The sequence below is a fragment of the Macrosteles quadrilineatus genome, unplaced genomic scaffold (assembly GCF_028750875.1).
Source record: "Macrosteles quadrilineatus isolate MER2022 unplaced genomic scaffold, UCM_ALF_1.0 Scaffold_1__1_contigs__length_201487025, whole genome shotgun sequence".
Classification (NCBI taxonomy): Eukaryota; Metazoa; Arthropoda; class Insecta; order Hemiptera; family Cicadellidae; genus Macrosteles; species Macrosteles quadrilineatus.
The window spans coordinates 76463131-76598947 of NW_026542594.1; the positions used below are offsets into that span (position 1 = coordinate 76463131).

At 35.0% G+C, this 135817-nt stretch overlaps 1 protein-coding gene and 1 long non-coding RNA gene across 4 annotated transcripts; one reads left to right on the forward strand and one right to left on the reverse strand.

The window, feature by feature from the left end:
• Nucleotides 1-38996: 38996 nt before the first annotated feature.
• On the reverse strand, nucleotides 38997-118524 carry LOC128983622 (ADP-ribosylhydrolase ARH3-like). 3 transcript variants are annotated; one of them, XM_054402983.1, is made up of 7 exons: nucleotides 118449-118524; nucleotides 104690-104992; nucleotides 98837-98936; nucleotides 90936-91212; nucleotides 75880-75992; nucleotides 68876-69062; nucleotides 38997-39311 (listed from the first exon to the last, which is right to left on the reverse strand). In XM_054402983.1, exons 2-7 carry the CDS (start codon nucleotides 104862-104864, stop codon nucleotides 39102-39104), a joined length of 1062 nt encoding a protein of 353 aa, XP_054258958.1. In that variant the 5' UTR covers nucleotides 104865-104992; nucleotides 118449-118524; the 3' UTR covers nucleotides 38997-39101. The 3 variants fall into 3 exon arrangements, with proteins under 3 accessions (XP_054258958.1, XP_054258956.1, XP_054258957.1); XM_054402981.1 differs by having other exon boundaries at nucleotides 38997-39314; XM_054402982.1 differs by lacking the exon at nucleotides 118449-118524 and adding an exon at nucleotides 111844-111907 and having other exon boundaries at nucleotides 38997-39314.
• A 9413-nt stretch (nucleotides 118525-127937) lies between these two features.
• LOC128983062 (uncharacterized) lies at nucleotides 127938-133105 on the forward strand. Its single transcript, XR_008489786.1, has 3 exons — nucleotides 127938-128020; nucleotides 130228-130386; nucleotides 132979-133105. It is a non-coding gene; the product is annotated as an uncharacterized LOC128983062 (long non-coding RNA).
• The last annotated feature ends 2712 nt before the right edge of the window (nucleotides 133106-135817 follow it).

Below are 135817 nucleotides of genomic sequence, written 5' to 3' on the forward strand. Positions count from 1 at the left end.
TGCCTCCCCAGTTGCCAACAAGGACGCTGTAAATCTCGAGTATTTCAATAAAAACACGTTGCAAAAAAATAAAAATGGAGCTTTTGATGTTAAAAATACAGTTATTCAGAATGTAGCACCCCCCAGTAAAGGGGGAGATGCCGTAAATAAACAATACTTGGACAATCACACACCTTTACAAGGCGGACTAGCATGGAATTTCAAGAATAAACGGTTAGGACAGGTCTCCGATCCTTCCCACATTCACGATGCGGTTACCTTGCAATATCTACAAAATAATTCAATTTTACCCGATAAAGATAAACATTGGGACGTTAAAAGTAAACGGCTGACAAACGTAGGTAAACCACGGTGGTTAAACGATGCTGTAAATAAAGAATATGTCAAGGAAGTGGTGGCAGATCTGGCCTATACACTGTACAAACAGATAAACAGGGGGAGGGCTAGTTACCCTAGTTTTGAAGATTGGAATACACAGGTTGTCCGGGAGCAGTCTACATGGGACGACCTATTTAAAACATTGTAGTACGTGTCAGTCATCAGTTATAAAATGGCAGGGAAGAGGAAAACATCGGTTAGACGCAGACGAGCAGTCACAGGAAGAGGTATTATATCCTCCGTTGTAAACAAAGCTGTAGATTTGTTACCATTTGAAGCTCACTTACCTGGTTATAATTACTGTGGACCAGGTACAAAATTAGCCAAAAGATTAGCTAGAGGTGACAAGGGAATCAACGGATTAGACGAAGCTTGCAAACAGCACGATATTGCGTACTCGCAATACAAAGATTCCGAGAACAGACGGCAGGCCGACGCTGAGTTGGCCGAGCGCGCGTGGCGACGATTTAAATCCTCAGACGCATCTTTGGCTGAAAAAGCAGCTGCTTGGGCTGTTACTACAGCCATGAAGACTAAAACAAAGTTAGGGGGTGGTAAAAAGAAGAAGAAAAGCCCAGTTAAGCGTAAATCTCCCACCAAGGGAAACGGGTTGTACCTTAGACCGTACCCAAAGGGTAAAGGTTTGTACCTAAGACCTTACCCAAAACAAGGGGCTGGTAAGAAAAAGACAAAGAAAAGAGTTAGTAAAAAAAAAGCTCGATCCCGATAAGGCCTTTAACAAATTATGATTTATTACACTATGCAAAAGAACTACGTATACCACACTTTAGAGGAGTTTATATGAGAGACACTCTCCCTAGCGCACCAAAAGAAAATGAATCGGCTATTATAAACTTGGATTCTAGTTTCGGCAACGGTACTCACTGGGTGTGTTATAAAAAAGTAAAAGATATCGTGTACTATTTCGATAGTTTTGGTAATCTCAAGCCACCACGTGAACTTTTACAGTATTTTGGTAACTGCGACATTTACTATAACTACGAGCGGAAGCAAAATTTCAATTCAGTTGTATGCGGACACTTGTGCTTACAGTTTCTCGACAATGTTTAGCTTGAGTGGAAGGGGTTCCTATGTTTCAAAAGATTACTTCCCATCTGTTGACGTTAGTGAAGGAGAATGGGAGATTGGTCTTATAGACTTGATGACGTTTCACTCGATCCCAAATATTGAAGCGGGTAAAAATAACAAATTTTATTACGGCGATGGTAGAATGATTGAAATAGCTGAAGGGGCATATGAGATTGAAGATTTAGAAACTGCTCTAAAAGAAAAAGTAGGGAAGGATGTGGAATTTGAATTGAAAGCAAATAACAATACGCTAAAATCGGAAATAAAGTGTAGCCAAGCTATTGATTTTACACAAAATAACACGCTTGCTCCTCTACTGGGTTTTGATAGTAAAACTTTGAAAGCGGGTGAAAAACACACTTCCGACAGAACAGTAAGCATCATTAATGTAAACGTAATACGCGTAGAGTGTAATATAGTTCGAGGTTCGTATGACAATGGAGCTGAGGGCCATGTTATACACGAGTTCTACCCGAACGTGGGTCCAGGCTATAAAATAGTGGAGGTACCCAACACAATCATTTATTTGCCTGTGAACGTCAAGAGGATAAACAACGTTACAATCACTCTCAAAGATCAAAACGGTGAGAGAATCAACTTGAGAAACGAAAATATATCCATCAGACTGCATATAAGGAGGAAAAATGGGTTTGGTATTTAGGGAGGTTACAAAATCTTTACCCGTCAGTAAGCGTCAAGACACTGTACGGTTAACATCAACCAGCACAAAGTTTTTGCGTTCATTAGGATTTAAAGTTCAAAATGCTGGACATAGAAAATAAAGCAGAGTACAGTGATGTAATCACAGGTATTGAGTTTCACACTCATAAACCGTACGCTTCATCGACCTTTAAGAATAACGATGAAATACGTATACCAATCAGTCAACAGGACATAATAACTGCACCGTTTGACAGTACTCTTCATATCGTGGGTAGGGTTAGCGGAAAGAAACAGGATGGAACCGCTGCAGAAGTTCATTTTGTCAATAATGCTGTGGCGTTTCTTTTTGACGATATTAGATATGAAATCGGGGGTGTCGAGGTCGATCGAATAAAAAATGTAGGTATAACAACCACCATTAAAAACCTGTTATCGGTACAACAAGGTGAACTGGAAAGTTTAAAAAACGCTTGTTGGTTAGGTTCTGGGAAAACGGAGAAAATTACAGAGTTTTCATTCAGTGTTCCTTTGCACATGTTGCTGGGTTTTGCCGAGGACTATAAGCGTGTAATTGCTAATGTCAGACAAGAATTGATTCTTTTGCGGTCATCGACCGATTTAAACGCAGTGCACAGTACAAATGCTGCTGAAATAGTTTTGGAAATTACAGGGGTATACTGGAGGGTACCACATGTTACCGTATCTGACCCTTACCGTTTGAAACTACTAAAGATGATTGAAAAAGATACAAAGGTACATTTACCGTTTAGATCGTGGGAACTGCACGAGTATCCATCAGTACCACAGACCACTTTACAATCGTGGACTGTAAAGACCTCTAGTCAGCTTGAAAAACCCCGTTACGTAATCGTAGGATTTCAGACTAGTCGCAAGAATGACATAAAAAAGGACATGTCATGTTTTGATGCTTGCGATCTAAAAAATATTAAAGTTTATTTAAATTCGCAGTACTATCCATATGATAACATTCACGGTGATTGGTCTATCTTCTATGAAATGTTTTTCCGTTTCCATTCTTCGTACTACGGGAAACAAAGCTATCCAGCAGTGGACAAAGAAAAATACAAAGACAAAGCACCCCTGTACGTTATTGATTGTTCAAAGCAAAATGATTCCATAAAATCAGGCCCTATTGATGTGCGAGTAGAGTTTGAGTCCGGTACAGCCTTTACAGCAAATACGTCCGCGTACTGTTTACTTTTACATGATACTCACATGACATATTCATTACTGACAGGTACTGTTAATAAAGTAACCGTTTAAAGAAAATTTAGTATGAGCGATGACGTTGCAGGGAGCGGATGTAAGTATAGAGCCGATGCTCATTCCCAAGAGCAAAGAACCTATAAATTTACTAACCGGGGTTTTCTTGAAATCAGACTATCATTTGGATAATGACCTAACAAAATGTGTCGTGACGGGGATTTTTCTAAATAGAGGGCTCGGAATATTATTTAAAGGTAGAAAAGGTTGTGTTTATTGGTCATACGATGCATTTTGTCAGCTTGCAACTCACTTTAATGACGTCACCCTAGCACTCGAGGGTAAGAACCAATACTCGTTCAAAGTAGATACGGGGGAGGATATTAGGGTAAACATGGTCTTTGGTCATCAGTATGCTTACGTCTCTGACGGCGAGCACTCTATAACTCTCAACCAGAATGAATGGTGCATGTTTATTAATAACCTCCCTCTAATTTACATTTCACTTAGGGAGCTTTTTTACCGGGACGATTTAATCAAAGAGTGTATCAATCAAGTCCTTTCTGGTGTGAACGAGTGTACAGATCAGTTACCTACTTTAATAGCCGAACGTTTGTTTAACGAGATATCACTGTACAAAAGGTGGCCAAATGGCGTTTGCAGTAGTTGAGTTTCAAGCCTTCACAGATAACGATAACAAATTTATAATTAAAGAGTTGGCCGTTGTCGGCGGCTCTTTGAACTGCCAAATTATTTTCAAACCACCTTATAGTATTACAAATTTAAATGATAAAATGCAAAGAACCGCTCGCTGGTTAACTCGGCATCATGGTATCCGTTGGAATGAAGGGTCTGTACCATACAATGAAGGTTTAATACAGGCAGGGAAAAGGCAGAGTTTTTGCGAGGGTTTCATCCCAACGTACGGGAAATCTCTGGCCCATCCATTTACAATTTCTGCCTACCGGGAATAAGCTGTGTCACCGGTGACCATAAAAGGTGCGCTTTCAGCGCAGCCTACACTCTACAGTACTATTTAAACCTTTCACTCCATGAAACCGGTCAGTATGAGCTTGGAGATGGAGAACGCCTGGTCACTATTGTCTCAGGAGAGCAAAGAGCCCCACGGGGTTCTAACAGACAAATTTGTCATGAAATTTAGTAGATTTTTAGATTGGGAAATTTTATCGTCCCATTATGATTTTTCCATTGAAATGCTCAGAATATACTTTCACAGAGTGAACTATGCTCCAATTTTAAAGCGCCAGAAATTCCCCGAATACTTTCTTCGGGAAATGGCTGTAAACTTTGACGGGTGCTGGAGTATTGTATGTAAATATCAAAAGTTGTCGGAATCTTTTATCCACGACTTTGCAAATAAAGTAGATTGGGACAATGTAGTTTTATATCAAGATGTAAGTAGTAATTTTGTAGATAACCATTTAATGTACATGGATAGAGATGTTCCTTATTAAAAAACGGATTATAGTTCGAGGTGTTTCCTTGTGTGTATGTGAGTATGTGTACTCGCCCAACAGGCAGGCTTAAAATCCATAAGTCCAGGGGCTGGTACGGAGGTTGGCCTAAAAATCGTAAAACATTGCGTTATCCTCCCTATGTGTGAGTGTGTGTTTGTGAGTATGTGTACTCGCCCAACAGGCAGGCTTAAAACCCATAAGTCCAGGGGCTGGTACGGAGGTTGGCCTAAAAATCGTAAAACATTGCGTTATCCTCCATATCACCTAATTTCCGTCTCACCTCGGACTATAATCTGACAAAAAAATAACAAAAAATTAAAAAATCTCTGTCATTCTTAGTAAATAAAATGTCGTAGGCTAAAATGAACGGTTCGCCTAGTAAATGGCCTGATGACTTTTAAAATGAACGGGTTGACAGAGACAAAAAAAACATATAAAAATAAAATATCCTTTGACAAATGCAAAGGGTTAATTGAAAGGCTTCACCGAGTAAATAACCCTTTGCATTTGTCAAAGGACCAAAAATTGGGAGGTGGCAAATCTGTTATGGAGTGGCCATCACCGTAGGCTGCGATGGTTGGGGCAGCCTACCCCAGAGGTTAGGACTCTTGGTGAAGCTCTGGGTTAACAAAAAGAACGCGCTGGGACCCTACGGCCTAGCCTAACAGCTTACCGTGGTGTGGAAACTGGGTCACTTGTCTAAACTCCAAAGAACGGGTAGAATCTCTCCACAAACAAAACATTTGAGTTTGTCAAAGTCCAAATCACAGATATTTGTAACAAACCAACCACATTCTTCATCAGCACCATCAATCAAAAAAGAATTACACACTCTACAGCAAATGAATCTATTGAATATCGGATAGTACCAGAATTTCACTAAACACTGTCCGTACTCCATAGTTCACGCGGCGGAAGTACCTGGAGGGTTCTCTCCCTCCTGTCAAAAGTACCTAAAGGGGGGATCTCCCCTTGTGATTTTATATTTAGAACAAGGGTGCCTATTTAAGCACAAAACACGTGCAAGCTTCTCAAAGCCATGGCTCCTGTCAACGTGTGTGTTTTCCTACTGATGCTAGTGTCCTCTTCTGACGCTGCTCCAGAAAAACGTCCAAGAGTAAGTACTAGTAACATAAAGTACTAAACAAAACACACATTAAAATGTAAACTGATTTGAGTTTCTTTTCAGGAAGAATCCCCTCCTAGGACAAGAGACAGAAATTATATTTTAACAAGTACAACCTTTTTAAGTGACGAGCGAGCTACATCCGTTATCCAAGCGGTGGGTTTATTTGTATGATTTTTGTTAAACTTTTATCCACCATTTAAGCTGCATTTACAACATGTCTATGTTATTATTTAGATGGCTGAAGACCGTACATCTCCGATTGACAGAGCTCTTGTGGAAGCCGAGGATGCGGCTAATAATTCACGCGTGAGCTTGGACCAGCCTCCACCAGTCTACACTACATTGACCCCTGTACAAAGATCTCAAGAACCCCAACCATCAACATCTTTAGGGGTGCCAAGAGTCCTTCCACAATGGATGCGAGCTCACCCTGAACCATCAACCTCAACAGGAAGAACTAGGGTAAGGAGATCGGGATTGGGGAAAATACATCTAAGTATACATTTAGGCATACAATAAACACTTACCTATGTTTCCAGATGCGACGGTCTGCTGCTCGGTGTGTATCATGCCAAGTTGAAGCCGACCGTCAACAAATTCGAGAGTTTAGGCTGGCCGACTTTTTACAAAGATGGAGTGGTAGCCGACCGGAAGGTTACGATCTAATTGACATCTTGACAGTAGTACAGACTGTCAGAGTGGAATTGCAGGACACACTATGGCTAACTAACCACTTTATGGAGGATACAAATGTTCCAGAAATGATCCGTATAGCCCCCGCAATTTGGGAAGACATCCGAGACTCGTTGGAAGCAATACTAGTTTCTACTGGAGAGCGAATAAACAGAACCAGAGATATCGATAGCGATACCAGTTCTAATGAAGAATTGCCCTCTGCAGGAACAATCAGTTGTCGTATTTGTTTTGAAAATCTACCGACTATAGTATTAATGACTTGCTGGCACACTCTTTGTAAAAATTGTGCTAATCGTATTGTTAGGTGTCCATTCTGTAGAAAGGCCGTCCTCGGCAGGAAAGAATTATTTTTCTAAGCCCCGCCCTTGCGCTCCCCACTACCCCGGTATAAAACCAGAGGCATCTGCCGAGGGGTAGACACTCTCCACAGCCAACCAACTCCACAACTCTCTCAAGGTAAATATCGCTGCTGTAGTTTACTAATGTAGCTTGTAGTATAAAAATAACAGCATAGGTCCTCTTTGCTATCATATTTACATAGTTCCCATAGTTTTTAGGGATCGACTGGGGATCGAACCAGCAACCTCCAGATTTGAAAGCAAACACTATAACCACTCGACTATCCAGACAATATTATTACGACAATATTATATGGTTTTAGATGGATCTTTCTACAAAGCTGTCGTCTTGCGAGGTGCTCTCTTCCCCTTTGAAGGTCCCCATCAAAGATCTGACCGAGCCGGCGAAAATTCAGTCTGCTAGACGAATCAACACGAGATTTGGAACTATGGTGATCGTACTACACATCACCACATCTGCCGGCGAGGAGAGGGTGACATTTTTACCCTCGAGGTTCACCAACCTCCTCACAGACGAGGATTTAGAATTTTTCACAAACTCTAAATTATATAGTGTTAAATGTACGGGGATGGTGGGGAGTTCCCCTAATGTGCTTATCTATAAACACTAGTTTTTAGCATGTAGTTCAGTAGTAGTAGTGCTCAGTAGTTTTAACATTTGAACTCAATTCTTTATAAATTAGTAATGTGTCTTGCTTGTAGAATAAATATTTGTAACATTATTACTGCGTTTTCAATTCCAAGTGCACCCTCAAAATAAGGGAGGGGGGTATTATATGGTATAATACTAAGCCAGTTCCTCTGGATACAAGTACGATACGATATAATACCTGAACCTGGGGGTGTCCTTCAGACACTCGGACAGTCCCAAACCCTGTCCTAAAGGGTGCACAACAAGTTTTCTTTGCCGGGGACATGAGGTGAGGTTATGTCACTTAGCGGGAAGAGGATTTTTTTGTTTGGCGCGAAAATAAAAGTGAGGTTATGTTACTTGGCGGGAAGAGGATTTTTTTGTTTGGCGCGAAAATAAAAGTGAGGTTATGTTACTTGGCGGGAAGGTGATTTTTTTCGTTTGGCACGAAAATAAATGTGAGGTTATGTTACTTGGCGGGAAGGTGATTTTTTTCGTTTGGCGCGAAAACAAAAGTGAGGTTAGACCACGTGGGACACCAGAGGGCGACCACGTGGGACAAAAGGGGGCGACCACGTGGGACAAAAGGGGGCGTGGCCTAGGGGGAGGGGTGGGGATGAAATGCTGCTCTCTGATTGGTCCCCGCAAGAGCTGGGTATCCTACTGTTTGTTTATTTGTTTGTTTGAAGTTCAATCACGCATTAACTACTGGTCGGATTGTGTTGAAACTTGGCATGATGATAGCTTACATTCCCGATTAACATATAGTCATATTATTACCTCAAAAATCCTTTCGGGCTCCGCCCCAGTGGCTCTAGAGTTTCCCATGTTAACGTTATGCGTATTCATATTTAAAAGGAATTAAATAATTTTGCCAGCTGTTTCAACCACACAATTTGTTTCTATGATATTCAATAGCATTAAAAGGTTATAAGGTTTACCGACAGGGTGCAGCACCCTACAGTTCCTTAAACATTTATGACAACAGCTAATTTGAACCAAGCAGCAACAAAAACCCGAGTGTGAGAACTTAGCTTCTTTCTATTGTTTAGGTGAAGTGGTAGAATATTATGGCTATGGTAGGTTTTCTATATACTATAGTATACCGTAGATTATAGTAAACCAAATTTTCTCAAAACGTGTCCTCTCTCATTGCAAATGCAAAGCACGAGTATTTAACTACAATAAGCATTGTATACCAACCCCGTACGAAGGACGGGTACTCAACTAGTATCTCTATATATAGATATATAAAAATTTGAACGAATGGTGTTTTTGGCCTCTGGGGACATCAAAATGAAAAAGTAAATCGGTCCCGGGCTTAGGTCTTACCATGAGACCTACGGTAATAGCTACTTCCCTATAGGGAAATTCGCTAAAACACCCTGTATATTCTCCTTACGTTGTCACAAGGGGAAGGTAAAATTAGCTCCTATCAACATTCTGAGTTCATGGAAAATCTTATCAACGGGGCTACTATAAATAAAGTATCAAAAGAAACAAAAAAAACTATAAACAACTATTTGAATAATATAAAATCATACTACTCTGCATTTGCAATGGCAAGTTCTAAGTCTCACTTAGATGAATCAACATCATTCTGGTAGGCTATATAATTTTAAGAGTCAGGACCTCTTTTACCATCGGAATGGACCAACCCTCTAAAATTGAACCAAAGTATGGCCATATTTATGTATACGACGTAAACATAGCTGTTACTCACAGAATGGGTCAACGATTCATGAAATGCGAACAACTGCTGATGTGTGTTTAAGTGACCATCTTTATTCCATACAACGAATGTAATGAACAAAGAAACAACTAATTTAGGAACAAATACATGAACAAATTAATGATCTCCATAGCATAAGTGGCTTATTAGGTTATCAGCATCGCCCAGTTCGAACACTATTTATTTTTCAAATGAAACTCAAATTAATATAAGATATTCATTTGGTTAAACTAATATATCGGTTTGATTAACATAAATAGTTTATACAGGCAGTTTAAATGGTTTATCAGTTCTATTTCATGTAAAAAATAATAAGCAGTCCCAAAATAAAATGCAAAGATGAACAGTGTTTGTTATGTTTTTTATTGCTGACAATATTCCCGTGGTGGCGCACGGGGGGTTAACTAGTAGAAAATAAAACATTAGGTAACAGAAAAGTTAAAAGGAATGGATACTATGACTAATAGAAATACTGGTACGAATCAGTATTGTTTTTATACAATTTTTTTCTACTATTGGGTTAAGCTATTATAGAAAATGCAGGAGGGATCATTCAACTGCTTACTAAGATCAAAAATTAATATAAACGAATATATATGGTCCTTTTCTGATCTTTCAATAGATTTTCGTCTGCAGTTTTGAAACGTTGACCCAAAAATAAGCTCAATGGTCAATTCGGAGTCTGAATTTGTATTTAAAAATTTACATGAACTATTGTTTGTAACTTTGTGACACATTGTAATTTGTTCTAGTAAGCTAGTTTGGTTTAAAACTTCACGGATGCTGACTACTCGAAAGACAGCATCTCATGACTTAAATAATTAACAGTTGCCTATACTGTATAGCAAACTGAAACACACTTTCACCCATTAACAAAAACAATGGGTAGGTGGCTGGAGTAGGTAGCTGGTTTTTATTGGGAAAACTGCACAAAAACTGCAATAAACTTAATACCATAAAATTACGGTGTTAGGGTTGTCGCTATAAAATACTATATTTTAATGAAAATTGTGAGAGTCGATATTGTGTCGACGGGTTTTACATGAAGATCACAACTATTACACACCAACATTTAAAAAACTAAAAAGACTTCATGGACTTTCATCTAAATTGAACCACAGGTGTAGCCTAGTTATTTTTTATTTACATTTGAAAAGACTGTTGACAGTATCGTTTATCTTAAGGAACAGTTTCAGTATAAATCACGTAATGTTTTGGAGAAACGCACCCGGAAATATATATATTAATAAATGAATACGTTCTCGTACTATTTCTGAAATAAATACTTATTATTCCAGCAACAGTCATTAGTATTACTTATTTTAGTTTAATGCAAATTTATACCTTTCAATACCATGAAGCAATATTAAATAAGCCTTGGGAGACAGGAATGAGAGGATTTAATGTATTTCATTCCTTTGAAGAGGTGCTGTTTCGTGTTTTGAAAGATAAATAAAATCCCTTTTCATTCAGAAAACTCTTTTTACATATTTAAAATGATTTAATGTTAGATTATTACCTTTCCTCTTGAATTTAATAAGCTGTTTAATTAATAATCTCTTAATTTATGTTATATTGATGAGTTTACATAGTGATTTATTATTTATTTGTAAAGCTTATGTCTTGACACAAGTGGTTAATAGATATAAATGTTGTTTTATATTGGTTATTTTGTAAATTCATCTGAATGTCTGGTATCTTTAAATTTCACCCTTTGGATTCTTCCAGTACAAAAACTATGACAGTTAATGAAATAATTACAGTAATCATAGCTGTGCTGCTTGGAATATGTAGAGAAAATACGATTTGTTTGCACCACGTATATTGTTCTATTTTACTCGCTATAAGAAATGTTAAAGGCTATAGATACATTCCCAAGATTAATTATCACTAAAACTACATGTTAGGTACTAAGTCAAAGAATTTAACATCAAAGTTTAATTGGTGTTCCAGAATGTTATCTTAGCTGAGGGTGATGAATAATGTCCATAAAACAACCATAACTTAGCGAACTTTCAAGAAACTGTCAACATCGCTTCTTGCTCTCATGCATCTGAATATGTAGTAACAGTTTAATGTTGTTTATGGTAGTAATCACATCATTGCTTGTGAAAAGTTGAAACTTGTCTAAAATGCTCTTAACAAAATATTGTGTAGCAAAGCCAAAGGGAACCACGAATCTTGTTGTTTTGACATATCATTTAAACAGAAACTAAGGACGTAACCACATAAAACCAACGTGTAGTTGTAACAATAAGTTAGGTGGTGAAAGATTTAGGGCATGTTTTTGAATTTAGTTAGTTTTTAAATTTCAAAACATTTAAAAGATTAAAATTAATTGCGTGAAAACTTTAAATCTTACTAATTCTTACTAGCAAGATGGGACCGATTTACTTTTTTCGTTTTGATGTCCCCAGAGACCATCAACACCATCCGTTCAAATACGTGAGTGTGTGTTTTAGCAAGATAGCTCCAGCCAAAACAATCTGATTATGATGAAATGTAATACAAAGGTGTAAACCAACTTTTTAACGAATCCTGATTGGGCTAAGGGTTGGATGGGGGATTTTATGGGTTTTTTAAAATTGGGTTATCCTATTTTTGACCCCCAAAACTTGTACTTTCTTTCTAAAGTATTTTGTAGAGCTTAAAAAGACTAATAATGAAGCGTCGTTGTTAACTTGAGGTACGTCAGGTAATAACTTATAGAATAATCATTGCCAATCATCGTCAAGCTTGTTATATGTATTAATGCGTGACTAATACTGTACCGTACCTGATTTCGTTTTAACCTATAGGTACTATTTATCCCCCAAAAAACAAGTTAACTACTGTGTTACGTGTAACTGTAGCAGTGTTCCTTTATTTTAATCTTGCAAACCAAACATTGATAATGCTGTAGATAAAATTCATGTTATATGTCTCTCAATTTATGTATTACTTATATTATTAAAGTGATACAATCGAATTGTATGTAAACTGTTAAAGCCATTTACCGAATGAAAATATAGGCATATGACACAAAAAATAAGCTTAAGAGAAGCTTAAACTTCTCAAGGTTTCTGCAAGACAGGCCGATTTCCAAAGGGCTACGCCTGACATGCTTAAGTTTAAATTATTAGAATGATATTATTTAATGAAACTGGACATGGACAGAAAAATTAACTGGCGTTTGTTTATTTACTTAAAAAAAAGGTTTGTGATGTTTTTTTTACTGAGGAAATAACGTGCGTTATTCAATAAGATAACTTTAGTAAGATACGTTTGATAAAGAAACGTTTTGTAAGTTTTCTAGAGTATTGCTCACAGTTTAATTTGTAATTTATATAGTAAGCTACATGCAAAGTGGCTTGACTAGAGTTGAACAATTATGGTAAAACCATATTATTCATGAAGCATTTTTATCAAGTAATTGATGTTATTGTTACACTAATGTTCAACACAAAACAGCGTGCTTTTAGGTATAGCAGCTCGTATTGTAAGAAAACGATACAGCTTAACAACACTGTCCAGCTTGGGAAAAGCTTTGTTGAGTTTTTATATCCAGAATTACGTGTTGTAATGTAAACAAAGTTGACGCGTTTGCATGTCGTTCACACAAGTCACAACTATTTTTTCATCAAGTAATAGATAAATTGATGTGTTTGGATCGCCCTACGAATACTTGGGAAAAGCTTATTTGATTTTTTCATAGTAGCCCTCAGGCCTATATTAGCAATTCATTGTTTGAAATTAAAACGTTCTGCTAATACAAATTACAATGGATTTTTGATTTTAATAAGACATGATTCCATGTTTTAATGTAAATGGAATTCGCGTGTTTAGCCTACAAATCATACATAGATTATCTTAATTAAAAGTGGCTTAGTTTATAGTGTGTTTTTTTTTTTAATATAGAAGGCTTTTTTGAGAGAAGCTTAGTTGAATGTTTAATATAAGCCCATATATCACTAATGAATCACCTTCAATGAAAACATTACGGACTTGTATATTGAAAATTGCATTTCGTCAGTATAAATCGCGTGGGATTTCAATTAAATGGGCCACATGTTTTAGGTATACAACGTTTAGGTTTTTACATACACAGATTTCGTTACGGATATTAGAACAGAAGCGGGACTATTTTAATCTCCAATAGTCTATATCCCCAAAACATTGTCTGCATTAAACAATATACATAATAATAATTATATGGTTAGGGTCAATGACAATTTAATGCTCTGACAACTCCGCTAATACTTGTGAACGCAACTACTACCACCACCTAGTAATTATGACATAGCAAATTAAATAACGAGTACATGAGAATTCCCACACATTTACAAACATCTAAGAAACTACAAACGGTACAAGCAAAATTAATTTTGATATTTCAGTTTGACTAGAAGGATTAGGAAGGTTTCTCTAAAAATAAATCCTCAAACATTTCCAAATACGGTTGCAAGTCAAAAAAGTGTTAAAAAACTTACCATCAGTACAAAAATTAAAAACACAATCTCTCAAGAGAAAACAAAGATTCCAAAAAAAAATTATTTTCCTAAAAATTGTGCATACAAATACGTTTCTTCCTCTTAAATTCAAATTAAACCCGTGAAGTTACTAATTAATCCTGTCTAAATAAATAGTACATTACATTACTAGCTCGGTAAGTGGTTTTTACCGTGCGAATATGACAGTCCCCGCGCGAGGCGTTATTTTGTGCGAGTAACGTACCGGGCTTACTTCAAGCTTACCGGGCGAGTAACGTACAATACTTTACATCATACTACACAAAATAAAATATTTTTACATTTTAAACTCAAAACACAATTTATTTAGGACATAGCATAAATTATTATATTTTTATATATCAAAAAATAAAATAGGCCGTTGCAATTAGTTGTTTATTTCATCAGCTGACTAAGTGTACGGTAAAAGTACATTGTGTTACTATTCCGTGTGTAGGCACCGCAAAGGAAAACTTTCTAGCCTATCAATACGGTTGGAAAAGTACCTGTTTCTGTGTAGTATGGTGTAAAGTAATTTACGAGAGTGTAACAAAAACTACTGTACAATTTAAATAAACACAACATTGAATGTTTATTAACCGTGTGACGAGTTCAATAACTAAAACTGTGCTATATACGTGTGTCCTCGATTCCGGCCCTCAATTTTCTGCAGAGGTCTCGATACCGTAGTCAGCAGAAGTTGATGGCCTTCATCACCGTTTACTTATCATGATGTGAGTGTAAGTGAAAAGCACGTGCTTCGTGAAATATTTACCTAATGCTTGGTGAAGTACCTCACATGGAGTTCAACTACTTCATTGTGAGACTTTGTATTTTTTTAAATGCATACTTAAAAAAAATGTTTTGCAATGTTAAAGTTAATGTTGTTTTGGATGACCTCCACATAGTAGGCCTATTAGTCACATTGGCATTTCTCCCTCTCAGTAAGAAAAGGGTATTAATATTAAGGAATCTTCTAAGATCTTTTAATTGAGAAAATCTTTTAATTGAGAAAATTAAACTTGTGGGAATATCATTCTCATGGTAAAATTCATTTTTCTGGTAAGCCATAAGTTTGACTTTTCATTAATCGGCTACCAACACAACATTCGTATCAATCGTTTTGCACTCTCTAAGTTATTTACAAATTGTTTGTGTTGTTACAATTATGGAAATTAGTTAACTACGAAAAAACTTGTCCTGTCCACAATCTACTTTAAGATTTAGAAACTCAACCTGGAAGCCAGTTTTTACTACCAAACTTTTTACTGGATCTAGTATTGAATTATACCTTTTTGAATTATACTTCCCAACATGTAAAAAGAATCAACAAACTAACTTCACTCATAGAGAACTTTGTACAGCTGCAAGTGAAATGAAATAAGTTTTGTAATCATCAGGGATTGTGTAACGTACCTTCACAGAAACCCTTGTTTGTAGTATGGAGGGAGAGTCAATATTAGTTAGCAAACTGAGGATTGCATTTATTTCATAATAATTGTTATTTATTGGTTAAAAAAGTTGTTTGCATTATTTATCTTCGGTCGGTAAATCATAGCTTTTATCCTAGGAATGGGTGTGGCCGGTCCAATGGTCGTAACAAACGACTTCTATTCAGAAGACTAAATCTTCCCAATTATCAATCGCTCTAGGATATGAGATCATATCTTTACAATATGGTAAGGAGCTCACATAAAGTTAGACAAAGTCCACCTATAATGCTCATAAGGTTAAGAAGCCTTCTCCTAAAAAATCCACAAAATAATTAATGAACTAATCTGGGATATTAAAAAACCCAAATCAGACCTATTAACAACCTAATAAGTTAGATTAATTTTCTTTAAGAGAGGGATTTTGTTATGTATATTTTTTTTATAAATCGTAGTAAAGTACTTAAATGGCATTAAGTTGAGGAATCCATTGCATATTTAATGAACCTTCTCAGAAAACTAAATTGTAAACACTTCTTGTTAATCACAACAAGGACACTATGAGTACTTTTTTCTGCTAAGTATAACGCAAAATCTATCTATATATTAATAGGCAAGCATGTTTCTTTAAAACCTTTTTTCTCAGCTCGTGTGAATCGTAGGGAAAATCTACGCATACCGTTGGAAAGCTATTTTCCTGTAGGTGTGCAGAATCCCTTTATCTATCTATATATTAATAGGCAAGCATGTTTCTTTAAAACCTTTTTTCTCAGCTCGTGTGAATCGTAGGGAAAATCTACGCATACCGTTGGAAAGCTATTTTCCTGTAGGTGTGCAGAATCCCTTTATAAATTTAAATAGGCTCAAAGATAAGCACAAAAAATGAGTTTAAAAATTTGAAAAAATTAACATGGATCTTATGCGTTGCTATGCTGGTTACGAAATAACAACGAAATATAAACAGAAAATCAAAACAAATGGAGGAAACTCCAATCACATGTTTTATTTACAGTGTGGGGTGAAAATAGATAAGTGAGTACATTACATATTTTTGGTCGAGTTTCGACCACTGGACGACCTCTCGTATTTATTAATAGTAAAAACATTAAATTAAAGAAATAACTTTACTGATTAGTATGAATACGATTCCACGGACAGTCTAACCAAACCCCAGGAATATACTTCACTACCTAAAAAAATAACGAGGAAATCTTCCCAAAAAAATAATCAAGATTGTTTGTTTATGGACGTATTGTCGTTAAATTCAAATAACTTGATTACATTTAATGAATTTAAAGTACAACCAATACAGCCTGCATTTTCATGATATACTAATTATTGCCAGATTTGGAAATATAATTGTAAAACGACACCCTCTGTTAAAAAAAGAAAATAAAAAGTAGGATTGCGTGTTCATTTTTTTATAAAGTAGATAAAACATTGTGTAATGGTTTACGAATGTTTAAAACGTAATACACTAAAGGAAAGAGCTAAGCCAGCTGTGGGGCATTTCCTCCCAGGGGTGTTTCAGTACCTGTCCACTATGTAGGAGCTCTCACTATAATATGCCACGTCTAACATCCTTTAAACGTAATACACTAAAGTAAAGAGCTAAGCCAGCTGTGGGGCATTTCCTCCCAGGGGTGTTTCAGTACCTGTCCACTATGTAGGAGCTCTCACTATAATATGCCACGTCTAACATCCTTTAAACGTAATACACTAAAGGAAATAGTTAAGCCAGCTGTGGGGCATTTTTTCCCAGGGGTGTTTCAGTACCTGTCCACTATGTAGGAGCTCTCACTATAATATGCCACGTCTAACATCCTTTAAACGTAATACACTAAAGGAAATAGTTTAACCAGCTGTGGGGCATTTCCTCCCAGGGGTGTTTCAGTACCTGTCCACTATGTAGGAGCTCTCACTATAATATGCCACGTCTAACATCCTTTAAACGTATACACTAAAGGAAATAGTTAAGCCAGCTGTGGGGCATTTCCTCCCAGGGGTGTTTCAGTACCTGTCCACTATGTAGGAGCTCTCACTATAATATGCCACGTCTAACATCCTTTAAACGTATACACTAAAGGAAATAGTTAAGCCAGCTGTGGGGCATTTCCTCCCAGGGGTGTTTCAGTAGCTGTCCACTATGTAGGAGCTCTCACTATAATATGCCACGTCTAACATCCTTTAAACGTATACACTAAAGGAAATAGTTAAGCCAGCTGTGGGGCATTTCCTCCCAGGGGTGTTTCAGTACCTGTCCACTATGTAGGAGCTCTCACTATAATATGCCACGTCTTACATCCTCTAAACGTATACACTAAAGGAAATAGTTAAGCCAGCTGTGGGGCATTTCCTCCCAGGGGTGTTTCAGTACCTGTCCACTATGTAGGAGCTCTCACTATAATATGCCACGTCTAACATCCTTTAAACGTATACACTAAAGGAAATAGTTAAGCCAGCTGTGGGGCATTTCCTCCCAGGGGTGTTTCAGTACCTGTCCACTATGTAGGAGCTCTCACTATAATATGCCACGTCTAACATCCTTTAAACGTATACACTAAAGGAAAGAGCTAAGCCAGCTGTGGGGCATTTCCTCCCAGGGGTGTTTCAGTACCTGTCCACTATGTAGGAGCTCTCACTATAATATGCCACGTCTTACATCCTTTAAACGTAATACACTAAAGGAAATAGCTAAGCCAGCTGTGGGGCATTTCCTCCCAGGGGTGTTTCAGTAGCTGTCCACTATGTAGGAGCTCTCACTATAATATGCCACGTCTAACATCCTTTATACGTAATACACTAAAGGAAATAGTTAAGCCAGCTGTGGGGCATTTCCTCCCAGGGGTGTTTCAGTACCTGTCCACTATGTAGGAGCTCTCACTATAATATGCCACGTCTAACATCCTTTAAACGTATACACTAAGGGCCGGTTTCGGAGCTCGGGACTAACGCTATTCCTGGACTAAAATCCAGTTCAAACCAGTTTTTATTCTAGGACTTAAAATCGGGTTTCGGAGCTCGAGGATTACGCTACTCAACGACTAAGTCTATTCCGAGAGTTAACTAGTCCCTGACTTACTCTCATGGGTTTCGGAGTCACGGGTTACTTAATCCTCGAATTAAATGTTATTCGATCGGGTTTCGGAGCCAAATATTTAATCCACAACTGGGCAACAAAGACTAACTCGAGGAATAAATATGGGCAATTTTTAGTCCAGGCGAAGGGCAGGATTAAGGGGCGGACTAACTTAACTTTTGGTGTAATTACTCAATTTGTGAAGTTGTATCTATATAAATGCCAAATTCTTAATCGGCATAAAATTTACTTGCAATTTCATACCTCTTGATATTTTTTCGTAAAATTTTATTTTTCTCTTAAGTATAAGCAAACCCATCTTTGAATGAAACCCGTTTATCTACAATTTATGCTTAAGACTATAATAGGCCAAACGGTCCCTAAAATTAATATTATAAGGTAGGCCTACTAAACGTAGAATTTAAAATAACAATATAACGATGAAAGAAAGAAAAACTTAACTGTATTAAATAATTAATGTAGGGCCTATCAAATCTAAATACGTATTTAATACGCTTGGTACATAATGTTACATAGGGTTACATGCATTTAAATGGTCCATTTAACGAGTTTTTGGGGACGTCGGTTTTACCGAAAACCCCGTTATCCGGACTGGCCTCGGTCCAGAGGAGTCCGGATAGTCTACTGTAATGCAATATTTTACTAAAGAATACTTTTAACCAAAACTAACAGTATGCATAACAAAACAAGACTTATGTATTAGTATTATTTTCAATTGAAACTCATACCTAGTATAATAATTTGGAATTTGGGTAAAAAAAAAAAAAATATTTCAGCCGTGAGCTAACTCGGACAACCTGGAGTCTCAGATAACCGGAGCTCAGATGATTGGAAGTTAACTGAAGTTGCTTGGACACCTACTTATTCTCTACTACACATTGTACTTCCAGAGGAATTGTTAAAATACAAAACAATCAGAGAACACAAATACATTCTAAGCAGATAAATTATAACTAGGCCTACTCTTAAATTGTTGTAATAATGATAATTTTTTACTGTTGATTTTCATACAAAGAATAATAAAATATTTCCCTTTATTTTTTATCATCCTACAGTATTCATTTTAAAATAATTGTAAGATCTTAAATAGACAATTATTGGGGTTTGCATTAGGATTACAAAAGTCACAACCAATCTCTAATATCTCAAATGCCTACAGTTTTTAGATTCTCATAAAAAATCTTGGACAAAGTAAAGGCATATACTAATACATTTGACACCTTATTCTTCAATCGGGAAGTTTTTTTTTTGTTATCAAACTTAACAGCAATAAACAAACCTGCAGTTTTTTATTTATTTTTTTAATTTTTTTTATGATGGTTCCCATAACAGGGTTTTTATTTCGGCATTCGTTTTTGAACACGATCTCTTCTTTTAGTTACCATCTTCAGTGAAACTCAAGGAATCATTATCCCAACTGATAAGTGATTAGAACCAGACTAGACAGTAGACGCTAGTGTCGCTATGAGCGCTGTCCGTGAACAACTTTGGCAGGTATCGTCTCAAATTCGTCTGTCTGCTGCCACTACCAATACTAAAAAACTAAAATTCCCCGTGATTCCTACCTTAGTCCTAGAATAAGTAGTCCAGAAGTTGACGAATAAAGTTAGTCGTCGAATAGACTAGTCCGCGGACTAGGGAGTTAGTTCGCGAGCTCTGAAACCCGATTTTTTATTCGATGACTAACTTTATTCACTGATTAAGTAACTCCAGGATTACGTATTCCCGAGCTCGGAAACTCGCCCTAAAGGAAATAGTTAAGCCAGCTGTGGGGCATTTCCTCCCAGGGGTGTTTCAGTAGCTGTCCACTATGTAGGAGCTCTCACTATAATATGCCACGTCTAACATCCTTTAAACGTATACACTAAAGGAAATAGTTAAGCCAGCTGTGGGGCATTTCCTCCCAGGGGTGTTTCAGTACCTGTCCACTATGTAGGAGCTCTCACTATAATATGCCACGTCTAACATCCTTTAAACGTATACACTAAAGGAAATAGTTAAGCCAGCTGTGGGGCATTTCCTCCCAGGGGTGTTTCAGTACCTGTCCACTATGTAGGAGCTCTCACTATAATATGCCACGTCTAACATCCTTTAAACGTATACACTAAAGGAAATAGTTAAGCCAGCTGTGGGGCATTTCCTCCCAGGGGTGTTTCAGTACCTGTCCACTATGTAGGAGCTCTCACTATAATATGCCACGTCTAACATCCTTTAAACGTATACACTAAAGGAAAGAGCTAAGCCAGCTGTGGGGCATTTCCTCCCAGGGGTGTTTCAGTACCTGTCCACTATGTAGGAGCTCTCACTATAATATGCCACGTCTTACATCCTTTAAACGTATATACTATACATTGTGCTCCATTAAACTGTTTTATCTAATGAAAATATTAATTAAGTAGCATTGTATTACTAGGTCTAAAATATATTTGCTAAAGACTACTTTTTATAAGCATAATTGTTGTTAGCATTAATAAAATTAAGAAAGGATGACTGTCAATAACTATCGGGCAAGAGGTCACTTAGATCAATTGCATTTAATATATTGTAAGCATCTTAAGTACAATACTGTTTGTTTGATTTTACGTATTTCATTTATTTAGATAGGTACTTATATATTTTATGGAAATTATAAAATGTTTTCTCGGTTTAAGTAGGTCCTAAAGTTTTATTTTTTTCATTGTAGTCTCACCAAAAACTGGTGGTTTTTTTTTTTTTTAATATGCTGCATAACATTTAGCATTAAGTGACAACTTATGGAGACTACTTAGACTATAAACTAATCAAAATGTCATACTTTCTCTTTAAATTACGTAAAAACATATCTACTTTAGACTCTACATTGAAGGTTACATTTAAAGAAATATCTCAAGCTCCCAATGGAATGAAATAGAGTCAATATCATCATCCAATATAAGATTAGGATTACATTTCCATTAGCAGTTTTCCTCAGAGCATGACTATCCTGCAAATAGAGCAAATACTTTACAGTGACATGTTGGTAATAGTATCTAACACGTCAGGGTGACATATTGAAGTTACCATCTACTGCTATCAAATAATGTTATAAGTAATGTTTGTATATGTGTTACTTCGAACACAGAATCTGTGCCACCTTAAAACTAAGTTCTGCATCAAAAATAAGTTATAGACCAGTGTTATAGCCAAGGAAAATTATATTTTCACTATTTTCACATGTATTGAAGTTACCATCTACTGCTATAAAATTATGTTATAAGTAATATTTGTATATGTGTTACTTCGATCACAGAACCTGTGCCACCTTAAAACTAAGTTCTGCATCAAAAATAAGTTATAGACCAGTGTTATAGCGAAGGAAAATTATATTTTCACTACTTTCACATGTATATACTTACTACACTACTATATAACTTTTGAACCTATAGTATGGACCTCATAGGTTCCATGTCACCACGATGGTTTTACAAATACGGAAAAAAATAATCGTAACATTATGTTAATACGGAGCAAAAGAAAAGAGTAGTCAAAATAGTAACTAGTACCTTTGAGCATATTATACTACAGAATGGATAACCGATTAGATGTAAATTGAGTAGTAAAGCCACGAAAAGATAAACGAGGTCGTAAACAAAAAAAAATAAATCAGCCGATTTATACCGAGATTTAATTTTTTTGTTTTATTAGGCCTAAGTTAGCGTTTTGTTAACGTTCATCCACCAAAAACACTACACATTAATAACATGTACAGGTAAGTGAACAGTTACATGTTGACACTTTGTGACATTGACTATTCTGTGACGCTTCCAAATTCTTTGATGGAGAGCTTGTACTATGTGCCATCTTTTGAGCTGAGTTAGTGGAATATCAGATTGGTCTTCTTCTGGAATTGATGTCAGCGGAGATCCTATGAGGAAATATCCTGGAGTGAGTGCTGAACAGTTAGAGTCATTAGATAATGGTGTCAAAGGACGGGAATTGAGAATTGCCTCTATTTGTGTAGTCAGAGTTATGAATTCTAGGAGAGTAAGAATGTGTTCACCCATGACACGGCGCAGATGGTATCTGACACTTTTCATTGCTGCTTCCCAAAGACCAACCTAAAGGGACGAAGCAGGAGGATTTAAGTGAAAATTTATTTTCCTGGGTGAAGTAAAATGCAATAACTGTTCTTCAGACACTTTGGTGTGCAGGATTTTTTTGATGGTTCGACGCAGCGCAGAATCAGAACCTATGACGTTCGTGCCACAATCGGAATAGATATCTTTACAGAATCCTCTTCGGGAGAAGAATCGTGTGAGTGCAGCGATGAATCCCTCAGTTGTTAAATCTTCTACAACTTTTAAGTGCAATGTCTTTGTCACAAAACAAACAAAAACACAGATGTAGGTTTTATATGACGCATTCCGCGTAGATTGAAAACTTTCACATCAAAGGGGCCATAACAGTCAATGACAATGGTCGAGCTGGAGTTACTCTTGCGGTAGGGAGATCTCCAATGAGTGGGGTGATGTTCTTTGGTTTCACTTTGGAACATTTTACACATTTTGAAGATTGACGATATGGTGCTTCTTTGGAAGTACTTTTAGGTGTTTGACGTTGAATTTCAGTGATAGCTTCTTAAGCCGGCCTCCCACACGAACTATATCGGAAGCATACAGAAAAGGATCTAAACGTTGAAGATTAGAAGGTACAGGGTTTGTTTTTGTAAAGTAGAGTCAATTCATTCGTAAAACATGTATCTTGGACACACTTGATGATGGTACGCTCTGAGTTCTTAAGTTCAGAGACGGTGATATGCCCATGTCTTCAGTCAGAGCTACGTGCATTATGGATAAACCGCAATACATAGATTATTACTCTGAGGAGTTTGGACCACGATGAGTACTTGGAGAGAAGATCCCATTACTACGGATACTATAGTGTCAAGATACTCGCCAAGGAAACTGTTTACAAAACTCTGTGTGGCAGATGATCCACAAATATTGTCAACTGATACATCTGGTCACAACTGAGAAATACTTCAAAAAGTACATTCAAGTTTGTGATGTTTCAGATTTACTAAATAATAGAATGTATGATATTTGTCATAAATATATGCTACTAGCTGTAACCCGCGGGCTTTGCCCCGTTTAACTTCTTAATTTTCAAGATTATCTCGTTCGCATGGCTCAATCACGTCCTGGTTGAAGTTTGTTCGCTACGCTCACTCACCTTTAGGTTGGAGCTCGTTCGCTGCGCTCACTTGCCTTCAGGTTAGCTCGTTCGCTACGCTAACTCGCCTCCAGGTTGAAGTTCGTTCGCTACGCTCACTCACCTTTTGGTTGCAAATTAGCTGTTGTCATAAATGTAAAAGAAATAATAGTGCTGCACCCTGTTGGTAATTTTTGTAACTTTAATGCTATTGAACATCACAGAACAGAACCAACTTGTTTAATTGAAACAGCTGTTAAGATTCAATAATTTCATTTCTCATAAGGTTAACATGGGAAACTCCAGAGCCACTGGGGCGGAGCCCGAAAGGATTTTTGAAATAAGAATATGCCTATATGTTAATCGGGAATGTGAGCTATCATCATGCCAAATTTCAGCCCAATCCGACCAGTATTTTTCGCGTTCACTTGTCACAGACATACATCCATACATCCATACATCCATCCATACATCCATACATCCAAACTTTCTCATTTATAATATTAGTAGGATAAGTAATGTTTATGACGGCTATTTAAAATACTGTTAACACAATAATTTTGAGGCAAAATTAATTTTCCTATTTTCATTATAAGTCTAAGGTAGTTGTGGGTTTACTGGAGTAGTAGCATTATGTCTGTTTCGGTTGAAAAGCAATAAAGTTACCAGATATAGAGCTTAGCCAAGGATATGGTATGTCCTTGCGATGTGGGGTTGAGATTAAATGAAATCCTCTGGCAGCAGTCCAAGTGTTGTATCCCTCTATTTCCTGTTATATCACATTTATAAGCATTTCATCCATCAGGAGCCTTTTCTTTATTTTGTGAGATCCAACATAGGAATTAAATTAAAACACCAAGTTTACTTATAGGAACTTAAAATGTGCATTAAAATTATCATACAACAACGACATAACGTACATTTCACGCTAAATCCAATATTTACTTACAGCTTAATCCGAATGAGTCAATCTCATAAATAATGAGTCGGCAATTGTTAATTACGAGGCTTTGGAAACGAACTATGTAAAAACGAAACTACCATTTGATTTTATACAAGTACTTTTTCAATGCCTATGCTATTCTTATAGAGGAAAGATAACTGCTGTAGTTTGCTTGTTGATAGATAGATGTTGATCAAATTTTGCGAATTTCGTTCTATACTATCAACATTAGGTCCAAAATCTTTTTCCTTTCCTGTTGCAGAAACCTTAGCCCTCGTTAAAACTATTGTTATTTGTTATTTAAATGGGCAATAAATATAAATATGACTTGTTTATGGAAATATCTTTGTAAAGATCCAATCAGACAAGTGAAATTAGCTTAGTCTTCAGGTTTGCTGTAGTGGGGTATAATAAATAGCAAACAAATCAAATTCATAAACTAAGAATATACTTCTTTATAGCCGTACATCATTCATCACACTTTGATTAAGCTTATGAAATTATATTGCTTAAACCCTTTAGTAACATTTTTGACGATTCAGATAAATCCGATTGTGTGTGGTCTCCACAGAACCTTACATTGTAGTAACAATGTATCAAGCAGATAAGGCCGACCACACATCACGAGCAGTAGTAACTGGGGCCTGGGACTAGTTTTATTGTACGGATTGCGACGGAATTGCTCATCAATTACTTCGGTTTCAGACCCAGCATTGAGGCAAATTAACAAGCAATATCTCATTGTTCCGATGTAGACAAAACTTCTATTTTCATACACAAAATCCTTAATAGGAAAAAAAACTATAGATTTAAATAAAACATTGAATGATTTTGGCGCATTTTACTGTACGAGCCTATACTGTTTTAGAATTAAAGCTAAATTAATGTTCAATAGTTCAAATAGGAAATCGCCCTAAACATTCTATCAGTTCATGTTATTTGAATCTAATAGTTCACATACAGTGTCATATACTGTAGTTCAACTATTTACTAGAAGAATCAGAGAACCGGGCTTTCCTCGGTTGCCTTTAAATTAGGGTTGACAGTTAAAACAATATGAAACAAACACATTTTAATTATTAGTCACAAAAAATGTGTTTTAGTACAACCAATCAACCAGTGTATAAATAAATCAGTGTCCCAATAATAATGCTGCAATGTAAAAGTTTGCAATACGACATGATTGAGTATGAAACATTTTAACTTAAGTATGACTAGCTGTTACCCACGAGCTTCACCCCGTTTGACTTCATTAGTGATGTATTAATAAAAGTATTGATTGGTAAAGTTAAGCTGAAATAAACAAAGCAGCATGCAGTAATACAAACAAATAATCACACCTAATTTGAAAGGTAATAGATTAAAAGAATAACATACAAATAAGTACAGCTGAAATGTTTTAAACATTAGATATATGGAAAGTTCCCTTTGGAAAGCAATTACGACCTTAAAGGCAATTTATGAAATAATGGATAGTTTTGCGCAAGGTTTCTCGTCATGACGAACATTTTAAAGTATATGGTTTATGGGTGTGTGACTTGTAGTTTTCTCAAAAGTTCGTGGGTACTTTGGGCTTTATATATGGATTACATATCATATGTAAAATGCTACTCATACACCTGTAGTCATTGAAAATCAGTCAATTGTTTACTGTTTTACTCTCACTGAACAAATCCGATTAAAACAATAAAATATATAAAATCACATTATTCAACCCTCTTTAATTGTTATATTGTAGCCCAAAATCTTAAGATAACGTCGATCTGTTTGGCGATAGCAATTACTTTATCTTGTACCATTACTTTCAAGAGAATTTGGCTTCCACTCTTTCGTACAAATTCTGCTATTAAAAAAAATAGTCGAACATTTAGGGCTAAAGCCTCTCCTTTTGATCATTTTCCTAATAATTGTCACTGGCCTATAATTTATACAAATATATGTTATTAATTGAGTACATATTCAGTCAAATACCAAAAGAATTAAATTATTTTCATAAATATCTCTCGCTCGTTTTCGCTGGCCTTGGCACAGGTTCTGCATACTTCAGCCAACTGTCCCTTTTACTTTCTGCAGCTACATCTAATGTTCTCATCTTTCAGACTAAGTTAAACTGAAAATTGATTCATGAAAATTAATTTTACAAACATATTTCATACAATACGTTTACGTTAAAAAGTTGATAAAATAAACATTTGATTATATACTCGGTTTGATCAGACTAGTTTGAATGTTGGGATACCACGTAAAATATGCAGAATAATAAAAAGTTGTTATTATTAATTACGGTATCGACTTAGTTTAAAATGTTTAAATATTTTATTGCACCTGAGTTCTTTATTGCACCTGAGAACATGTAGGATAGTCTCTTAATTATAAGAAATAAAAGAAAAGTGGTTGTCAGCCTGGTCAAGTTTGTTGTAGTCATATGATTTGACTGCGGTATTTTCTTTTTTAGCAACAATGAATTTAAATACAGTATTAGCCAATATAAACAGTACTGAAACTGAATCAGCTGTTTCCATTTTAGTACTGTTTATTATGGCTAATACTGTAGTATCAGGACTGTAATGGGATTCGTTATCTCTCGAAATGTGAAATATTCTATATTCGTTAATAAAATTAATGACACGCCAACAAATAATCTATTCCCACAGTCAACTGACTGGTCTTCCTTGCACTGATAATAGTACAGAAAGTTGCTGTATAATTGCTGTATTTACTTACTTTTGCCGCACGCTTTTTTGTCGCACACCAGTACCAAACAACACAATACAGCTAATGTGCTTTAATACTTAATACCTATACGACTACGATCAGCTAGTGCAGTTGTTTCTCATGCCGTTCAACGCTCGGATTTAACCTGACCTAAAACATGTTGTTTACTGTTTGAAAGGCTAATTATGTCTATGATTTATATATTCTCTTTCGGAATATTACCTTCCACTTTGGTCGATTTCCTCACCATTTAAAAGTTATTTGCAAAAACGTCAAGTAACCTCCAAATTTCTAGTGGTAAAAAAAAGTTGGAGGTTACTTTTTAACTTTGTACAATTAAATCTACAGTTCTGTTGGATCGATTTTGTTAAATGATGTGTCTTTGGAAGGCATAAACTCTTTGAGTTGCTTTTTCGTTTGATGTGTATTTTATAGCGGTAAGTTTAATAGTATAAATATTATAAAGCATTAAAAATGGGTCCATCATTTAGAATTACCCTGTATTTTGAAATATTAAAGAAAAGGTACTATAAACAATTTTAAACAAATAATTTTGCATTAAAGACAGCAGACAAAACTAATATGATTATCAAAACATCAAGGACTAAAAATGTAACAGTAAATACAGTATATGTTTCATTGCATCTCTGATTCTACTCTACAAAAATATCAACAAACAACTTACACAAACCAGTTCTTTTAATCAGTAAATGTAAGAAAATTATTATGTATAACACGAGTGCTAAGTGCCTTTGCACAATAGTTACACAAATAACTATCCCGTTAACAGCCCTAGGGAGTAAAAGTCAGCTGTTGTAAACATCGATTGTAAATTGTAAGCGATCGCATGTATCAAAATTGCATCGATTGATTTAATTTGTTTAGCTGATTGTTGCAGCTTATATATGGTACATAAACTCAATAGCAATAGACAAAATGATTGAATCGCTTACTGCAGCTACATGTGATGTTCTCATCTGTCAGACTAAATTAAACTGAAAATTGATTCATGATACTGAACAGCTGCTTGTTTACATTAGCGAAATTCAAAACAAATCTAAAATCGTTATTAGAGGTTATCTTAACATGAAAAGTATTATCGTTATCTAACTTATTTTGTTAATTAATGTAGCAATATGCATAAATAGCAGAATATAGTAAAACACATGGGCAAAATGTTCTTCTATGTCACTTTACTCCTTTGTGATGAAATGTACTATAACAACTAATAAAGTATATTACAATAATATATCTGGTACTTTTTATATTTAATCTTTTTATAAAATCACTTAATTATAAAATCACTTAATTATCACTTAATTATCACTTAATTTTATAAATTCAATGAAAAGTATCTTTATATTTAAAGAGAAACACAATGGTATCAATATTGCAAAGTTTGGTGGTCAGAGACTCCCTTGTGTGGTGGCCACGCATCATAAATTAACCCTACCTGGTGTTCAACATATCGGGATATTTCACGTTTTATTAATATTCACGTAAATTATTTGAACGAATATCTGTTTTATATACATATTTATATGTTTTGACTATTGAGATATGTTTATAATATAGTATAAAATTATCAAAATACATCAATAATGTGAACGAGGTTTAACCCACATACACTTTAGTAAGTAGTAATGCTGTCTTCGAGTTGCATTGTAAAGTCAAAGCAAATTTATCTTAATATAATTAGCTTGTTAAGTTGGCTTAGACCACAAATGTTCAGTGCAGGAGACAAGATGGGAATTGCACGAGGTGAGACACATAGTAATTGTCTCTGTATCCTCTAAGAATTGCCTCGAATTGTGCATAATCTCCATACCATTCAAATCCCCAACGAATATTTGCTGAGTGAAACGATATCATAAGACTAATGAGATATCTATATATTAATAGTCTATATATTAATAGGTAAGCATGTTTCTTTAACACCTTTTTTCTCAGCTCATGTGCATCGCAGGGAAAATCTACGCATACTGTTAGAAATGCGTTTTCCTGTATATGTGCAGAATCCCTTTTTAAATTAAAATGGACTCAAAAATAAGCACAACAAATTAATTTCTAAATTTAAAAAATTAACATGGGCCTTATGGGTGGCCATGCTGGTGACGAAATAACAACGCAATGTAAACAGAAAATCAAAACAAATGGAAGTAATTCCAATCACATGTTTTATTTACAGCGTGGGGTAAAAATAGATAAGTCTGTACATTACATAATTTTGGTCGAGTTTTCGACCACTGGACGACCTCTAGTAATGATTAAGTCAAGGGATCGGCAAAAGTTTGTTTGAGATAACATAGTCATTTGTACGAACTGAAGTAAGTTAACCTTAAACAGATCAATATTGCCTTTTATTTACACTAGCTGTTGCCCACTGGCTTCGCCCCGTTTGACTTCATAAGTATTAATAAAACTATTGATTGATTAAGTTAAGCTGAAATAAACAAAACAGAATACAAACAAATAATCACAACTGATTTTAATAAAATAATAAATGGAAATAATAACATACAAATAAGTACAGCTGAGGTATTTTTAACACTAGGAATATGGAAAGTTCCCTTTAGAAAGCATACGACCATAAAGGGCAATTTATGAAATAATGGATAGTTTTGCGCAAGGTTTCTCATCATGACGAACATTTTAAGTATATGGTTTATGGGGGTGTGACTTTTAGTTTTCTCAAAAGTTCATGGGTACTTTTGGGCTTTATATATAGATATATCTATACTATTATATAAAAATCTAATGGTGTCTGTCTGTATGTGTGTTACTAATAGGTGCGAAAACTACTGAACCAAATGGGCTTAAATTTTACAAAAATATAGCTACCATACCAAGGACCATTATGGGACTATTCACATTGCTATACTGACCGTAGGCTTTGCCCCGTTGGCTTTAAAAGTTCTGAGGTGAACATTTTAAAAGTAAATATTGATTGGTCTCCATGGCTGTGATGAAAACACTAACAATGTTTGTTTACATTTGCTTTTACATTGAAATGTAAACAAGAAGAACTGCCAAACTGCATATTTCACAATTTCAGACAGCTGATACAAAGACATTTAGTATAATATTTTCTATCACTATGAGGTAGAATTATTTTAATCTAACCTTTTATCCTGGATTATTTATTCTAAAACTATGCCAATGATTACAAAAAAAAAATATTCTATAACCGTTGCTGTATCAACTCCGGCTCTGCTTTGGATTTTTTAAAGCGTCTAAATTTATGAAAATAATGTTATTGATATGTTTTCATGGAAAAAGTATGAAAATTACTATGTATAGATGTTTTTTTATGAATTTGGAGGCTATTTTAAATAAACTTTAAATAAATAAATAACTGCATAACAATTGTTAGATTAACTTAACATAACTTGCACATCACATTGTTTTTTATATGTATATTTAGGTAAATTACGTTATTGTGTTTTGCTAAACCTATGCTTAAATTAAACTAAAGAATATCATCAATAACTAAATTGTACGTCGTTGATTTTTGTTTTCTAAAATCTGTTGTATATGTGTAACTATATTTAATTATCAAATGGTAATACAAAATACTCTTATTTTATCTTAACATAGCTTTCAGTTCACATTTACTTTATTTGATACATTTATTATTTGTGTTTTGCCACACCACTGATTAAATATCATGGAAAATATATGATTTTACCAAGGAAAATATCATAAAACTAAACAGTACACAGTGTTATTTTGTTTCTAAAATCAATAGAATATCTGTTACTATGTTTACTTAATGGTAAGTGTGAAAATGTAAAGGCAATAGACGATGGAACTGATTAAAAGAACTGGTTTGTGTAAGTTGTTTGTTGATATTTTTGTAGAGTAGAATCAGAGATGCAATGAAACATATACTGTATTTACTGTTACATTTTTAGTCCTTGATGTTTTGATAATCATATTAGTTTTGTCTGCTGTCTTTAATGCAAAATTATTTGTTTAAAATTGTTTATAGTACCTTTTCTTTAATATTTCAAAATACAGGGTAATTCTAAATGATGGACCCATTTTTAATGCTTTATAATATTTATACTATTAAACTTACCGCTATAAAATACACATCAAACGAAAAAGCAACTCAAAGAGTTTATGCCTTCCAAAGACACATCATTTAACAAAATCGATCCAACAGAACTGTAGATTTAATTGTACAAAGTTAAAAAGTAACCTCCAACTTTTTTTTACCACTAGAAATTTGGAGGTTACTTGACGTTTTTGCAAATAACTTTTAAATGGTGAGGAAATCGACCAAAGTGGAAGGTAATATTCCGAAAGAGAATAAAATTTCCTACAATCTACTATTACGCATATCTTGAAAATACTCAATAAATGTAGCCTAAATTTGGCTTAAAATAAAAAAGTGCGAAATTAATGTTTGCTATGTTTATAGTCTACATTGAAGACAGGGATTTTCAACTTTTTTTTTCATTTTGAGACAATTTTTGGTACCTTTCTTGAGTATTTTCAAAAAATGCGTAATATTAGATTATAGGAAATTTTATTCTCTTTCGGAATAATACCTTCCACTTTGGTCGATTTCCTCACCATTTAAAAGTTATTTGCAAAAACGTCAAGTAACCTCCAAATTTCTTTACACTAACTATAGATGGTGTAAAAAAGATAGATGGTGTAGATGGTGTGTGGTCTTGATGGTGGTAAAAAAGTTGGAGGTTACTTTTTAACTTTGTACAATTAAATCTACAGTTCTGTTGGATCGATTTTGTTAAATGATGTGTCTTTGGTAGGCGTAAACTCTTTGAGTTGCTTTTTCGTTTGATGTGTATTTTATAGCGGTAAGTTTAATAGTATAAAGATTATAAAGCATTAAAAATGGGTCCATCATTTAGAATAACCCTGTACTGTATTGATAAGGCACAGCAATATTTCTAAAGTTTGTGAGTGAAGAAACTGAAGATGGAAGGTTTTTTGATTTAATATAAAGAAGAGTGAAATAAAAAAAAATCATTTAAATTTAATAATTAGTGTTTTTGCAACTTCAAAATTGAAATTTAAAATGTCAATAATAAATTAAAAGATATGTATTTAAGGGAGATAAAGGTAAATCATGTATGTCAAAGTTTTATTCGAAGATTTGGTCAGTTTTTCTCATATCACCCTACACAAGATTTAAAATAAATCAAAATCAATATGGTGTTATCGTATCCACCACTTACCAGATTTAAAAGTCATAACTTAAACGTTTCTATTAAGGCTACAAAAGTTGAATTTTGTTTCTAAAAGAGTTGGCACATGTGTAACTATTATTATGCAATAGATGTAAATATTAAAATGTTTCTATTCTGTGTCCTCTTCCAGTTGCAAAGCACGGGTACAACAGCTAGTAAACTATAAAAATATATTCATGACTCTAGTAAAGTAGTCTAGTCTGAAAGATATTCTGATAATCCAATTAAAAAACACGTATTTAGCATTGAAACAAAAATATTTAACTGCAGTGAACCTGTATACCATGAGTATTAAATTAATTTACACATGAGATCTAAGTTTCATTAGAGAACTTTAGGGAGATATTTCGATTACGTACACACAGACACTCTTTAACATACACACAGGAGTTTTTCGATCTGAGACCTTTGATATGGTGGATACATTACTTTTTGATAAGCTTTCTTGTCTTGGAGTGCGGGGGCTGTCAGTGATGGTTTACGTCATTAATTATTGCAGGTCGGGAACAGTTTGTGATGGTTCAGGTTGTGGATGCCTCAGGGTATCTGAATACCTACCGCTCGCCTCTTAAAAAAGAGCTTTTAAAACAAACAATTCAGTATATCAAAGTGGTTTGTATGGTTATTGGTTACGGAGAAAACTAAAAAAAAATTAAAAATTAAAATTCCCATGTTATTCTTATGGAGAATATTGTAAAATGTTGTTCTTTGCTTGGTTATGGATAAATCTTGATCAAACTGGGCAAATATATAGATTTTATACTAAGCTATAATTATTTTACTTAAAAATACACTTTATTAGTTTTCTTGTTGCAGCAAACCTAGGTACTCTTTAAACCTAATTATTTGAATAGGGTAATTGAAAATCAATTCAGGCAAATGGAAATTCGCTTAGACGGCAGATTTGCTACGGCGGGGGTATTAACTTTAGTCGTAAAGATATTGGCATGACTAATGCAAATTTTGTATTTGTTATTTTGGTTTAACAAATGAGTTAGTGAGTTACACATTTTTGGTAAAATAGAGATAAATGAGAAATTATATATTGGACGGATTGAAGTTTTCAATTAATAAGTGTTAAAAGTTCAAACTGATTAATGGGAACCAACACAATGGAGTCTTTTACGAAGAAAATAATTACTACAGAAAACCATCCTAACCATTTACGAACACGATCCGCAATTAATCTTAATTCTAAAATTTGACACTCTCCACTTATTATTCTTCGTACGCTAAGCACGTCTGCATTTTTATTCATTGCGTTAATACTTTTCTTATTATTTATTTATTGCTATAAGAGGTACTTGGTTAGTTGAAACTGGTGTTTATTTTGTTAGGTGTATTAGAATGTTTTCACGATTTTCCAATTATCCTTTTAAGTGTGAGTGTTATTGTATAAATGAAACATAAGAAATGTTTGTCCTTTATACTATACTGAACCTCCAATCTGATCGTCATGAAACTCCTAAGATAAGGTGTCTGCCATATTCCCAAAATTAAATACTCTTAGTGCTTTGCAAACAATGCAGTCTATTAACTTTTCTAAAAATGTAATAATTTAAAACAACACAAATTCTACAACATGAACTTAAATACATTATATATTATATAACTAAGGCTAGTTCCGCCAACAACCCGTCACCCAACTATAGAAGAGCCAGATACTCACTCGTGCCTATTAAGTATCTTTTCAACCCGGCCCCATACCTAATCAGTAAGATAAATTCGTGCTCACTGCAGATATAATGAATTATACACTTTTAAGTGCTATGAATAGTCGTATGTAGGAGAAAGGACCTTGATTGAGACTGACAAGATTTATAGTAGGTTCTTAAGATGTTAAGATGTCACACAAGGGTTTCAACTTTACTAAGTAAAGTGTAGCATCTCAGATACGTTGATATATTGTGGTAAGGATAGAGCAGATTTCGGAAATTTGTAGTATAAATGTTTGCTGCATGGGGATATTTTATTTGTAGGCAGTAAATTTAAATCAAACCAATAAAAACATAATTTAATTTAATGTTCAATATTTCGTTTTACCTATTCTAAAATAAGCATTGCATAAAATGCATTCAATACGCTATCTTGATGCAAACAATCAAACATCACAATGGGTCATTCATTTGGTCAACTAAATTACGCTAAATGGTGATTGTAGGTATTTTTATCTCAGCCTATGCTTAAGACAATAAAACAAATATAACGGCTCTATTATTATTTTAGAACATTCTTATAAACTTGTTTACATTTTGTTGCAGCTTTTTACCACTGTATAGACAGAGGATTGCAGGATTATTTTAACGTGTTTGCTGTCACAATGTGTCTGGTTTACTCCAGTAATGTGTCAACGTCGTCGTATTTTACTGCATATTGGACGTTTCTTTGGACAGGATGAATAAGTTTTCACAACTCCGTGGTCAGATTTTTGCATTAAGATAATTCATTGTGTGCTAAATAAACTATGTAAAGTCTCATTGTGACTAAATGAATTATTCATTATTCTTATCCACATCGTTTTCAACTTTAAATCACAACAAGCACAGAAATTATTAAACATTGGATGAATTTAATTTGATCTGCGGTCCCGATGTAATATTTTTTTAATATAACTATACACTCCATTGCTTTTAATCTGTACATAGTGGGCTTTGAATCTAATTACATTTAAATTAACGCTTCTCAATCATTGTGACCAACAGTAAAGTGTAAACACAAACTCACGCTTAGTAATGTTTGGAATTATTTGTCCAAACCTGAAACCTTCAGTATAAAGAAATACAGAAATACAGACCACAACGGCCCCTTGTGAATAAACTATTCAACAATTTGGTCTCAGGCGCGCTCGTGTTATTTGCATCGCCTCTCTAACTTTTACTTTTTTAATAGCACCAGAAAAAGTTTTGAAAAAATAATTTAATGTAATTTTACAAAATAATTTATATTGATGGAGTTAAAAAGTGCCTCGATAGCAAAATACGGCAAAATAAATGTGCTTTTTATAATGGTTTAAGTAGGTACCTACATTCAGTAATCCAAACTGCTGCTTGTGGCAACTGCAGTTTCGGTTCATCAGCCAAGAACCATCTTCAGGCCATACAAAGTGTCGTTCAGGTTATTTACCTCCTTATATGAAGGTCGATGTTGCCTCATGCAGAAATTTGGATTACTGAATGCAGGTACTTAAACCATCTATATATATAATACGCTAAGCCGATTTTTGTAAACAGTACTCCTCCCTCATTTTTGGACCGATTTTGATGATTAAAGTGTCAAAAGAATGGCCCTGATATGTAGTTTTGCAAAATCGGCTGCCCGCTTACTTTCTTAAAACATTGAATGAATATTAAATACACAGTCAGTATCCATAGCAATGCAATGCAATAGAATTGTTTTATTGTCACCGCTGCTTAGCAACTACTTATTATTACTTTTGCTGATTCCTCAAATTATTTCTTCACATAACGACTATCAGTGTGCATTATTATTGTGGCGAATAGTGGTAATAGGGTATAGTGTGGTGCTCACTTGGTTTGGATTTGCTTTCAAAACGTGATCGGAAATGGTTGCGTTATTTGTAAACAACATTCAATGTAAACATATCAGTGACAGCTAGAATAAATAATCTTGATCTAGAATTACAAGGTTTACCTTACCTTATAGTAAGGTGTTACCTCGATAGGTATAACACAGCTGTTCGTTATTTCATAGATGATTAAGTGATAAACATTGGGAGAAAACTTGACAAAAATCGCCTGAAATTGTCTATTTACAAAGCAGTGAGGCCATATTGTAGCTTAAGACACTCTCGCCAATCCAGTGAATACATTACAATTATTTGGATCTTGATAGGTACTCTCGTTTTTCAGAAGGCCGCGTAAAATGGCTCTTGGGCCGTGACAGACAGACAGAAATTGAGATGAGACTTGTTTCGGCTTCTTTAATGTATAAAACGTAAAAATAACCTAAAAATTTATGATTATGAGCAATAGACAGACAAAACTCTACTTTTATTTATATAGATAGATACGCTATAATATAATACGCTAAGTTGATTTTTGTGAACAGAACTCCTCCCTCATTTTTAGACCGATTTTGATTATTAAAAAGTAAAAAATTGGCCCTGATCTGTAGTTTTTCAAAGTTGTTTTCATTTTTTGAAATATTTATTAGTTTGGGCAGGATCTTCCATCGAAGTTGGGTTTTCTCCCATAAAGTTAACATGGAGCCATACTAATTTGTGAGATCGGCTGGGCGTAGAAGCTTGGTAGACGAGTCTAAAGAATTTTTTTTGTATGTAGATGAGCTATCAAAAGAAAAACGAAGTAAATTCCCTTGGGGTTCTGCCCCAGTGGCCTTTAAAGTTCCCTCCCCAGATTTGTTTACATTATGGCCATATGGATATAATTTTACACTACTTTTTAGCGAATTTCCCATATAGGGAATAAGCTATTACTGTAGGTCTCATGGTAAAGACCTATACCCGGGACCGATTTACTTTCCGTTTTGAGGTCATATGTGTCCGTTAGCACGATAACTCAAGCAAAAATGATCCGATTTTGATGAAATTTGGTACAAACGTGTAAAACTACGTTTATTTGAACGAGTTCGCGAACCAGCATAATCGGACCATGGGAATAGGGGTTTAGGGGGGGGGGGTTTAATGGGGCAAAGCAATTCGTAGGCAGCGCCACCAGCGTTGCGATGCTGAGTGCATGGCAACGCTGGTGGTGCTGCTTACGAATTGACAGGCAAAGCTCTCTCAAAACACTTAATGTTTTTTACCATGCGGTTGGCATTCTGGGTTATAGTAGTATGTTTTCTGTGCTAAAACCTGGGACAAACTGAAAAGACGAATAGAAGATCTGCAGGCCACTGGAGGCGCACACGTAGAGTTGTATTACATTTGTACATGGTTATAAAATCTTAAGAAGTTACCTGTTATATCTGTAAATATATCTATATCCTACTATTACTCGTTTTCATACTATGCGGTTTCCTTATCTGACCAAGACTTTGTTTACACCTTGTATTATACATAGGAAATTTTGAAATTTTTACCACATGTTTATTGTCTTATGACTGTGATATTTGATCATAAAAAATGTAGCTGATAAGATAACAGAATTATGGCTTTTCTTTCAATTTATAAAATAAAAATTTGTATTTCAAATATATAATTGCCTATATCTTTTTTTCTGTAATATCATTTTAATTCTAATGATTAAAAAGTGTCTAGGTATTGTAAGGACCAAAATAAAACAATAATAATTACAATTGGTCAACCAATAAAAAAGTTGTTCAAAGTTTAAAAATGTACTAAAAAATTCTAAAAAAAAACTTAAATTATAAGTGTAAATACCTGCTTCTTGTAATCCAGAATGTTGTTGCTATAACGCAACTAGTTTCGACTTCTCACAAAGTCATCTTCGGGCGTCCAGGGGTGGTCACAATCACTTCATCAGAAGGACGTCAATACACATATTGTACATTTACACAGGAATACGAATTCAGAAACGACACACATTTATTTATAACTGATATCCTTATATTATAAGGAGTGACGTCACAGCGCTGACCGACCACGTTGACTGGCAGTCTAGACGCTACATCCATCCGGTCGTGACACATCATCGTTACCGTTGTTACCATTTTTAGTCTTTCACTGGTTATAAATAAATGTACCTTTTAATCGTTTCTAAGTTCGTGTTAGTATTCGTGTCCGTGACCATGTTCTTGTATAAATGTACAATAGGTGTACTGACGACCTTTTGATGAAGTGATTGTGACATTCCCTGGACGCCCGAAGATGACTTTGTGAGAAGTCGAAACTAGTTGCATCATAGTAACAACATTTTTGGATTACAAGAAGCAGGTATTTACACCAATTTTTATATTCAACGTAATCGGGAGGCTAACAACAACAATGAAATTAAATTATTAGTTTAATTTTATTTATTAAAATGGGAGATTTCCCCTCATCTACCCCACAGTCAAGACCTTGCTCCGAGTGACTCGCTATTTTTATAAAATGAATACTTGGTTAGCAGCACGAGGAGCTTGTGTGTCAGACTAGCTAAGATTGCAGGCGGCGGAATTGTATGACAAAAGAATTTCAAATCTTGTTCACACCAAAGATATGGGACTAAATTTGTTTGGCAACTTTGTAAAAAAAGTATTCTTCTTCTAAAATAAGTTCTTCTTTCAAATACAATAATAAATGTTTTTTCTAGTGCAATTTTTATTTTATTTAAAAACGTTCCTTACTTTCTGGATACCCCTCGTAAATTTATAAAAAACTGAAAAACATATTCTTGTTCAGTTTAGGAAATAATGTACTCCCTACAGTTTACACATTTTATCCATATTTTGGACTAGTAGCATTAAGACTACAAATGTTTAGGTCTAATGCAATAAAGGCTACAATGTTTTTAAATTATTGTTGTCAATTTTTGGGACTTAAAATAGCCTAAAACAGTATTGGTCACAGTTTTCAAATAGTCAATATCCCAGTAAAATTCTAAATAGGCAAAAAAATTAAGTTAACCACACATATTTAATATATTTATTAGTTTTCTTTGCAGTAATGTGACAAATAAACAGTCAAAAAACTCCATCTAGGAAACAACATTGATAATGTACATGTCACAACAAAATTAAGTCTGTTTAACAGAAGAAATGTCAACAATTTGGCTTGCAAGTGTTATGGTTTCTTCAACAAACTCGCAGTGTTTCTGTAAACTCTCATTGATGACATCAATTCCATAATAAGCCCCAGCGATGGCCCCAGCCATGCTAGCGATAGTGTCTGTATCACCTCCCAGTGAGATAGCGTACTGGATAGTGCGTCTGAATGGGCAGTCTGTCTGCTAAAACAAAGGGACATTATGGCAAACAATTATCATGTATTTCTAAATGTTTAATTTGTATTTTATATTAAATGTATAATCTATTGGCTAAAATAAAGTTCTTTATTCATTTTTCATTACCACATTGAGTTTGCTAGTTGGTAGTAGCTAAGTATATTTAGAGTTGCGGTTTTGTAAGAGATATCATGTCAAGGTAATTTGTGAGTTTTATCTGGATATTAATACCAACAAACTACACTTAGTTTATTGATACATACTGTGTCAGTGTCAGAACATCGCTCAAGAGGCATTTCACACACATTAGTTGACTAAAAGAATAAAATAAAACAAGAAAAGTTTTCATCGCACAAATATTACACAAAAACAAACAACAGTTAAACAAAATTGATAGGTGGCAGCTGCGCGATGCGGCACTGTCTGGGTCGGCGGGTGACGTCATGCACGTGTCTTCAGCAACCTTTCTCAGTAGCCTCAGTGGTGTAGATAGACCTTCGTCAAAGAGGGGGGGTACCGCAGGGTCCGGGAAATGACCTCGTGACCTCCTAGTAGCTGGATTACATTACTTATGGGGGAGAGGTTGGTCGGGGGAATGATATTGACTGCAATAACACATACACACACATATCTAGAGTCGCGAACAAGGGAGTCCAAAAATAGAAACAATCCAAATATCAGAACATTCTGTTACTACATTGAATATTTATAAATACCCCCGCCGCAGCAAACCTGCCGACTAAGCGAATTTCCATATGTCTGAATAGATTTTTAACCAAACCTATTTAAATAACATTAGGTTTAATGATTACCTAGGTTTGCTGCCACAAGGAAACAAATAAAGTGTATTTTTTTTGGAAAATATTAATAACTTAGTATAAAATAAATAAATTTGCCAAGTTTGATCAAAATATTTTTATAAACAAGCAAACTGCAACATTTTACAATATTCTCCATAAGAATAGCATAGGAATTTTAAATTTTAATTTTAGCGAATTTCCCTATAGGGAAGTAGCTATTACCGTAGGTCTCATGGTAAGACCTAGGCCCGGGACCGATTTACTTTTTCATTTTGATGTCCCCAGAGGCCAAAAACACCATTCGTTCAAATTTTTATATATCTATATATAGAGATATATATATATCTAATATATAAAATTCTCGTGTCACAGTGTTTGTCTGCAAACTCCTCCGGAACGACTTCACCGATCGTTATGAAATTTGGTGTGTAAATTCTGTAGGTATGCGAATCGGACGTAAACTATTTCCCGTTTCGAAATTCTTAAAAGGGCTCCGCCCCAGTGGCTCTGGAGTTTCCCATGTTAACCTTATGAGAAATGGAATTAATGAATCTTAACAGCTGTTTCAATTAAACAAGTTGGTTCTGTTCTATGATGTTCAATAGCATTAAAGTTACAAGGATTACCAACAGGGTGCAGCACTATTATTTCTTTTACATTTATGACAACAGCTAATTTGCAACCAAAAGGTGAGTGAGCGTAGCGAACGAGCTAAACTGGAGGCGAGTTAGCGTAGCGAACGAGCTAACCTGAAGGCAAGTGAGCGCAGCGAACGAGCTCCAACCCAAAGGTGAGTGAGCGTAGCGAACGAACTTCAACCTGGAGGCGAGTTAGCGTAGCGAACGAGCTAACCTGAAGGCAAGTGAGCGCAGCGAACGAGCTCCAACCTAAAGGTGAGTGAGCGTAGCGAACGAGCTCCAACCCAAAGGTGAGTGAGCGTAGCGAACGAACTTCAACCAGGACGTGATTGAGCGATGCGAACGAGATCATCTTGAAAATTAAACGTAACGGTACTTTCTTTCCATCGGTCTGTCTTAGGGGAAACCTATAACTTAGGCGATACGAAGTTCGCCGGGTCAGCTAGTATATATATATATATGTGTCCATCCGCACGATAACTTGAGTAATTTTTGTCCGATTTTGATAAAATTTGGTTTGAAGGTGTAAGGCGGGATAAACTCGAACGAGTTCGCGAACCAGCATGATCGGACTATGGGAACGGGGGTTTACTGGGGTTTTATGGGGTTTTATGGGTTTTATGGGGTAAAAATAGGTTTTTCCCATTTTTGACCCAAAAAAAATAAAATTTTGCAAAATCTTTTCAAACCATTTTGTAGAGCTTAAAAAAACAAATAATTTAGTATATTGAAGTGTTACTATGCGCCTAATGGTTACGGAGAAAATTCCAAAAAAATGTAAATTTTAAATTCCCATGTTATTCTTATGGAGAATGAGTAAACTGTTGTAGTTTGCTTGTTTATGAACATATTTTGATCAAATTTGGAAAATGTTTTTATTTCTTACTAACTATTAACATTTTACAAAAAAAGTTTTACCCTCCCTGATGCAGCAAACCTAAGTACCTAATTAAAATAATTCTATTTAAATAGGAAATAAATGTTAAATTTTTAAGTAGACATTTTAGTGTAAATCCAATCAGACATATGGAAATTCGCTTAGTCTGCATGTTTGCTGCGGCGGGGGTATTTTTAATTTTCTCCGTTACCAATAACCATACAAAAACACTTTGGTATACTAAATTATTTGTTTTTTTAAGCTATTTAAAAAGGTTTAGAGATAAATTAGAAAATTTTGTGTTTTGAGGGTCAAAAATTAGAAAAACCATTTTTTACCCTATAAAACTCCCCGTAAAACCCCGTTCCCATGGTCCGACATGCTGGTTCGCGAACTCATTCAAGTTTATCCCGCCTTACACCTTTAAACCAAATTTCATCAAAATCGGACAAAAATTACTCAAGTTATCGCGTTCACGGACGTATATATATATATGTATATATAAATCTATATATATATATATATATATATCTATATATATACTTTTGTGCCCACCCGGTTTGGCAGTCAGTGCGCTGGTAATTTACTCGGTGTGGCAGTCACCCGCCCGAAAGCCAGTCAGCTCTCCCATAAGCCAGTCAGGTATGGCTTCCCGTGCACTTTATACGTATGAAAACAGCAAACCGGTGCTGCTGCCTGTGTCGATAAGCGTAACTGCAATACCAATGCGGAGACTGTCTCATCGTGTGTTCTATCGTGGAGTAGTGTAGCCAGTACGGCACCCTACCCTACTTTGTAGCGGTAAAACCCAGCGGTATGTAACCTTCGTTTACTCCTTGTTACTATTTGTGTTGGGATAGTGATTAACTACGTGTTAATATTTAAACATGTTCATACTCCAAATAAATATGATGCACCTCTAATAAGGATCGTCGAATATTAATTAATTATAATTGGTTGAATCTTGATCCTACCCGTTCATCATCTCATATTTTAAGTTATTTTGATTTTTTTTACCTTCAGTTGAAATTTGAGTCAACTTCTCCTTTATACAATATTTTTTATCCTAGCATTTACAGTGTTTCCACGGACCGGGAACTATACGGATTTTCTTTATCTCGAGAAATATACGTGAATCTTGTCCGAGATACTGGAACTGTTTTTTACGCAATTGCGTAACGCGAAGGAGTAACTATTACATATGACAACGATATTATTCTATCTGATAAGAATAACCATGAAACTACACTCGAAAGATAAAATATTTTTATAATAATTTCAATTTTACAAACAAACTATTACAGGAATTATATTTTGGGACGGATGAATGATAAGGAAGCAACAAAAAGTGGTCACGAGTGCAAATACGGTGGGGGGAGGGGGGTACAATATAACGAACGCCAGAAACGATTATTTGTTTACTTTTCAGATTCCTTATCAAATCTCTCTCTCTCTCTCTCTCTCTCTCTCTCTCTCTCTCTCTCGCTCTCTAACAATGTACAGATTGTGGACTTTACGATTTAAGTTTTCCTGCAATTATTTCAGTTCAATCCCATACCTATCCTTATGGTTTCCTATCTATTATTTTTCAAAATAAATAGTAAAGCAGGTTAAACTATTTTTTATTTTATTTTCTTGAAACCAAACACTCTTTACCATCCGGTATTCTGCAGAGTCAAATGTTTAACACTGTGTTTATAAAAATTGAATGGCCACACAATTTTGTGTTTATTTTTTTTTTACTAATAGTAACTGGGATATTTATATATACCAATAAGTGCTGCAAGCTGTAATAAATGCTGCTGATTAATATCAAAAAAAGTTATAATTTATTTTGTATAATACATCGGTCATTGAATACAAACCATAATGGGTTATCTATTTGTAACTTTAACTTGCAAATACAGTAGAACCTTGCTTAACTGGAGTCGCATCATCATGATGCCTATATATTATATAACCTCACAAATCCCAAGAAAATGTTTTATTAACTGTGTTTTTCAGTCTAATATTTCGATATGAACGATATATTTTACTATTTACGGTAATTTTTATGTGCAGTAGGTTCCCAATTATTGAAATATTACAGTTCATTTAACAAAAATAAGATGGAAGCAAAACGGAGAAATATCGATCAGTATCGTCAAGGTCAACCTATACGCTCGCACCTACAGACTGACAATCTTGCACTGACACTGACATACTGACAATCATCTGCTTCTGTCTGCTGTCACAACACTACAATATTTTGTGGTTGGGTCGTTGGGTGATTAGTAACCATGACAACTTGTGGATGTAGAGAAACCAATGAAAGAATAGAACAAAGAGAAATAATAAGAGGTGTTTTACATCATTTTTATCTTTATCTTATTTTTATCATTGTTATTATTACCAGAAAGACTTAAGTACAGTACTATGATTTTATGGTGTTTTATGAGTTATTTAATATTTTTATCCCCATACTTCTGTTCTGAAACATCATGTAGTAGTAGCCTAGGATGACTACGGTATCAGTAGTCTTCTAGTCTACATTTTCATTTTGTTTTGTTCTTTACGTGATTTACTACTGTACAGTAAGCAAGTTTTGTTTTGTTTGAGTAAGCATACGGTGTAGTTTTTATTAGTAAACCAAGGTTAATGACTTAACATATCACGGTTGCGCAATACCTATTGTATTTTGACTATGTAAAATGCAAATTTATAATCACGTTAACGTCCATTTATATAGTATCCCGGAACGGCATTGTTCCTGAGTAAGAAACATATAAATATCATATTTAAATTATCCAGAAGTCCTTAGTTACTCTCACTCACACGGGGAAAAAAGTTTTAGGCCTAAATCATTTGAAACCTGTACATTACATATTTTTGGTCGAGTTTTCGACAACTGGACGACCACTAGTTAAAGTTAATTGTATTACAACAATCTTTATAGTAAGCAATATAAGCTTGAATCGGACTTATCTGCCTTCAGCTAATCAATCATATGATAGTACGTTAGAGAGTAGGCCCATGCTGAAGTTTTACTTATACTTGAAGAATGACTTAATTTAGTACCAAGAAATAAATCACACCCCTTACATACACTGTGCTGTTTTAATGCTGTGTAGTTGATTGCTACTGTATTAACCTGTGATCGCATATTAATTCATTCATTAGGAACGTATTTAAAAAAATACTACTTTTATTTTTTTTAATTTCTATGATTTATTTACAATAACAGAAATGTGTAAGATTAAAGTAAATTAATGTTTTGCATTGTCCATTTAAAGTTACATCATAGTAAATTAAAATTCCACTGAAACTTAAACAATAAAAGCCGAAATTAGTTATACAGAAAACACGAGTTTCCTTTATATTGCTTTTACAATCGAAATATACATACTGAGCCACGGCTCGGTCCCCCGGTACTTTTCATTTTAAATATTCAAATAAAGTCGATTATTTTTCATGTTTTATGAAACGTGACATAGCAAATTTCCACGGAACTTTTTTTGTCGGCTACTACTTTATTTAATTTTTTGGTCAGGTTAGTTTAAAAACAGTGGATTCTGTAAACAAAAAGCGAAATGTTCTAAATCATATTTTTTATTTTTGGCTTATGTACGTAATTTAAATTGTACGAGAGGGGCTTCCCACCGTGCCGGATTGCGCCGTGCGGGCATATTTTGATCCAGTGGCGGGTGTTTGGTGTTTTGAATAAGAATACTGAATTGCTCGTTTTAAGATCGTATCATTACAAATTCTATCATTTTAAGATTCGCTTACACTTACGAGAAATGCATTTTCCATTTGTACATTTCTCAGGTACAAATTTTATGAAATAACGTACATTATTGCTTTGTTTGACAAGTAGCTGGGGACCGAGCTTTGTTCGGGAAACTTTACACTTTGAGAGTATTCCTTGGTCAATGTAATGCTATCCCAAAAATAATAATTTGCGGTATTTTTTTTCTTGACATTTAACTTATATTCAAATAATAATATCATAGTGTACTGAAATGATGAGATAGAAGAGTTTTTAAAAATTTGTTTGGTTCCCCAAAATGGCCGAAACTATAGAAATTACCCAGTATTTTTCACGCTGAATTCAAAGAAGGCTATTAGTAGTATGAAAATCTTCCCACCTTCCTTCCTTTGAAGTATTAGTCACTGCAAGAACTTGGACTCGCTCCAAAACCAGAACCGGAACGTTTAATTTACCCTCAATTTTTAAAATGTAATAAGTTACAATTTTCTGGAAACTCAGGACACTTTCTGACTGATAATAATTACGGTTGATCCTTGTTGGTGAGTACCAAAAAGGAACCTTAGGTATAAACATGGTTGTATATCCAAGTTTGGTTGTCCTTGATATTGCACTATTTCATTGACACTGACAAATTAGGGCTAGGCTGCACTATAAGTTAATTGGGAGTTTATTTTATATCTAGTCCTAAGCTTATAGCCATCTTAAGGCAAACATAACCAAAACCTAACCACAGATATATAAATATAAGTGATATAAATATAAACACTCATCTTCTGTAGGCCTAAAGCTACCTATCTATATTTTTTTGGGTTAGGATTAGTACTTTTTTGAGAGAGTGTCATTATGTACTGAGCACACTTAGATGATATAGGGTATCAGTGATTTATGAAATTATTTATTTATAAAAAGCAACCTAACGGAGTTACCTTAATGATGCACCCAGTATTTAATACAAAAAATAAAGCTTATGCCTATGTATATTAGTTTTAAAACAGAGTAGGCCTAGAATAAGGCACCTATAATCTAGATTAGGCATTGATTAGTGTTTATAAACTAAACATGGATGAACCACTAAGTCAAGCTACTAATCCAGTTGTTCAGGCTAGGCTAAACTGAACTGTGAAAGCATCCATCTCAAAACGGCCACAACTTAAGAACAGATCCTAGAATTTGATTTATTTTAAACTTTATTTTTCTGAAATAGATAGCTAAACTGTCCAGTGCAATCATCCCACACTGCAAATAGCAACACTCAAACTTAGTTAGGTAAGCTAGTGGTAGGTTGCAACTAATTATTATCCCTGTGACCGATTCAGTGTAACATCTGACATCAGCCAGAATCAGACGACATTATTGACAACGACACTCGTCGTGTCGTTTCTTTAATTTACGGTATAATATAGTATAAAACATCTACCATATCCATAATAATGTTCTACCACTGCACCTAAACAGCAGAAAAAAGCAAATCACCAAATTGAAATCACCAAGATTCGCACAATATGACAAATTATTTATAAATTAAAAACAGTATATCTTTTGTGCCAGTAGTTAATGCGTGATTGAACTTCAAACAAACAAACAAACATACAAACTTTCACATTTATAATATTAGTAAGATAAGATGTATTAATTAAATATTAATTACTATTGTGTGCCCGTTCTACGCACAGGGATCCTCTAGTGGTCAGTTGAAACCTTCCTAAATAAAGAAAAACTATTGGTTTGCATATTTTCAGATATGCTAGCCAAACTATTATATACAAACAAATACAGTATCTGACAGTTTCAAGTAAAAAAAAATGCGTAATAGATCTATGAGGGGTACACTTCCATATCTGTTGGCACAAACAACTAAATTAGTAATATTGATTATTCGATTGTTTAATTCCATATATCGTTTGGTTAGTTAGGTTAGGTTAACCTTACCTAACTAACCAAACGATATATAGTTAAAATACTATACCTCAACCTCGCCATTAAACATTCAGGTTGGAAATTTCACTATCAAAGGTGCTCTTGGCCTGTCCGTACGGAACACTGAGTTATATGCGCTACCAACTTATGAATAATTGTTTAAGCCTACGAACCCAAGAGATTGATAATTGGTCTGTTGGACGTATGGTCCAGCGAGCAGCACATAGCGTTGAGAAGACACATTAGAAATACGATTTGAGCATAATCCGTAACAATCACCCACTGTAGTTGTCTCTAAACACTTTACACAACCACCATTGAAGTGCCGTCAACGAGTTGAAACCTTATATGTAAGCTATTGGTAACGTTTATGTAAAAAATGTAAGTTTCCCAGGCATATAGAACACTGAGTCAAAGTCTTTTCCCCGGTTATAAACCCAAAACTCGATAGAAATTCTATACACAAAGAAGCTCTATTTTCATTTACGGTTACCCTACACATTATTGCACTTGCGATTAATTAAATTCGTCATGTAAGGAAAAACGGTTTTAATCCAACTTGGTTTGGATTTGCTTTTGAAACTTGATCTGAAATGATTGCGGTATTTGTAAACAATATTCAATGTAAACATATCAGTGACAGCTAGAGAAAAATAATCTTGATCCGAACAGCTGTTCGCTATTTCATATGATGATTATGTGATAAACATTGTGAGAAAACTTGACAAAAATCGCACAAAATTGGGTTTTAAACGTCCGTAAGTTTTTTTTACAAAGTAGCGAGGCCATATTTTAATAGCTAAAGACACTTTCGCCAATTCAGTGGATACATGGATGATTCGAGGATCTTGATAGGTACTCTCGTTTTCAGGAGAAGGCCGCGTAAAATGGCCTTTGGACCGTGACAGACGGAAGATAGACAACAACGGAATTGAGGTAATAATTGATGATTGAGATATTAACGGAATTGAGATGAAACTTTTTTCGGATTCTTGAATGTTTAAAACGTAAAAATAATCTAAAAGTTGATGATTCTGAGCAATGTACAGACAAAACGGGAGCGTTTCATAAACTCCAAATTTCACAAACTCCAACGCTTAAAATATTAAATGAACAGCGCGTTTCATAATGTCCAAATTTCATAAGCTCCAAAACTATAACATTCAAATAATCACTAGTTCACAATGTCCAAGTTTCACAAACTCCAACGTTTAAATATTAAATAAACAGAGCGGTTCATAACCTCCAAATTTCATAAGCTCCAAATCTATAACATTCAAGTAACATTGTGAAACTTTGGAATCCCATGGGGCGTAACTCAAAGAAAACACGTTAAATGTAATCGGTATATTTGTTAACCAGGTACAGGGCTACCTCTTGAATTGATATAGATAATAAAGATAGATAAAAAATAAAGAAATATAAGTTGATTGATTATTGGTTCTTACAAAAGGGTAAACAATCAAGGAACATGATTTAATTAAGTAACCACACATCACTGAGTCTATATCTTCATTCTTTCTTGTAAAAATTGCTTTGATTGTGGCTATATAAAATAGGGAAGTAACATTTCACTGTACAACGAGCTCAAAAAGCTCGAGAACCAGCAATAAGATGGAAATAACCGGCAGAACCTTTCTTTAACCATCCACTGGCTCGCTAGTCGCTACCCCAGGTCGGTCGGTAGCCGGGTAGCCCATCAATGGAACCCGTTAGGCTCGCCCCTACCTCTCGCCACAAAAGAGACAAGAATTTTGCCTTGTTCCTTACGCCTTTGATTGTTTGAGGTGGGAAAACTATTTGTGTGCTACGGCCCGCGCAACACAGGATATTGTTTTCGTATTAGTTGGCCTTTTTCCAAGATGACCGTGACCGTTAACTTATTTTATGGACTCCCTTGGAGAATAATTCAAAACTACAAAGAACATTTCTAATCCCACAGTATACTAGCTATTTAAATTATAAACACTTTGGTGTTTGAAAAATATTTTTGGACGGTAAATTTTGCAGCTTTTTGAAATCATCAAAGATGGCCGCTTGCCTCCAAGGACTCAACAATAGGCCTAATTGTGCAACTATAAAGGAATAACTTCCCACCTTACGCTTGCGAATTAGTACGGTACATATTTGTATCCACAGTTGCCAGGACGACTATTAAGACGACCAAAGATTACATTGACATTTAGGTATTTAATCTGTAGAATAGTAATTGTTAAGTAATCTGGAAGACAACTAATTAAAATGAAGTGCGAAAGATGGGTTATGAGAGTGCTCAATGCCTGAAGCATAATCCATTTGTTTGAGGTGCGGATTTTCAAGCTTGTAGAACAAATAAATATCACAAAGTAGAAGGGCAGGGGTGAAAGTGACTGAAGTGACGGGATACCCGGGTGGATTTTCAGTGACTGGATTCCAGTGGTATGCGGTAAAATATATAGTGACTGGCTTAGCAGCACAAATTTTACGTGACTGGCTTTCCCATGCAAATGCGGTGGTGACTGCATTAGCATAGCATTTTTTACGTAATTATATTTTAGTATTTTTAAGAAAAAAAGAGATATATACGTTCAGATATGTCTAGGCTTAAGATATTTACCAACATATATTATATATATATCATAGTCTTGAAATATATTGGGGGGTGCAACTGACTGACTTCCAGTGTATATTTTATGTGACTGGCTTCCCGGGCGCGGCCGTGTATATATATATATATATATATATACTTTTGTGCCCACCCGGTTTGGCAGTCAGTGCGCTGGTAATTTACTCGGTGTGGCAGTCACCCGCCCGAAAGCCAGTCAGCTCTCCCATAAGCCAGTCAGGTATGGCTTCCCGTGCACTTTATACGTATGAAAACAGCAAACCGGTGCTGCTGCCTGTGTCGATAAGCGTAACTGCAATACCAATGCGGAGACTGTCTCATCGTGTGTTCTAGTTCTATCGTGGAGTAGTGTAGCCAAGTACGGCACCCTACCCTACTTTGTAGCGGTAACACCCAGCGGTCTGTAACCTTCGTTTACTCCTTGTTACTATTTGTGTTGGGATAGTGATTAACTACGTGTTAATGTTTAAACATGTTCATACTCCAAATAAATATGATGCACCTCTAATAAGGATCGTTGAATATTAATTAATTATAATTGGTTGAATCTTGATCCTACCCGTTCATCATCTCATATTTTAGGTTATTTTATTTTTTTTTTACCTTCAGTTGAAATTTTAGTCAACTTCTCCTTTATACAATATTTTATATCCTAGTACAATATTTACAGTGTTTCCATGGACCGGGAACTATACGGATTTTCTTTATCTCGAGAAATATACGTGAATCTTGTCCGAGATACAGGAACTGTTTTTTTACGCAATTGCGTAACGCGAAGGAGTAACTATTACATATGACAACGATATTATTCTATCTGATAAGAATAACCATGAAACTACACTCGAAAGATAAAAGATTTTTATAATAATTTTAATTTTACAAACAAACTATTACAGGAATTCTATTTTGGGACGGATGAATATTAAGGAAGCAACAAAAGTGGTCACGAGTGCAAATGCGGGAGGGGGTACAATATAACAAACGCCAGAAACGATTATTTGTTTACTAATCAGATTCCTTATCAAATCTCTCTCTCTCTCTCTCTCTCTCTCTCTCTCTCTCGCTCTCTAACGATGTACAGATTGTGGACTTTACGATTTAAGTTTTCCTGCAATTATTTCAGTTCAATCCCATACCTATCCTTATGGTTTCCTATCTATTATTTTTCAAAATAAATAGTAAAGCTGGTTAAACTATTTTTTATTTTATTTTCTTGAAACCAAACACTCCTTACCATCCGGTATTCTGCAGAGTCAAATGTTTAACACTGTGTTTATAAAAATTGAATGGCCACACAATTTCGTGTTTTATTTTTTTTAAGCAATAGTAACTGGGATATTTATATATACCAATAAGTGCTGCAAGCTGTAATAAATGCTTCTGATTAATATCAAAATAAGTTATAATTTATTTTGTTTAATACATCAGTCATTGAATACAAACCATAATGGGTTTTCTATTTGTAGCTTTAACTTGCAAATACAGTAGAACCTCGCTTAACTGGAGTCGCATCATCATGATGCCTATATATTATATAACCTCACAAATCCCAAGAAAATGTTTTATGAACTGTGTTTTTCAGTCTATTATTTCGATATGAACGATATATTTAACTATTTACGGTAATTTTTATGTGCAGTAGATTCCCAATTATTGAAATCTTACAGTTCATTTGACAAAAATAACATGGAAGAAAAACGGAGAAATATCGATCAGTAGCGTCAAGGTCAACCTATACGCTCGCACCTACAGACTGACAACCTTGCACTGACACTGACATACTGACAATCGTCTGCTCCTGTCTGCTGTCACAACACTACAATATTTTGTGGTTGGGTCGTTGGGTGATTAGTAACCATGACAACTTGTGGATGGAGAGAAACCAAAGAAAGAATAGAACAAAGAGAAATAATAAGAGGTGTTTTACATCATTGTTGTCTTTATCTTATTTTTATCATTGTTATTATTACCAGAAAGACTTAAGTACAGTACTATGATTTTATGGTGTTTTATGAGTTATTTAATATTTTTATCCCCATACTTCTGTTCTGAAACATCATGTAGTAGTAGCCTAGGATGACTACGGTATCAGTAGTCTTCTAGTCTACATTTTCTTTTGTTTTGTTCTTTACGTGATTTATTGCTGTACAGTAAGCAAGTTTTGTTTTGTTTGAGTAAGCATACGGTGTAGTTTTTATTAGTGAACCAAGGTTAATGACTTAACATATCACGGTTGCGCAATACCTATTGTATTTTAACTATGTAAAATGCAAATTTATAATCACGTTAACGTCCATTTATATAATGTCCCGGAACGGCATTGTTCCTGAGTAAGAAACATATAAATATCATATTTAAATCATCCAGAAGTCCTTAGTTACTCACACAGGGGAAAAAAAAGGTTTTAGTCCTAAATCATTTGAAACCTGTACATTACATATTTTTGGTCGAGTTTTCGACCACTGGACGACCACTAGTTAACGTTAATTGTATTACAACAATCTTTATAGTAAGCAATATAAGCTTGAATCGAACTTATCTGCCTTCAGCTAATCCATTATATGATAGTACGTTAGAGAGTATGCCCATGCTGAAGCTTTACTTATACTTGAAGAATGACTTAATTTAGTACCAAGAAATAAATCACACCCCTTACATACACTGTGCTGTTTTAATGTTGTGTAGTTGATTGCTACTGTATTAACCTGTGATCGCATATTAATTCCTTCATTAGGAACGTATTTAAAAAAATACTACTTTTATTTTTTTTAAATAAATCATAGAAAATTTATTTACAATAACAGAAATGTGTAAGATTAAAATAAATTAATGTGTTGCATTGTCCATTTAAAGTTACATCATAGTAAATTAAAATTCCAGTGAAACTTTAACAATAAAAGCAGAAATTAGTTATAAATAAAACACGAGTTTCCTTTATATATCTTACAATAGAAATAAACATACTGAGCCACGGCTCGGTCCCCCGGTACTTTTCATTTGAAATATTCAAATAAAGTCGATTGTTTTAAATGTTTTATGAAACGTGACATGGCAAATTTCCACGGAACTTTTTTTGTCGGCTATTATTTTATTTTATTTTTTGGTCAGGTAAGTTTAAAAACAGTGGATTCTGTATACAAAAAGTAAAATGTTCTAAATCGTATTTTTTTTAATTTTTGGCTTATGTACCTACGTAATTTAAATTGTACGAGAGGGGCCTCCCACCGTGCCGGGTTGCGCCGTGCGGGCATATTTTGATCCAGTGGCGGGCGTTTGGTGTTTTGAATAAGAATACTGAATTGCTCGTTTTAAGATCGTATCATTACAAATCCTATCATTTTAAGATTTGCTTACACTTACGAGAAATGCATTTTCCATTTGTAAATTTCTCAGGTACAAATTTTATGAAATAACGTACATTATTGCTTTGTTTGACAACAAGTAGCTGGGGACCGAGCTTTGTTCGGGAAACTTTATCACTACACTACACTTTGAGAGTATTCCTTGGTCAATGTAATTCTATCCCAAAAATAATAATTTGCGGTATTTTTTTTCTTGACATTTAACTTCTATTCAAATAATAATATCATAGTTTATTGAAATGGTGAGATAGAAGAGTTTTTAAAAATTTGTTTGGTTCCCCTAAATGGCGCAAACTATAGAAATTACCCAGTATTTTTCACGCTGAATTCAAAGAAGGCTATTAGCAGTATGAAAATCTTCCCACCTTCCTTCCTTTGAAGTATTAGTCACTGCAAGAACTTGGACTCGCTCCAAAACCAGAACCGAAACGTTTAATTTACCCTTAATTTTTAAAATGTAATAAGTTACAATTTTCTGGAAACTCAGGACACTTTCTGACTGAAAACAATTACGGTTGATCCTTGTTGGTGAGTACCAAAAAGGAACCTTAGGTATAAACATGGTTGTATATCCAAGTTTGGTTGTCCTTGATATTGCACTATTTCATTGACACTGACAAATTAGGGCTAGGCTGCACTATAAGTTAATTGGGAGTTTATTTTATATCTAGTCCTAAGCTTATAGCCATCTTAGGGCAAACATAACCAAAACCTAACCACAGAGATATAAATATAAGTGATATAAATATAAACACTTATCCTCGGTAGGCCTAAAGCTACCTATCTATATTTTTTTGGGTTAGGATTAGTACTTTTTTGAGAGAGTGTCATTATGTACTGAACACACTTAGATGATATATGGTATCAGTGATTTATGAAATTATTTATTTATAAAAAGCAACCTAACGGAGTTACCTTAATGATGCACCCAGTATTTAATACAAAAATTAAAGCTTATGCCTATGTATATTAGTTTTAAAACGGAGTAGAATAAGGCACGTATAATCTAGATTAGGCATTGATTAGTGTTTATAAACTAAACATGGATGAACCACTAAGTCAAGCTACTAATCTAGTTGTTCAGGCTAGGCTAAACTGAGCTCTGAAAGCATCCATCTCAAAACGGCCACAACTTAAGAACAGATCCTAGAATTTGATTTATTTTAAACTTTATTTTTCTGAAATAGATAGCTAAACTGTCCAGTGCAATCATCCGACACTGCAAATAGCAACACTCAAACTTAATTAGGTAAGCTAGTGGTAGGTTACAACTAATTATTATCCCTGTGACCGATTCAGTGTAACATCTGACATCAGTCAGAATCAAACTACATTACTGACAACGACACGACTCGATAACTGACCAAAAGAGTAATTTAGTGATAATAATTATTATAAAAAGCGTTGGTAGGTTACAACTAATTATTATCCCTGTGACCGATTCAGTGTAACATCTGACATCAGTCAGAATCAGACGACATTATTGACAACGACACGACTCGATAACTGACGAAAAGAGTGATTTAGTGATAATAATTATTATAAAAAGCGTTAAAAATAAAATGTATCGCTCGTTTATATTGGCAAAAGTATTAAATAAACAGTAATACAGCTGAGGATAATGTAACAATAGTCTTTTAATGGATTAGAAACTCATTACTCTGGAAAGTTTTATAATGTAATACAAATTCTTATACATCAATCTATTTAATGAAGTGGAGCAAAGTCGAGTCGTCCTCTTTCTCTCTGTCTCTAGTTGACAAAATTGTATGTCAGAAGCTAATACACATCAGAAGTACAACAGTTACCTCGGAAAGTGCTTCCAAAGAGCTTTCTGCGCCTGCGCAAGTTGAGGTGCCCGTGGGTACAGAACACCGAGTTATGTCTTAAAATGTAAACAAATGACAATAATGGCGGAATGTTTTCTCATAAGGCCCATGTTAAATTTTCAAAAGTTTGTACTCATATTATGGTGAAAATAGAATTTTCCTGGCTATACCACTGGTCTAGAACTTATTTTTGACCCAGAACTTAGTTATTCCGTAAAAATAAACGTTTTTGTTACTGCGGACTTGCATTTGCTATTTTATATTCAGGTCGGATTTATTTAAAACTAAACATAACAAACTCATTCGTGGTCCAAAAATCCCCCTCTTCCAAGTAAGGCTATAACGGCACATTGCAAAACGAGAAAGTTGAAATTCTCAGAAGTCATCTGAATGTTCCTCTACCTCTGCGCGCATCCCTTGCAGTGATTCAATGGTGTCAGATTCAGACCAGCTTGTCGAGCAACTCTGTCGAGTGCTTGAAACTGTGCCAATGTAGTCTTCTTCTATAGAAATAAAATTACAGTTTTATCTGTCCATTGCGTAGAATCATGCAGTTTTTGGTTATTTTTACGTTTCTAGGCTATGAAGGCTCAAAAGAGTCTCAACTCAATTTCTGTCTGTCTGTCTTTCTGTCATTCTGTCTGTACCGACAAAATGTAAATTTAAGCTGCCTACTCCGAGAAAACTATGTTACCGATTATGGTTCAAATCTTTTTCCTGCATTCACTGGATTGGTTATAGTGAGTTTGGCTATTAAAATATGGCCTCGCTATTTTTGAAATAAAATAACGAACCATCAAATTCTGAAGGTTTGCTTCGGCGGTGGTATTTCACTGTTAGTAGGGTAGTGATTAATATTAAAAAATTATCACATTTTAAAACTTATCTTGCCTGCTATAGTTGGTAGATAATCAAAAATAGGATTTTTCAAGATATGTTTGGCCTACAGGATCTTTTAGCGAATTGTATCACTCAGTTTATACGTACCTAAACTAAATTTACTCCCATGTGCCTATGGGAGTTTTGGTTTTTTTTCCGAGTTCGTTTGGCTCTTCCACCCGACCGATTTTCATGATTGAAGCCTCAAATTGAAGGTATGCACGCAGAGATTTCACATAAAGTATCGGCAATATTTATCTAATGTATTACCCCACCAAAAATATATATTTGATTTTTTTTTTATTTCTACTTCGATTTAAGATGCATTTCACCAGTTACAATTTTATCTAATCCTATATATTTTGGTCTAAGAACCTTCAGTGAAATACCGGCTATAATTCAAGCTATTAGTTATTGAAATCGGAAAGATGAATAACCAAAATAAAACTTATTTTTCATAAGGTTTTTCTATGGTTAAAAACCAATAGTTCCACTGTTATTTATGTTTTAGATTTAAAATAATCCGTGAATTATATTAATTTGAGCTATTAATCTTTGGCTTTAATTTTAACTAATAATCTTTTGAAACAGTTAAGTCCAAAATACTGTATTACTCGATGAAAAAATCTTAAATTTGACATAAATCGAAGGCATATCTTTTAGTGGAGACCTAGGTTTCTACGTCAAAACGTTATCGTCAGTCCTGTTGTATCATAAATCTGATTATTTCTAGGATATGCTATGTTATTTTAAAGCTGCGTAGCAGCACGAGTCCGCTAGTTTTGTTTAAATTTCAAATCACACTTAATCTTATATAGTTAACCCTCTATCTAGTATTTGTCCAAAAAAGGACACGAAAAGTTGACGTGTGGGATAGCAATGTCATGTTTTTACATTTCGGACATTGGACAAAACAATTAAATATTGTAACCAGCAAACGGCCTCAAACCGTAAAAAAAATTCAACGTTGGAGGACACGTATTGAGAACATTTGGTTTTTCTTTAATTTACGGTATAATATAGTATAAAACATCTACCATATCCATAATAAGGTTCTACCACTGCACCTAAACAGCAGAAAAAAGCATATCACCAAAGATTCGCACAATATGACAAATTATTTATAAATCAAAAACAGTATATTTTCTGTGCCAGTAGTTAATGCGTGATTGAACTTCAAACAAACACACAAACTTTCACATTTATAATATTAGTAAGATAAGATGTATTAATTAAATATTAATTACTAGCTGTGTGCCCGTTCTACGCACGGGGATCCTCTAGTGGACAGTTGAAACCTTCCTAAATAAAGAAAAACTATTGGTTTGCATATTTTCAGATATGCTGGCCAAACTATTATATACAAACAAATACAGTATCTGACAGTTTCAAGTAAAAAAAAAATGCGTAATAGATCTATGAGGGGTACACTTCCATATCTGTTGGCACAAACAACTAAATGAGTAATATTGATTATTCGATTGTTTAATTCTATAAATCGTTTGGTTAGTTAGGTTAGGTTAACCTTACCTAACTAACCAAACGATATATAGTTAAAATACTATACCTCAACCTCGCCATTAAACATTCAGGTTGGAAATTTCACTATCAAAGGTGCTCTTGTCCTGTCCGTACGGAACACTGAGTAATATGCGCTACCAACTTATGAATAATTGTTTAAGCCTACGAACCCAAGAGATGGATAACTGATCTGTTGGACGTATGGTCCAGCGAGCAGCACATAGCGTTGAGAAGATACATTAGAAATACGATTTGAGCATAATCCGTAAACCTCTGTTACAATCACCCACTGCAGTTGTCTCTAAACACTTTACACAACCACCATTGAAGTGCCGTCAACGAGTTGAAACCACGAGTTGAAACCTTATATGTAAGCTATTGGTAACGCTTATGTAAAAAATGTAAGTTTCCCAGGCATATATAGAACACTGAGTCAATGTCTTTTCCCCGGTTATCAACACAAAACTCAATAGAAATTGTATACACAAAGAAGCTCTATTTTCATCTACGGTTACCCTACATATTATTGCACTTGCGATTAATTAAATCCGTTATGTAAGGAAAAACGGTTTTAATCCAACTTGGTTTGGATTTGCTTTTGAAACTTGATCTGAAATGATTGCGGTATTTGTAAACAATACTCAATGTAAACATATAAAAAAAATAATCTTGATCCGAACAGCTGTTCGCTATTTCATATGATGATTATGTGATAAACATTGTGAGAAAACTTGACAAAAATCGCACAAAATTGGGTTTTAAACGTCCGTAAGTTTTTTTTTTTACAAAGTAGTGAGGCCATATTTTAATAGCTAAAGACACTTTCGCCAATCCATTGAATACATTAAAATGATTCGAGGATCTTGATAGGTACTCTCGTTTTTCAGGAGAAGGCCGCGTAAAATGGCCTTTGGACCGTGACAGACGGAAGATAGACAACAACGGAATTGAGATAATAATTGATGATTGAGATAATAACGGAATTGAGATGAAACTTTTTTCGGATTCTTGAATGTTTAAAACGTAAAAATAATCTAAAAATTGATGATTCTGAGCAATGTACAGAAAAAAAACTCTAATTTTATTTATATAGATTAGTACCTGTGGTGATTGTTATTAGAAATTTATTGAAGTAAATAAACAGAAAAGTTAAAAACCATCCGACCAGTGTTTTTATTTAAAAATTACGTAGGCCTATTTGATTGGCTTTGTTTTCTGAACTAAAATATCTATTTCCTGATCTATTTTTAGTTCCTGGTTTCGAAACATAATTTGGCAAAACAATTATTTATTCATTAAACAACTTGATCGAAAAATAATTTCTAAACATTGGAGGACAATTAAAACACTTTTGAATTCTAATAAACCTAGCTGCCGTACCTGTGTTTTACATCGGAGAGGATTTTGAAGAGAAAAAGTTTGATACACGTCACATATTTCAAATTCCACTCCAAACACGTCATGTTAATACGTTTACTTCCTTAAATTAAGAAAGTCACAATCTCCAATTAACAGGCCCGTAGCAAAAGTTAAAAGTTTCACAAATCGAATCGTTTCTACCTTTTGGACCGCAAAATCAAAGCACTGCATTGACAGCATTTACAGCTGACTTCGTTAAACATTCTGTTATCTAAATTCTTCAAAAATGTAAACATTGTGAAATTTTGTAATCCCATGGGGCGTAACTCAAAGAAAACACGTTAAATGTAATCGGTATATTTGTTAACCAGGTACAGGGCTACCTCTTGAATTGATATAGATAATAAATCGAAAAATAAAGAAATATAAGTTGATTGATTATTGGCTCTTACAAAATGGTAAACAATCAAGGAACATGATTTAATTAAGTAACCACACATCACTGAGTCTATATCTTCATTCTTTCTTGTAAAAATCGCTTTGATTGTGGCTATATAAAATAGGGAAGTAAGATTTCACTGTACAACGAGCTCAAAAAGCTCGAGAACCAGCAATAAGATGGAAATAACCGGCAGAACCTTTAACCATCCACTGGCTCGCTAGTCGCTACCCCAGGTCGGTCGGTAGCCGGGTAGCCCATCAATGAAACCCGTTAGGCCCGCCCCGACCTCTCGCCGCAAGAGACCCAGAATTTTGCCTTGTTCCACGCGCCTTTGATTGTTTGAGGCGGGAAAACTATTTGTGTGCTACGGCCCGCGCAACACAGGATATTGTTTTCGTATTAGTTGGCCTTTTTTCAAGATGACCGTGACCGTTAACTTATTTTATGGACTCCCTTGGAGAATAATTCAAAACTACAAAGAACATTTCTAATCCCTCAGTATACTAGCTATTTAAATTATAAACACTTTGGTGTTTGAAAAATATTTTTGGACGATAAATTTTGCAGCTATTTGAAACTATCCAAGATGGCCGCTTGCCTCCAAGGACTCAACACAATAGGCCTAATTGTGCGACTATAAAGCAATTACTTCCCACCTTGCGCTTGCGAATTAGTTCGGTACATATTTGTATCCACAGTTGCCAGGACGACTATTAAGACGACCAAAGATTACATTGACATTTAGGTATTTAATCTGTAGAATAGTAATTGTTAAGTAATCTGGAAGACAACTAATTAAAATGAAGTGCGAAAGATGGGTTATGAGAGTGCTCAATGCCTGAAGCATAATCCGTTTGTTTGAGAAGCGAATTTTCAAGCTTGTAGAACAAATAAATATCACAAAGTAGAAGGGCAGGGGTGAAAGTGACTGAAGTGACAGGATACCCGGTGGATTTTCAGTGACTGGATTCCAGTGTTATGCGGTAAAATATATAGTGACTGGCTTAGCAGCACAAATTTTACGTGACTGGCTTTCCCATGCAAATGCGGTGGTGACTGCATTAGCATAGCATTTTTTACGTAATTATATTTTAGTATTTTTAAGAAAAAATTAGATATATACGTTCAGATATGTCTAGGCTTAAGATATTTACCAATATATATTATATATATATCATAGTCTTGAAATATATTGGGGGGTGCAACTGACTGACTTCCAGTGTATATTTTATGTGACTGGCTTCCCGGGCGCGGCCGTGTATATATATATATATATATATATATATATATATATACATATATAAAAATTTTAACGAATGGTGTTTTTGGCCTCTGGGGACATCAAAAAGAAAAAGTAAATCGGTCCCGGGCCTAGGTCTTACTGTGCCACCTACGGTAATAGCTACTTCCCTATAGGGAAAATCGCTAAAACAGCTAACATTGTATTTATTAGCTAAGTTGTTGTTTACAATAATGTCAATGCATTATGAGAAGTTAAATTTAACCCGTTCAACTCTAAATTACATTCAGTGAAAGTTGATTTGTAGCAAAGTAACAAACACATACGCACACTACTAACACCGGATGACTGACACTAGGTGAAGGTGAAGGTCAGATCAAGCGTGGTGTTCTCCCAATTTTCACTTCCTAACCCTTTCTTTTTAGTCTCTGACAAAATAGCAACATCTATATTCAGTCTGGTTAACTCTCATATAACTTCCTTTTTTTGGCTCCAAGGCCTTGTATATTCCACATTCCAAAAGTCATTGTCCATTTACGTCGCAGCTTTCGTATCCTGTTATATCCGTCCAACATACGAAACTTATCAGTGCTGGGTTTTGTAGCAATTTGCCTTTTACATGGGCAGGGAGCTGTCCTACAGCATAACCCCCAACTTGGAGGACAGGTTTTTTATCAAGGTTTTCTCCTCTAGCCTTCAGAGATCCAACTTTGCAGCAGCCCTAGTTTTGGTCCGCCCCGGGCACTTGTTTCCCTGGTACCTACTACCTAGTAGGCTTTCCCCTGTCCGTCACATGGGGAGGCGCCCAATGGTGGCCTAGGAATCACACACGGGAGTAAACCTAAGTACTCATTAAAATTAATTTTATTTAAAAAAATCTTACTATTTTTAGAGAATATTTTTTTGAAAATTCAACCAGGTCTGATGGAAATTTGTCTGCAGGTTTGCTACGCAGGGGTATTTTAAATTTCCTTCAGGATGGAGCAGCATAGAACATCTGAGACGTTTCCACGCTGGACTGGGCAGTAACTTCCTTTTTGCTTGCTTGCAACAACCAATGCTTGGCATAAGCCTCACCTCACAAGATTGCCCATGATTCTTGAGGCCTTGAACGCTGTCTTGTTTATATGTAGACCAAATGAGAGGTGAAGATCTAGCTCAATGCCAAGATAGGTGAGCTGCTTCTTCCACTCAATTACAATGCCATCTAGTGTTAACTTTAAGAGCGCCACTTGTGACATTTCCTCCCGGATTACCCATTCTTTGGTCTGGTAATTAATTGATCTATTTATTTAGCTGTGTGCCCGTTCTACGCACAGGGATAGTGTAGTCAGTTGAAGTCACTGTTTAAAATACTACCTCAACCTCGCCATTGAAGACTTGATTTTTGTTGACATTTTCATTAACAAAGGAGCTCTTGTCTTTTTCGTGAAACACTGAGAAATAAAGACATTAATGTGTCACCAACAGATATACACACAAAAATACAGAATTTAATTAAGTAAGGAATTTGCTACGGTTTAACTAAAGCAAAATATATTTGAAATTAGTAAGCGCCGTCAATGAGTGGAAACCTAATTTTTGTAAGCTATTGGCGACAACGATTTAAAAAAGTTTCCCAGCCCTAACCAACACTGATTCAAGGTCTTTTTCCCGGTTATCAAAACTCAAGAACAATTTGATACACAAAGAATCTCCAGTTCCTGACCTGAATGTTATTTAATTTCATTTGCGGTTACACATTATTGCACTTGCGATTAATTAAATCCGTTATGTAAGGAAAAACTTTTATAATCTCACTTGGTTTGGATTTTCTTTCAAAACGTGATCGGAAATGGTTACGGTATTTGTAAACAACAAAATGTAAACTTGTAAACATATCAGTGACAGCTAGAAAAATAACCTTCATCCAAACTAACAGCTTTTCGTTATTTCATAGATGATGTATGTGATAAACATTAGCGGAAAACTTGGAAAACTGGGGAAAAAACGCACAAAATTGGGTTTTTGAACATCCGTTATTGTTTTACAAAGTAGTGAGGCCATATTTTAATGGCTAAAGACACTCTCGCCAATCCCGTGAATACATTATTAACCCTTTTGCCGCCGCGGGCCGATATATCGTACAGCGGCGCTATTTCGAGGCCCGCCACGGTACGATATGTCAGATGTCTGCCAAATGTTTGCTTACTGGCCAGCTGATCGACCAAATGGGACATATAACCTATGAGACGATTTGTCATGAGTCGGGCTACATGTTGAAACAGCTTTTGCTTTACTTTGAGTTACGTGTTTTGTACGTCTTTGTTGGAAAAATTGGCATTGCATCAGTTGGGTTTGTATACATACAAGTGCTGTTTGTGGTTATTTGTCGTGTGTTTCTACAATTTTTAATATGTTTTACGGGTGATTTTTTTATCTGAAAATGAGTAAACGTCCTTCGAATCGATCACCAGTGAGTGAAAAAACAATTTTTGATTGTTTGGTGGCTGATGGTATCGATGTAAACGACGATGAGTTGAGTGACAGTTTCATCAACAAAATTGAATCATCATCCCCAGAATCTCCTGCTTCAGATTCTGAATCTCTTGCTTCGTTTGTTTGGCGACTATACAGACGAAGACCCTGACTATATTCCCTCTACAGATATTTACACATCAGATGATGACTACCTAAACCTACCAAGTACTTCCAGTGGAGCGCCTAGGCCTAGGCCTTTTGTTCTACCTCCAAAGCGACCTAGAGGTAGGCCTAAGAAAAACAGTTATTCTGTTACTAACAATGTAGGAAATGATAGGCCTATGCCCCCTATAAATAGTGAAAATGTCTTAGAAGCAGGCCTAGATATAAATGAAAATGTATCTCCAGAGAGGCCTCCTCCTGAGACTATAATTTGGGATACGGTTGAAGAAGGTTCAGATCCCGGGTATGAGCATACATTCATCTATGCGGATGAGCCAGGTCCTAAAAATTGCCCTGATCCTAACGCAAGCCCCACAGATTACTTCAACATGTTTTTTACACTAAATTTACTGACAACATTTGTAGATATGACCAATCGCTATGCAAGCAACTATCTTAGATCACATCAAAATCCCTCCCCAAATGCGAGGTCCAGAAAATGGATTCCAGTAACTGTTCTTCAGATGAAGGCTTTTATAGCTACAATTCTAAATATGGGCATCACCAGGAAACCAACTATAGAATCTTATTGGTCTAGCGATGACACGTTATCATCGCCCTGGTTTCACAAAATATTTAGCCGTGACCTATTTGAAGCGTTGTTTCAATTTTTTCATATTGTCGACAACCGTAATATTCAAAATCCAGGTGAATCTAATTACGAACCTGCAGCCAAATTTCAACCTCGAATCATGCGAACAGAGTGTTCAGAAGGCATTATACCCCTCACAGAGAGATATCTATCAATGAAAGTTTGATCGGTACCAAAAGTCGTTCGAAGCTAACTCAGTATCAAACAATCACCATCATCGGTGGGGGATTAAGCTTTGGATGTTGTGTGATAGTGTATCAAAATATTGCTTAGGTTTTACTTGTTACAAAGGCAAAAGTGATGACGGGAGACCTGAGCATGGTCTTGCCTACAAAGTAGTTACAAAGCTCCTTCAAGTTGGTCCTTATCTAAACAAAGGCTACTAGCTTTTTGTCGATAACTTCTTTATGTCAATCCCTCTTGCTGAATAGTGAATACCTATATAGTCAAAATACATTACAGGTACTATGAGAAGAAATAGGAAAGGAATTCCTGATGCACTGAAGGAAAAGTTCGAGGTTGGCCAAAAGGTCTACAACCGTAAAGATTATAAGTTAATGCTAGGCTACAGAGAAAAAGCTTCCCAAAAAAATCCTGTTATCTTATTTTAACCAAAGTTGTGGCTAAATCTATTGAAAAATTGAAAGTCAAAAATAATGAACAAGTAGGCCTCGTGAAGAAAAAACCTGAAGTGATTGATCTATATAATTCCTAAATGGGGGGAATCGACCACTCGGACCAAATGCTCTATTGTTATCTTGACGAACGAGGGTCAGTAAAATATTGGAAAAAAGTGGTGTTCAACATTATTTCAAGGATGATACTGAACCTATACATAATTTATAAGGACAATAACAGTGGTCAAGACCTCAATAGATTGACATTTACTTTGTCAATAATCCAAAGTTTATCTAAAGATTGGTTGGACCAGAGGAATGTACCGGATTATTTGGCAGGAGGGGATGGTCAACTAAGAAGAAATTTTGGAATGGAAACACTCCCAGATAGGAAGGAAAGGAACTGTTGTGTGTGTAGCTCTGTAAGCATTGCTGAAGGAGGCAAGAGAAAGAGGTCTAGGACAATCTGCATTCAATACAAAAAAGGGATGCATGCTGTATGTTTTGGGCGTCACAAATGCTAAAAATGTCTCAAGTAAAATATGTATATAAGTATGTAAATATCCCATGTGTGTTATGATAATTATTTCTATTTTGTTTAGTAACTATGGATTATAAAGTAAATAAACTTAGTTATGTGAAAGTCAATAATTAGGACTAAGTGAGAAGAGTATGTACGAACATGCAAGTGCTTCCCGAAAGAACGATTTAAAGCCTTTTTCAAAAAAGACCACTGTAAGCATATTTTTTAAGGTAAGATTTTCAAATTTTGCCAGTTTACTAACAAATATATGTAGAACACATTCTACAAAATCAACAAATCTAACACTTACTTATAAGAAATATTTTTTTCTGGTGTAGTTGCTGGCTTATGAAGTTAATTTTTATGTATTTTTTTTTGTATTGTGATACATGTTTTTAATATGTATGGATATAAAAAAAAAACTTAACCCAATAAATTGTATATTAATTTGAAGACAAATTTATAACTAATCTAACAAAAAAAGAATTATTGTTATATGTCTAAAGAAACAAGAGATAGAGCTTGTTAATCAAAACATTGCGTCTACACAATATATACAATATATGACACCTCGTTTGTAAAAATCCGTCCATTATTAACGGAGGAGTAGTGTTTCGTAGAAATCGCCTTCACATATTATATATAAGGATTATTATTTATGTATAGCAATTAGAGTATAGTTTACCAATATGATTTACTTTTTAACTGCCTCCACAGTTAAAGATTTTTGTTTTGTTTACTGGACAGTTGTTTGCCATGCTTTTAATATCTATTAAATCAATGTGTTAAAGGATGAACCCCTCTAGGAATTTTTCTATAAGCATATTGAGCGGAAGGAGGAAGTCACGTCAAGTGGTTTGACTCCTTTCCGCAACAGGACGAGTTTTTGAACATTTGTTTAAGGTTCTGAGCAGGAACTTTTTTTTGTGTTATTATGGATAACAGTCCAAAGCCCAGAATTGGATATTGCCGGTAATATTGGCAAGCGTGTCGCAACTTCGCTAGCCAGCATTGTCTTGCAATTTAATTGGGGTTTTGTTTTAAGTTGTGTTAGTAGTGTGATTTGTGAGTACTCAGTCGGTCATACCGTAGTTGTTTGTAAAGATGTGCGGACAAGGGAAAGATAGTGAGCGTTTCGTCTAATATATTTTCAGAAAAAATTTAAGGGGAAGTATGTTTTAATGCAGTCAACTTAGAAAGTTAGCTGTTAATTGGCTTTAATTAATCCGGGAATCAATTGGTTTACTATGTACTGATAGTTTGTGACACTTTTAAGTAAAGGGGGGTTCGATAATACCAAGACATGCTGGCTGGAGTAGCGCGCGGTCATTGCACCAGATGAGTTGCACGCTGGGCGGCGCGGCGTATTGTTGTGCTGAGTCGGCGTGACCTTGCAGTCAGCCGCAAGTTCACACTAGATCAGCTGTGAGGAAAGTCAGCTGTACTCATATTACTCCAACTACAGTATGACATACGCAACTGCTGTTGCCGTTGTATGTTGGTAATGTGGGAGTTTAATTGAAGGCCTGAGGGCAGGCCTCCGTCTGAGTTGGGGGGAGTGTGACGGTCAGGCAGTGGTTGACCGTATTTTTTTAGTGTTATTATGGATAACAGTCCAAAGCCCAGAATTGGATATTGCCGGTAATATTGGCAAGCGTGTCGCAACTCCGCTAGCCTGCATTGTCTTGCAATTTATTTGGAGTTTTGTTGAGTGTCACAAAGTATTGAGTACATCGATTGCTACATCACGTTCGGTTAAGAATAAGAATAAGAAATATTTATTTCCATTGATCTTTATAAAAGAAATAGGACACGTCATTGTTATACATAGTTACAAGGTGATTCAGTGTTTACAGTACAAAATATCTAAATTTAAATAGCCACTTACATGAAAATAAAAGCTTTATTTCAACTTACTCTTCAAAATCTAATATTTATTTCACAACTTAAAAAATCATCAATTTTGTAAAAGGGATTTTTAACAACCCAGTCATACAGTTTATTTTTAAAAATACTGTAAGAAACTAATTTTGCTTCTTCAGGCAGCTTATTAAAAAACATTATACAATTTAATTTATGTGAATGTTTGGTTTTTGCCAATCTGTGCTGCAATATATCTATTTTATCCCTACCTCTTATATAGTGATTGTGTACGTCTTTTCGGAAAGAGAATTGATCTAAGTTTGACTTTGTATATATTATAATTTGGAATATATAAAGATTTACTATGGTTGGTCGCAAAATCCTTAAGTTTCCACAGCAAGCACCTCACTCTTGAAATTTTGTTACAAACAGATTTTATTTTTACCTCTGTTTTAAGACTGATTGTTATATATTGTGATTTGTCAGAATTACAAGATAGTCTGTTTGCAGAAAACCAATCATATGCTCTATGTTCAGCCTCTTGACTAATTAAGCGCAGGGTTGTTAAATTAGAATGGTTAGTGAGTAAAGTTGTATCACCCGCATATATAACAGATTGTGTATTTATATTTATAGGAAGATCATTAATGTAGACGTTAAAGAAAAATGGCCCTAGTACAGAGCCCTGAGGAACACCGGTTTCAACTTTTCCAGTTTTAGAACATTTATTTTTAATTGATACCAATTAAGGTCTATTACATAAATACGAAGAAATTAGAAGCATGGCATCATTAGTGATGCATAAAAACGTAGTTTGTTAGTTAGGATATCAAAAGGAACCGTGTCAAAAGCTTTACTTAAATCACATAAAACTAATGACATAGATTCCTTCTTTTCTAAAGTTTTGAGAGAATGGTCAACTAAAGTGAGAATTGCTGAGGTTGTGGATTTACCTCGACGAAAGCCGAATTGGGAGTTTGACAATAGGTTATTTGTTTCAAAGTACTTATTTAATTGATTATACATTACTGCTTCAAATATTTTGGAAAAAATAGGAACGAGTGAAATAGGCCGATAATTTTGAACCATTTTTTTATCACCTTTTTTGAATATAGGGATTACTTTCGATATTTTGAGGGATGGAGAAAAATATCCCTCCCTCATACAGGTATTCAATATAAAAGCAAGAGGGTAGCTAATAAAACCTATAGTCTTTTTCAAAATATTATTAGAAATCCAATAATAATCCATTGATTTAGAATTTGTTAATTTAGCAACAACTTTAATTATATCCGATGATGAGACCTCTGACCAAGAAAATGTTGTATTTGTTGAGTTGTTTCCTAAAAATTCTTCTGCTTTGTAAGGGCTTTGTGGTATTACTTTACTTAATTCTTTTATTGAATGTAAAAAATATGAATTCATTCAATATGAATGGTTGTTTGGATCGTGGCATGGAATGCATGGCCTGATTGTTTTGCTGACATGAGGTGTCATCATTCTGTGTGACGTGTGGGACCGCCGAACCTGGGGTAGTCAATCAGAGTCGGGAGTTGGGGTTTGTAGAGTCGGTGAGCCGCGGTTATGCGCTATCTTTCCCTCCCCCACGGGTGTCCGTGGGGGTGGGCATGTCCGTTTCTAAATCACTTTTAATAGGCTATATTTTCAATTGATAGTATTTACATTCATTGTTGTTTTTTTCATTGCAAATAATTTTGTTCATTTAACATAATAAATTAAGTTTTGAATTCTACTCGGCATTCGATCTTTGAATTTCTACCCTTCCCGTGTGTGGTTGTTACACTAGGAACACCATCTGGAGCTTTCCAGTCTTCAGTTTACGAAACAATGTATACCGATCTTAAACTTTCTGTATCCCAGACACCTACAAAAAATATACACAGATGTTTCCAAGTAGCCCCATTCTATTACTCGTAATCTTACATAAACAATAAATTTATAATAATCTACTAAATATGGTTTTGTACAAATTTATAGCAGCTTAATTCATATATTTCACACTAGGGGTCAGTAATACCCTAACGTTAACAATGAACAAGAAAGGCTGACCTGAATTTTAGGTATGGGTTTCTGAGAGCGCAGAAAGCAGTATATGGCAGTAGGTACGGAGTGTAAGGCTGCGATGCTGGTACCTAGCATCTGTTCTACCTCCTCATCTAGCACTACATCCTCCTGTAGCAGACGATCCATCACCTTCAGTTTTTCAGTGTATGGTTGTTGCACTTCAAACTCCTCTCTGCAGAAAAATAATATTTTTTTTATTTCCCACCTTCACATACTAGGATGCAAGGTTCTAGCCCAGAACCGTTTAACAAGATGCTTGAGGCTAGTTGCGCCATTATCACATTGATAAAATCCATTGGTGATTGGCGGGATTTGAACCCGGGACCTTTTGTTTGGGAACCGAAACACCCCACTCTACCACTAGACCAGCTTGCTCCCCTCAGAAAAATAATACTACTATTACAAAAATGCACAAATGCACAAACCATTTACCTCAGAATCTTCTTTCCTAATGTAAACTCGCCTCACAATATTCATTTTGGGCTAGGCATATTCTATAAATGTTTAAGGTTAATAAGTTAACAAATATATACAAATTACAAAAGGTATTTTATTGAAACAAATTAACAAACATGCAATGAAATTTAAAAGGCTAATTTACGTTATAATGAAAGGACTGATAATGGAGTTTAGGCTGAAGTTATAATAAAATAGAAGATTAATTTTAAATAAAGGTTCAAATTTACAATAGTATAATTTTAAATGGGCTCTATCTCAGGGTAGGGTGTCGTGCTGGCTTGAATGCTAAGAATTAATAAATTAAATAGTGTCCAAATAATTAATGTGTTAAACTTACAAAATCCCAACAATGAAAATTAAATTTTGAGGTTGTCCAAAAGGTAAGCCCAATGTGCACTGAATATAAAGAGTTAAAAAGAAAAGTTTAAACTTAATTTTGAAAAATAATGTTGGAGTTAGTACTCTTGAGGTTGACTGTATAACATAACTTGAATACAAACTGGTTTTCTTCATGAGATTAATTAATTTAATTTAGATGGAATCTGGACTCCTTTTAACAGTTTCAACTTTCAACTATAACTATGGCTTCCCTGATCTTTTCAATCTCAATGTCCACAACGGTTTATTGTTGAACACATGGATCACTGTTTCACTGCTTCTTGAATTTTGATTTCTTAAGGACTAATTTTGAAATTATTTTATAAGAAATTTTGATCTATTGCAATTCTCTTACATATTTAATGAATAACTAAGTTGTGGGCTTTGTAAAAAAGTATATAGGCTATCGAATGAATATTATTAATGATTATAATTGAACAGATTAATGAAATTGTATAAATTAGGAAAATGAATACTAGGCCAGCCTTTCTGAGGAGTGATTAATAACAAAAGTGTATAAACAGAAGTCAGAAAAAAATTAAAGAATGAAATGAAATATTACACTAAACTCCATATTATCTATTTACTGTATATAAATATGAAATTCCGATCAACGCACAGGCCAAAAGCATAGCCCCTAGAAGCATGAGATATTGCATACATATATTCCTCTCATAGCGTAGGCAGAAATTAAGAAGAGACTAGTGTACATGTTGCTCGAAATCCAGCAATTGCAAAGAAGTACAGGAGTTATTTATAAACAAATAACTTTTTAAAAACTAATTACAGTCACAATTTCCGATGATTTTAAAAGAGTAAACTAAAAAATTAGTAAACAATGAAAATACTCAAAATTTACATAACAGTCCTAGTCCAGTTTAAAGGGTTAATTTTTAACTATCAAACTGCCCATGGACGGGAAAGGTAAGCGTACAATTTAAGTCAACGTAAAAAGGCTGTCAGCTTTTATAATGTACCGTACCTAAGTTGTCGACAATAAGGTGTAGGCTACTTTAAACTCTACAGAACAGAGGTTGGCAAAAACTGGCAGAACTCTGAAATGGTGTTATTTATCATAGGCATTCTCATATGCCAAATCCTTAAAATAAAAATTCAATAATTAATAACTTATATCATTAAACACAAACCAACATCCAAAACTATACACATTTTTAATACAACATCGATAATTTACACTTGACTGTTTACAATTAACATATGTTCTTCTTCTCACTTTTATTTTTTGCTTCGCAACGGGAAAAATCTGTTTCATAATCACTGAAATAGATTTATAATGAATAATCTATCATAAAGTTTAAGATTAAATAAACCTACCACATAGTTGTTTTATTTTTTTGGATTAGCTGTCTGAAATTGTGAAATAGGCATTTGACAGTTCTGGTTGTTTACATTTAAATGTCAAAGCAAATGTAAACATTGTGAATTTTCTCATGCTTTCATGGAGACCAATTATTAATATTTAATTTCTGACAACAGCTGGAGTTTCAAAACAATTGTTATATCCCACGTTAATCTTATGGAGAAATACAAAACTTTAAAGAGCCCCAGGGCCTCACTCTCTAATTATTTACCTAAAAAGAAAGTTTCCTGCACAACTTCACGTTACGCTCTTTCCAATGACACCAAAAACATGTAAATCGGCTCAGTAGTTTCGGAGGAGTAATTGTCACAAAAATCCTGCTTGCGTATTAAATAAGTAATAGATTTTACAAAACTCCCAATGGGCCCCACCCCACAGAAGGTCTAAGTTAGCATTGAGTTTGTATAGTAAGAATAATTTGTTTTGGGGTTTTGTTTACATTTGTCTGCAATTTATTTAATCATCAGCTGTTAAAATAAAAATTTACTTTACTAAGGTTATTTCGGACCCTATAAACATCATAGTTGCGAGTTAGTGAAATTAACCTAATTTAATGTGGCATTTTAGTTTTATCAACTTCTAATATGTGTGATTAGTGTTGGAGGAGTAGAATTGTACTTAGTTTTTTATTGCATTTTGATTTTTAAGAACTTATAGTTCTATTGTTCTGTTAATATTTTTGTAGTTGTTTAAACCGCTTCATAATATGGACACTGAGGTTTTAAATGTTAATGGCGAGTTCGTGCCACACAATATAATTCACATCACAGGAGATGGTGCGTGTTTATTTACTCTCATTCATAATTCACCTTACACACATACTAATTGTGCGCAAAGCAATTGTTGAACATGTGAGGAATTGGGACTACTCCTCAATCTTATCCCACAACAGTAAAAGGAATACAACAAAGGAAAAAGCAGGTGAAGAACGCAAGCAAAAAGTATGAACAAACTCATCCTAAAAGACATTCGCCAAAGATTCAATGGATGGTGAAAAATCTATCAGTAATGACATATAATCCGAAAATAGACTACGAAGAAGATAGATCGGTGGCAATAGGTACCATGAGGTTCGAAAGTACTACGAGGCCTTAAAATGGAAAGAAGAAACACCGGGCATGGCAATGGTGGTAAAGTGCAACTACTACCTTTGCAGCCTCTACCTGAACCTTTATGCAGTCTGGTCATGGGCAACCATCCTGAGCATACACACTTTATTGACCGGGTGAGACATTATAATAGCTGCTTTAATATGATATCGTTTGGAGAAAAACAAGTTGTAGCCAAATTAATTGTTGACTGAAGGTTTTTGGCACTTAAACACTAATTTATTAAAAACTTCAAATAATTTGAAATATTCTGTAGCGAAGCACGGGTATTCCGCTAGTTTCCTTATAACAAGTGTATATCTTGTATATAAATGGCAAGTACGACTCACTGACAGATGATCACTATGTCTCAAAACATATACAACCTAGAATTATCAAATTTTATATAGGGGGTCCCTATATGGTGTAGATGTGCAATAAGGCCCCCGCCATTATTTTGCAAAATTTATAATTTAAGGGGTGTTTGGCGAGAGAGGGGGGGGGGATTAATGCGATTTTTGGTGAAAATCTACTATCTACCCTTTATATTTTGGTCTGTAAAAGCTAAACCACAGCTTGGATGTTAAGTCTTATGGAACTCTTTAGTAAAGACCCTCTAACCGACTTCGCATTCAGCGATTATCCGCCTTTGATCGTAAAATATTACAGTTTGTTTTAACCACCCTTGCTTTGAGAGCAGTTCAGTTTAACCGCCACTTTCTAGGAATCTCCGCTTTTCTACTACCATACTCGGCGATGGGAACCATACGCTTATCTCCACAGGATGTGACAAAGAATAAGTTATTTTGTATTTATACCAACCAATTTATCTTTCTGAAAACAGCTGCTATTTTTGCAATATAATCTAGAATTCTTATCGCTAGAGTAAACAAACAACGCAACTAGTAGGGAGGGCAAGGGAGGGAGGTTAACTACTCCAAGGTTAAGATAGTTTTAGTGACTCGAGCCTCCAGTGAGAGGCTATAAATAAACATCCTGTCTCGTAATGAAATGGTTGCTTGTATCTTTAATTTAAAACTTTTTTGTTAATTATGTACACTGTATTACGATAGATTTAGAAGCTTCAATCAATATTACAGTACTAAAGTTATTAAAATAAGAATTTTTATTGACTCTTGCCTAAAACTATACGGTAATTTATTCCACTGAAAGTATTTGGCTTAACCGTGTTTTGTGTTTATTTGTAACTTTTCTATCAATCAATACAGTAAGAAAAAAAGGAGATAAGTGTAGTTTATTTAATAAATAATGCAAGTACGACTTAAAAATAATGATTATATAATTCCAAATTAATAGCACTTCATTTTTTTATGTTTTTAGCTACCGATATTGCCTGTTTTAACTAACCTTTTGAGTAACACAACCTAGGTCTGGTCCTATAACATATAACCAGACCAAAATATCTTATACAAAATATCTTATTGTATACCTTAGGGTCTGTTAAGATGGGGTCTACTGTGTCTAAAACTTTTGTACTTAAAGTTATTTTCTATCTCAAATGGTTGACGAGTAAAATCAGTTTAGAGACAAAACTTTGAAAATTGACTTTTCCACTTGTTTTTGCCTTAAAACAAGGAAATTCATATTAAACCACGATTACTAAAGTTTTTATTTCATTAAAGAGTAGCATATTTTGTAAAATATAAAAATACATAAATCAGTAAAAAACATAATGTACAAGTGCTTAAAGCACTTTATTACATTTTAGGAGTTATTGCTGATTCTATTTCTTTCAAAATATGTGCTAAATAAAAACCTGTAACCTCAAAAAAATTTTTAAATTGTCCTTTTAAATATTTTATTTTAGTGTTAGTTATTACCATTAGCCAAATCGTTGTAAAATTTGTTGTAAAATGGTAATATTTTTTGTAGGGATGGACGAGATTGGATTTTTAGTTCGAGACGAGACGAGACGAGATTTTTTATTTCTCATAAAATTTCGAGACGAGATCGAGACGAGATTTCTCTTCTCATACACAACGGGAAATGCACGTTCGAAATTTTTACCTGATTTTGTAACATTGTTAGATGACTGTTTAAATACTAAAATAATGATAATAGGCAAGAATATTTACAATCTTTCATTAAATAACATCAGCATAACATTTTTTTATTAATCACGCCTAACTTATTAAAAATGCCTACGATTAGGAAACATGGTGATATCAGTTAGGATAGAGTTCAACTTATCCTAAAATAAAATAAATCATAAAATAAAAGCAATATTAATTTTTATAAAATAGTTACTTGTTTTGACTTTTTTTATAGTAATAAAACATTCCTCACACTGCTTACACTTAACAAAACTTCTCAAATGTTATTAAAGTAATATTATTAAAATAATGAAAGTAATATTTACATTAAAAGAATTAAAGTAATATTTACATTAAAAGAATTAAAGTAATATTTACATTAAAAGAATTAAAGTAATATTTACATTAAAAGAATTAATTAAATAAGAACGCCTTCGAAAAGGAAACGCAACTACAACACGCTCCTGTATTGCGGGTATTGCATTGACTTTCTGCAGGCGTTTTTAATTTTTTTTTTTTTTTTTTTTTTTAATTCTCGTCTCAATAAAAATCTCGGCCAAAAAGTAATCTCGTCTCGTGTAACGAGATTGAAAATTTCCCGAAAATTTCCCGAAATTTCGAGACTTGACCATCCCTAATTTTTGTTAAAAATTAATACAGGGATAAATTATATTAAACCTGCTTAACCAGCCAATTCCCAACAGATTTTGACCAAGATAAGATCATAACAGCTGATAAAATCATATACTCTTATATGAGCAATGTTTGCTTGTATGTTTGTATACTTGTTTGCTTGCACAACGATCTCGAAACGGTTTTGATGATTTTCTTCAAATTTTGTAAATAGTTTATTCAGTGGCGGACTTAGCATAAGGCACACTAGGCACGTGGTTAGGGGCGCCCGCCGTTGAGGGGCGCCCAGGCACGACAGGTGGACACCTTTTAACTGGACTTCGGTTTAACCGGACATCGGTTTAACCGGACTACACTCGGTGAAAATTACATCTCTCTAACCAGACAATTTGTATCAGCACATTGGTTCAACCGGACTAGATCGGCAGGAATTGGCCGGTACTGAAACGACTGTTCTCGTGGGGAAGATTTGAGACCAGTGATCATGTGTCTAAATACAATGCTCTCCTAAATTTTAAGTCGAATACCACAGTAAACTGTCCGTTTTATCAAGTTTTTGGGGACATCGGTTTAACCGGAAAAACCGTTGTCAGGACTGGCCTCGGTCCTGAGGAGTCCGGATAAGAGGGAGTCTACTGTAGGTCTATTTATCAGTTATAACTAAATAAATCTCTTTCAGTATTCTAGGTTTAATCTAAATAAGAGTCTAAAAATTATGAGGCATCACCTCAACTGATTTGAGTAGCATGTAAACCAGGGGCCTTCCAATACACTGTGCCAGAGGATAGAACAGGCCAACAACTAATGATGGATTGACATAATCTGAGTTCATACAATAAGGGTGCTCTAATGTTTGCAGCCTAATTGACAGAGTTAAATATCCATGTATTCCCCGAGACAATGATTCAGTTATAAGAGATGTGGTACTGTACAACTACATAATTAGAAGAGTACAATTTGTATCGCTAGGTCTAAATCTAGTTCTAAAAGACTTACATTTTATCTGATTTTTCAATATCACTAATTTTTTCCATTAGCACTGAAGAAAAATCTGTAACGTTCAAGAGAGAAGAAGGTGGTAGTTGAAGACTTAGATGAACAGCTATGCACTGTAATAATGAAACAACAATCAGACATGTTAAAGAGCCCCTGATACTCAATGCAGTAAAAGATGGGACAAGAAAGTATTAAGTCTGAATTATTTTAATCAATACAGCTTAAGATATAAATTTTTTCCACACATAATTACCATTTCTAGCAGCATTTAGGCCCATTCTACACGAGGGTGAAACGCGCGACAGGATTCCCGCGTCGAGGCCACGCACTCGACAGGGCCCATTGCATTAAATAGGCGTGTCTACACGAGCGGGATTCTTGATGCGGGTGGACTTGTCAGAAGGAATCAAATTCAAAATAGGAATAATCAAATTCAAAACTCGTGAAGCTTCACAAAGTTCAAGTAAAACTAAAAACCTTTTTTATAAATTTTTAGGGGTAACTATCGATGTGAAATTAGAATTTTCTATACATATTGATACTTAAAGTAAAAAATTAAATTCTTCTCGTTAGCGAATTTCCCATATAGGGAATATAACGAATTTTCCATATAGGGAATAAGCTATTACCGTAGTACTCATGGTAAGACCTGGACCCGGGACCGATTTAATTTTTCATTTTGAGGTCCCTAGAGGCCAAAAACACCATCCGTTCAAATTCATATGTATATATATATATATATGTGTGTGTGTGTGTGTGTGTGTGTGTGTGTGTGTCTGTTAGCGCGATAACTCGAGCAAAAATGATACGATTTTGATGAAATTTGGTGCAAACATGTAAACCTACGTTTTTTCAAAGGAGTTCGCGATCCAGCATAATTGGACCATGGGAACGGGGGTTTATGGGGGGTTTTATGGGGTAAACATGGGGTTTTCCCATTTTTGACCCTAAAAACAAAAAAATTGGAATTTCTTTTTAAACCAGTTTGTAGAGCTTAAGTAAAGAAATAATTTAGTATATTTAAGCGCTGTTGTATGCCTAACAGTCACGAAGAAAATAAAAAAATAGTGTAATTTAAAATTCCCATGTTATTCTTATGGAGAAAATGAAAATTGTTTTAGTTTACTTGTTTATGGATATATATATTGATAAAATTTGGCAAATTTATTTATTTCATACTATACTATTGAGGTATGGTCAAAACACACTTTTTACCTTCCCCGTAGCAGCAAACCTAAGCACTCGTTAAATATAATGTTATTTAAATAGGGAATACTTAAATATATCTTATTTATGGAAATATTTTAGTGAAAATGTAATCAGACAAGTTGAAATTCACTTAGTCTGCAGGTTTGCTGCGGCGGGGGTATTTTGCTCTTAAAGTACTATACAACTCGGTTAGTGAAAACATTTTAAAAACTGTTTACTTTGCAACTATTCAATGTAGATTAACTTATGGGTTGGTAATTTGGGGTATTACCATAGATGAAGTAATATAATGAGATAGGCAGCCATATGGAGTTTATCGTGGGCGTTTTTATAGCCTAGTAGTGTGCTGCTCCTAGCGGCAATATCGAGCCCTACAATCTGCGTTACCAACGGAAGCGCAAACAATGGCATTGTTTCCCATTGTACATGCCCGACGCAACTTCGAGAGCCCGCTTCCCGGCTCATGGATAAAGTTTACTGTGTCTGTTGCTTGATTTTTTAACCTCGCAGTGTGCGTGTTAGCGTAAAAAAATGTTATTACTAGCTTCATTTATATTACTAAAGAAATAAATATTTAATACCTATACTAGTGGATATTATGTGAATGAAGTATTATTTTAATGTTAGGCCTAATTAATTAATTTTAATATTAGGCCTAACTGATTTATTATGCTATATTTATTGTACGCATAAAATGTTAACTAACTACAGTATTTAACATTTATTTGATTTACTGTTATAATTTAGCATTTAATTATTTACTTGGTTGAGACGCAACAATGTTTACCTTTGTTTGTTTACTTTTCTAGTTAAAAATTCAGAATGTCCATACGTTTTATTTTCACTTCCACCTAACCGAATCTAGATTTCTAGCGAATTTCCCTATAAGGAAGTACTGTAGCTATTAACGTAGGTGGCACGGCAAGACTTAGGCCCGGGACCAATTAACATTTTCATTTCTATGTCCATAGAGGCTAAAAACACTATTGATTCAAATTGTTGTATGCATTTGTTTGTACGTGAACGCGATTAATTTTGTCCTTATTTTCATGAAATTTGGGTTGAAGGTTTAGGGCGAAACTCAATGAGATTGAGTTTCAATTCCAAAAATTGTAAATTTAAAATTCGTATGCCATTAAGTAAACTGTTGCAGTTTACTTGTTTATAAATATAATATTTTGCCCAACATTTTGAAAATCTTATTTATTTCATCCTGTACTAAAAATGTTGTAGAGAAACAATTGTTACTCATCCCATACCAGCAAACCTAATCACTTAAATCGTAAATCTAATGTTATTCAAACTGGGAAATAAATTTGTTTTGTTTATGGAAATTTTGTAGTATGAATCCAATTAGGGAAATTTAAATTTCGCTTCGTCAGCAGGTTTGCTCTGGTAGGGGTATTTTAAATTGTTAAAACTGTGCGTATTTTAACACAAAAAGAGTAAAGAGTTTGGAGTTAAAGTAGAAATGTTTTATTTTGAAGATATGAATAAATATGACTAAAAATCTGGGACAGGCATTTTTTTTTACTTAAGGAATGTCACAACCCACCTGCCAAGACATTCCTTTTCATTGAACAGGTAGATTTTAACTAATTCAACATAAGTAACATTGTGACTACGGACACTATATCTGGGTTTTAAAACTAGCAACATTATGTTTTTGCACGTGGTTTATAATTAAAGGGACACTGTTAGTGGTATATCAATGATACTGTAGTGGTATCATACAAGTACAGAGTGACAAGTTATAAATGAGTGAAAGTAAGACAAAATCGGTTATAATTATCTAGAAATAAATGTGGAATTGTCATTTTACTAAACGTTGATTCCGTACTCAGGATGCGCACATAAACAGATCCTCAATTTCACTTTTTTATCTATAATTTTTACGGGGTTTGTTAACCTCCGTCCGTTGTTAAACGGCCGGCGGCATCAAAGGCGAGACGAGTCTTCACTTCACCAACCCGCCTCGGTCGGGGTGGTTTGGAGTACGTGACTCGCCACCGTCCATGGGGATGACACACCGATACAACTATATGGCATGTTGTAAATCAACCAAGTCAATTCACACTTCTGCACGAGTTTGGCCACTCCTAGGGCATTTTTTGTGATTCTTGTGTTAGTGTTGTGCCGGACGTGGACTAAAGAGGTTCAATTCAGTTAGCCTCTATGTAGTCGCAGTTGTTTCGTTAAACATTAGTTTTTATTAGTATACATGTGCCTAGTTAGTTTTTTTTTTAATACGTATCGTTATTAGTTTTGTACAGGATTTTAGTGAACTAGTTGCAATGTGCTTTTAGATATGTCAGGCGGAAGCAAAAAGTGTGCGTTTTTATCATGTACGTCATCTCAACCAAGAGATGGATTGCGATTTTTTAAATTCCCTGTAAGAAATCCGGAAGTATGTGATCGTTGGGTCATCAATTGTGCTAACAGCCAGCAAATAGATTTGCCCCTATCTGCTCTCGGGTCTCGGATTGTTTGCGAGAAACATTTTGAGCCATTATGCTTCAACAATCCGTCTAAGAGTAGTAAATTGAGAAAAGACGCAGTGCCTACTTTGTTTATTCAAGATACCGAAGTGCATCCAGACCTCGGAGTACACCAAACGGTCCCCAGAACAACCTCAGCCTCAACAACAGCTGATGATCCCGACAGTCAACCGCCGTTGTCTTGGATCGACCGACAACGACAGATGCTCGTTGGGGCTGGTCCATCATCACTCGCGTTACAGCCTCCGCCACAGCTACCTCTGCCTGGACAATCTCCGTTCCTGCCTACGTCACCACCACAGTCATCATCGCCTCTGTCTCAACAACCCCAGTTCTTGCCTCCGCCACCGACATCCCTTGCCAAAAGAATGAAGTTGTGCTCGATGACAGAATCAGCGCCCACAGCCGTTCACACCCCGGTCACAAGAAGTAAGTTGATAAGTCACGCATCTCCAGATACGCCCAGGAAAATAAAACTTAAAAAAAGACTATTTAAAAGCAAACGTAAACTTCACCAAATTTCTGAAAAGTCCCGGCGACAAAAGCTAAAACGTATAACAAAACATAAGGCTTATTCTACCGCTTGTGGTTATATATCAAGCGAACCTTTTAAAACTTTACTGAAAATGCAAATGTTGCATACAAGGGGTACGCAATGGTCAGAAAAGGAGAAGCAGCTTGCTGTAGAACTCCACTACAGATCACCAGCACTATACACCAACTTGATAACCGACAAACAATTTATTTTGCCAAGTCGTCGTACAATATCAAGTTGGGTTAATGTCATCGACCTTATGCCTGGAATTTCCCAAGATCTTATAGATAAAATGAAGTTCAAAGCGACGACCATGAACGAAAATGAAAAACAAGTGGTTTTAATATACGACGAAATGGTCATCAAAAAGCACCTGACGTTTAATGAAAAGCGTGATTTGGTAGAGGGGTTTGAAGACCTAGGACCCCACGGGCGATCACCACGCGTCGCAACACATGTACTAATGTTTATGGTACGCGGCATATTCCACAAATGGAAAATGCCCATTGCGTACTACCTGAGTGGAACGCCAACTGAAGGTAGTTTGCTGTCAAAGATTATTGTTGACGTGGTTCGAGAGGTGGGCAGAACAGGATTAAATGTACGTGCTCTTGTTTGTGACCAGGGAAACAACAATGTGAAAGCTGCAAATCTCCTGGGAGTTAGTAAAGAAAAGCCTTTTTTCTTAAATGAAAATAAACAGATCTTTGTTGTTTATGACCCTCCACATCTAATTAAATCCATTAGGAATAATTTGATGAAAAACAATATACTTTTTGAAAATGGAAGGGCCTCGTGGCAGCACATTAAAGAGCTTTATGAGATAGATTCAGCGTCAACTACTGCTCGTGCACTAGTCAAGCTAACATCAAAGCACATTTCACCAAATGCATTTGATAAAATGAAAGTTAAACTGGCGACGCAAATTTTCAGTCGTTCGGTGAAGGCCGCCATGACAACCGCTGTACAGACAAATCAACTCCCCAAGGAAGCCATGGAAACAGCAGAATTTATTGGCAATTTCAACGATATTTTTGACTGTTTGAACAGCAAACTACTGTTTGACAACACTCCTCTTCGGTGTGCGCTTTCGGAAACAACCAAACAAGGACAGTTGGTAAAAGAAAAGCTTCTAAGTGCTTTAAGATGGATCGAGAACTTACAAGTAGAGAAGTTTAAGAAAGTCAGAGGGAGCACAGTCCGAAAACTAAGTAAACCACCAAGTTTTCATGGCTTTGCGCAGACAATAAATGCAGTGTTAAAGCTCTGGGAAATCTTGCATGCCGAGGGAATCACGTTTCTGATGACAAATCGTCTCTCCCAAGATGCAATTGAGAACGAGTTTTCGATGTGCCGACAAAGAGGGGGGTTCGACCGAAATCCGTCAGCTACAAAGTTTCGACAGAATCTGAGGCACCGGATCCAAGTGTCGCTGATGAAGCCTCCATCAACCACCAATTGCGAGATGGACGACGAGGAACTGGTCCCAGTTTTGTTGGAGCAAGCTACAGTGGAAGTTGAAGCTGCTCCCCCAACTGACACGGAGGACGACCCTGATGACCCCTGTGATGTCGCCGACAGCGAGGACCAGAGGCAGCCCTTGGACCACGACGACGCAGACGGCTCGGATGTCGAAGAGGACGTCATCGTTGTCTCCGCGGACCCAGCAGTTACCGTCACAAGCCTGACCGTCCCTACCCTGGAGACTTGTTCAATTGAGTAAGTACACTCACCATAGCTTTAGTTTCGTACCTATCATTATAATTTACGTTTACGTTACCTGAAAGTCATTGTACAATATGTTTTAAAGTTACTTAGCTTCTTATGATCTTAATAATCAAAGTAATTACGAAATATGTTGATAGTAAACTCACAATATGACAAATCTATATTATACAGGGTGTCTCAGACCACCCGGCCGGCTTGTATAGCTCCAATATGAAAGCAAATGGAAACCTAATTGCAACTGGAACCCCCTATTTTGACCCCAAGGAATTCAGCTAAATTATTTTCAACCCCAAAAAAGCACCCCAAAGGGCAGATTTTGGGGGGTGGGGGTGGTTTTTGGGAAATTTTCAAATGTAAAGGGGGGTCTTGTTATACCTCTTTTTAAAGGTCCTTTAGTCCTGAGTATTTTAGTGGAAAAAGATTTAAATTATCTTCATCCCTATTTACAGGGTGTTCAAAAACGTACAAAAAATAGACCTTTGAACTACTTTTCACTGTAAAGAGGCGGAATTTTGTGGGGGGTTCAAGTTTTGACAACACTTTAATTAATAAATGAGCTTTCAAAAAACTCTGGTTTTAACCCTTTTGCTATCTTTTTACTTATGTTACGCATTTTCAAACTTTTTGAAGTTTCAAAAGCTGTTATCTCAAAAATTTCAAATGGCAACATGGGTTTCATTACAAACCACATTGTAGCCCTTGAAATTTGCTATAATTTTTGTATTTAATGTTTTTTGGTATCTTCATTGGTTAAAGAGATATAGCGAAATTAGTGTATTTTAATGTTTTATTAAATGGTATTCAAAGTGTTTGCTGTTGTAAATGTACACGTCTAGGTCTCAATTAAAACTAATTATGTTAAAAAATTAAAATACTACCCAGATTGTTAAACTTGGAGGATTAATAAAGGAAAAACTCAACTGCAAATATTCTTAGTTATTTTACAATTTACAAAATTCTAATAGTGCTTTGAATGAATACTGTCTATAAATGCTACTGGTAAATAAAAAAAAATCATCATGAAATCAATGAGCGTGTGCGTGAAACTGGTCACGTTTGATCAGATAAATCAAATTATAAGGAACTTACTGGATCTGTACGAGAGGTGAATGCACCTGCGGTAGTAAAATAGCAATACAGTACCATAATAGTGGAGAAGAAGTACTACGTGCATAAACAGAGTTGGGGTTTGCATGGAACAAATTGGAAGGCAATTTAAGCATTTGTAGAAGTCCATCGGTATGTAGGCTGCTGATTCAAACAAATTATTCATTCAAAGCACTATTAGAGCCATGGAATTGTAAAATAACTAAGAATATTTGAGAAAATTTGAATATTGATAAAGGTGTTCTTACCTTTATCAATCTTCCAAGATCAACAATCTGAGTACTATTTTATTTTTTTAGACAAGATTTGTTTTAATTGAGACCTAGAGGTGTACATTTGCAACAGCAAACACTTTGAATACCATTTAATAAAACATTAAAATACACTAATTTCGTTATATCTCTTTAACCAATGAAGATACCAAAAAACATTAAATACAAAAATTATAGCAAATTTCAAGGGCTACAATGTGGTTTGTAATGAAACCCATGTTGCCATTTGAAATTTTTGAGATAACAGCTTTTGAAACTTCAAAAAGTTTGAAAATGCGTAACATAAGTAAAAAGATAGCAAAAGGGTTAAAACCAGAGTTTTTTGAAAGCTCATTTATTAATTAAAGTGTTGTCAAAATTTGAACCCCCCACGAAATTCCACCTCTTTACAGTGAAAAGCAGTTCAAAGGTCTATTTTTTTTACGTTTTTGAACACCCTGTAAAGAGGGATGAAGATAATTTAAATCTTTTTCCACTAAAATACTCAGGACTAAAGGACCTTTAAAAAGAGGTATAACACGACCCCCCTTTACATTTGAAAATTTCCCAAAAACCACCCCCACCCCCCAAAATCTGCCCTTTTGGGGTGCTTTTTTGGGGTTGAAAATAATTTAGCTGAATTCCTTGGGGTCAAAATAGGGGGTTCCAGTTGCAATTAGGTTTCCATTTGCTTTCATATTGGAGCTATACAAGCCGGCCGGGTGGTCTGAGACACCCTGTATTATAAAGAAGAAGGGGTGTCTGTGGTACTGTCCGGCAGTATGTCTCTGAACCAATTAGTCTTAAATGTTTTCTTAAGACTACGACAACGACAATACACCGATGTGTATGTTTTGAAATACGAATGTTTTCTTAGAGCTCCAAAGATTTGTTTAGAGCTATTCGTGTTTTGATATTGACATAGGGCTCCGCCCCGGTGGCTTTCAAAGGTTTTATGAGGTGATAGTTTTAAAATATTACTGATTGGTCTCCACGGCAACAAAAAGAAAACTCGCAATGTTTGTAACGTAGGCAAATTGTCTTTAAAATGTTAAGAAGCAGAACCGTCAAATCCATTGTTTTCCACATTCCACACAGCTGGTTTAAACAAACTCAATAGTTAATACGTATACGTACAACTGTGTGGTAGATTTATTTATTCAAAAATGTTGTCATTGATTTGAGAATACCTAAGATTCTAACCATGAATCTAGCCTTTGAACAATTTTTTTTTAAGTCAAGCTTAAAAGAACTATGCTTAATTAATAGAGTTTTGTGGAAACGATAAATTGCACTGCTTACATGTTTTAGTTTTACAATATTGGTATAAATTTTAAGCTTTGAACTCCTTGTCTTGAGTTAGAGTAAGGTTTAAAATGCATATGTTATGTATGTCAACTTAATTGTCCTAGTGAATCAAATTCGAATTTTTTTCTAATAAAATTCTAAAACATAAATGAAGAGAGGTATATATGCACTCTATTTTTGTTAATTATTTTTAATCACACTTTTTTATTACGGCACTAAAAATTTTAGGGGGTTTTAGCCCAAAGGCAGCTGCAGATAATATTATTAATATTTTCTTTTATCATTGACGTTGGGTAGTGCAAAAACGCTATGCTAAAATACGCATCATATTGTGAAATTGAAACCAACAAGTATTTGTTGTTTTTTACTAATTAATTTGCATTATATGTATTGGTTAGGTTAATTTTATGCTTGGCCAATGCCTGTTGATTATTTGTAATAGAATAATGCTTATCTATATAATTCATTCAGGTATACTTCTGTATATTACAGATACGTTGCGGGATACGTCGCCAAGGTCGTGCTGGACAAGTACCATTGCGCCACGTGTAAGGTTGACTTGACAGTGAACTCAGTGTTGTCAGAGCCGAACCAATTGTTGATACTTTACAAGTCTTACGGCACCAAAGAAGGGATATCAAGCTTAATTGCGCCTTCCCAGGACATGGTTAATTTTACTCGGGACATACTCTTGTCGTTCCAGAAACATTTCCCAAAAATGATGTTTAAGTGTGATGTTAAGAGTGGACTAATTGATTTAGCCTCTAAAGAAATTGAGGGAGGATGGCTTTTGTTGGACCGTGATAACCCGTGTCTTATCCATCGTCAGTTTGTTTTAAGTTTCTTGGTACGGTTAAAACTAATGAAAACTGTTTTGTGGGTTTCAAAAGACCTTCGAATACCCAAGTCAAGACGCCCGATGTGTTCATCGTACCAAGATAAGCTAAAACAAGTTCAGCACATGTAATTGCTGTAGCAAACACATAAAAACATTGAAAATGCAACAATACTCATTTTAACGGTTATGTATAGGCCTACAAGAGTCAATAGTCAAATTAAAATATGTAAATAAATAATAAAGTATTATAGCAAAATTTTCAACTTGTAAAATAGTTTATTCTTGATTGATATTATTTATATATTATTTTATTTGTTTTTCATCTTTCCTTAGTTGTGTTTGCTATTGTTTTAAGTGTTAAAATATTTATTTTTTGTATCAATGTGTTTAAAATTCCCGGGTTGTTGTTAATGGTATTAATATTAATTTCTTCTTTCACATTCAAACTTTCTCTATTTCCAAGATTATGTAATATTCTTCAAAATTAGTAATTTTTCTATATTTAAGAGATGTTCTGCAAAATTGTATTTCATAGATGTCTTGTTGTCGAATTGTATCCTTGAATGTGTTCGCTATTGAATCTGATTTATAAATTTAAATAATTTTTTTGCCCAATCTAGTTGTCACAGTAAGTACATTTAATTGTTTTTATACTTCCGATTTGTTGCATATCTTTGTAGTGTTATCTATGGCATTGTCGCAGGTTTGTTGTTATTGTCTATAATATTAAAAAGTTATTTTTGTTCAGTAGCTTAGTTTGATTGGAGTGTGTTTGAATGTGTTACTTATTGCTTTGTTTACGTTTAGTTAGGTTTTACGGAATGCATATACATTTCATTTATTCTTGTTGTCTTTAATTGTCTTTAAAATTGGTATCAATAACTAAATTTTAGTGTGTCCAAACTATAAATATAATTCTTTTGAGATTGGCGTAATTAACATGATGAAAAAGTTGTTATTTTCGTGATCAGGAGGCGTAAAATTGTATTTCATATGATATAAACTAAAATTCTATTACTTTATAATATTGGAAATTTCACTTGTAAATGTTAATGCTTTTTACCTTTACTTCTTTAGTTAAGATATAACTGGACGATTTCTTGGCGAACGAAAATATTTGTGTAAATAACTATGATGTACCTAAGTAATTATGTAAATGTAAATAACTATGTTAAAGTAAGGTCATATTAATTTTTGATAATTATGTTTTATTGCACACTTTTAAATTAGATGGTTGTCATTATTTAAGCGATTAAATGTTTATTGTTTGTAATAAAACCATTTTTCGTAATCGATAAATTGTGTCTCTTTGTGATATTGTTTAACTATTAAGTCCAATAATTAACCATAACCGAGCACTTATCGGCCCCGTTATTGTAGTAATATAATACGTCATATTAAAGTACGGTATATACTTTCATTATTCAATAGCAAGTGTGGTTGGTTATAAGTTAGCGTGTCGGTAACGCAGTGCAGTTTGAGACAACGTACTGCGTTTAACCCACGACAGTGCTGCGAGCCGCGGACGGCCCGCGCAATACATCGTGCAGGCCCAACTAAAAACTCCCACGGTTTTATACACGCGGCTGCCTATCTCATTATATTACTTCATCTATGGTATTACTTTGTGTGAAAATGTTAATAGAATATTCCGAATTCAGAAGGGCCATTAGAATTTTGCATCATATTCCGGTTGATGAGCACTGTCAACAAATATTTCAAGAATCAAAATTATTAACTTTACCTTGTCTTTATATTTATGAATTATGTAAATACTTCATGCAAAATAGCTTTTTGAAAATCACACAAATGCGTATAACACAAGACGTAGTTTCATAATATATCCCTCGCACTCAACAGGAAGATTTGAAAAATCTCCTGGTTATATGACCCGTAGGGTAATTAATCAATTCTTATTATTAGAAAAAGACACAGACTTTAACAATTGCTTTTTGAAGAAGGTCAGGCAATATTTGTATGACAATGCATTTTATACTATGCCTCACTACTTTGTGAATAAAATTACGGACGTTCAAAAATGCAGTTTTGTGCGATTTTTGTCAAGTATCCGTCCAAGTTTTTATCACATAACCATCTATGAAATAACGAACAGCTGTTCGGATCAAGATTATTTTTTCTAGCTGTCACTGATATGTTTACAAAAAATGTTGTTTACAAATACCGCAACCATTTCCGATCACGTTTTGAAGGCAAATCCCAACCAAGTGAGATTAAAAACGTTTTTCTTACACAACGGATTTAATTAATCGCAAGTGGAATAATATAGTGTAACCGTAAATGAAATTAAATAACTAGGCATCATCCCGGTCAGGAACCAGAAATTCTTTGTGTATAAAATTGTTCTTGAGTTTTGATAACCAGAAAGAAGACCTTGAATCAGTGTTGTATAGGGCTGGGAAACTTAAATTTATTAATGATCGTCACCAATAGCTTACAAAAAAAGTTTCCACTCATTGACGGCGCTTCAATGGTGGTTGTGTAAAGTGTAAAGTAAATAATCACACTGCAGTAGGTGATTGTAACAGAGGTTTACGGTTTATGGATGATGCTAAACTCTCTTTTCCAATGTGTCACTTTTTGTTCCTACTCACCGTGTGATGCAATTGCTGGACCATACAGTAATTCTTAACTGTAAACGTTGGTTTTTGGTACTGGTTCTTTTCCTTAGAACCGTTGTTAGCAGCAAGAATCATTTTTACGTACCAATACACATCACTGTAATTTACAAATTAGCTATCGTTGGTGTTGCACCTTATTTATACAGTCGTATTGCAGCCGTATTCAATTTTTGTTCAGCAAAACATCATGAATTGTTTACGATTTACGTTGTTTATGTATCAATAGTTCGTGGCCTATTTTGGTAATGTTATTATAAATTACCAATCTAAATCGTCTATAGTACTTCATTTCATATAGTAAGCCGTCATTTCGACAGCATTTCGGGTCATCTTCGGTCCAAGCAAATATAAATTGTTATGATAAAATTTGATGACATTGACAAAGATTTCAAATACTAATTTTATATGTACTTTGTTATGCTTAAAACGTAGCAAATTCCCTAATTAAGTTCTGTATTTTTATGTGTGTATGTCTGTTGGTAACGCATTAATGTACTTATTTCTCAGAGCAGGGCCGTCGCGTGGGTGGGGCAACCAGGGCGACCGCCCTGGGCGCCGCGGTCAGGGGGGCGCCGCGGCAAAAGTAATGCAACAAAATTTAAAAAAGTTAGATGCACATAACATATTTTGGAAAGTTATGTATAACCACGAATACTAGTTCTATTATTTGTGTGTGTAACTGAATGTTGAATATTACGTTGTATGCCTTTATTGAACAAATAAATATTATTTGATACCAATCACTTTATAATTAGCAATGTTTTTCAAATTAAATATCCAATATAGTATTGAATTAAATTTAGTAATAATAGCCTAAACAATCAACTCCACTGTTGAGTTGAAGGCCCTGTGCCAACTTAATTATCTTTGTATTGCAATGTCTTAATTAGGCTATCTTAATATTGCAATGCCGCGGTTCGCGGTGTTGCTCTGTACACGTAGCTGCCGTATTCTATTTTTATGTCACCCGACCAGCCGACGGTTGACCTTGGGAACCACCCCTACCCCAATCACTCCTTTCTCCTACGGCAGTCTCAGCTGAGCTGCCAGCTTAGTTTGACGAGTTATCTATATATTTAATACGCTAGACATATTTTTGTCATAATTATTTTGAAGCTGCTATGCATCGGTTTACCAAGTTTGAGGTATCGTTGGATAGGGTGCGGCACGTAGATTTCCCATCTATCAAAAAATCTTTGAAATTCACTGCAAAACACATTATTAGGGTTCAGTGAATTTTAAAGTGAACTGACAGTACAGCAGTTACACGGGGTTGGCTTATTATTTAGGTTATCATCAATTAATCAAAAAAGAATCTTTACTGACTTTCACAAAAGAAACTGCAAAACTGCGAACTCAATTAGGCCTTTATACATCACCAGCTTTAGCAACAAAACCAAGAAACGAGATAACGCCAAATAAAAAAAAATCAATAAAAATCCTTCTTCTCCTTTGTCTGAATTGGCACGATTTCGTGTAACAGGTTCTCTAGTTTACATTTAATGTTTAGGATCTCATATCTAAATGTGATAACGTGGTTTTCTTTTATTCTGAATAAAATTCTATACACATTAGGTTTGGTTTGAGGTTTTGCATACATTGAATTAATTTCAATTTGCTCTGTATTAATTAATAACATATACAGTATAGAACTTTTTATACATTTTAACATTTTCTTACATTAATAGGGATTTGGTTATCATCAATTAAAAAAGATTTGCATACAAAATTTAAGTAATTTATCCCTAATAATCAATCCCAGATTCCTGACTCTAGTATTTTTATAAGGTGATTCAGTCCCTTTAGGTGTCTGTTTTTGGGGATTAAAACAAAGATAGCGACATCATCACTCATTGTGTGTTGGGGGGGAGGGGGGGGGGGGCGCCTGGCAACATCCCGCCCCGGGCGCCAAAAAGCCACGCGACGGCCCTGTCTCAGAGTCACGAAAAGGACAAGAGCACCTTTGATCATGAAAATGTCAACCCGAATAAAGTGTTAAATGGTGAGGTTGAGGTAGTACTTTAAATACTTTTAACCATTGTGGGAAGTAACTTTCAACTATTAGGCCTACTTTAGGGCTATGCCTCATAGATCTAGGCCTATAAAGCTTTTTTTAGTTTAATCATTGGATTTAACATATGGACCAACACGATCCGGGTGACATTTAATTGCGAAGCATTTGTTTTGGCTTGAAACTGTCAGATACTGTTTTTGCGAAGGTTAATATATAATAGGTTTGCCAGTATTTCTGAAAATATGCAAACCAACTGTTGTTCTTAATATAAGAAGGTTTCAACTGACTACTATAAGATCCCCATGCGTAGAACGGGCAATGCTCCCCCAGCTCCCCCAGGGGATGGAATATTGTGTGTTCAGTGTCTCTTCAGTATTATCAGAAGGTTATTGTTGTTGGTAGGCCATAGAACACACAGCTCCCCCAGGGGATGAAATATTGTGTGTTCAGTGTCTCTTCAGTATTATCAGAAGGTTATTGTTGTAGGTAGGCCATAGAACACACAGCTCCCCCAGGGGATGAAATATTGTGTGTTCAGTATCTCTTCAGTATTATCAGAAGGTTATTGTTGTTGGTAGGCCATAGAACACACAGCTCCACCAGGGGATGAAATATTGTGTGTTCAGTGTCTCTTCAGTATTATCAGAAGGTTATTGTTGTAGGTAGGCCATAGATCACACAGCTCCACCAGGGGATGAAATATTGTGTGTTCAGTGTCTCTTCAGTATTATCAGAAGGTTATTGTTGTAGGTAGGCCATAGAACACACAGCTCCACCAGGGGATGAAATATTGTGTGTTCAGTGTCCCTTCAGTATTATCAGAAGGTTATTGTTGTAGGTAGGCCATAGAACACACAGCTCCACCAGGGGATGAAATATTGTGTGTTCAGTGTCTCTTCAGTATTATCAGAAGGTTATTGTTTTCTTACCTGCAAAAGTGCACCGTTGACACCAAGCCGGTTTGAATGGGTGAGCTGAGTCACTTGTCTGGCTGCCTCTATCATCTTGTCATAATTGTCTCGAAAGAACAAAGCTACAGGGGCCACCCTCATGGCACCTCCATTGCCATAAGACCCGGAACCGTTAAACTGTTGGTTTGCTGGACGCCAAATATCTTCATACTTCTCATTTTTCAATTTATAAAATACTTCCACCACATTCTGGCCATAACCACGTTTTGGTTGTTTAAAATACTCTGCAACAAACCTAATCAAAGATGTAGCTTTTCCTTAGGATAAAGAATGTATAGTTAGATACTACAACACTGGCACAACACAGAGTATGTAGTTTGAGGCAATGATGAATGATTGAGGAGTGTTAAATGAATAATACAGCATCTTTATTTATTAAGGTCAGCTGATTCTTTAGCCAGAATCATTTATATATAAAGACTAGCAACAGAGCCCGTTGTGGTTAAATACAACGGTCTCTAGTAAAACTAGCTATTACCATAGACAAAAAGAATTAAATATAGACTGTCAGCCGTGCTGCCGTTACCATGGTTACCATAAGTTCCGGCGCACACCGCTGTAGTTTACGTAGCGCGTACGCCGTAAATACATGGCGCTCCAAGCGGTGTGCGCCAGAAGCTATGGTAACCGCAGCACAGCTGACGGTCTATATTTAATTCTTTTTGTCTATGCTATTACCCACGGGCTTCACCCCGTTTGACATCATAAGTAAGTATTAATAAAACTATTGATTGGTTAAGTTAACCTAAAATACACAAAATAAAGTAAAAGAAACAAATAATCACACCTGATTTTAATAAGGTAATAAATTGAAAGAATAACAAACAGATAAGTACAGCCAGTGGCGGCGGAACCAGGGGGTCAGGGGGGTCAGTTGACCCCCCTGAAATTTTAGGAAGGGTCAGGGGGGTCAAGGGTCAGGGGTTCATATAAAAAATTTAAAGATATAAAGCATTCCGTACTGTATACGTTTATTTTTTCGGCCCAAGAAGAAAAGTATAAGTAGGCCTAATAACAGTTACTGAAGATAAGTACAAAGACAAACGTTCCACGATGACGCAGAAGAGATTGAACCATCTTGCCATCTTATCCGTCCATAGGGACATTGCTAAATCTATTGATGATAAGCACATTGCAAGAATGTTTCTCAATAGAGTTGAAAGTTGCTGTGCAGTTTTCGGGAATTTCAAAGACTGAAGTTCAAGTTAGGGCCTACTGAAGTTTCATCAGCAGAAGTTTAAAAATCTAGTAAATTTGTAATAGGCTAATATCTTGAGATAATATCTATTCTTAGTAATTTTATGTTGTGCCAATACAATGTTTGTAATGTTTTTTGTGTAAACCATTATTTATCCCCAGTGGACACACTTACTTGGTTATACCCTACCTTCTTACTTTTGTGATTAACTATAATCAAGCAGCCAATTTTAATTTAACTTATTATTAATTCAGTTTTGAGGGGGAGGGGCAGAGCCTGCCGAAATTACGCAAACACATAAATCCCTAGGGCCTAGAGCTTGTTTACTCTTCTCTGTCGTCTGCAGCAACTCATTGCTGACATCTTTAGTAAAATCTGGGCACCAGTACTTCATTTTATGTTTGTTTGAGATGTATGTGTATTATTTATTATAATGTTTTTACAATGAACAGATAAGCGTCTTTGTTAAATTGTAAATTTTCTTTGTTACTGCTTAAAGAAAAATGTTCTTCAGGTAGCCTAAAAAAACGTTTTTAAGGCTTTTATTTTTCAAAATTTTCCCGGGGGAGGACCCCCCGACCCCCCTTGCCAACCTGGGGGGTATTCCATACCCCCCAGACCCCCCAGATGTGGACCTCCACCATAGGTTTCTGACCCCCTAACAAAAATTTGCTTCCGCCGCCCCTGAGTACAGCTGAGGTATTTTTAACATTAGGTATATGAAAAGTTCCCTTTATAAAGGAATTACAACCTTAAAGGGCAATTTATGAAATAATGGATAATTTTGCGCAAGGTTTCTCGTCATGACAAACATTTTAAGTATATGGTTTATGAGGGTGTGACTTGTAGTTTTCTCAAAAGTTCATGGGTCCTTTTGGCTTTATATATAGATGGTTAATGGGGGTGTGACTTGTAGTTTTCTCAAAAGTTCATGGGTCCTTTTGGCTTTATATATAGATAATGGTTATGAAATCCATACTCCACTTTACTCACTAATATTAATGGTACAGATTAAGCACATAACATTAGAATCACACACTTAACATAAGGAACACACTTTAAACACAAATGCAAATTGTTAGCAACAACATTCAATAAAAAAATCAATTGAATAACAATATACGAATAAGCTGTTCAATTAATTATTAACACATGTTTTGTATGGTTAGATTATGCATAATGGTAAACCAATTATTACCATCTATAAAATTTATTGGTTTTTCTTTTCCGAGTCGGGTTAGCTCTTCTACCCGACCGATTTTCATAATTTTGGCCTTAAACTAAAGGTATGGACGCACCACAGATTTGCCATCAAGTATGTTAACGTATATTTCGAGTTATGCACAAACTGCCTCCCTGTACATTCCTTATGGGAGTTAAATTTGTTTTTTTCGAGTTCGTTTGGCTCTTCTACCCGACCGATTTTCATAATTTTGGTCTTAAAATAAAGCTATGCAAGCACATATTTGTCATCAAGTATCATCATCAATTTATCTAATGTATTACTCGACAAATAATATAAATTTAATTTTTTTTACTTCAATTAAAGATGTATTTCAGCAGTTCTAATTACATAAGTTAACTCTAAATGTTTTTTTCTGAAAACCTTTAGTGAAATACCAGCTTTCGTTTGAGCTATTGATTATAAAGATCGGACTACCTAAAGCAAACTGCAGAATCATGAATTAAGAATAATTATAATCGTTTTAGTACTTATCTGCAATCAATTATACTTAATTCTATTTTTATTTAAGTTATTTTATATGCCTTGGTCTTAAAATACTTCTAGAAATAAAGGTTTTCATTTGAGATATTGATAGTTTCAATCAGTTAAGTTCAAGATACTGTATCGCTCAATCAGAAAACATAAATTTGATTACATCTTGGATATGGAATTTAGTTTTAGATATATTTACTCAATTCTAATTACGCTAACATATTTGCCGTTCTCCAAAATATTATCCAAAAGCAGGTTCTTTTGACCTAAGAACCTTCAGTGAAATACCAGCTTCCATTTGAATTATTGATTATTAAGATCAGACGTACCTAAAGCACACTGCTAAATCACGAACAACCCAAATTGTTAAAAAATTTAGTTATTTATCATCGATTTATAGTCAACGATCTTGCCCTCAACCAACAATCATAAAGAATAATGATTGATCTCTGATTGGTCCTTTGATCTTGGACCTCAACAGTAACTGTTGACTTTGACGGGTTTCACCTGGTAATTCTTTTAACAAATCAAATTTTCATAATTATTAGCAAATCTACACTAATTACACTTTCCAATGACCTATTAATTATTAAAATTGGTTCAGTAGACCTGTAGATTTAATTGTACAAAGTTTAACCCTCCAAGTGTCCATAGTTTAGGCCTTAATGTCCACCTATTTTTGGCGCATTTGCAAGGTTTTATTAAAACGGATCTGAGAAGCTTAAAACAATGTTAATTCTAATGTTCTATATACCATTTTGTTTGGAAAATCATGGGCTTCAATATCATACATAAAACATAAGGAATATTTGTTTCAAACAAATTTTTTAGGTAAAAAAAAACTTTTTTGGAAAAATTGAAAAATAATAAGTTTGCGCTCAATGAAATTGTATAAATTATAGGCCTATAAATATTTGAAAATAGCCACTTTGTTCTAAATTTAATGAGGATTACAAATATATAATCATATAGTGAGGTAAGTTATCAAATAAATAAGTTATGAGTGAAAAACGGATTTCAGTACATAGCGTTTAGCTAAGAATGCATAGCCTAACCATAGCTAGGAATCTGGCTGATAATTTACATCAATATCACTACCTACTTCTTCAGGATCATCAACCAGCCCTTCAAAATCACTTAAATCTTCTTATAATGCACCACGTATATCACTACTTTTGATTTTTAACACTAAAACAATGATAAACGTAACAAAACACCTAGGGCTAGTGTCCTAGGGCTACTGTTACCTTGCGCGTTTGCTGATGCGTGTATGCGAGAGTGTGTGAATGTGTTTTTCTATTTGTTAAATTTTTATGTTTTTTTTTAGATATGTAGGTACTTGAATTGTTAAATATTTTATGTTTAATTAGATTAAGTTATCCCTATGTCACATTATTTATGTTATATTTTTAATGTCAGGTTAAGTGTAAGAAAGGGCCATGTGGCCCTAACATTGCCTGAAAAAATAAAGGATTTTTCATTTCATTTCATTTCATTCAAAACACATCAGTCATCGGTCCGAGGATAACCAAGCTGTTTACGAATACGCACGTCAGCTGTCTGCTACAATTACGATCGGCTCGGAGAACATACAGCGCTGAGACAGACCTCTGGAGAAAGCTTAGAATATAACGGAAAGAACGATACCTAACTCGATCCAGTTCAATCCGATTCAGTCAGTCATAGAGCCTTAGCCGTAAACGATGTTCGTGCGTCGAAAAATCGACGCGTGACACTACACAAAGTGTGTAGCGCGTCGATTTTTCGACGATGGACGCTCGGAGGGTTAACAACAACAACTTTTATTCAGTATTTCCCACCACTACAAATAGGGAGGTTCCTTAACGTTGTTGCAAATAACTTTGAAATGGTGAGGAAATCACCAAAGTGTAAGGTGATATTCTGATAGAGGATAAAATTCCCTACAAATTACTATTAAGTATTTCTTGAAAATACTCAATAAAGGCAGCCTTAAGTTGGCTACAAATATAAACTTGGAAAAAAAGGCATTTTAAATGTAATATTGTTTATTTTTATTGTTTTAGGTACCTAAAACATGTAATAAAATCAAACTTTCATAATTATTTGCAAATCTACACGAATTAGGCTTTCCAACGACCTATTAAATAACAAAATCAGTCCGGTAGAAGTCTAGATTTAGTTTTACAAAGTTTAACAAAAATATATGTAATTCAGTATTTTCTCACCACTATAAATTTGGAGATCACTTAGATTATTGCCAATAACTTTTAAATGGAGGGGAAATCGACCAAAGTGAATGTGGTATTCTGAAAGAGAATACAATTTACTACAAATAACTACTATGCATTTCTTGAAAATACTAAATAAAGGCAGACAAAAGCTGGCTACAAATAGAAACTTGAAAACAGAAACTTGAAAAAAAGCAGTGTTTAATGTATTTTTGTTATTTTAATTTTTTTACCACAAATATTTAATAAAATCACACTTTCATAATTATTTGCAAATCTACATAAATTAGGCTTTCCATTGACCCATTAATTAACAAAATCGGTCTAGTAGAAGTCTAGATTTAGTTGTACAAAGTTTAACAAAATTATCCCTAACTCAGTATTTTCTCATTACTATAATTTCGGAGGTTGCTTAGCTTTTTTGCAGATAACTTTTAAATGGTGAGGAAATCGACCAAAGTGGATGGTGATATTCTGAAAGAAAATAAAATTTCCTACAAATTGATACCATACATTACTTGGAAATACTCAAAAAAGGCAGCCAAAAGTCGCACACAAATAAAAAGTGTGAAAAACACCGTTTTCAATGCATTTCTTATGGAAAACATGTTTTTTTTTTAATTTTTCACCATAAATCATGACAAAAACCAACTTTCATAATTATTTGCAAATCTACACGACTAAAGATTTCCAACGACCCATTAATTAATAAAATCGAACCATCAGTAGAACTCTAGATTTAGTTGTACAAAGATTTTTAATATATAGAATAGATAGGAAGGTTTTGAACTTTTGAGAAAACCGTGGGCTGCACACCTATCAACCACATACTTGAATGAAAGGTCTTGATGTGAAACTTTCCCGAAAAATAAGTTTTTGGATAAACCTTCTCTTAAGATTAGGAGCCTCAATTAAACAGCTGTATTTAATTACGTTTAAAATATTGAAGATATTTCAGCTGTTAGATTTGTTTTGGTTTTAGTATGTTTGTTTACTTTTCCTTGAGTTAACCTTTTTTCTATCAGTGTTGTAGCGCTCCAGGGCGGAAGGACTCATTCATTTTTTTAAGAACTATTTGTAAGAGATATTTTACAGTAAGGCTTCACAATTTTACGAAATTGGTTTATCAAAAGAAGATACATAAGGAAAAGGTCCGAAGCCACTTAACAAAAACATTCTTAGGACGGTAAATAACATATGTATTATTGTAAACCAACAATAAAATTAAACTTTCTCTAAAAATATGTTTGTTCTTTATTACCTTGTCTTAGTTACATTAATTTTATAGACCATTATATATGAAATTATTAATCGACTTGGGCCAGTGTGTGTGAAAAAAATAACAGAACTCTTAACAAGGTGATTATTTTAACTATAGTTGAATTAAAATAAAGTTGTGAGGTAACAATATTTTAATCTGTTATACTACTATTACTTTTTACAAATCAAGTTATAACTATAAAAAGTGCATTTAGGTTAATTATCCATGATTAAAAAAGTTGCTCAGTGCCGGAGTCGGGCATGCCGCGGCGCACGCTTTGAAACCAAATTAGACCTAAATTCTCAGCTAGTTTATAACTAAACCGACAAACCTATAAAATTTTAAAAATATTATGATAAAATTTGGTTTATTGGCTAAAAGTTTCTCACAGACGAAACTAACCTGACCAATAAATAAAAAAAAGTAGCAGGCGTCTAATTTTTCACTGTCCCACATGCAATCTTAAGCTAACTTTGTTTAGTTAAGCGTTTATATAAATTTGTTAAATATATATTATATGTTTTTGTTTACACCATATACTTGGCCATAATATGCTATTCATTATTCCAAAATATTAAAATGTTATGTCCATTGTATGTTTACGGTGGTTTTAATGAGCCGCAGCGAATTAAATTTTGTGACAGTAGTGGCTCAGGTGAGCCTATGAGTGGTGGGGGAACAGCTTCATCTCCGATAATGTATTGGGCATAGGGATTGCCAGTCTATGTTATTCTTTGGTCGCTGCCTATGAGTTACAGACATGAGACGTTCCTACATTTAGTGATCAGTCTTGCAATTGAATACAATATGAACAAATTTTTTAGTTACTAAACTATGAATGCTATGATTTAAATAAGAAAATAAATTATTTAGCTTGCAGACTACAACACTCTATTTAAACCATTTAGAAAACAAAAACGATAGCTCAAATCAAATAGAAATTTTAAGGTTATGAAATAATTTGTTCCTTTGTTTTATTTAGAGGTTTTAAGTTCTTACAAAATTTTAAAAACTGTATAGTCCTTGAGACTTTTGCAAAAACAATTTTTCTTGCGGATTAGGTGAATATTTTCATTATACTGAGGGAAAAACGTTTGTTTTCAATTCTGCAACACTTTACTTTCGTTGGGAGGCTAGAGTAGTTTTCTCCATTAGACATAGGCCTAAAAGAATCTAGAGGCACGGGCAGAACAACTAGTTTGAAATCCATATCAAGGACAGCTAATGACAAGGATCAATGAAGAGGGATTAATTGATAAATTCAAACATAAGCTTACAACCATAGAGCAGATAAGTGGAGCCGTAATTTGATAATTTGATATAAAATTATTAACTATGAAGATGATGGGATAAAATGACAAAAAAAACTAATTTTTAGTCTAAAACCTGAACCCTTACTAGGGTGTCTGGTTTCTACCTGATTTTGAATGCCTGCCTACTCATGGTTATTTTATTCCAAAACTCGTATCATACCTTTTTGCCAAGTCCTTGCAATCCAAATCTCTTTTAGCAACTAATGACTCAGATATACACTTACTCATAGCTGTATCATCTGTATACATTTTCATTGGACCTAAAAATAAAATTGCATAATTATTTATATTAATGATAAAAACATGAGAAGAGAGCACAACACTCTATGTCTTAAAACAGTAGTAAATTTTTGTACGGATAAATTTCATAATTTAAAAAAAAAATTACTTTCATGAATTGATTTACATATACAGTGTGTGTACATCTAAAGTTTCAGGCAACTATGATAGGTGAGTTTCATCAGTATGAAAAACTAATAATAGTTTTGTCTTGTATTATTTTGTAAGCACATTAAGCAGAGAATTCTGAGAACAGATTAAGTCATGTCAAAATAATCACATTCTCACAACTCTTCCACTGTTAGTATCCCAGTAGGAATTTGTTGACACATAACTTTTTTTTTAAGGGAGGGGGGGGGAAATGTTTTTACGCACACAGGTAGCCAGTCTGTAGTGTTGCACTCCTGAATTTAACACAGACTACTCACTAAAAAACCCCCTCTACTCTGTTGGACACAAACCTGGAATTGTTTGTCACATTACTTCAAGACAGGCCAACATGTGACCTAAGCCCTCATGGCTCTCACCGTTTCTGGCATTTAGATTCTTTATGACCTACACAGCATCCCGGTCAAGTTTGAGCTTCTTGGCGCGGAGAATACCCTGGATGTAATGTTACACACGGGGTCCAATTGTCCTCACCCTTCGTCATCATCGGTATGACCGTGTCCACCGACAGCAGTCCTACTAACTGTTATGCCTCCTGGCGGGGCCTTTCCCAACGCTGGCAGTGGAAAAGGTATGTTCCACGTCATTGGGAATGCCTAGGCAGTATATGCAATCGGGTGACACGGCTTTGCCCATCCTGAACAGGTACGACCAGAAAAACCCGTGATCCGTCAAAAATTGGGTGAGGTAGAAGTTCACCTATCCTCACCGCCGATTAACCCAAGGTTGGACTTGCTGTATCAGTCGCCTGGTCCAGCGTCCCCGTGTCTCCTGTTCCCAGCTCTCCTGCCACAGCTGGTAGGTGCGGGTGCGTTCCTCTGTTAGTGCCTGGTCCTCCCCGCGGCGCTGATAAATAGCCTTACTCTCCGCCGCCAAAAGTTTGACGGGGATGACTCGAGTAACCACCAGGACAGCGGGTTCGAACACTGTTCGGTAGGTGGATGCTGCTCTTAGTGCTGCCTGACGCTGCACTCGGGCGAGCCACATCCTATATACCTCCTTATTGAAAGCGTCTGCCCAAACCTCCGCACCGTACACGAGTATGGACTGGACAGAAGACATTAACAGCCTTCTACGACTGGACCGAGGCCCTCCGACATTGGCCATCAACCGGCTAAAAGAGGAAACCACCATAGCGTCCTTGTCCGCCAGGTTACGGAAAATCTGGTCCCGCCAGCTAAGCTTGCTAACCCCAAGGTACTGGGCAGTACGAACAGTCTGCTCGACCTAAGCCTGGTGTCAATCCGTTTTTTGATAATATCACAATCTCATTTTGCTCAAAGCGAGTGAGAGACCGTGGTCTGCCATCCATGCGTTTATGGTATGCATAACTCGATTCAGCTTTAGCTTAGCGAGCTCAACGCTACGTGCAGCTATCAAAGCCGCAACGTCGTCTGCGTACCCAACCAAAACAGTTTCCTCAGGCATTTCAGACCTCATAAGGCTGTCATAAGCGACATTCCAGAGGTCTGAGCCGAGTACGGAACCTTGGGCAGCACTGGAAGTGACACTCATCATCCGTGGGCCTTCTGTAGTGTCATACATGAGGAGGCCGAACCGGTGATAATCCTCTATGATACGCATGAGGTATGCCGGAACGTTGAAGGTGTTCTCCAGAGCATCCAGCATATTGCAACACCTTGCGGAATTAAATGTGTTTTGCACATCGAGTGTTGCGAGCAGCAAAACCCAGCAAGAGTATTGGTTAAAATCCTCAGCTCTCATCATAGCTTGCTTCACCTCCTCAATAGCATCAATTGTAGATTGCCCCATCCTGAATCCATACTGACGAGGGGACAGGTCCCCCGCAGCGACCACGGCTGAATTCAGCCGGGAACAGATCAACTTCTCAAGGACTTTGCCAGCAGAATCCAACATACATAGAGGTCTGTAAGAGGATGGCAGGTCTGGGTTTCCCTTCCCCTTCCCAACAAGCACAAGCCTAGCTGTTTTCCAGCACAAGCGCAAAACTCCTTCGACTAGGCAGGCGTTGTACAAGCTCAAAAGGATCAAGGGGTTAGTACAGTAGACTCCCTCTTATCCGGTCTCCTCGGGACCGTGGCCAGTCCGGATAACGGGGTTTCTGGTTAATCCGAGGTCCCCGAAAACTCGTTAAAACGGACCGTTTACTATGATATTCGACTTAAATTTAGGAGAGCATTGTATTTAGACACGTGATCACTGGTCTCAAATCTTTTCTATGAGAAAAGTCATTTCAGTACCGCCTACTTCCTGCCGATCTATTCCGGTTAAACTAATGTGCTGATAAAAATTGTCCGGTTAAAGAGATGTCATTTCCGTTGAGTGTAGTCCGGTTTTACTGATGTCCGGTTAAAAGGTGTCCAGGTAAGAGGGAGTCTACTGTAGTCAAAACCTTCACGAGGACTTCGCCAGGCACCCCATCGAGTCCAGGAGCCTTATTGTTCTTCAGGGATAGGACGGCCGCCTCCATCTCTCCAAGACTGAAAAGTGGTACGTCATCCACCCTTCCGAAATCCCACAGTGGGCGCAATGTGCAAGCCGGGAAAACGGACGACTATCCTCTCTATAGTGGCCCCATCCATGACGGAAGGTGGAGAGCGGGTGCCAAGTTTCTTGTTAACAAGTTTGTAACCCAGGCCCCATGGGTTGGAATCGACATCGTCCCTTAATGACTCCCAGCAACTGTGTTTACTCCGGTTGATGGCTCGACGAAGAGACCTCCTAGCCACTCTGCAAGCATCCGACGTCTGTCTACAGGTTCTCTGGTCCTGGTAGCAAGTCTTCTGGCTCTCAATGCCGCTTGACGCAATTCCGCGATCTCGGCAGTCCACCAGTACACAGCTCGCATATTGCCCCGGGATCTCCTGCGAGACATAAACTCATTTCAAGCCGAGACGATCAGCCCCTTCATGGATGTAACTAACGCCTCTGCGTGTGCCACGCTAGTTGCAGAAGGAACCACCGGCATTCCTCGTAAGATGGCTTCATTCAACTCATTGTAAATATGACTGTTATTCGTTTTGAAATGACTTCTGTAATACTTTGCTATTGCTCAAATTCGAGCAACATGTTCACTAGTTAATTATTATTCCTGTTCCAAAGCCTAATATAACACTTTTTACAAAAACTTATACATACACAGCACCTAGACTTTTTAACAAATTAGCCTACCAAAAACATAAAACAAATTAAAAGGATAAAAAAATTCCAGAAACGTGTAAAAGAATGGCTCCTGAGCCAAAGTAAAGATGATGTAGAGGCCCTACTTGAGATTGTCCAGTGAGCTGTATTTGAAATTTTTTTCTGTAATGTCAATTATTGTTATTTTGTAAGTCATTTTACTTTTTGTACTAGGTACCTACCAATCTTATTAACTCCATGAAGGATAACTTTATTTACAATAATGTTTTAGTCATTTAAAGTCCACAAGAAGTATTGTTTATGTTTGTTTGATTTAAAAATACTCGTATTTGATATAATCTAGGTAATTGTCTGCCACCGCAAAGGAATTCTATACTACCAATCTTATTAACTCCATGAAGGATAACTTTATTTACAATGATGTTTTAGTAATTTAAAGCCCACAAGAAGTATTGTTTATGTTTGTTTGATTTAAAATCACTCGTATTTGATATAATCTAGGTAATTGTCTGCCACCGCAAAGGAATTCTATATTTTAGTTAGTCATCAAATTATGATGGAATCCTAAGACAGGCATAGCCTTTGGGACCCTATATTCCTCTCTTTGATGTATTATAAATATTTTTTTTTCCTAGGACGCTAGGTCTGAGCCTGGGATTGTTTTTCACATTACTTCAGGCTAGACCTATGGGTTTGTGGCAATATCACTTAGATAAAATCCATTGATGACTTGGCGGGAATTGAACCCGGGACCTCAGGGACCGAAGTGCTGTGCTCTAACCACTACAACAGCTCGCTCCCTGATGTATTATATTAGAGTATAGATGTTGTACAATATATAGTTGATTTATATAAGTTCGTATTTTGTATAACCAATGTACATGAGGCCTACATTGTAAGAAATTGAGGAAATAAATCATTTAATCATTTATATGGGAAAATATAGCAAGTCGGTGTTGGTGAGTGATGAGTGTTTAGTTTTGGTGCCGTTTGAGTGCACTGGTGTCAACTCAATGTTTCACTCTTATTTAAGGGTAGATTTTACAATATTTATGCACTCTTTATTATAGTTTTCATAATTTGGAAGGCTGTATTGACAATAAATAGAAATTCCACTGAAACTTAAATAATAAAAACAAAAATTAGTTGTAAAAACATGGTTTTCTTTATATTCCTTTTACAATCTAAATAGACTAGGGTATACTGAGCCATGGCTCGGTCTCCCGGCACTAGAAGTCAAAAATAAAGCCCTGCTTCTACAGGGTGAATAAAAAGTCAAGACCCCCCCCCTCTAATATTTTTCCAAATAAATATACAGAGATATCCTTTTGGTGGTCGAGCAATCTTAGCAGGAAGTTTCATTTTATCATTTTGAAATTTTTGAGTGTCCCCCCAAAAGGGGGTATTTGGGGGGCAACTCAAATATTTTAAATGTAAACCCCCTTCAAGTGACACCTCATTTTGAAGTGTTAACAAAAGCTTAAAGAATGGTGAAAACTAGAGGTCACTATCTCTTCTCTATCCAAAATGGTAGCCCGTCAAATGTTGTGGAAAATCAACGGTAAAATTGTTAATATTGACTGCCATTTTGGATAGAGAAGAGATAGCAAGCTCTGGTTTTCACCATTCTTTAAGTTTGTTTAAGCACTTCAAAATGAGGTGTCACTTGATAGGGGTTTCTATTGAAACATTTTTAGTTGTCCCCCGAATCCCCCCTTTTGGGGGACACTCAAAAATTTTAAATGTAATTCCCCTTCAAGTGACACCTCATTTTGAAGTGTTTACAAAAACTTAAAGAATGGTTAAAACCAGAGCTCGATATCTCTTCTCTATCCAAAATGGCAGCCAATATTAACAATTTTACCGTTGATTTTCCACAACATTTGACGGGCTACCATTTTGGATAGAGAAGAGATAGCGACCTCTAGTTTTCACCATTCTTTAAGTTTTTGTTAACACTTCAAAATGAGGTGTCACTTGAAGGGGGTTTACATTTAAAATATTTGAGTTGCCCCCCAAATACCCCCTTTTGGGGGGACACTCAAAAATTTCAAAATGATAAAATGAAACTTCCTGCTAAGATTGCTCGACCACCAAAAGGATATCTCTGTATATTTACTTGGAAAAATATCAGAGGGGGGGTCTTGACTTTTTATTCACCCTGTATAGGTCTGCTGGTTCTCGAGATTTGAGTAATCATGCAAGTGGACGGCAAATACCCATTCATTGAAATGGATGATGTTTTTAGCCTCTGGGGGCGTTAAATATAAAGTGAATCAGTCCTAGATGTACCGGCAGGTCTTATCATCAGACCTACAGTAGGTAATAGCTTATTCCATATAGAATTAATTTGATAAACAAATATCAAAAACCAACTAGCCTATAGTTATTTTTATTGGGCAATTATATTTGATGTAGGCTTTACTGAAATAATTCAACTTACTTTTAAAATAAGGTCCACTGAGTTTGTCAAAGTAGTTTTGCAAGACAGATTTTGATATATTGCTGTCACCTTCATATGGGCTACCAAGACAGTCCCCTAGAAGTGCTCCAACCAAGCAACCCCTAACTTTGCTAGTTAGCAAAGCACTATCAATAACTGCTGCTGCACCAAACATGTTTTATCTTTTATGGAATTTATAACACCAGATTAAATAATTTAAAACTAGTTCAAAATGTAGTTTGCTGAAGGATTTTCTACGACCTTTACTAATATAATGAGTTGCTTTTGGGTTGACAGTAAAACCTGAAACAAAAAGAATGAAAAGTAGACAGTTATCTTAATTTATATTTTTGGAGAAAAGTAAAACGTGTCAGTAATTCTGTTTGTTAAAACTTTTGGGTACTTTCTTGTTAAAGGGAACATTCATTATTAGGCTATCAATGATTTTATCAATATATCAATATTTTAATTTTTCTTTACGATCCATGTTCCTTCTGCTTTAATATCTTCAAAAACATTTAAATTACAAATTTACAACTGATCTTGTTCAGACAAAAATAATATACCGTAAATATATTGAAACGGATCTAGACTAACTTAACATAAAAACTTGCTGTACCATTTCAAAATTCCGCTTGATAACATCAAAGGCATATGGAGAATATCCAGGGGCGGCTCCAGAGGGCAGGCCAGGTAGGCCCGGGCCTACCCAAAATTTTGGTAGATGATTCAAAATTAGAAAGAAATAAAGCAATGTAATCTATATATTAACACGCAAGCAGTTTTCTTTTCACAGTCATAACTCGGTAACTGCTTGGTGGGTTTTAACGTTTGAGGTGTCAAATTAAAGGCATTTTGACGTAGATGTGCAAACACGTCGCAAAATATTAATAAAGGGCATCACTTAGGTACAGTTAAGGGCTATAGTTTCGGAACGGTGGCGCTATCTGTTGGCATTAGATCAAACTTAATTCCCTTTGTTTACAACTAAACATATGGACGTAGATTGAAATAGTTCATAACGTTAACCACAGACTGCAGGACTTATGCTTCCAGAGCAAAGCTGGAATTTAAATTTTGATTTTAACATTTGTTATCTGTTATGTCTGGTTCATAAATAAAGAGTTTCCTGGCAACACTTGGCAAAAAATTGTTTGTATGAAGGAGTTACATTTACATTGCATTTTACTGAATTATAATGTACAGTAGCTTTGGTTATAGTTCAGTGTGATGAAGTGAATGTTTAAAAGTTATTATGCGCAGTGCAGTTACCAGTTACATTACCATATTATAAATTTACAATTAATTTACAATTTTTTATAATTTACAATGTGTATCATAACTGCTTTGTAGTGTTGTTTTCTGTTGTTTGGTTAACACTTTACAGTAAGTGGTTGGCATATATAGGGTTCCCGCAGTTATAAAAGTTAACACTTACAGTACATAAAAATTAACCAAAATTGAATGAGAGCGGATCTATTAAACATTGTAGATTGATTTTATATATTTTTTATAACATAATATTAGCGAATTTTCCTATAGGGAAGAAGCTATTACCCCTAGGTAGGTGGCATGGTAAGACCTACACCCGGGACCAATTTACTATTTCATTTTGATGTCCCCAGAGGCCAAAAACACCATTTGTTCAATTTTTATCTTTTATATATATATATATACGTCCGTGAACTTGAGTAATTTTTGTCCGATTTTGATGAAATTTGGTTTAAAGGTGTAAAGCCGGATAAACTTGAATGAGATTGCAAACCAGCATGATCGGACCATGGGAACGGGGATTTACAGGTTTTATGGGGTAAAAATTGGTTTTTCTCACTTTTGACCCTCAAAACACAAAATTTCCCAATTTCTCTTTAGACCTTTAAGAAGTGATTAAAAAAACAAATAATTTAGTATATAAAGTATTTTTGTTCGGTTATTGGTAACGGAGAAAATTTTAAAAATTGTAAATTTAAAATTCCCATGTTATTCTTATGGAGAATATTGTAAAATGTTGTAGTTTGCTTATTTATTTTATACTAAGCTATCAATATTTTACAAAAAAAACACACTTTATTAGTTTCCTAGTAGCAGCAAACCTAGGTACTCCTTAAACCTAATGTTATATAAATATATTTAATTGAAAATCAATTCAGACAAATGGAAATTCGCTTAGTCGGCAGGTTTGCTGCGGCGGGGGTATTTTTCATATTTGTATATAACCAGCCTTTTAAAACTTAAGAGTGACTCTTTGATTGAGGTCTTGCTGTTTATTTTTTAGTTCTTTATTCTTTTATTATAAGTTGCAGTTTAGCTCAAATTCGAGCAACATGTTATCTAGATATATGTAAATAAAGGGAAAGCATTTAAACTAATTATTTTGCATTAAAATTTTAAAATTCCCCTCTTTTTGTGGAAAAGCCCTTCAAACCTCTCGTCCCCCGATCAAACTCTTTTTTGATCCTTGCCAGGCCTACCCAAAAAATTATTTCTGGCACCGCCCCTGGGAATATCAAACGGAATTTTGAAACGTTACAGCAAGTTTGGTTGATTAAATTAGGCTAGTTTAGAACAGTGTCATTTCAATATGACATTTTTTTTTATTGTTTGTTGATACTGAACAATATTTAATTATCGTAGTTGTCAGCCGACATGTTTCAATTCGTTAATAGCCTATAGTTGTATATCGGATCAAAAAATAAAATATCGATTCATCGAAAAAATCATTGATAATAATGAGTGTTCCCTTTTTAACAGGAAAGTACCAATTTTTGCACTGTTGTTATAGATCTTACTAATATTATAAATGTGAAAGTTTGTGTGTTTGTTTGTTTGAAGTTCAATCACGCATTTTTTACTGGACGGATTGGGCTGAAATTAAAAAAAAAAAACAAATAGGTTGGTTCTATGATAAGCAAAAGCATCAAAAGTTATAAGATTTACCAACAGGGTGCAGCACTAAGTATTACTTTTTTGCATTTATGTAAACAGCTAATTTGAACTAAGCAGCAACAAAAACTGTGATACGTAATGAGAACTGTCAAAGTAGGATTGTTTACACATATGTTTACATTTTTAATGCCATGAATAATTTGTGATATTTTGTTATGGCTATGGTAGATGTGTAATATTATAGTATACCGTAAATTTAAAGAGGCAAATTTGATCAAACTGTGTCCTCATCCATTGCAAAAGCAAAGCCTGCGTATAACTGCAATAAGCATTTTTATGCCAACCCCGTACGAAGGACGGGTACTCTGCTAGTATTGTCATAATCTTGTTATATTAATCTTTTCTAAATAGTCAGCTGTTAGTAAACATTAATTAGTTGACTTATTGTTACTTTTGTAAACATTGCATTACAAACATCTATGGTGTTAAAATAAATACTGTAAATACCATTTACAATGTACGTGTATTTCAATACTACGGTCACAACTCTTTTTGGCGACGAGTAAAAACTGAAATAATGACATTTTACATGTTCAAATAATCTTTAATTATTCAATCTGTTTCAATCATTCAACCTACACTACTTTCATCACATTTGACTGAACCACAAGGGATGCTGGCCAGTTCAAGGAATTATTACAAGTTTTTCAACAGCAACAACAAGAACAGTTTCAACAATTATTCTCACCTTTCACGAGAAGTCGTAGGTATCAGTAAGTCTTACAAATAGGCTATTGCTCCATTTGAAAATTTTGAACCTAGACGTGAAAAGTTTTCTAATTGTCTAGAACGCTTTGAAAATTACTATACTCTGAAAGGCCTGACTCAAAAGGAAAGTATATTGCTCAACGTGTACCTATTGGGTCAGTACATTACAATGCTCTATCAGCTTTTCTAGGCCCAGAGAAACCAATCAAAAACTTACCTTACAATGATCTTGTCAAAGTTTTAACTCAAATGCTTGTTCCTAAGAAAAATGTAGTCGTTTCTCAACATTACTTTTTAAACATTTATCAAAAGAATGGTCAATCAATATTAGATTACTTAGCCTCACTTCAGCGAGGCTTAGTCGATTGTGAGTTTACAATTAAAATGTGAATGCGAGAAAACAAATTCAATCTCTGATGTATTTTTACGAGTCCAGTTCATCTGTGGCCTTCGAGATGATTGGCTTAAAGAACATATTTTACAATCAAATCTCTCTAGTTTTGACAAAATACTCATCAAGGCTATTGCTTTAGAGGCATCAAAACTTGACAGCAAAGAACTTTCTAAACCTAATCAGACATCAAGTTTTAACAATTTTACTTCTACCGAGTCTACTAATGTGATTTCCAGCAGTTACAGAACTTCCAGAGACCGTTTGAAAGATCCAGAAAACAGAAGATTAAACTCAGACAGCAGATCTTTACCTAAAAACTACAAGTCTAGATCCCTACTTTCAGAAAGTGATTTCAAGAAACTCGAGCTTGGCCTTCCCCTACGGAATTATAATTATATTAGAATTATAATATACATATTTATGATATAAAAAAATTGATATAACATGTCTTATAAGGTTGACTTCCCAACTAGGATTACTGATAAATCTGCTACTGCAATTGATAACTTTATTACAGTACCAATATTTTTGAAACAAAATTAAATGTCTCAGGTGTTATTACTCATGTCTCTGATCATGATGCTCAATTGCTTGAAATACAAAATGTTAATAGTACAAACAAAAAAGTACGGTAGTGAAGAGGTTATGCAAAAGTATACTGAAAATAATTTTAAAATGTTCCTTAGGGACTTAAGTAATGAAAACTGGTATGATGTTTATCAATCTTCCGTGGATACAAAATTTAATGTCTTCATGTCTACTTTTAGTCACATTTTTAACATTAATTTCCCAAAAATAATGTGTATAGAAAAAGTATCAAATAAATGTAAATGGAATTCAAATGAAATAATAAGGAAAAAAGTGAAATTCATGAACTAGTAACATATACTAGAGCAAAAAGGAATTCACTGTTATCTAAAACAATAAAAGTAAAGAAAAAAGAGTTAAAAGAATTAATAAACGGTGCTAAACAAACATTTTACCAAAATAAATTTAGAAAATCTAGGAACAGAACAAAAACCACATGGAATATAATAAAAAATGAGATCTCACTAAGATCAAAACAAACCATCCCATCCAAAATAATCTTAGTTCAAAATGATAACCAAATATCAGATCCTGTTGCTGTGATTAATGTTTTCAACAATTTCTTCACAACTGCTGTTGAAAAGCTTATTTTCCAAACATTGATTCAACATCGAATCATAACATTCTCACTAAAAAAAAGTGACTGCCATGACAAACGTTTTTAAATTTGAAACAATAACAGAAGACCATCTTAAAAAAGTTGTGCTTTCATTTGAAAATAAAATTTCTTCTGGGCATGATGAAATACCAATTACTCTAATTAAAAAATCACTACTTTTCATATCAAAACCATTAACACAATTAATAAACTCCTCTCTCATTTCAGGCATATTTCCATCAAAATTAAAGTTGGCTAAAGTTATTCCCATATTTAAAAAAGGTAATTCTAAAGATCCATCATGCTATCGCCCCATTTCAATATTACCTGCCTTTTCCAAAATTTATGAGCGTATAGTTTATATTCAGCTGTCTAGATATCTAGAAATCAATCAGTTACTGATCAAAAAGAGCAACACGGCTTTCGAAAAGGAAAATCCACAGTAACAGCTGGTATAGAATTTATAGAGTCTATAATGCAATCGATAAAGGGAAGAAGGTTGTAGGAATATTCTTAGACCTCAGTAAAGCCTTTGACAGTGTGTCGCACAATAAACTAACTAAGGTTTTAAATGAACTTGGAGTCTGTGATAAAGAACTTAAATGGTTTTGAATCCCTATATTAAAAATAGACACCAGTTTGTTGAAGTGGATGACATCATAGAACATTATAAAATAAACTATATTGAAAAAATTCAATCACAGCACCAGACACTACGATATGGAGTCCCCCAGGGATCGATCCTGGGCCCTCTACTCTTTCTTTGTTATATTAGAGGTTTGCCTGGGACTATTCCTGGGAGTGACGGATCTATGTGTCTGTATGCTGATGATTCTAACATCCTGCTAAATGGAAATTCTAATTCTGAAATTGAAACATCTTCTTCAAAAAATCTTCAAGTAACTCGTGAATTTTTTAAAGAAAAAAATCTTCTTATAAATGCAAATAAATCTAACTTCATATCTTTTTCAACCAAACAATCAACAACAAAATTTGAGGCAAAAATTTGTATAAACAATGAAATAAATAAATTATAATAAATAAAAATAAATAAATAAATAAATATATATATAATAAATCTATACTTATTTAATACGCAAGCAGGATTTTTGTGACAATTACTCCTCCGAAACTACTGAACCGATTGACATGTTTTTGGTGTCGTTGGAAAGAGCAGAACGTGAAGTTGTGCAGGAAACTTTCTTTTTATCGAAATAATTTGAGAGTGAGGCCCTGGGGCCCTTTAAAGTTTTTTATTTCTCCATAAGATTAACATGAGGAAAAATTGTTATGAAACTCCAGCTGTTGTCAGAAATTATTGGGTTGGCGTAAACATTACAATGGAAAAAAGCGAGGAGAGAGCCTGGATAATTTTATATAATAAAGAGAAAACTGAATTAACACTGTGCTGCATTTAATTCTTAGTAATTATTGACAGAGCCAATTTGTAAACTATGGAAACATAGGAGTCATAGAACACCACCAAGGAGAAGAAATATGTTTTTTTATATTTATAATCGTTATTATGGACAACCTAATACGGCTATGAGTAAGGCTATTTGTAGAAAACACTTTAAAACAAGATCAGCTTTTGAAAAATGATCAGATATTTACAAGAAATGTTGATTATATCGATTTGTTATGTACATCTTGAGTATTTCCATAATTTTTAAGTCGAATATTTTAAAGTCATCAGAAACTATCGCTGTTGTTAGTTTTAAAATAACGCCTGTAATAATTAGCAATTGCTCGAATTCGAGCAACAGGTACACTAGTAAATATAAATTTTTTGGTGAGTCGGTGGCTCAGTCGGTAGCGTCGCGGACTTTGGGCCCAAGGCAGAAGTGTCGTGGGTTCGGATCCTGGTCACTGCCACTAACTTTTATCAGTACAGTTCACCTTTGTACTGTACCGGCTCACCCCTGGCTTTGCTGGATATGTTCCACGCACAGATCTGTAGTCTATGTGGACGGCAAATGCAAGGTTAAAAGAGGCCGCCAACCTCTTAAAAAAAAAAAAAAAAATGACAGCATTGAGCAAGTTGAACAGACTAAATTTCTTGGATTAATTATTGACAAAAATCTTACTTGGGGCAAACACGTTAAACATGTTGTTAAAAAAATGACTTCTGGTGTATGTGCTTTGAGACAGATGTCTCAGATCTGCAGCATAGACACTTTGAGGATAATATACTTTTCATTACTGCATAGTCACATATCTTATGGAATCTGTTTATGGAGCAACATCAAAGGCCAATTTGGATTCTATCCTTATCAAACAAAAGAGAGCTATTCGTCTAATGATGAAACTGCAAAAAAAGGATTCAGCTAAGAGATATTTTAAGGATTTACAAATCCTAACAGTATATAGTCTGTATATTTATGAAACATCCGTCTATGCAGACAAATTCAATTGTCATCCACTTCTAGCAATACTGCTGACTATAACAATATGTTTAAAATTAACTTACCACAACATAGATTGGAATTTTTCAAAAAGAAAACTTACTATTCTGGTTTAAATTTTTTGCAACACCTGCCGGCTCATATAAAGAAAGAAGACAATTAATTTGAATAAATTTAAAAGAACACTAAAAGACTTTTTAATCAAATTTCCATTTTATTCCATAGAAGAATTTCTAAAAAATAAAAATTAGTACTGTAGTTACATAATTTAAATTCCATAGCAAAATTTGGGGAACAATTTAAATTTTCACCATGATTAGTAATAAATTTATTGTTATTTAAGCACAGAAAATGGATGTAGGCCTACGTTTTTTATTTTATTAACTACTCATGTTATTGTGATTGAATCAATGTTAACTTATATTTTTGTTTAAATATTCAGTTAGAAATGCTTCACTTTTTAAAGATTAATCAATTTTTTTCCCCCTACAGTAAATGTTAGTAATATACTTTAAGCACTTTGTAATATGTAGTTATATGTATTTATAGCCTATTGACTCTATTCAATACATGTTATTTTATGTATAGTGAATAAAGAATGAATTGATTTGATTTGATTCCATTCTTAAATGATTAAATTCTTTTTGATATACAGTAGAACCTCTTTAATCAGAACTAATTGGGACCAGGGGTAGTTCGGACTATTGAATAGTTCAGATTACAGAACATATTGTTGTTTTTACATAACAATAGCTAAAACATGGCTAAAATTGATCAAAATTATTTTGGGAAAAGTGAAAAATGTCTTATAAATTAAAATACAGTGTTTATTTAATACAGTAGTAAACATGGTGAATAAACAGTACTGTACATTAAATACAGTATACAATAAATAACTGCTGTACTGTGTATAGAGTACAGCAATAAGGGGTTCGGATTAGTGGACGTTCGGATTACCAGGGGTTCGAATTGAAGAGGTTCTACTGTATAAGCCAAAATAAACAGCTGACATCTGAAATTTTGCATTTTCAGTAAAGGATACAATATTATTATTATTATTACTACAATGTTATTATTATTAACAGAGGAGTTTTGCCTAATCGGAATTGTTTGAGATAACATCAGCTGTGTTTTAGAATTATTAAGTTTTAGCCCGTTGGCTGTAAACCAATTACATAAATTAAGAATAGAAAGACTGATTTCTTGTTTAAGATTTTGCAAATTATTTGATTTAACTATTGCTGTAGTGTCATCAGCATATAAGATAAGGTTAGACGATACATTTCGAGGTAAGTCATTAATAAATATTAAAAATAGCAAGGGGCCTAGTATTGACCCCTGCGGAACCCCACATTTAGTGTTAAGCCACTGTGATACATTTTTTACCATTTTTTACGATTATTATTCTTTGATATCTGTTAGTCAAATATGAATGCATCCAAGATAGAGCCATATCAGAAAATTCATAATATTTAAGTTTACTCATTAATATATCGTAATTTACACAATCAAATGCCTTGGATAGATCACAGAACACCGCAGCTGTGCTCTGAGACCCATCTAAGCCATCAGAAGCCTGATTTATAAAATCTGAGACAGTAGATCTAGTGTATTTATTTATTTATTTATTTATTTATTTATTTATTTATTTATTCCAACGGATACACCATTTACAAAATAATATATATTTAAGCACATGAGTAGAATGGAAAGATAAAAATTGCATTTTAAATAATAAGAGAAGCTGCATGATTGTATGAGCAAAGGTGTATAAGGAAATGTTTCAGAAACCTTCAAACCATGTTTCGATTGACAGCGTAAACTTGATAAACGCTTTATCAACCAAACTCAAAACATATACAAGTTCAACAGATAAACTAATTGGAGCTGAAGTTATCCAGCTCTATTCTTAATCACTTTTTTGAGTATCTAACAATGAAACATCTTCAATGACAATCAAAGAAGAGACCGAAAAAGACCATTAAATGAATGGAATATTTCAAACCCTGAAAAACTTCTCTACAGACTCAGAAAAACACCCTTAATTAAACCCTATTTTAAAACCCGTTAGATCGATTCAAGAGGGGGAGGAGAGTGCAAGTTCAAATATTCTCTAACGACAGACAAGTTTGGCAGTTTGGAGTAATTAAGAAGAAGCTAGTAAAAAGACATTACATAATAACACTCGATAGTGGAAGAAATATCAAGGGACACATTAACCACCTAGCTTAGACAAACTCTAGTAAAGAAAAGATTGTAACATTTGGACCTAAACAATCATTTGATGTACCAAGACTTCCAAACCAAACTCAATCTTATCCTGATCAAAGACCCAACCATATTGAACCAGACCAGCATACAAAAGTTCAAGTTCCACAACCAAAAGCTCTCCACAACCAATAAGACAACCACGACAGCCACCTTGGTTACGAGACTTTATCGTTCAAAAATAGTTGATCTTCTCAATAAGTGAGGGAGAGTATCATAATCTTGTTATATTACTCTATTTTAAATAGTCAGCTGTTAGTAAATATTAATTAGTTGACACTTTTTATTGTTAGTCAAAATCCTTTACACCTGCATTTAAATACATTACAAAAACAGTTTCTCAATAAAAAAACTTGCATAATTAATTACACACCGTCAGCATAAAATAGGTGAGTCCGAAAACAACCGTAGGATGTACACAGTGGCGGTTCCAAGGGGGGGGCTATAGGGGCTAAAGCCCCCCCCCCCCTTGGACCCTGGAAAAATAAATTTAAACGTACATTTCGTCCTTAAAACACGCAATGTCATAAAACAGACATCAATGTAAATTTTATTAAACTTAATAAGCGATGGCAGGAGTAGTATTAAGTTCCACCATAGATAAAACATACGTTGGTTAGTCTATGGTTCCACATAGATAAACTTTGTGGACAATAGCACCTCGATCGAATAAACGCTAGTTATGGAAAGTTGTACGCATCATCCAATTGTTACAGCAGTCAGCTGTTGACATGCTAGGGCAATGGCTAGCGAGCGCCGAGCGCGCAAGCGAGGACAGGGCTGATTTCCTGATGTTTCATCATAGCAGTTGTCAAATTGTCTGCTAGCCACTAACTTTACACAGGCATCAATCAGCAATCGGCTGTAGCACCAGTAGCCTATTAATTACCATTGACTATATGTAAACACTAGTGTTAAAGTTGAAATAGTCAATACTATTACTGAATTCGATAATATTGTGACAGATCTATGAAATGGAGAAAAACTTAAGTTGCTTGCATGACATATAACAGGTGAAATGGAAGGTTTTAGGACAATTGGGTACAGTTTTAGCCATTAGAAATGGCTTAATAAAGTCACCAAACTGTTTTAGGAGATTTGGCTTCGTTGTCTACAGCAGGCCTATGTTTTGAAATTCATGAATGCAAGTTCGTCATAGGCCTAGTTAGATTTTTAAAATGTCTACACTTACTTATGACAAAGACAAATGACAGGTGAAATGGGAGATTTATGGACAGTTGGACACAGATATTATAGACATAAATAATGCCTTTGGAAAATCAGTAAACAGCTTTTAGGAGGATATGGCCGTAGCCCACAATATGTTTTGAGATATATGAATGCAATCGTCAGTTAGTTTTAAAAATGTCTACATATTCATGACAAATAAATGGGGAAGTGGGAGGTTTTGCACACAGTTCTAGACGTTAAAACTGGCTGTAGAAAGTCACCCAACGGCTTTTAGGAGTATATGGCCATAGTCTACAGTGCGTTTTGAAGTTCATGAATGCAATCGTCATAGTTTAATTTTTTTAATGTCTATTTGTTCATGAGAAACAACAGGTGAAATGGGAGTTTTTGGACAGTTGGGCACGGTTTAAAGTGTTAAAAAAGGCTTTAGAAAGTCACCAAACGGCTTTGAAAATTCCAAATTCCCGGACCCCCCTGCCTAATTGGTGGGTGCTCCACACCCCCCAAACCCCCCCCCTTAACAAGGTCCTAGAACCGCCACTGGATGTACACTAGGCCTAGCAGAGGCAAGCGCAATGGTATAGGCAGAGGCGCTTTTAAGTACAAATTGTTGATTGTCGCCACAAACTAGGAGGACCATTAAGCATTTTTATGGAGAGGGACATTGATCCAAAGTATTTCGCCCTGCTAAAGTAAATACTTAAGTTACGGTACTGGCTTATTTGAAATTTCCGTCCGTGGTCCAGAGGCATGAATTGGACTGGTCAATAGGAACAATAATAAAGAATAAACTAAGTTACATCCTAAGGTGAATGTTTTGCGATTTTATGTGGAACTTAAACTAGACCTACTGATTCATAAACAAAAATGAATGAGACAGTCAAGAGGCCAATGTGGATGAATAAATCTCTGCAGAGTGCAGCTGGCATGCGGTGGCATAGGCCTACCCAGGATGGTTCTTGTTGCCTTTTTTGCCAGACGAAAGATCTGTCTAAATTCTTCAAGGATGAACCCCACAAAATATGCGATTAACTTAATGGATTAACTTTAGTGGGCGTCACTCATTTGCTTTGCTAGCTTATGGGATGTCTGGCGTTGAGCAGCACGACTTGTGGTGTTACCAATTCTACCACAACACGGCCTGGAGTAAAAGTTGCCGTGGTAATACTCCTAGGCCTATGATGAGGTAGGCCTATGCGAAATGTGAAAGATGCAGTGTGTGAGCTTGCACGACTCCAATGCTTAAGTTCAAAATAATTTTGGCATTGTCATTTGTAAAAATACAAAATTCTAATATAGTGTCATGGTCAACCTCGGACCGTGTGTCGCACAGCTTATTGCTGGAAAAACTGAGTCGCTATGCACCATCTTAAATCATATCTTGATAACAGATACCAGGTTGTCTCAGTTGGTGGTACCACGTCTGGTCCACGCCAGGTTTGCCATGGAGTCCCCCAGGGCTCGGTCCTGGGCCCTCTTTTGTTTCTGATTGTTGTAAATGACCTCCATCTCCAGGGCAGAGCACTCCTGTATGCTGATGACACCTCAATAATAACTAGAGGGAAAGTTATAGACCAAGTTCTGATAGAGACAGAATCTGCACTGGATGCTGCTAAAATCCGGTTCGCCAGAAATCGGCTGCAGTTTAATGGAGACAAGACCCAGAGGATGATCTGCACTTTAAGCAAAACAAGGAATTTTGATCACCAAAGCAGCGTGAAATTGCTGGGCTTCAGCCTAGACCCTAAGTTTAACTGGGCACAACATATTTAGTCATGTAAACTCTAACGTGTGGTTTTTCTTCTATGGGAACGTAGGGGGGTCATCACCGATAAATATTTAGTAAATGTATATAACACCCTATTTCAAAGTCATATCAGACATGGAATCCTGCTCTGGGGACATGCTCCTGGCTGTATAAAAGTGCTACATCTGCAGAAGAATGCAGTCAGAGTGTTGTCAGCCGCTGGTTATAGAGACCACTGTAATCCCCTATTTGCCAACCTTAAGGTTATGACCATCTTCAGCCAATATGTCTACTACGGCTTGATTAATCTCAAGAATCACATTGGAGAATATCAACAGAGGGGTGATCTCCATAATCATGACTCCAGGCATGCACAGAAACTTGACATTCCTCGAGGCAGGTTATCAAGATCCTTGGCAGCCCATCCCGTTCCAGCCATGCTTTCTACAACTACAACATGTTACCGCCTCGGGCCCACACTGAAGACATTAAAACTTTCTCCATGCAGCTTTTTAACAAGCTCACAAATGAGCCACTGTACTCTTTTGAGGAAGTGTCTGAAGAGTACTTCTCGAACATATAATAGGCTATGTGCCACCATCACTAGTTTTTATATTTGTAAATATTAGTTATACAAGAATGTTATTTTTTTATTAGTTTTATTACTTTAAAATTTTATTTGAAATTTTTCTATCCAACAAGCGTTGGGCAACGACATAGGAGTTGGTAATGGTAATGGTAATGATTACTTCCATTCCTTCTAATATTAGCTAGGCCTAGAGTAATGTTGACAAACATCACCACTATTCAAGTTGCTTAAAACTTCCGAAATAAATAATTATTTCTACCTTATAACAGTAAAATTATACATTTCTTCACTAATATGGTAACTGAATCCTTAAATTAGGGCCTACCTCTTATTTATGATTAGTTATATAATATAATAATAATGAGTTTGTGTATGACCGGTGATCAGTGATACTAACCTATTAACCATAACATAACATAACAAACAAAAACAACCTAACTAAGCTGCGGGCGGCTGCGGAATGGGCACACGGGAGGGACTAAGGCTAAAGGTGTAGTGACGTCATATCTCTAGTGGCTAATGTCTTCTCTTAAGGCAGCACGATTACTGTAAAGATGTGAGTTCAGCGGCGTTCGTGGCATAGTTGGTAGCGTTTCGGATTAGTGTTCAGGATGTCCCGGGTTTCGAATCCCGTTGACAGCATTAACTTTTTGCCAACAAATTTTTCATATCAGCAAGTTTGGTTGGTTAGGTTAGGTTATGATAGTTTAATTTTAAAAATTAAAAATTTATTTTATAATTTTAAAGTTATTTTTATAACTAAAAATAAAAAAAAATAATTAAATTTGTTTCTACTTAGCAGTTCTAGCGGCGAACGCGGACACTACAAGATATGTTAGCCTTAGTCCCTCCCGTGTGCCCCACCCACTGAGCTAAAATTATAACTGGAGGTAGCACTGCCATGGCAGAAGTCTGTCAAAAGCGAGTCGCTGATTTTGTTAGGTTGGTATAGCAGTAAGTTTTCTTACCATAGCAATAACATGGCTTCTTATAACTAGGTTGGTATAGCAGTGAGTATTTTTGTCATACTTGAATACTTTTAATACTTTAATAATTTTCTTTGAAATGGCGACCATACAAAGTAGGTATTTTAAGCCAAGTATAATAATAGTTATAGCAATAATATGGCTTCTTATGACACCAGACTCACGCAAACATGGCGGCTGGCGACACGCATCTTTGACATTCAGTGCTACCTCCAGTTAGAATTATAGCTCAGTGGCCCCACCGTGCTGCTGCTAACTTAGAACTTTTTTTTCCTATTTTTCCTAAATTGGCCGGCTTACTAAGCGTAAACAGTGCAGCTGCGTGGTTTTTTGTTGCTTCCTTCAGGTTAGTATTAGGATTAGGGTATTAGTATTGACATAGATCAAAGATAAAACCATAGACTAACCAACCCAAGAGAATCTATGATAAAACCATAGATAAAACATACTCCCTTAGTAGATGTATCATCCCTATCCAACAGGGTTATTATTATTTCTCATCCTTATGGAACAGTTGAAGCCAATGTTATAGATCAAACATGTGGAGTAAACTATGTTTTATCTATGCAATGTAATGTTATCAACGTTATCGTTAGTTCTAGTTAGTCTATGGTTCCAGATCGTTTTTACTTTCTCCCCCTAAACCAAAGGTGGCCGTGATAGCACTCACGACGTTCTGTACCCACGTGAATCTCAGTTTGCGCATACGCAGAAAGCTCTTGGAGCATTTTCCAAAGTAAACAGAGAGCCACACTTAACTTGTAAGCCTTGTTTTGAAGGGAATTTATTCAAGTTTTATTTAATGAAATTAGTAACACCTTAACAAAGCTGATTTACAACAATACAAGTTATGATTCAATATAATTACAAATCAGAAATGGTGAGTTTACAAGAAAAATAACAGTTTGTGTTGTTGTTTCACGAAACCCAATCCCCTATAGTAGCAACGACTATCCATTTAAGTGGGAAGGTTAACAGACACAATAATTGTAGAATTTGAGTGAGTTAAAATCTCAGGACCGTGATTAAAAATGAAAGGGCCATGTCCAAAACTAAATCTTTCGTACGGTGTAATGCATGATGGAATCATTGGATAATTACTTTCTCCCCCTATACCATAGTATATGGAGAAAGTATTGTTTTCGTCAAAATTTTCGAGTTTGAGTTTTGAGTGGATATATTCGTTTTGGGTCCCCCTGGACCCAAAAAAGTGGTTTTCGAAGTGATGTCTGTGTGTGTGTGTGTGTGTGTGTGTGTGTGTGTGTCTGTGTGTCTGGATGTGTACAGAGCTAGAGACTACACCTGTGGTCCGATTTCGATGAAATTTGGTATGTAGGTTCTAATCCATGGTATCTCCAGGCGTTTTTTTCATTTTTTTGAAATTTTGATTTTTAATGGGGATTTTCCCATAAAAACCCATAAAAAACAGGAAAAATCGGATTTTCTCAAAAATGGCCCGAACGATTTTGATAAAAATTTAGTATTTTGTAGCCCTTTAAATTCTGAACAAAATGAAACAAATCCCATTTCTGTAAAAATTACGGTTCAAAAGTTATGGTAAATTATGTTATTTTCCCATAAAAACCCATAAAATAACGAAAAATAGGGTTTTAGACAAAGATCCGGTTTTGATTTAACATAGTATGTTATGGTCCTTACAATTTTGATAGTTTTTTTCACTTTTTAGAAATTTTTATTTTTAATGGGGATTTTCCCATAAAACCCCATAAAATAACGGAAAAATAGGATTTTCCCAAAAATAGCCCGAACGATTTTGATAAAAATTTAGTATGTTATAGTCCTTTATATTCTGAACAAAATGGTACAAATCCCATTTCTGTAAAAATTACGATTCAAAAGTTATTGTAAATTATGTTATTTTCCCATAAAAACCCCATAAAATAACGGAAAATCAGATTTCCCCAAAATTGGCCCGAACGATTTTGATAACAATTTAGTATGTTATAGTCCTTTAAATTCTGAAGAAAATTGTACAAATCCCATTTCCGTATATTTACTCTCACCGCTTACACATGATAAAGGTTGTTGACAAACTTATGGGAGAAAGTATGTGTCAGAATGCTGATACCGTTTATTTTTCTTTGCGGAAGAAAATGTAAATTGGTTTGTTTACTTGGTTATGTTGGAGTTGTATGTCCCTCAATTATAAGAGACTGCAACTTATGATAATTTTTCAGCAAGGCAGCGGCGCTCCGCCTAATTGGGCTAAATGTGTGAGGTTTTTTTTAAATCTTCACTTCCCCGGTCACTGGATCTGGCGTGATGGCCTGACCGAATGGCCACCTTGTTCCCCCGATGTAACCCCCATGGGTTTCTTTTTGTGGGTATTTGTCAAGGACACTGTCTATTCTTCCCCGGTTCATAATTTACACACACTTGCGGGAGAGATTCAGGAATTCTGTGGCGTCTGTAACCCAGGATATGCTGACTAAAACCTGGGACAGTCTGAAAAGACGGATAGAATATCTCAAGGCCACTGTAGGCGCACACGTAGAGTTGTGTTACGTTTGTACATAGTTATAAAATCTTAAGAAGTTGCCTGTTATATCTGTAAATAAATCTTTATCCTACTATCACTCGTTTTCATAATATGCGGTTTTTAATCAGACCAAGACTTTGTGGACACCCTGTAGATTTCTGAATATGTAAGATGTTTTATGTTAGAGATTATTTTTACACCAAATTGTTTATTTTCTTTTTAATAATTAATTGATTACTCTCATTAATCAATGTGATTAAATTATTAATTTAATGTCATTCTTTACAATCTTATTAAAAAAAAATAAAATTAACTTATTATTTATCTTTCCATAATGAAAAGTGCCTATTATAGTTATGCTAGTTTTTTAAAATAATAATGTATTTATTGATAGCTTAGTATGAACAAAAATTGCCAAACTCCATTAAAATATGTAGACAAGCAAGCTACAACAGTATGTTTTTTTTTCTCCATAATAATAACAAGACAATTTTAATTTACACTGTTTTTGATAAGTTGTTTAACTTATTTCAAAGGCTTAGACTTCAACTCGACTGAAAGGGAAAGGCCCAACCAACACAAGGTTGAGCCTACAAACCTAGACCATAGACTAACCAACACAAGTAGACTTCTCATCCCATTGTAAATTTTGAAGCATGTTTTTCGTGTCTAGTTCATGTACGTGACACAAAGGCGCTAGTGTCGACGAAACTTTGTTTCTATTATTTTAGGGTTAATTTCTTGATTTGTGCTTTACTGTTTGGTTATAAACTAGGGGACAAGTTATTGTTTATGTTTAGATCGTATTATTTGGTTAAACGAGGTTTTAAATGGCTGTAATAACGGGAAACAAATTGTAAACAAAACACGACCTCTACATAAACCGTACATGAACTAACAATAAAATTGTCTTCAGCTGTTCCATAAGGATGAGAAATCTACTAAGGGAGTATGTTTTATCTATGCCTAGACCTACCAAAACTGTAATCTAACAAATTCACACACAACTCAACCTAACCCAGGCCTTTATTGACAATCACTCTTTCTTGAGGAATCCAAAAAATAGGTTAGTGAAAATTAAAATCTTTATTTTCCATTAAGCATGTACACGCAATAGGGAGTTAAAGGCGGCCATGGCAATAGGCATCGCCAATACACTATAAATAAATACCCAGGGCCGGACTTACCTATGGGCGAAGGGGGCGAACGCCCGGGGCCCCCGGGCCAAGGGGGGCCCCGACAGGGGCCCCCTTTGTACATTAGTTTTTATCATTAACTTCGAAAATTGATCAGACACTTAACAAATGGCCTTCTTTTGTAACAGCTTTATTTTTATTTTCGCTATCCTATGTTTAAAGTTATTGTTAGGTGCATTTTTAGGCATTACTAGGAATGAGATTCTTGACCCTAAGGGACTTTTTCTCAGAGTTGCACTGGGCCCTACGCTTAGGCCTGGTTTACATGAGCTGAGCATATGTGCTAGGCTGTGACCACAGAAAACATACTTCTATAACCCAGAATGCCAACCGCATGGTAAAAAGCATTAAGTGTTTTGAGAGAGCTTTGCCTGTCAATCGTAGGCAGCGCCACCAGCGTTGCTATGCTGAGTGAATGGCAACGCTGGTGGCGCTGCCTACGATTGACAGGCAAAGCTCTCTCAAAAACACTTAATGCTTTTTACCACGCGGTTGGCATTCTGGGTTATAGTATGTTTTATGTGGCTGTGACGGACAAGTTTCAGTTTCAATGAAGCCGCTCGCCTGAACGTACGGCCGCGGCGAATGAGTTGAAGGGGGTCCCGCGCTTGGGGCAAAAATACAATAAATATGAAAACTCTTGTCCCAACGTAGAACGTAACTTGTAAAATTGAATTGTGTTAAATGGAGATTCACTGGAGTTCAAATACTTTTAAAAATAAAAACATTGCTCCGTTTATGTTTTATTAAATGTTATTCTTTTCTTTTACCTCTAAGTATATACCAATCAGGATTTTAAGGGGTAGAAGTATATTATCGGTTCAATTGAAAGGTTTTGTTAAATAGTAATTAATTAAGTTATGCGTCCAAATTTTGATCTCCAATTTAGTCTTTGGAGTCAAAATCATATACTGTAGCACCAGTAAGATTTTTAAAATCTATATAGACACTTTAAAACAACTAGAGTCGTCTGATGTTAACAAAAAATTACATTTATTGGGATTGGGCGAGCGTTGTCGTATGAAATCGTAAATAAGCGAATAAGCAGAAGCAGCTGCAACAATAAATGATAATGAGCTGATAAGGGATCCTGTCTAGTCCTGTCTCTCACGCACGCGCATACACACACATAAAATGCCTTATCGCCTATCCAAAACAATTTAAATCACTTTACTCCCATAGTTTGTCCTTTTAGACTAGTGGTCACGTCAAGTTGGTTGAAATTGTCTTACTTTTGTGTTATTTTATTGTAATTCTGCAAACTAACAGTACAAAAACAAAGCTGAAGTGAGTAATGTTGTATTCAATGCTATGTTTGTGTTGTATTAATCGATATTGGATCCATTTAAACATCTTTCAGTTACTCATATAAATACTTAGCTTGTGAGTGTTTATTAGACATTGCAAGATTTTGCTCCTCAAAACTTGAAAGTCCCCAATGGTACTTTTCATGCTAGGACTTTAACATATTATAAAAACGAGAATGCCATAGGTACCAAAACCATTATGAAAATAAAATAATCACACCTATATTGTAGTAATATTGAAAAACCATACGAATCGACGGCAATAATCGATAATTTAAATACGTAATAAACAAAAATATATCAATACTTCTTATCCAAATATATTATGGCAGCCTATCATGATACCATACCAAATATGCCGTCACTGGTACTATAAAGCAATACATTTTTATTTTTGTGTATAAAATTAAAATATGCTGTATATAAAAATATGTTAAAATAGTTATATTTTAAGAAAATTTTTTATATAGAACTTATTGCTTATTTGGCCTTAAATTGCTCTATTTGAAGCCTAAATTTAGAAAATTTTCCCGGGGGAGGACCCCCTAATCCCACTGGAGGACCCCCCCCCCCAAACTGAAATCCTAGGGCCCCATTGGAAAATTTGCCCGGTCGTAAGTCCGGCCCTGTAAATACCGTAATATATACAGGTTTTCAGAAATCAAAAAGCAAACCATATTATGCACATAAACAAAGCAAATAAACCATGCACAAAACTACTGGCAAAAAAATCAACAGTTATTTATAGTTTATTTTTTTTATTAGGTAATCCCCAGCTAGGTGATGAATATGTTATTCACGGCCGAATTATTGATTTATATATTAAAATTGCACAAGCTGGTTTTAGAGTAAATTTTTATTGATCAAAGGAAAAAGCTTTGCAAGGCGTGCATAACCTTGAGATAGTTTTTTATTAACGTGGTAGTTCCAATTGAGCTTTTTGTCCAGTTATACTCCAAGATATTTTATGGCCTGGTCATCATCAGGGTTCCACGGTAGAAAGTTACCATGTCTTTGAATTTAATGTGGCAATGTATGTTTTTTTTTTCAAGGAAAATATTTTGGTCTCACATTTAGTTGAATTTAGTTGAAATTTCCACTTGTAGAACTTATCAACGAGAACGTCCACAGAGTATTGCAGAGAATATGTGGCCTCGTGGATATCGGAATGTTGGCACAAGATAGCAGTGTCGTCGGCGTACAGAGCTAATGAGGCGTCTTCTGGAAGAGGGATGTCTGCCATGTACAGATTGAACAAATCAGGTTCCAATATTGAATGTTTTGGAACTCCTGCATTGACTCGTCGAATAGATGATTTTAGAATAACTGTTGTAGGTTAGGTTAGGTTAGGTTATGCTTAGTAGCCTATCATCCCTTTTACCTGTTAAAATAAAATATAAACAATTACAATAAAATAATGACCAGCTGATCCTGATCAGCTGGTATTTTAACACAGACAAAAGTTGGAGCAAAAATCCAAAATATTATCGCATATTTACGTGAAAATCTCGCTTATTTGACCTCGGATCCAAAAGATTCTTACATAGTCGTGATCTGCTTAATATTACGGTTAATTTGAGTACCCACATGACGTGTTTTGGTGAAAAAGGAGTTTTTTGTCCTTTTGGTCGTTTTTCCGCGTTATGGTCGTTTTCCGCGGAAAAAGAACGTCATTTTCGGAATCAGCGTTAAATTTCGAGTAGAATGAAAAAAAATTCAAAAATCGCGTGCAAACCCTAAAATGCATATTTACCGAAACATGTAAACAAAAATTTACAATTTTGAAACCATGTCACTAACAAATAGTTCCTTTCAGATGACAATACCCAATACTACAATACTAATTAGCGTGGGGTGTCATAGCTTATAATGTCATAGCTTATAATCGTGAATTTGTTCCATAGCTTATAATGTTGAAAATGTGGCATAGCTTATAATCAGTTATAAGCTATGCCACACTTTCACGAAAAATTATAAGCTATGCCACAATTTCTCTAAAACGTTATAAGGTATGACACATTTTCAGTTTCACATCTTATAATGGTCAAATAGTGGCGCAGCTTATAATTCCGATTCTGTTCTATAGCTTATAATCCTGATTTTGAGTCATACCTTATAATCCTGATTTTGGGGCATAGCTTATAATTGAAGAGAATGTTGCATTGTGGGAATGGCATCAGCTGCTCGCTTCAGTCAGGTCTACCATATATACGATATTTTATGGTAGGATACGATAATTATTGTAATTATCGCCCAGTGTCAATAATTCCTGTTTTTTCTAAAATATTTGAAGTTTTGTTAAATAGTAAAATAATTAAGTATTTTGAAACAAATTCATTGTTCTCAGATGATCAGTTTGGTTTTAGGCCTAACAGGGGCACCAGTAATGCTATTGTTAGTTTTATGAAACACTGTGTCAACGGCTTAGATGCTAAAAACAAAGTATTAGGTAGCTGGTTTGATATGTCCAAAGCTTTTGATACCATCTCACATGATATATTGTTAAAAAAGTTGAAATATTATGGTTTTGATCAGACATCTTTGGATTTTTTGCAATCATATTTAATGGACCGATATCAATCTGTGTATTATAATGGATGCTTCTCTTCATATCTCTCTGTTCATTCAGGCATACCTCAAGGATCAATTCTAGGACCTACTATGTTTATTGTTTATATAAATGATTTAACTACTGCATTAAGTAATGATAATATTAAATCGTATATGTATGCTGATGATTTAGCTGTCCTGATAAATTGTAAATGTTCTTCCTTAATTAAAAATCTTCTACATACTACTAACTCTGTAATCGAGGACTGGACTGCTGCCAATTCATTGTGTATAAACAGTAGCAAAACACAGAATATTGAATTTAGTTTATCAAGTACCTGTTCAGATAGTGTTAAGTTTTTGGGAGTATTAGTACAGCCTAACATTAAGTGGGATTCTCAGAGTGATATGATTTGTAAAAAAGTTGCCAAGGGTACATTTATGATTAGAAAACTTAGACCTTTTGTTAGTATAGATGTGTTGAAATCCATTTATTTTGCTCACATTCAAAGTCATTTGTCTTATAGTATTGTTGTGTGGGGCCATTCTGGTAGTATTAAAAAGCTGAAACTGTTGCAAAAGAAAGCTGTTAGGGCAATATTCAATGTTGACAGTGAAACACATTGTAAGCCATTATTCAAGAAACTTGGAATTTTAACTGTCACTTCTCTGTACATTTTAGATTGTTTACTGTATGTTAAAAATAATATTAGAGATTTCCCTACAAATGATTCAGTTCATAACCATTTTACCAGACAAAACACTTTTCTCCGTCCAAACCAATGTAATTTTATGACCACAATTAATAACTTTAGTGAATTTGGCAAAAGATTGTATAATATGTTACCTGCTCACATTAAATGTCTTGAAATACGACAATTTAAATTTACTATTAGAAAGATTTTGTGTGATTTATGTGTGTATAAGGTCAAAGAATTTGTAGAACATATTAAGTAGGTTAATGCATATACCGTGATGTAATTGTATGACGTTGCTATACATGTATTTTAGTGTTGATGGCAATAAATGGATTTGATTTGATTTGATTTGACTGACAACTGCGATATCGTAATTTATAACCTAAACATTTATTTATTTAAATCTTTTAAACGATTTTTATACGAGAAATGGCAACAATTACATGCTATATGACAATGAAAATGCAAGAAATATTTATAGTGAGAAGTTAAAAGATATGAAAATGAAGTGAAGGATAACGGCATTGAAAATTAATGAATCTTAAATCTTGTCAATAGTCCGGCCGGCTGGTGTTGACAGAAGATCAAGAAGAGGAACAATAATTATTAATAAATTGTAAACATCAAAAAATTCCAAAACTATTGAGGTGTTGAAATCCAGTAAGTTGTGTTTTAATCCAATCCTGTTCCTAGGCCTTGTTATTCAAAGTAACAAAATGCAGTAGGCTATTATTTGCTTGAGCGTTATTAGGTTAAGTTAGTAGGTACAGTTGCCTAGCCTACTTAAGCTTAAGGTAGCTGTGACTCAAGTTACAGATTTCCTGTGACAGGCCTAAACAATTAACTTAATAAAAATATCAGTGAATGTATTCAACGGCTGCACTTTATTTTACGTCCTACACTTATTCGAATGAAAATATCGATTATTAGATTGTTTCATCCGATATATCGTTTGGTTAGTTAGGTTAGGTTAACCTTACCTAACTAACCAAATGATATAACTTATCTAATAATCGATATATCGATCGATATTTTCATTCGAATGAGTGTAGGACGTAAAGTAAAGTGCAGCCCTTAAGTTTACGTCCTACACTCATTTGAATGGGTATTAAGTATTCGAGTAGGCCTAGGCCTATAATTGATATAAGTAGGCTATCAAGTTTGTATCATTTGTGTAACCTTTTTTTTTTTTTTTTGTCCTAGGACGCTAGGCACGAGCCTGGGATTGTTTTTCACATTACTTCAGGCTAGACCTAGGGGTTGCGGCATTATCACTTAGATAAAATCCATTGGTGACTTGGCGGGGATCGAACCCGGGACCTCACGGACCGAAGTCCCGCGCTCTAGCCACTACGCCAGCTCGCTCCCCCATTTGTGTAACCTTAGAAATGGTAAGCGTAATAATACTGAGCCAAGAGATTTAACTTGGGTAGGCCTACAGTTTCTTAACTGGGCTACGCTAACTTAAGTTAATATATTTTATTGAACTACAGTATTGAATTAAAAATATTGATTAATAATAGATATTTTAAATATACCTATCTAAGTTTATTATAAAATTAAATTATCATAACCTAACTTAACCAACCAAACTTGCTGATGGTGAAAAAATCGCATGTAGGTTTACTAATCGAATCGATAGTTTCAATAAAATTAGCGTAGCCCAGTTAAGAAACTGTACCCTTTAACTTATTCTACCATCAATACTGTTAATACTATTCAATGAAATGGCGACGATACATATTAGGTATTTTAAGCCAAGTATGAATGGAAATTTAGTAGTCTATAAAATAACTTACAATAGGCAACGTCACAAAACTTAAGTTAGGTTAATTTCACACAGTAAACAAGGCAGCAAACCATGCAGTTAACTTATGGCAAAAAAACATGTAGGCTACCTAAGAAAATGAAATTGTGACACATACCTGAGTACATGAATAAAATTACAAATTAGGCAAGTAGGCCTATGGGTCAACTTTTTTCATATTAGCCCACCATACTTAGGCCTACAATTGATTGTAATTGGCAAAGGCAAATATCCTTGTATTATGTTTCTTTCATAACCTAAAATCAAATGAAAATTCGGTTTGAAGGTGTAAGGCAGGATAAATCTGAATAAGTTCGCGAACTAGCATGATTGGGCCATGGGACCGGGTTTTAATGAGTTCTATGCAGAGAAGGGGCAGAGGCCAAAAAATGGGGTTTTCTCATTTTTTACCCTTAAAACACAAAATTTATCAATTATTCTCTAGACCTTTCTAAAGAAATTTAAAAAAAATAATATGTCATCTATGTATCGTGTTGTGTATAGTGGAGTCTTGGATTAGTTGTCCGCTTAACTGTGTGTGTGTGTAAGTGTTCGCATAAAAAACTCAAGCTAACCATTGCACCTATAGTGTTAAAAAATTGCACGAATCTTAATTATGACACCAATGGAAAGACACCATAAAATTTAGACGATTCCGTTCAGTAGTAATTATAAAACCCTCAAAATACATTTTTAAATTTGTCCCATAAGAATAACATTAGAAGCTACCTTCTTCTACTTTTTATTTGTTTATGTTTTGCGACCAACAAAAAGCTTAAAAATATTAAAATATATATATATATATAGGCTATATTTATTTTTATAAATCAAACTTGAAAGCTTTATTTTATACTAAGCTATTAATGTTTTAATAAAAAACACACTTTATTAGTTATTAGTTTAGAGAACCAGTGGCCTTCGAGTTTTTAAGTTTTTATCTACCAATCCAAATATTTGTACAAAGAAAATATGCCCTACCTTGAGCTATAGTTCTATATTCTGTTTTTACTTTTAACAAGAAGTAGGCCTGAATGATGTACACTGCCTATTTTTGTTCCAGGTAAATTTTCTTGTAAAGCTTGGAGCATTGCAAATGTTTGGTGTTAATGTATGAGAGTACTTCACATGTAAACAATATTGATGAAGTTGTCTGCTTATTTGGGGCCAAACAAGAAGGAGAGAAATTTTCTTGGAAAAGAATCGAAAGCAATAAAGATAAGTAAGTTTGGCTAAGTTATCAATATGATTAAAAAGCATTTTCAGTCCTTGTTTAACATTAACACGTTCACTGCTAACACCGACTCTAGTCGGCGTCGCTAGCACTTCAATGTGGCGCGCGCCGACAAAAGTCGGCACCAGACCAACAGAGATATATTGAGTCAGTGTGAGCTTAGCCTCAGACGGAGACGTTATAATCGTTGCCAGCCTGCCAGCTTAGAATGCGAGCTTTACTTTGGTGTAGGTTGGTACTAAAATTTCCCGTAAAATCCTGTCTGGCAATGCTTTTGTCCCGGTTTCGGGGATTTTTTCTCTTCAACCCACATTACAAAGACACTGGATACGGATCCGTGCAGTACTGCTACCTTTGGGTGTTTCAGTGAACTACATCCACTCTCGGGGTAACGCAGCACAGTCACCACTGCTCTTTTGTGATTCGTCAGACTGAAATATTTGAATTGCCCCCACACAACTGGTAACAATAAAGTAGTTTCACATCTTTTTGTGGTAAAAAAATGTTAATACCAGCACAGAATTAAATTAGTTATTTTTCCCCAACACCCATTAAACCTTAGATACATCGATTGCTCATACATAGGAGCTTGAACAAAAACAATTATACTAGTTTGATGAGACACCGTGCTTGTCAGATCATGTGAAATGAGAAAGGCTACTATCTTATTAGTATTATAAATGTGAAAGTTTGTGCGTTTGTTTGTGTGTTTGAAGTTCAATCACGTGTTGATTACTGGATGGATTGGGCTCAAATTTGGTATGATGATAGCTCACATTCACAATTAACATAGAGGCATATTTTTATCTCAAAAATCCTTTCGGGCTCCGCCCCAGTGGCTCTAGAGTTTCCCATGTTAACCTTATGAGTACTCATATTTAAATGGAATTAAAGAATTTAGTCAGCTGTTTCAACTAAAAAGGTTGGTTCTATGATATGCAAAGGCATTTAAAGTTATAAGATTTACCAACAGGATGCAGCACTATTATTTTTTTTTCATTTATGAAAACAGCTAATTTGAACTAAGCAGCAACAAAAAACTGTCATACACAATGAGAACTGTCTGTTTACAGTTATGTTTATGTTTTTTAATTTCACGAATAATTTGTGATATTTTGTGAATCTTTAATAATTAATTTTTTCTTTTGTTTGGGTGAGGTGGTAGAACACTATGGCTATGGTAGATGTGTAAAACTATATTCATAGACAATAGAGTAAATATAGACAGTCAAAGAAAGGTTTTGCAATCTGCCGCTAGAGCGTTTTTGCCGTTTGATATCAGTTATCAGTATTCGATCCAGTGTCGTCGTCGACTACTTGCCAGCTGTTACCAGCACTACCACTCTTGCAAACGAAATGATTACTATTCGCTATTGTCATCTTCTGCAATCGCGTCAAAATCATGAACATCTTCCGCGGCCGTATATACAATCGTCTTGCGCGATCGCAGAAAAGACGTGATCATTCTCCCCGTGGTCCGTGGTCACGAAAACGTCGTCTAGCACAGTCGCGGTTTCAGAACATCTCCCGCGGTCGTATAGACACATCATCCATCGTCTTGTGCCGTCACGGAAACTTGATCGTTGTCTAGCGCGATTGAGGTAAAATCATGAAATTTACCGACTTTGATATCAAAATAAAGACTAAATCCCAACTTTTCAAGACCATTTTGAAATTCAATACTAATACCTGACTTTCCCGTTTTCCCTGACTACTAGACATCCTGGTTAAATTTTATTTTGACCTTGCAAATATAAAACAAAACCTTCCAATAAACCACTTCCTAAAATTATGGATTAATAAAGAAAAACTTTGAATCATTGTAATGAAACTACAAAAGTATAACAAATATATGTTTAAAAAAAATACAATAAAATATGGCATTTAAATTAATTTACTGCTTAATATTAAATAAGTCAGTAAACTCCAATTCCGGGGGATTCCTCCAAAGTTGTCAACACTAACTCCCAACTACCAAGTTGTTATGGAAACGGTCACTAGCACTTGATGCTGCAGCGGCGTGCGCCGTAACTACACATTACCCCTGGCGGTCGGCGCCGGAATATACGCTAACCGCAGCACAGCTGGCCACTCTACTCCTGCCCAGTATGGTCAGACCAACTAGCACATGGTTTTATGAAGCCGTACTTGGGCTACCGCTGTATGGTTTCATCATGACATGTATTTCAATCATTCACTGGGTTATAATTTGTATGTATTTGAATGGATACATTTAATACTTAATTGATAAAAGTCTATGAAAACCGTTTAGTGCTCTATGGTCTTCTATAGTGCTATGGTGGACACAAGAGCGTAATCTGATTTGGTTCTACAGTACTTTACTTTACTTTAATTTTAATAGTAGCATGCTGTTAGCAGGTTTGTGCTGTGCTGGGCAAGTGTGTGCAATATCCATGGAAAAATTATGTTGAATCCTCTCACCTTGTGCAAGGATCCTTTAAGTCAATCTCAATTTCTCTTGCAGCAAAGTCCAGGACAAATTAACCACCAAGCTAACAAGACACCCCTTTCTCTATTTAGTTTTGATAACAATTTTGAGTTATTGTTTATTTGTTTCAGGATATCATGACAGAAGAATGCAGAAGGGTTGCTCAGCTATTAACTTCGCCTTATAATCTTTATTTATTTCAATTGTGTTGTAAGAAGTATTTTTTAAACAGTAAAACTTTCTCCAATTTATAGACTACCTAATATGATTCATTGTTGTGTTTTATTAAGGTCCTTACCCTTATCTAAAAAATATTTTATAAACCAAAATGTTTAATGTTGTTTGCCTATTATTCTTGATGAAACATTAAAATACACTCCATTATTGAGCCTAATCATATTGATTTTCTACTTTAAAAAAAGTAAGTAACACAACCAAGACCAGTCCTTAAATAAAAGTACTTCATAATTATCCCAGTAAGACATAATGGATTTCCAAATTCCTCCCTAGGAGTTAATCTGCATCCGGACAACCAAATTTTTAAGATTATTATATTTAAAGAATAGGCTTGCTAATACAAATATTATGTTCATTTATAACTTTTTTCTCATTATCTATACATAAAATTGATTAAAATATGTGAATGCGACTATTATTACTGGTGGGGAGGGGGCGCCACAACCACCTTTGCTCCAGGCGCTGCCAACCCTAGGGATAGCCCTGATATTTACCTTAGGCGGCCTAAGGTAAATATCAGGGTTATCCCTGATTATGCGGCCTAAGTTAGGCCCCTTTTATGCTCAAGTTTGGGTTGCAACTAATGCTTGGTGTGTTGCCCAAAACAAGCGACAAGCAAAATTTAAATTTCTTTCTTTTGTACCGAATGTGATGCAATATAAACAGCAAATTAGAAACGCAAATCCAGTCAGCTGATTAGACATAGGCGACTTACCCAACGGCCCTATGACGTGGTGGGGAAAGCTTCTAGCCAAGGGTCTGTCTCAGTGACCAGTGTGTCTCCAACCTTCCTATGCGTGGGGTGAGTTGTTAAGTGGAGTCGTGCAAATCAATTCGTAGTTTGCAGTGTTAGTTGGCAAAAATTTAATTTTCAAACCCTAAAGCCTATATCCCGCAGGGATATATTTTTTTGGAATTAAATTAAGTTAGGAAAAACTCATTTCATCCTCACCAACTTATACATACCGCTCCCGAAATTTCACGTCTTAGTTCAACCAAAATTCAATTTGTCCGCATTTTGGAAAAAAACTCATCCGTATTATCTCTGATTCCTTAAGTGTTTTGTGTCTGACGTCCAGTTGTAAGTAACTATATATTATTTATTGTATTAGTGTTATAATTACTCTTAGTGGGTCGTACAAGCCGTTACATTTTATGTTATGTTTTGGCCTCCTGTTCTTGAGCACATGTTTTCAGATTCAGATACTGATAAGTTACATTTTGTATCCATTTTGATCTAATTAATTGGTATTGATACATAGTCAGTGATATTATTTTTTATTCTAAAAAATAAATAAATGTTCAATTATTTGTGATAAAATTAACGTAATTTGATTAAAATGTTTGTATTATAATCGTCATTGCACACACATTGTTCCCATAACACAGTATTATTCCAAACAAAAGGTTACAAATGTATAATTGCCAATGGTGAAATTAATTGGAAAATTTAATACACTTGGAAGGGCTGCAGGTTTGATTCTGGCTTGCGATTGTAGTTAGTGGGAGTGTATTCCAATATAGACGTATCCGCCATAACACTCTTTAGCTATAAATAATAAATAATCTTTCATACGATTGCCTTGAGTTACGTACAGTTATACTGTAACAAATTGGACAATGAGATCTACACTTCAATTTTATAGTCTTTCAGGGTGGCTATAGTGACGTGGAAATGTCAGGGAATATTAAATATCTGGAAAAGTCAGGGAATTTTGTCATAAGTCAGGGAAAATTGTAAAATGTTTAAAATAATTGTTAGTAAAGGTCGATCTGGTGAAAGTACGTATGCCGTGTCACGGAAAACTAAAAAATATGTTTGTACAAATAAATTTTGTGTTTTTGTACAAATTAAATTTTGTTAAACTGTGTATCATCTTATCAAACTCTGTTTAATTTTATTAAAGCAAGCTGCAAAGTTTAAATATAAGCTACAAGCCTGTATCTATAGATTTTATGTATTTTTTTTCATGTCAACAAACATAAGATATTCTTCAGATAAAGATTAGTCCTTTTGAAGATTTAGTTAGTATTAAAATTGTAATTTTGAATTTGTCGATCAGGGAAAGTTTTAAAAAATCATGGAATCGCCAGGGAAAAGTCAGGGAATTTTTCAATGTGATTTCACTAGACAAAAAAAACTAGCATTTGTCTTTGGATTTTGTGAGTGTTGGAACGTCTCAAACATTAAAATTTCAAACCTTAATGTCACTGTCACGGCTATATTGTAACCGCGCCAATCACTTCATTCCTCTACCGAGAGGTTCGATATATGAGTGAAAATTTAAAAACATACGTTTTCATGTCCCTGACCTTTTACTTCGTAGATACTGGATTTGTAGTTTATTATTATGTGTTTTAATATTTTTGGGACGGGGGCAATATGTTACACACATTTATTTGGTTTTAAATAGGTTCTAAGTATTTTTTCGTATTTTTAAAGTCTCGAAATTCACGACCATGACGTGTCCCTAGGGTACATTTTCCAACTTTCACACTGTTTTTAGGCTAATTATTCATGCCGAAATATATCAAGCCATATTTTTATGTCATCAATGGTTATTCAACTTACAAAAAAGAAGCACATTATAATTTTATTGTCATTGCAAACTGACCACCATGACAAAATAAGTCTGTCCCTCGATTTGGCGTCACGACCATTTGGGAAAAATTTTCTACTTTGGAGCATGACAGTGGCAAGCCTGGCGTCGATGGAGTCAGTTGGGTTTAGAG

Excerpts from the sequence above, each read along its gene's own strand:
- LOC128983622 (XM_054402981.1), bottom strand. The coding sequence starts at position 104,864 with ATGTTTGGTGCAGCAGCAGTTATTGATAGTGCTTTGCTAACTAGCAAA. Across the intron at positions 98,937-104,689 it reads CAGTGGACCTTATTTTAAAA|GTCCAATGAAAATGTATACA; the intron begins GTAAGTTGAATT and ends TTTTATTTTTAG. Across the intron at positions 91,213-98,836 it reads TGCAAGGACTTGGCAAAAAG|GTTTGTTGCAGAGTATTTTA; the intron begins GTATGATACGAG and ends ATCTTTGATTAG.